Source organism: Cornus florida, unplaced genomic scaffold (assembly GCF_030987335.1).
Source record: "Cornus florida cultivar Cherokee Brave unplaced genomic scaffold, ASM3098733v1 CherokeeBrave_3.0.0_Hap2_Chr11, whole genome shotgun sequence".
Classification (NCBI taxonomy): Eukaryota; Viridiplantae; Streptophyta; class Magnoliopsida; order Cornales; family Cornaceae; genus Cornus; species Cornus florida.
This window is the reverse complement of record NW_026775581.1, coordinates 138,662,020-138,792,045: the sequence shown is the minus strand read 5'-3', so window position 1 is coordinate 138,792,045 and position 130,026 is coordinate 138,662,020. Positions and strand designations below refer to the sequence as shown.

At 35.8% G+C, this 130,026-nt stretch overlaps 3 protein-coding genes across 6 annotated transcripts; all 3 read left to right on the top strand.

The window, feature by feature from the left end:
• Window positions 1-16,499: 16,499 nt before the first annotated feature.
• On the top strand, window positions 16,500-60,205 carry LOC132287205 (AUGMIN subunit 6-like). 2 transcript variants are annotated; one of them, XM_059789744.1, is made up of 14 exons: window positions 16,500-16,827; window positions 16,946-17,002; window positions 17,110-17,204; window positions 20,525-20,675; window positions 22,112-22,237; window positions 22,352-22,508; window positions 46,673-46,733; window positions 46,816-47,137; window positions 48,500-48,625; window positions 50,502-50,663; window positions 50,749-50,995; window positions 51,148-51,615; window positions 59,519-59,571; window positions 59,649-60,205. In XM_059789744.1, exons 1-13 carry the CDS (start codon window positions 16,612-16,614, stop codon window positions 59,557-59,559), a joined length of 2,229 nt encoding a protein of 742 aa, XP_059645727.1. In that variant the 5' UTR covers window positions 16,500-16,611; the 3' UTR covers window positions 59,560-59,571; window positions 59,649-60,205. The 2 variants fall into 2 exon arrangements, with proteins under 2 accessions (XP_059645727.1, XP_059645726.1); XM_059789743.1 differs by having other exon boundaries at window positions 59,519-60,205.
• Window positions 60,206-69,251: 9,046 nt separating this feature from the next.
• LOC132283602 (probable carboxylesterase 11) lies at window positions 69,252-74,410 on the top strand. The gene is made up of 2 exons (XM_059785586.1): window positions 69,252-70,493; window positions 73,543-74,410. The coding sequence occupies exons 1-2, from the start codon at window positions 69,643-69,645 to the stop codon at window positions 74,078-74,080; spliced, it is 1,389 nt and encodes a 462-aa protein (XP_059641569.1). The 5' UTR covers window positions 69,252-69,642; the 3' UTR covers window positions 74,081-74,410.
• A 2,774-nt stretch (window positions 74,411-77,184) lies between these two features.
• On the top strand, window positions 77,185-125,674 carry LOC132282419 (GPI inositol-deacylase). 3 transcript variants are annotated; one of them, XM_059784094.1, is made up of 19 exons: window positions 77,185-77,342; window positions 78,046-78,402; window positions 83,003-83,251; window positions 84,333-84,523; window positions 84,610-84,781; window positions 85,721-85,858; window positions 85,936-86,125; window positions 89,620-89,771; window positions 90,107-90,283; window positions 90,502-90,612; window positions 91,505-91,624; window positions 92,206-92,362; window positions 93,167-93,330; window positions 93,462-93,548; window positions 94,924-95,252; window positions 116,318-116,399; window positions 116,684-116,823; window positions 124,150-124,423; window positions 125,048-125,674. In XM_059784094.1, the coding sequence occupies exons 2-19, from the start codon at window positions 78,082-78,084 to the stop codon at window positions 125,378-125,380; spliced, it is 3,387 nt and encodes a 1,128-aa protein (XP_059640077.1). In that variant the 5' UTR covers window positions 77,185-77,342; window positions 78,046-78,081; the 3' UTR covers window positions 125,381-125,674. The 3 variants fall into 3 exon arrangements, with proteins under 3 accessions (XP_059640077.1, XP_059640076.1, XP_059640075.1); XM_059784093.1 differs by having other exon boundaries at window positions 78,027-78,402; window positions 124,174-124,423; XM_059784092.1 differs by having other exon boundaries at window positions 78,027-78,402.
• The last annotated feature ends 4,352 nt before the right edge of the window (window positions 125,675-130,026 follow it).

Sequence of the window (130,026 nt, the reverse complement as noted above, 5' to 3'; positions counted from 1 at the left end):
ATTCACCATCTATTTGGCTACAAAACAGGTCTTTAGCTGCTATCATTTACACGAAAAAAATAACAAAAAATTAAAAGCCGACTATTTAAAATATTAACGAGTTATATTTAAACAATAAATAACTCACCATATCATCACTGCTGAAGCCGCTGGGACGATTCATTTCTATGGTAGTCATGCAACCGAAAAATTTGCTGATTTGTTGTTGGATCACCGACCAACGATTCATCAAACCTCCATAATTTCGCTCAGTTGGAGGAACACCAATATGTTGTATATATTGTTCCAGAATTCGCTCCCATAACTTCTTTTTACTTTAGTCTGCCCCCGTATACACATCAGAGGTAATGGACAACCACGCCCAACGTAAAGCTTCATCTTTAGCCTTAGTCCAATTATTAGGTCGGATAGCCGGTTGTTTTGACGAGGGTTTCGAGTTACTTGATTGTGGAACACTAGTACCACAATATTGATGAGAAGTTTGGGATGGTTAATGAGAAGGAAATTGAGAATCTTCTCCATGAAAATTGCTATTTTATTCGGGAAATGACAAAAACTCAACGTTTGATGGGTTGAATTGTGTGTTGTAATAATATGGATGTCGAGAATCCATGGAATCGAAATGACTTTGAAAATAAAATCTAAGATTGAGAAAATAGAAAAAGAAATAAGTTGAATGATAATAGAAATGTTATGAGTGATGGTAGGAGTTGGGGTATTTATAGAGATTTTAAAAAATTTTAATTTTAATTTTTTTTTTTTTTGAATAAAGTTAAAAAATTTGAATTTTTAAAATTTTTTTTTAAAATTATAGCCGTTAAGACACTGTTTGGTACTATAGCAACAGTGCCTTAATGGCCAAATACACTATTTGGCCTACTCATTTAAAATTTAAAGCAAAAAAATTTATAAAAAAAAAACCAAATTTTAAGGGAAAAAAAAAAGGTAAAATTTGAATTTTTAAACTTTTTTTTAAAATTATAGCCGGTAAGGCATGTTTGGTACTGTAGAAACAGTGCCTTACGACCAAATACACTATTTGGCATACACATTTAAAATTTAAAGCAAAAAAATTAATAAAAAAAAAAACTAAATTTTAAGGGGAAAAACAAAAAAAAAAAAAAAAAAGGTTTTTTAATATATTTTTGGCCTTTTTTTTTTTTTTTTTTTTTGACAAACAATGCCTAAACAATATATTTTTTATTTAATGAATTTTTTTTTTTCCCAAAAAAAAGAGCTCTAAATAACATATTTTTAGGTTTTTTTTAAAAAAAAAAAAACTGCAAGCACTGTTTGGCACACTGTTACAGCAGGAGAAAAAACAAAATATCAGCCTTCTTGCAAACGACGTCGTTTTTGTAATACCCCTAATTTTAAAAGGATAGTCTTGATATTTATTTATTTGTTTTAATTGTATTTTTAATTATTTAATTGATTATTTGACTAATTACTCATGTGTTTAATTAAATTATGTATTACTTGATTATTTGATTATGTATCTATGTATTATTTGTATTTGTCTATATGTTAATTGTTTAATTAGATTATGTGCTTAAATGGTGTTTTGATTAATTGTTAATTAAATATTTTCTTTTCTTTTATTATTTTATTTTATTTTTCTTTTATGGTTATGGTTAGTAGTAATGGGCCAACCAATTTAGTCTCATGGACTAGTTGGATAGGAGTTGGATGTGTATGGATTATTAACCATGGATAGTTGTGTAATATATAGATATATATTATATACATATATAAAAAGGAAAGTAATTTATTAATTACTTTTATGGTAACTTGGGTAGTAATATTTAATCTGATATATATGTTTTATATTTAAATAATAAAAATATACATAGATTTGATACGTGTTATGTTTTAAGTTACTTTATAATATTATAGTAACTTAAATATTATTGGATAATCCATTAATAAATATACATAAATTATATACATAACATATTTTACTTACTTTTTTAATATATATAAAAGGAAAGTAATTTATTAATTACTTTTATGGTGACTTGTGTAGTAATATTTAATGCGATGTATATATTTTATATTTAAATAATAAAAATATACATAAATTTGATACGTATTATGTTTTAAGTTATTTTACAATATTATGGTAACTTAAGTATTATTGGATAACCCATTAATAAATAATTGAATGTTTATAATTTATTTATTTAATAAATATAAACATAAATTATATACGTAGCATATTTTACTTACCTTTTTAATAATTTAATATTTATTTTTTTCAAGTTGACTTGGATTGGGAAAAGGGTTAGAGTTATTTTATTTAGCCTATAAATATATAGTTATAGGTTATAAAAGGGGGTTAGAAATATTCACGTGATATATTCTAGAGAGAGAAAGTTAGAGAGGGAAGGAGGAAAATTAAAGAAGGAGGAAAAAAAACCATGTAGAGAGAAGATCAAGGAAGAAGAAGTTTAACTTTCGATCCGAAAGTTTAAGGCAAGTTCTTCTTCTATCTCTTTCCCTTTGATTCGTGTTTCTGTACATGCCTAGGAAATTCCAGAATTTATTAAACACATAAAATTAAATAATTATGCATGTTTAATTGGATTAGAACATAGGTTTTATGAATTTAGTTCATATCTGTTCTTGTGATATGAATTGATAAATGCATGATTTTGATTTGATTTTCGGTGTGAATTTTTACATGTTTAAATTATGTATTTTTCATATCTGTGGAATGATGGAACGTAGAAACATGGCTAGGATTCCTGAACATTAAATATGAACTAGGTTTGGGTTTAAATAAATTTAAATAGACTCAATCATAATGATACTTGCTATTTGAATGTTTTAAACAAACGAATGGATTTAATCTTTTAATATGTTTTAGCAATTGAGATTAAATGTGTAGGATGAATTGGATATATAGAATGCTTATTTGACGGTATAATAAAATATCATCATATGTATAAGATTCAGTTTATGTAGGACATATAATATAGGAAGCTTAAATAAATAATAAGTCATTCCTATTTTGTGGTAACCTGATATCATATTATCATAGTTATTTCTGGATTGTTTGATGTATTTCCTTAATTGTTACATTAATTGATGGATTATGTGGTTTAATGCACCGGTATGGGACGGTGGCATTCTAGGGACAGATTAACTTATCAGTTAAGTCCTACCTATTTTATATAAGGGAATGGATTAACTAAAATGTTAAGTCCTACTTATATTCAAGTCAGGTCAGCTGAACAAGTTGAATGACTTATGGAGGATTAATTTATTATATAAGGGAATGGATTAACTAAAATGTTAAGTCCTACTTATATTCAAGTCAGGTCAGCTGAACAAGTTGAATGACTTATGGAGGATTAATTTATACTGAATATGATGGTTACTAGATTTTATATATATAAGTATGGTGTCATGATATGAGCTTGAGTCTCAAGATCAGTGGTTAGGATGCGTATATCGCCAAGGATGTGTAGCTAGATATAGTGTAGTTGTGTACCCTAATAAGTCTAGGTACTCATGCCCACTATATGTGCGTTTTGCATGTTACCTACTATTCAGGTTGAGACAACCCTATAATCTAATGAGGTTCCTTTAGTGTGTATATATATATATATACGAATTAATAGTTACTGTTGGATTGACTAGGATGTATACGTGTATCAGATCTCTGCTTGGACTGTAGTAGAGTAGAACTTGTTTGTGGGCCTGACCCACCATTATTTTTCAAGTGTTCGTCAGGAATAGAGGTTGTTCGTGCTGAGCGGGGATCAGTCTACTTCATTATTTCGATGCTACATAAGAGTTCCTTTATGATTCAGTTTCCTGATTTAGACAGTTATTGCTGTCATTTGTTTAGTTTGGATTTTCTAGGGGTTCACATAGTATGGATTCCCAAATTGTATTTTGGAGGATCAGTTGTATCAGAAGAGTTTATTAATTAATGGAAATATATTATGAGGTTTATTATTAGATTATCATTTTAGTTTCTTATCAGCATTTTATTTATTCTTCTTTATTCTTTTGTACTCTGTGTTCGTTTATTATCAATTTGTTTTGATATCCTCGGGTATTCGGGCGTGGGCCTGGCCAACCGGCATTCGGGAATCCGGGGGTATCACAGTTTTGGCGCAGAAAAGACAAAAAAAAAAATTTCCACGATCGCGGGCCAGTTCGCTGAATACCGCAAGCCTAAAATGGGCCCTACCTGTTTGAAGAGCCCGCTGCAAGAGAGAAAGCTCGTTTGGCTCGCGGAAAATTCCGCTAGTGGACTGCGGATGGCCTTAGGCCATCTGCACCAGCTTCTCCGAATTTTGGCTCTCTAAAAATGCCACATCATCTTTTCCAAGAGTAACGTCAGCAATTCCAAGAGCCAGCAATTTTCGCTCTCTAGAAACATGCACTCTATCAGGCTCTCCGAATTTTCGCTCTAAAAATAATAATAATAATAATAAATTAAAATTAATTTTTTTTATTTTATTTTTTAACTTTTCCTAAATGGCCATATTTTTAACGACTATATTTTTAAGTAGATGGATTTGTAATTTTAATTATTTTTTTTTTTTTACAAAAAGTATTTTTAAAAAAATTATGGCCGTTAAGGCACTATTTGTGTCGTCCAAACAATGTCTTAACGGCCAAATGCATTATTTTTGGTACACATTTAAAATTTAAGACAAAAAAATAAAAATAAAAAACAAATTTTAATGAAAAAAAACAAAAAAATAAGCTTTTTAAATTTATTTTTGGCACAAATAAAATTTATTTTTGACAAACAGTGCTTAAACAATATATTTTTTATTAAATATATTTAATTTTATTTTTAATTTAAAAAAAAGAGCTCAAAATGACCTATTTTTAGGTTTTAAAAAAATAATAAAATCTGCCAAACAGTGCCTTAAGGCACTGTTCGGCACACTGTGGAAGGAGCAGGGAATAAGACAAAAAACGGTGCAGCAATAACGGCGCTGTTTGGACACAAAAAAGACAAAAAAAAAAAAATTCAGCGATCGCGGGCCGGCTCACTGAATATCGCGAGCCTGCCCACAAGCAAAAATTAGGCCCACACATTTTAGCTAGGGCGCACAGCACCCATTTGGCCCTGGCTCGCAGAAATTGGGCTTCCGCAAGCCCGCTACAGATGGCCTTAGGAGGCATCTGCATGCTAGGAGAAGAGTGGAGCTATAGAATAAAATTGAATTTCTAATATAACTGGCAAAATTCACGTGCTATGCATGTGATGAATTAATTAATTATATATATATATATATATATATATATATATGTATTTTTTTTTTTTGCACACACTAAAATCAAAATGAAATATACTTAAATCCTTAAATAAACGCCATTACAAAATATTTGAAGTATAAAATCGAAATTGAACTCAATATATACGATCATAATTTACATAAATCCATGTAATACAATGATATACTATGATTTCAATTCGAATAAACAATTAAAGTAAATACAAAAAAAATAATATTATTAATAAATACAAACATATGTATATGGAATATTTTAGAACTAATTATAACTAACTTATTAAATATGATTATATAAAAGATTTGAACTATAAATAACAAATGCAATGGGATTGAATATGGTTCACACCATGCACTAAAAAAATATTTTATTTTACAAATACTAAAATCAAATTGAAACACACTTATATCCTCAAAAACTACCATCATGAAATATTTGAACTATAAGCTCCAAAATGAACTTAATCTATTCGATCAAAATTTACACAAACGCGTACAATACAATGATGTTCTGATTTCAATTCATATAGACAATTAAAATGCGTATAAATAATTAAATTTTTAAAAAATACAACTATATGTAAATTTAGCACCCTTAGAGCTATAGCTAACTTCATGTTGATGGGTTGACTTGAATCCTTTGGTCGGGACTAATCCATTTGAACGTTATTCACATTCAATGTAAGTAGGGTTATATTCAACCATAAATGGAAAAATATTGAATGGAACATAACTTTTTGAAGGCTTACCGAGATAATTGGAGAATTAATTTATTCAGTTCTTAAAAAAATTAATTTGTAGCAAACAAGTATCACAAATTCGATAATGAATTGAAAAGGCAAACACCATTCACTTGCATGACTAATATTTTTCCATAAACAATATCATATGAATAATTTTTTAAAAGACACTAACTAATAAAAGAAAAAAATGAAGAGTTTTAATAAATAACATATATAAAAAATGACTTGAATTAAGGTTAAAGTTACCTAATATTGATGTCATACTTGGAGAGTTCTTCAAGAATATCCTGCAACAAATAAAATTTTATTTTCTTCAATTCCTTGTTTTAGGTAACAAAACTTCCAATTCTATTGGTAGGAACAACTTGGTTAGAGATCCAAATGAATCTATGTGCATTTTTTAAATCATATACCTAGTTTTTTTATGGAGGAAGAATATGTACTCTGGGACAAAAATGATGGGAGGTAGCTTGTTTTTGCCAAAAGGAAAAGGGAAAGAAATGAGATATTTTATTTTAGTACTAATACATGAATATGTACAAATGTTATTGTGCTAATGAAAACGAATATCAGAGATATATATATATATATATATATATATATATATAGCATTCTTCTTCCATTTTTCATATTCCAAATGAGGATGCCAAATGCATTACTCCCATTGCTACAGAAGGCAGTAATGCATCATCTAACCCCAACTAAACAAAAAGATGAAGATTCTGGTAAATCACAAGACACGCCTTGCAACAATGAACCATCACATAATTTTAAAATACTATTAATAATATTTTTTAAAATTTAAAATAGTATAAAAATGTATTGAAATAATTAACTTTTTTATACATTTTTATAAGTAGTATAGATAGATAAGAATATTATATTGAAAATATAAGTGACTATGAAATTGGGTGGACGTCTGTTTTAAAAACAAAAATAGTAGTCTCTTTTTTTCTTAGCTTTTTTAGTTTTTTATTTTAAAACAAAAATGGTAATTTATTTTTCCTTTTACATTTTTTTTTCTTTTTTGTTTTAACCTTTCTGGAGGCATTATAAATCATTATATATAGTTGATATATATGTTAATAAATTTTCTAAATTTAAAATAAAAAACAAATTGGAAATAGAGAAATTTTTTGAAGTTGGGTGGACGTGTGTTTTAAAAACAAAAAATGGTACAATTTGTTCTATCCCTTTTATGTTTTCTTTTTTCTTTTTGGTGTGTGTGTGTGTGTGTGTGTTTTTTTTTTTTTTAAAAAAAAAACAAAGTTGGTACGATTTTTTGTTTTTCCTTTTATATATATATTTTTTTGAATAATGTGAATTAGGCTCTAGAATTTTTTGGGAGGAAATTTTTGGAAAGGAACGTTTGTTTTTAAATAGTGGAAATATTATATATTTTTTTTCCATGTAAGTTTTTTTTTCTTTCCTTTTTTATAGTGAAGAATATAAAGAATAAAAAGTATAATTAATTTGATTTAAAAATACTTTTAATATAAAAATTATGGTTTAAATATATAAATGTTGAATAATCTGAACAATCCAATGGAGTAATTAATTGGATTAAAAAACATGTTCTTTTGGTCTTCCTTAACTTTTTATTATAAAATATTAGGTCATATATAATATATACATTTATATATCCTTATCTATCTCTCAATAGGACTCAAGTGTTGTATTTACATATAATAAAAATAAATTTTAAAAAAATTATAACTTTATTTGGAGAGAGTTGTCCTACTGAAATAAAAATAAATTCTTAAACTATCACAAGCTGAAGAAATCCAGTATTACCAACTTAGCCATAACATTAAACTAATTTATAGATAAAAAATACTCTAAACTCCGATATTTTGTTCACAATTCATCCTCATCACAAAAAAATCGGCAATTGTGTCATAACAAAGCTTTACATTGTCGAGTCACCCAATTTTTGTACCTACCCCTGTGATCTTTACTTCATAAAAATTATTGACAATAATATCTTCATAAAATATATTGTGTCACATCTGTGCGCCCTTTATATACACACATACACAATATAACATATACATGCATACATAGATATCTATATTATAGAAGAAAAATAAAAGAAATTAGTGAAAGTAAGCTTACGGTTTCCTTACCATAATAAAGTTGACAATAATATCTTCATAGAATATTTTGTGTGTATTTGTGCGCCCTATATACACACACATACACAAAGATAACATAGACATGTATATATAGATATCTACATAATATAGAAAAAATTTAAAAGAAATACAAAGATAACATAGACATGCATACATAGATATCTACATAATATATATAGAAGAAAAATAAAAAAATAAAAAATAAAAATTGGTGGAAGTGAGCTTACGATTTCATTACCGGAAGGAAGTTTTTCTCATACCCAGGACTTTCTCAAGCAGTATCGTCTTTTTTATAAAGGTAAGAGTAGAAAAAAATAATGATTATGCAAGTAAGAAATTCAAACGGAAAATAAGAGCAAAGATATTCTTATGCATGTATGTGTAACACAATTTATTAAAATTAAATAGAAAGATGGAAAGTCAAGAGTTGTAACTCTTTAAATAAATACAAGATACTTTTTTATTTGAAATAAATAAAAATGTATAAATGTCATATATAGAGAGAGAGAGAAAGATATTCATGTTTAAGTGTAAGGCAATTTATAAAAATTAAATAGAGAGATGGAAAGTCAAGTAACTCTTGAAATAAATGCAAGAATTTTTTGATATAAAAAAAATGTAAAAATGTTAAGAAATTCACAAAATGGCTTACACTTTTAGAATAAAATTAAGATAAGATATATATTAAGAAGAAATTTAATAAAGGTAATTTACCTTTAAAATGTATTAATTCTTAATTTTAATAAATATAAAATAGACTTGTGATTTAGGAAAAAAATTAATAAAGGTAATTTAGTTTTTAAAGGTATTACCTTTTTGTTTTAATTCATATAAAATAATTTATAATTAATGAAAATGTATCTAAATAATTGTAGAAAAAAATGCTTACATATAAGTAGTATTAATGCTGGATGGGGCAACTCAAATGACATAACTGTTGAATGATTAAAAGATTTTAATGTAAAGTATTTAATAAAAGTTATTTTGTATTTTTTTAAAATCTAAAAATGTTAATAAATTAGCTACACTTTTAAAATAGTATCCTTTAAAATGTATTAATTCTTAATTTTAATAAATATAAAATAGACTTGTGATTTAGGAAAAAAAATTAATAAAGGTAATTTAGTTTTTAAAGGTATTACCTTTTTGTTTTAATTCATATAAAATAATTTATAATTAATGAAAATGTATCTAAATAATTGTAGAAAAAAATGCTTACATATAAGTAGTATTAATGCTGGATGGGGCAACTCAAACAAGTTGAATGATTAAAAGATTTTAATCTAAAGTATTTAATAAAAATTATTTTGTATTTTTTTAAAATCTAAAAATGTTAAGAAATTAGCTACACTTTTAAAATAGTATAGATATAGATATAGATATAGATAGATAAATAAATTTAACTTTTGTAATTCACCTTCCTTTAATATTAATGTCAATACCAATTTACCTTTTAATATAATAAATAAATTTGAGTTTTTGTATATATAAAAAATAAATAATAAATTTACCCTTTTAATATAATAAATAAATAACATTTCTAATATAATATATAAAATTAACTTTTGTAATTCACCTTTCGTTTATATTAATGTCAATAACAATATACTCCGTCCCTTTTTAATATAATAAATAAATTTAAGTTTTTGTATCGAAACTTTTTAGCTTACACTTGAAAATACAAGTAGCAACCAAAAAAAAAAAATTATAAAATATATTGATTTATTTTATCCAATCCTAACTCTTCCCTAACCTAATTCTAATTATCTCACGACTCTTATGCTGTGTTTGGTGTGCAATAATGGAATGAAATGCAAGTGGGAATACAATGAGAATGGAAATGGAATGGAGTGGTCATGATCATTCTCATTTTATTATTTGGTTGTAAATATAAAATGTGTAGGAATGAAATTATAATAAACATTCTAGTATTAAGTTAGACCAATTTAAAATTTAGAATGTAATATATTTCAAATTGAGTTCTCCAAAATATCTCTATTGGTAACAAATAAATTAAATTAACAAAATGACATTTTTTTATAATTTTAAAAAAATAAATGGTGGCAGTGGATGGTGGTGGAGTTGGAAAGCGGTAGTGGTGTATGTGGTGGTGTTGGAAGGCGGTGGTGGTGGCAATGATGGAAAGTGGCAATGGTGTTGATGGAAGGCAGTGGCAGTAATGTGGTGGTAGTGGAAGCCAATGAAGGTAATTGTGGTGGTGGTGTAAGGCAGTGGAAGGTGGTGGTGGTGGTAGGTGACGGTGGTGGTGACAGTGGTGGTGGTGGAAGGCAGTGGCGGTGATAAAAAGTGATGGAAGGCGATGGTGGTAGAAGGCGGTGGCGATGGTGGTGGAAGGCAGTGGCGATAGTGGAAGGCGATTGCGATGATGTGTTGGAAAATATATATGTTTCATATGACATTTAAGATATAACTAACATTATACTAATATGTCATGACATAATTAATAATATGTTAAAAAAATAATTAATTAAATATGCAATTCGATATTTAATTAAACATGCAAATCAAAAGTAATAAAATAATAAATAATAAATAAATAAAGAACCTGGACCGCGACTAGTATTGGATACTATGTCCTTAAGATAATTTACACCACGCATGGTGCTGAGGGACTTTGTGGCACTTATCTCTCAGGATACAAAGGTTTACATCCACTAGTAGCAGCACTACAAACTCGTGGATACAACAAATCTTCTTTGTATAATACTCTCTCTAACTCAAAAATGTATATATACTATATAAATGTTGAATTGAATGCAATCTAAACCAAATGGCCTGGACCAATTTTAATATGGCTCGATTAAATTGGATTAGGGTATAAGTGGCTCGGACCACTTGACCTATGGTTTGAATCCACTTGGGTTGAGTCCAAGTCTAGCGAGGGAGAGAGAAAAAAATGAATTAAACGAATTGTAAATGACAGCCCAATGGGGTACTTTTAGAAATAGAAGTGTCTTTTTGGATTAGGTGTGTTTCTTCATCACTGAACACAACCATTTAAATGTGTCTCTTCATCACTAGATACAACCATTTATATGTGTCTTTTCATTACTGGATATAACCATTTATATGTCTCTTCGATTGTACCTTTTCAACCAACACCCATTCACGCATGTATTGTAATTCAATGTATTTTTATAGTTTATTAACCGTTTCTAACCAATCCTTAACCATATTAAACATTAAGAATACGGTAAAGAATCAGTAGAGGTTATGTTAAATTACCTGAATTTTGGACTTTGCATGCAACCTTTACATTAAGATATTCACGTTGTAGTCTAACATGATACATATAGGCACGTACCCAACTATAAATTAGTTACATTCGAGTTTCATCCACACTTGTAATACTGGTTTTCATAACTAGTTTCCAACATGGCGATGGAAGGCGGTAGCAGTAGTGATGGAAGGTGGTGGTAGTGATGGAAGGCGATGGTAGTGAAAGGCAGAATTGGTTGTGGTGGAAAGTAGTGATGGTTTTTGGACTTGGAACACGAGAGTGTTTTTGAAAAGTTGGTTTTTTTAAAAAAACTACTTTTGAATGGAATGACCATTCCATAGGTTTAGTTGTGGAATAGATTTCCATTCCAATAGAATGGCCATTCCAATTTTAAATTTCATACTAAACAAAAGAATAGTTAGAATGAGCACTCTATTCAATTCCAGCGCACCAAATGCAGCACTATAAACGAAACAAAAGCTACATTTGAATAAAAAGTGATTTTCTTCAAGTTTTTCTTTTTCCTACTAACCAAACATCTAACAAATTTTAAAATTTTTTATTTTTATTTTTTTTCCTTTATAGCTAGTTTATGCTGACCAAACGAATCCATATAGAAATTTTGAAATACATAAATTGAGTATTGTTATTCTAAAATCTCTTAAAATAATAAGATCAAACTTGAAATACAAGTTGGTTTATTTTATCCAATTATAACTCTTACCTGTAATCCTCTGTGGACTCCTTGAAACGTGACAGACACTTTAAATACAAGTAGCAACCAAAACTGAACTATATAGACAGAAACTTGAAAGAGAAGTAGCAACCAAAAACAAAAATTTTCATTGAGCTGTAACGAATTATAATGCCTTTTGGACTTTTAGAAGTGAAGGAATCAAAACAGAGCCTATGGCTAAAACTCAATGTTTCTCGCGAAGATACTACTGCAACAAGGCAATTTCAACCTCCAAAATCTGGCCAACACAAACTGTTTAACTGTGGTATTTCTAAATTTTTATTCTATACTATTTAAGTATAATACTATTGATTTTACCTTTGCAATCTTATAAAATTTGATGGAATAAGTTTCTTCCAATTTAGGATTTTTGAATTAGTATGATTTTATTGATTTTACGTTCACTATTATTTATTTTATTTATTTTTCATTATGGAATTTGATGGAATATATTTCATTCATTTAGGGTTTTTGATTAAGTTAATTTTTTATTTTTTCAATTCATTCTTATATTCTATTTGAGTATGATTTTATTTTATTTTTCTTTTGAAATTTGATGGTATAGGTTTCATCCAAATTAGGATTTTTGAATTATATTGGAGTATGATGCTATTGATTTTACCTTCACTGTTATTATTTTTTATTTTTTTCTGGTGGGATTTGATGGAATAGGTTTCATCCAATTTAGGATTTTTGATTAAGTTCATTTTATAAAAAAAAATCTTTTGAATTATATTTGAGTATGATGCTATTGATTTTACCTTTACTGTTATTATTTTTTATTTTTTCTTGTGGGATTTGATGGAATAGGTTTCATCCAATTTAGGGTTTTTGATTAAGTTCATTTTATAAAAAAAATCTTTCTTTTGTGAATGATTCTATTGATTTTTACATTTTTTTTTTGTTTTTTTATTATTATTTTTTCCCTTTTAAAATTTGATGTAATTTAATTTGTCTAATTCATAATTTTTGAATTTTTTTAATATGATTCGTTTGTCGTTATTTTTATTTTATCTTAGGTGGTTACCTATCATATTCTCTTTCTAAGAGTGTGTAATTATAGAGTTCTAGTTTTAATTTTTATTATCTTTTATGTAATTAACTTCTAATACACGTTTCATCTTACTCAACAAATTAGTTGAATAAATTTAAGCAGGCGTTCCAACAAATAAATGGGGACTTGTTTGAATTGCCAAGTGATGAACTGTCGCAGCAATTGTAGCATACCAATCAAGTACTGTTGATACAAATCTAAAATGAGAAATGGTACCCAGGGTGTATATTTACAACATTACCATGAATAAATAAATATATTAACGTCATGTAAATTAGCGGGCCAGCTTTAGAGCATCTCCAATATATTCTTCAAGATTGAACTTTTTAAATTTGTCGTATTAGCATTTTGAGAGTATTGGCATTTTGACAGGAACACGTCAATATTTTAGCGAATGCATCATAATGAAAGCTCTTAAAAAAAATAATGTTTTAATAATTTTATTTTTATATTTTTAATAGAATATTTAATAATATATATATTTTTGTGTAATATGATCTCTCTATTTTTTTATGCAATAGAAAACGTTTAATTTATGTTATATTTATTTTTAAAAAATAAAAATTATTTTTCTTGGGCTAGTAGAGTCGTTAAGGCACTGTTTGTATTAGTCAAATTGTGTCTTAACGATTAGTTTACGCCATGGTTCTTAGTTACAGTTGCACGGTGTAACAGATTCAAACAAAATCAATATAAATTGGTATGAACTTGAAAAATGGTCGCATATCAGACACATGTATTAATGCAAAGCCATGTAAATTAGCGGGCCAACTTTAGAGCTCCTCCAGTATATTCTTCAAGATTGAACTCTTTAAATTTGCGGTATGAGCATTTTTAGAGTACCACGTCAACTTTTTAGATTTTTTAAATTTTGGTTATCAAATGTATCACAATGGAAGCTCTTTGAAAAAATAATGTTTTAATAATTTTTATTTTTATATTTTTAATAGAATATTTAATAATATATATATATTTTTATGTAATATAATCTCTCTATTTTTTTTTTTTTTTTATGTAATAGAAAACGTTTAATTTATGTTATATTTATTTTAAAAAAATCAAAATTATCTTTCTTGGCCCAGTAGAGTCGTTAAGGCACTGTTTGTGTTAGCCAAACTGTGCCTTAACGATTAGTTTGCGCCATGGTTCACAGCCACGATTACGAGGTGTAACGGATTCGGAAAAAATTAGTATAAACTGACCAATACGGATAATGTATTGGACTTGAAAAAGGATCGTGTATCGAACTATACGACTAACTATGGTTTCGGCAGAAAATATATATATATATATATATATTGATTTTGTACATTTTTTTGTCCAAAAAAGCAGTTTGTCAACCAAACAGTGCCTTAATGACTCTTAATTTCAGTATTATACAGGAAAAAAAAAATTCCAAAAACTAATTTTTACCTAATATTTGCCACAAACAGACCCTTAGAGTCGTTGCACAGTTCACAGTGCTTTTGGGCCAGCATGTGTAGACCCGCAATCACTGGCTGGATCACCTGATATGACGACCTATTTCAAGATTCAAAATTTGGGCCCACATTTTTGGAAGCCCATTGAAGGCCCGCCAAAATGAAGCTTGGGGTCTCGGAAATCCATTTCGGATGAGCGCAATTAACTTGCTCTTGTACAACGTCATGTTGACAATAATGAAGAATGTGGGTCATAGTTATTTAGATAATAGTATTCCCAGCTTGGTCATGATAAATGGCCCATTTGAATAATATCCTTTTTGATCAATCATGATTCTATTTGAAGGTAGGCATCCGAGTTAAGCAAGTTCAGATGATAGGATGAAAGTCACCAGCATTTCAAGCAACATCGTGCTTGGTCTATATTTAGAATCTTAACTCTCTCCTTTATTAGTTTCGTCATTCTCGTTTTCTTTTACGATCTATGGAACAATATTGTTATAAACTTCTATTTATATCTTATTGCATTTGCGTGTGAAAATTTATGACATCTCATTATAACGAAAAATTATACGTCGCAACTAACCAATGGATGCAAGTTATGCATTAGAAGTGAATATATTCTTCTAGTATATAGTTTGCATCTACTAGTTATACGTGTGATATCATGTGAACCATGTGATATGTAATTTATTGTTTTGTGATATGAAAATATTTACCCACTCTAAATTAATATATATATATATATATATATTTAAGAAAGTGTATCATCAGATAATACAAAATTATCAAATTAACCACAAATTGAATCGTTTGTTAAAACTGAATGTTAAATGTTTAAATTTTAAGTGCAAATCAAAAATTGAAAATTTCTATGATATTCTAAAAATTTCGAGTATTATGTATGAAGTGATTAGTGAATACTTTAAAACTTATACCATTTCAGGTGGCATTCTAAATCTATTTTTAATCTCTTATTGACAATCATGTTACTTTACACACTCAACTCAATAAACACTTTTTATGTAAACTATGGTGTTCTTTGATAATACAATTTATCACTTAATTCTTAAATAGTTAATATATATATATTTTTTTTCACCCTTAAATAGTTATTAACTATTTAAGCTATTATAGTTAATAATTAAGTGTATTTGATAATACAATTTGAATATCATTAAAAATAATAAGCACATTTAAATTAAGGTAAAATTTTAAGTGACATTACTAATTTTAAAACATATTTATTTTTTAATTACTACATATAATCCAAGTCACAATTTTTCTCAAAAAAATGTCGTTCTTAAGCTTTGAACGCGCTCTCACGCTTCTTAGCTTATGACTTAAAAATATACTGCTCTTACACTCTTGCTCTCAAATTCGCTTTACGTGACTTAGCTTATAACTTCAACACTTAAAATTCAACAATAAAAATGTCGCTCAATTTTATGAAGCACATATATATATATATATATATATCAACTTGCTATTTTACTGGAAGGAGAACAGAAGAGTAAACAGTTGCATGCTTTGTAATTAAATAATGTAATGATTTCTTATCTCTTCGCCGTTTTTCATCTCCAAACGCGCCCTTGCGTAAACCTCCAAACTTTCCGATCAATAGTTGGCCGGCAGCAGGAAAAAGTACTACGAAGTTCACTGGCGCACGTTAGCGGCAACCCCCTCTTTGTATTTCAAATTATGCAACCGGCTCAAACGTGACTTATTCATCCCTCCGGTAGGACCCACCGCCACCCCGACAAAACCAAAATTATAAAAAATACCCTTTTGATCCCAAAAAGTTCCTCTCACACCCATACCCGAGGTCGCTTTTCCAATTGAGTTATATTATAGGGACTCGTGTTTAAAAATCAAACAGAACTTTTCAAGAAAATTAAAACTAAAAACAAACCAGAAACACACACAGACGGAAATGGAAGAAGTAAATTGTATCTATACAGAAAGAGAAACAAAAGAGAAAATCTAGAGCTAGAAAGGAAGGTAGCGAGAGAGAGTGATGACAATGGACAGGGAGAAGGAGAGGGAATTAGAGCTCGAAAGTGCAATGTACACCAACTGCTTGTTATTAGGGCTTGATCCGTCGATCATCGGAATCGGAGCCAACAGCGGTGCTCCTCGGGTTGGACTTTTTCGTCACTCAAACCCTAAATTAGGCGAACAGCTTCTATACTTCATCTTATCTTCTCTAAGAGGCCCAATTCAATCCGCAAAAGTACTCTCCCTCTCTCTCTCTCTCTAAATGTGTAGTATGCACATGTATTTATATTTCGATTAAGTCTCGCCATCTTTGGATCTGTTCTTTTTCGTTCTCTAACATTGGGATATTTCAGGATTTCGATAAGGTTTGGCCAATTTTTGATTCTGCGCAATCACGCGACTTTCGGAAGGTAATTTTATGCAATTTCCATTAATTCGTGAATACTGTTCTGAGATTTTCTGCAGATTCATTGCTGTTTCTGTTGATTGATTTAATTTATAGTTTTTTCTTAATTAGGTTGTGCAAAGTATTATAAGTGAGCTCGAATCGCAAGGGACTTTACCGAGGAGCAATGCTAGGGTTTCGTCCCTTGCTACATGTTGCGGACCAAGGTTGGTTGGTGAAACAGTTCATATTAATGCTTGAATTAGTTCAAAATTACTCTTAGTGTTATTGTTTCTCCTTAGTCGTTGCAACTTGCCACCATTTTTTGAGCCTTTATTTGATACATTATGAGTTGTTGCCTATCATGTTGACATGATTTGAGTTTTGTTACTGTAATCAGCACTAAGACTTGTTTTGTGGATTTATGTTGGTGATTTGATTAATTTTAAATTGAGGTATATAGGAGTAAAATGCATGAGGCATCTTATGAATGAAGCTAATTTAATATTTTGAACAAGCTAGTGTTGGTTCTCTTGACATTTCAAATAATTCGAAAAGGGCAGAATGAATGATACAATCCTCCTGTCAAGTTGAATACTAGATATTAGCGAAAATGATGTTTTGTGCCATGCGTTTCCTTATACTGTGTAGTTCCGCTAACATAAAAAATACTTCCAGTTAGCATAATGCATGCCGATTTAGTTCATTTTACATTTTCCATACATTAATTGTTAACTACACCATTAGCCATTAAGACAAGACAGAATACTAGATTGATGAAAAAATAAAACTTAGAATTTAGAGACTGGTGGATTGAAGTTCTTATAGGTGATTTAGGATGGCTTTATAAAACTTAGAATTGTGCTACCTATTATTAGTTTTGTGGTAAGCAAAAGGTTATGTAAACTATGGATTTGGGTCGAAAACTTGAAATGGTACAGAGAAGTTTTTAGGCTTTACAGAGGAACAAGATTGGAAATTCAGGAATTTTCGGATGACAAGGATTTTGGGTTTGGAGCACAAACTTAACTGACAAAATATAAGGTAAAGGCTCGGAGACGACTGGGGTTAGCAGGCTACAGTTTTGGGAATGAAATATGGGTTGTTTTGTTTATTTTAAATCTTTTAAAGAGCAGGAAATTGAAGTAAGAAGAAGAAAAGAGAAGTATTTTGGAAATCTCACTTAACATTCCTTACGATTGCCTCCTAAAGTCAGGTTGCATACTTGCATCACAAACTGTACAAACTCGAATTCCCAACACTCAGCACTATTCTTTAAATTAAGTGGATAATACATAGTCCATATTCCATATTTATAGTTGCTAGACTCATATAAGGATTAGACTACATAGGGAATTTTAAAGTTTCAAATAAATTAAGCCTAAAATAAACACATATAAAGACCTATTAGCATAACTTGATCCCTAATAAGACTTGAATTACCACTTTAGCCCATGTCCAGCAATATAGAAATTATTAGATGCTTCCAGTGGCGAGGCCAAATATTTACTTAAGTGCGGGCGAATTTGAACAATAATAAAATAATATTTTTCTTTTTGTACCAAAAGGATTAATAATAAAACTTATATTTTGGCCCATAATATTTCCATTCAATAAAATTGTACACGGAAAGTTTTAATGATTTAAAAGTATCGCAAGGTAATATCGTAATCAATGCCATTAAATCGAGCAATTATTGACGATAAGTCGTTAACAAAATTCAATTACTTTTTTTGTTTTCCCCCTTTTCCCCCCAAAATGAAATTTTTATTTGAAACAACAATATTGGGTGAAAAGAGAGAACTTGGGTCTTGCATACCGACTTAAGGTCAAGAGATTGACTGTTAAAAAGACTTCTATATTTGTTCAACTTCATGCTTTTGCCTTAGAGAGAGATTGAGAGAGTAAAAGGGTGATAAATGATTAAAATAGAAAAAAAATGAACTTGGTGTTGGTCATGAGTTTTAGGAAAGAAAAAATAAAGACTAAGAAGAGATTGAGAATCCTCAAGAGTAAACTCTTATTTTATTTTTATTTTTAGAGGGGGCATGTTTAAATACAGATTAATTAAGATTTTGAATTTAACCCAAAACTTGATTGCACAAGGTCCAAAAGCCTTTAAGTTTCTGATTTAGTCTTTTTATTGTCTTCATCCTCTCCATCGATCAATATTCCTCAGAAATGATCACTCTACTTGAAATAAAAATGATTTGCAAATTCGATTCAATAGGATTAAATTAAATGGCTGAACTAAGTGTAGGGACTAGAGAGAAAAATGAACTGCTATGTTGGACTTTGAATATAGAGAAAGGCAGTACTGTTATCTATCTAAGAGTTTGTAAATTTTGCCTCAAGTGATATGATTTACCGAATCAAAGAAGTTTCTTCCCGATTCCATCTCTTCTTCCATCCTAGAAGAATCATAGCCATCTAGTATTCAGGTACTCAAAACTTGGGAAGGCGCAAGTCACAAGTGAGATGGGCGAAACTATCTCTATGTAGAGCCCAATCAGGCGGGCATAATAATGGGTGGCCATCTCTCAACTGAGAACATAATAATAGTAGCCCTACAGGCCTACAGTCAGGGAAAATGCTGAGTATGAGAACAATGGTTGGCAAAATTGTATCGAACTAATACGGGGAACTAATAATTGTGTTCTGGTTTTCTACATTGTAGAATAGACTTGGAGAATGATGAAGAAGGGTAGACTATTCAAGATCTAGAGTTGAAAAATGACTGCGGCTTCTAATCAAATAGGGCTGCAAGGTTCTAATGTGTACAGTAAGAAAAGGGACTACATGGTGCAAAGATACCTATGGAAGCATTATTACCAGGGAGTTAATGATGTTATATCGCAAAAAATGTATTCATAGAAACCCTACTAGTAATCTTCCCAAAATTTGATCTTGGAACCCGAGCCTGCATCATTTATCACCTGCACAGTCTAAGGGTTAGTATGTTCAATTACTGTATATATGGCCTTTTCTGTCCTCAAGGAGGAAGTTTTATTGGTCACCAAGGATTATTATAATTTCTTTCCTCAAATTTTATTTTTTATTTTTCTTATGTTTGAAGTTAATCCACAAACTTTCGCTCTGGTTGCCAGTACATTTATAAGGCTTTATATTTATTTCTAACCTGGTTGTTGTGCTTAGGATACAGTATTCTATTTCATAAGAATGGGTTTAAGCATGTACCAGAATAGCGACGGAAAGGGAACTGCTCATACATAAGCCATAAGATCTTCACCATATTCATAGAATTCCTGGTCACTTCACAGTTTTGTCATTAGATCAATTGCTGTTTTCATTTACAATCATATTTTGCAGCTGGCATGCAAACACACACAAAATGTAGTCGCAGTTTTGTTTTTGTCTATTTTATGCATATATATGTATATATATATTTTTGGTTGAAATAGATTTCTGATAAGTAGTTTTCATTGAAATACTTCTGGATTGCAACTTTAAATTTTTCTCAGCATTCACATGAGGGTCATTGTGAACATAATTGAACTCGGTAATAAGCTTCATATCTTAACTGCAGATTTGTTGAACTTTTGTGGCAACTTTCTTTGCATGCTTTGCGAGAGGTTCATAGACGAACTTTTGCAGCTGATGTAGCTTCTAACCCGCTGCCTGCTTCATTGACAGATGTAGCTTTCTCGCATGCGGCTGCCCTACTTCCTATAACAAAGGTAATTCTGATTTTGTTATTATTATTATTATTATTATTTGATCTCTTTCATCTATGTAACAAGGATAGGAATGTGCTTCCATTTTAGTTATTGATAAGAGTTGTCTTACCACACAATGACATTTAAATAAACTGAATTTAATAAACTCATGGTAGGTCAGGTAGAGTTAGTTTTTGAACTGATAGGAGGTGTTTACCATGTGTTATATAAAGGTAACACTGTGAGTGTTCTTTTAGTATCCTTGTCAGTTAGGTTTTACCATTTAATGAACTATTTTGAAACAGTCTCTTGTTCTGTTTCTGTTGATCTCTAACCTAAGGGGTGTCTTGATAAACATGAGGGAAAAAAAATAGAGGGATATCATTAGTTATGAGAGGGAAGAAAGGAAAGGAGAGGATAGTGTTAACATCTCTAGGTGTTTGGATAACATAGGAAGGAAAGAAGGAAAGGATAATAGAAACACTTCATTGTGTTTGGGAAAGATACTGGAGAGAAAAGAAAGGAAATGATTGTTATATTTTTTGTGAGTGGTAGGAGTAAAATAGGAATTCACTTGTTATAAAAAAGGGGACAAACTTATCAAAAAAAGAAAAAAGAAAAAAAAGGGACAAAACGAGTGATCACCAACTCTCCCATCCTTTTCCCCCACTTCCATTCATTTCTGCAAGGATAGGAAATAACTGTTTAAGGGGATAATCTATAATTTCTTTTCCCTCAGTTTTAAATTACACGTTACTTAAGCTATCCCTCCTCTTCCTTTCCTTTCCTTTTATTTTCTTTTCTTTTCTCAAAACGAGTGGTCACTAACTCTCCCATCCTTTTCTCCCACTTCCATTCATTTTTGCAAGTATAGAAAATAACTGTTTAACGGTATAAGCTATAATTTCTTTTCGCTCAGTTTTAAATTAAACGGATTGAAGCTATCCCTCCTTTTCCTTTTCTTTTATTTTCTTCCAATTCCTTCCATCCAAAGGCATTGTAAGTGTTCGAGTAAGATGATCAACAAGTGATTATAGTGGTTTCCCCCACACCTGTTCTATGTGTCTATCTAATTTTACTTCTAGAGAGCATGAACTGTTTGCATGTTTAGGCATTTAGCCTGCTAACCACTAGTCACTATGTATGAAGTGAATTGCATTGTTGATTAAATATTGTTTTAAAGTAAAGATTTGATTTACCTAGGCAACTCTTGCAATTGGAAAAAAATTGTTCATAAATATTGGTTTTCGCTTCTGCCTCTAAAGTCTGCATGTCACTCTATGCTGTCCCAGTGAATTGTTCCAGATAAAAATTTTAAATTTGTCTTCTATCGCATGACACTAATATATTTGTTTGCTGTAATGCTTGTATCTTCCCTTTTAGCACGTGTTTAAAGGACAATTTACTCAACTTTCAGTAGCTCTGAGTCTCTGACTTAGGCCTTCTATGATAAACAGGCTAGAATAGCACTCGAACGAAGGAGGTTTTTGAAAAATGCAGAGACAGCAGTCCATAGACAGGCTATGTGGTCAAATTTGGCTCATGAAATGACTGCAGAATTCCGTGGTCTTTGCGCGGAAGAGGTAGAGGGGTAACTTAATCGCATTAGTTTGAGGGAATTATGTTGAGCTGATATCTTTGTTTATGGTGGGACTTCAATTTTTCTTATTGTTGCATTTGGAACTCCTGGAATTCAGGCTTATTTGCAGCAAGAGTTGGAAAAACTGCATGACTTGAGGAACAAGGTGAAATTGGAAGGGGAACTGTGGGACGAACTTGTATCTAGCTCAAGTCAGAACTCTCATTTAGTTCAAAGAGCAACTCGCTTGTGGGACTCTTTGTTAGCTCGTAAGAGTAAGTACAAACATGTTCTCATTCTTTCCAAATTTTCAATTGTAACTTTTGAGGACCGTTGCCTGATTTAGTGGTTATACGCTTGAGCACCAGTGCTACTGGTGTGAGTTCGAGCCTCAGAGCAGCCACTTTGTGTGATATTAAAGGTTAGGTCTATCTCGAGTCCTCCCTTCCCGGAACCTGCCATGGCGGGACCAAAACTGGGTAGTGTCTCTTTTTATTTTACTGACTACTAATGCCCTCCTCGCACACCCTGCATAGGTAGGCTTACCGCACAATGGTCTTTTATGATTTTAATGACCTTCATTCATTAACTGGTCAATCTGAATTTCTTAAGAAGCACCACCAATTTTTTTTTTTTGATAAATAGAGAAGCACCACCAACTTTGAACTGACGGATTTATGTGTGTCAAAATTATCTGCTGTTAGTGATAGAGTTTCCTTATTCATAATAAAGGCAAAGATGATGATGAGTGTCCCCCAAGATCCTCCACCCACCCCGCTAATGTTTGAAACTATCCAAGCCACCGTTCTTCAAGTGTGGGAGGCAGAGAGTTGATTAATTAATGGAGTTACAGCTGTTATATTTTCTCATTGGCTTTCATCAAGAAATCTGTTGCTATTGTATGACATGTGTGCATAAAGATTAAAAGTCCACCTCATCTTATTTTTCAATTGAAAATGCATATGTGCCTCAAGCGCCCCGGGGGGGGGGGGGGGAGGGGATTCATATGAAGGAAGAAGCTATGGGCCTACCAATAGTTCATCAAGTACTTTTTATTATAAGCTTAGATGGGATCCAGACCACTTCATGGAATCTGGTTAGTTAATAATGCCAGAGGGACAATTGTCCCATTCCCTCCCGCATTCTCCCCCGTCTCTCTTTCTTTCTACACACACAAAAAAAAAAAAAAAAAAAAAAATGCACGCATACTTATTATAAAAGTCAAGTTTGAGATCCAGTAACACAGCTACTGTGGAGTATAACAGCCTTTATGTTATGGTATTGATAGTTCTTGAACCCATTATGGAATGATTAATGGTCCTGTCAAATTTTATGATCGTATAAATTTATCAGAGCTCAAACACTTGAATATAAAATCCAGTTTCTTTCCCTTTTTTTTTTTGTTTTGTTTTTTGGGTTTAAATTTATTGTAATTGTGATTTGTTGATAATGTTGAATGCAGAAAGGATAGTGAATGTCTATATGTGCATTTGTCATGTGGCTTTACTTTGTGGATATAGAGGAATCAATTTCAGTTCAACTATGGGTTAAAGCATTTGAGTGGAGTAATCAAGTGTGAATGAACTTCAATAGGTTGAGGGTTTTATGAGTTTAATTCTTGCCATTGGTTATTAGTAAATAAGAAGCAGAGTATAAATTCTGACAAAAGGCATAATACCCTTTGCACTTTTTTATAAAAGGTGTTGAGGTGGGTCAGTTTATGTATGTGCCAGGGCAGAGTGTCTAACATGCCACTATTATATAGAGTGGTATCAGGGTATGGCATAGTTGCATACTATGTATCATAGCTTAAACTAGGGGGGGAAAATGTATCATAGCTTGGGTATCATCCATTACTCGTGGTTGCAAAATACAATTTTTTACGCCTACTGTGGTTGAGGCTTGATCTTGTGCCTCTGTGTATGACGTTGAGCAAACCTTTTTACGGCTAGGACCTGATATTTTTGATTTTGAGGCCAAATGTCTGAGACAATTATAAATGACCAGAAACTTGAGCATCGGTCATTTTATCTCACTATTTTCCAAGTAGATCATGTAAATTAGGTATGTTAAATTGTTTAAAAGTTGTGTGCATCAGGCTAAAAGATGTTTCAGATGTCATTACAGCTCTGTAGTTTGACTTTCAATATGGAGAGTTTGCTTAAAGGTTTTTGATTGCAACTGGTGATTGATTTAGCAGTCAGACTAGAGCTTTTAAAAGTGTTTTCTTGTTGGTCCTATACATTTGAAACATTGTTCGCTTTGGTGTGACTAACGTGACACCTTATTTCTGAGAAATAAACATGACCTTATTAATTTTTTGTTCATGAGATTAGTTCCGTAACTGTTTGTCACTTTCCAGTCATGGTATGGAATCAACTGCACAGTTTTTCTGTCATGCCCTGATTGATTCTGCCAAATTTGTTTGAGAACCTTCAGAAAATAACTCATTGTGGACAATTACTTATTTTGCCCAACATGTGAAGTTCCTGTTGTTGCTTCCTTTTCTGGGAAGGTAGATTCCATGGGAAATATATTTTGGTGAAATAATTTTTTCTAACTGCGTAGACCATAGCTACTCAACCATATGGATGTATATGAATGCTGGGATTGCTGGATTTGTCTGAACGGTTTTTCTTTTTGTTGCTGGGCCAGACATGTGCAGGAATATATGTATTTCCTTACAATCTTTTGAAAACTTGGTGCCCCTTGATAAATTAAAATCTTTTGGAGAGGTAAAATTTCTCTTGATGAGAATATATATGTATATCATTTTTAATTTTTATATAGTTCCGAGGATGATTCCTAGTGCAAAAATTGCTGGTTGAGCAAAAGACAAAAATAAAACTTGGTAGACATGACATCTTTATTTTTTGTACCTATTTCTACCTTAAGAAGGATCTTCCATGATACCAAAAATGCGTTTCTTTGTTGAATTGTGTGTATTAATGCTTTCCTTACTCATCTTGAGGTAGTCAATTTTATCAAAACTTCTCATAGTGGTACAGCAATCTATCAATTGCTACTTTCGCACAAAAGCACTCGTGTTTTCAAATTTTCTGACAATCCCAGAATGGACACATATTTTGTTGTTTACCAAAATAACCGTTGAAATATCTTTATTATTATTATTTTTATTTTTATTAGCTGTTTTTAGCCTTTTATTAGGTGTTTTATGAAAGATCCTTATAATCATGGGACCACGTAGATAATATCCCCGTAATCATGGCATCCCGTAGATAAGGTCCCCATAGTCATAGGATCACGTAGACTTTGGCATATTTTCTATTTTTTTTTGATTTGGTTTCCTTTCTTTGTACCCTATTCTTGTATATAAATATAGCTCTTGGCTCTCGGTTTGAGTAAGTCAAAACCCCAAACTTCTTCTTTTTGGTATCAGAGTAAAACAAAAACTTTCGCCTCCCCATCTTCCTCCCCACCACCGCCACCTTCTCTCTCCTCTCTCCATTTTTCCTCACCTCCGGCGCACATCTATCTCCTCCCAGCCCTTGCGCCAAACCCCTCGGGTAACCCTCAGCTTTGGACTCATTTTTTAGGAGAATTCCCTTAGTTTTTTTTTAATGATCTAAGGCTCCTTCTAGTGTTTTTTTTTCTTTGTGGGCTGCCGATGTTTGTTCGGCAACATATATGGAGGAACGCGCTGATTTTTCCGGCCTTGTTTTTCTTTTTCCTCCCTCTTTAACGTGCGGACCAGCCTTATTTTGGTACTATGAGTGATTCTAGTAGCCAAAAGGACACTTTATCTTCGGGCCGTGGCCGCCTTGCCGCAGTAGCCGATACTTTAGGTGGGTATACTACTTCACAGATTATTGTCCCTCCTGCTTCAACTCCTCCCAGACCATATTTTAGGACTTCAATTAGTTACAGTCCCGGATTGGTCAATTTCAGGAGCAATTCTGAGCTTTGTCTACCAGGACCGGCTCTTCTACTCCCACAGCTACTATAGCTACAGGTACTCCTTCTGCTTTTCATGTTAAAGCGGAAAAACCTTCTTGGGTTTTGGATTCTGGAGCCAATGATCACATGACTGGTGAATTGTCATTATTTTATACTCCCGTTACCCCTGTTAATTAGGCTGTTAGTCTAGCTGATGGGTTAACCACCATTATTTGTAGTAAAGGAGATGTTCTTCTATCCCCTGATATTATTTTGCCATCTTTTCTTCATGTTCCTAACTTTGCATTTAATCTTCTATCTGTTAGCAAACTTGCCAAATCACTAAACTGTGCAATGATTTTCTTTCCTCATTACTGTGTTTTAAAGGACTTGTGTTCGAAGAGGATTTTTGACAGGGGATATGAGTACGATGGCCTCTATTACTTTAGGGATCCTTCACCAACTCCTCCTCCACTTGCTTCAAGCCTCTATTCTTCCAGTTTCCAGGTCTTATGATTTTTCTTTTCAGCCTTTAAGTTTATGGCATGCTCGCCTTGGGTATGTCAACTTTCAGTATTTATGTTTGCTTTTCCCTTCATTAATAATGGCTTGTAAGGATAATAAGTTTCAATGTGAGATTTGTGAGCTTTCTGAACATACTAGAACCAGTTATATTTTTCATATGCATCGTGCACCTAGTATGTTTGATCTCATACATTTTGATGTGTGGGGTCCTTCTCCTGTTACTTTTTTTTCGGGGCATCGTTATTATGTCACATTCATTGCTGATTATTCCCGCTGCACATGGGTATATTTACTTGAAAAGAAATCTGAAGTTTTTCCCTTGTTCACTCAATTCCTCCAAATGATCAAAATTCAATATAAAACTATTGTTAGGAATATTAGGTCTGATAATGGTCGTTATGTTTCTAAAGAGTTTCGTTCTCAACTTAACCAAGAAGGTTTACTTCATCAGCTTACTTGCCCATATACCCCTTGTTCAGATAAGAGAGAGAGAGAGAGAGAGAGAGAGAGAGAGAGATCATGGTGGCTATAGAATTGTGTATTTCATATGATAAACCCTAAGCCTACAGTGGCTTTTATAAAGATACAAGACTCAGCTAATTACACAATGACCCTACCAACTATATGTAATTACATAATGACCCAAAACATTCTAACACTCCCCTTCAAGCTGGAGAGTATATATTAAATAATCCCAGCTTGGAACAGATAGTCCTTAACCGATTATGACCCAATGCTTTGGTAAATATATTAGCTAATTGATCTTCAGACTACACAAATGGAGTAGAGATGCTCCCATTTAATATTTTTTCTCGAATGAAGTGACAATCAACTTCAATATGTTTTGTCCTCTCATAAAACACAGGATTTGATGCAATGTGAACAGCTGCTTGATTATCACAGAACAATGGAGTAGGAGTTTCAACTGTCAACCCAAGTTCTTTTAGAAAATGTTGTATCCATGTCAACTCACGAGTGGTATGGGCCATTGCCCTGTACTCGGCTTCAGCACTAGATCAAGCTACCACCGTTTGCTTTTTACTTCTCCATGTAACAGGATTTCGTCCTACAAATGTGCAGTAGCTTGTAGTAGTTCTCCTGTCTGAAGGAGAACCAGCCCAGTCAACATCTGTAAAACCTTCCACCCTGAGATGACCATTTGATTTATATAATAATCCAAAACTTGGATCTTGCTTGAGATATCGGATAATCCGAAGAATAGCAATCCAATGTGGCATTCTAGGAGCTCCCATGAACTGACTTAGGAGCTCCCATGAACTGACTTACAACATTAACTACATATGAAATATCGGGTCGAGTGATAGTGAGATAAATTAATTTCCCAACAAGGCGATGAAATATGCCCGGGTCATTAAATAGATCACTCTCATCAGACACAAGTTTTGTATTTGAATCCATAGGAGCATTAACTGGACGACCACCCAACATACCTGTTTCTTCTAATAAGTCCAACACATATTTGCGTTGAGATAAACTTATACCCTTCTTGGATCTAGCAACTTCAATACCCAAGAAATACCTAAGTTTACCCAAGTCTTTAGTGTGGAATCAATTTTGCAGAAACAACTTCAACTTAGCAATGCCTTCAGAATCATCACCCGTGATCACAATATGATCTACATACACCACAAGAAAAATGAAGCTAGCTTTAGTGCGCGGGTGAAATACTGAATGATTGGTCTGGCATCTGTTAAGACCAAATTCTAATGCCGCCTCAGCGAATTTTCCAAACCAAGCCCTTGGAGATTGTTTCAATCCATACAGGGCCTTTTTAAGGCAACAAACAGTGTGACAATACTCCCCCTGAGCAACAAACCCAGGCGGTTGCTCCAAATAAACTTCTTCAACCAAGTCACCATGCAAGAAGGCATTTTTGACATTCAATTGAAACAACGGCCAATTACAATTGGCAGCAATGGAAATAAGTACCCGAATAGAAGAATTCTTAGCAACAGGAGAAAAGGTCTCATCGTAGTCAATACCATAAGTTTGAGTGTACCCTTTTGCCACGAGACGAGCCTTCAACCGCTCAATAAACCCGTCGTAAAGGTATTTAACAGTGTAGACCCACTTACAACCAACCATTTTGGAGCCCGGAGGTAAGGGAACAAGATCCCAAGTTTGATTATTGTGAAGGGCATCCATTTCATCTACCATGGCTTTGCGCTAATCCGAATTAGAAAGAGTATCTTGCAAAGTCTTGGGAACAAAAGTAGCAGACAATTTGGATAAAAAACAAGATAAAGAGGATGAAACATTATGGTAGGAGACAAAGTTAGAAATGGGATGTGCAGTAACACACGACCGAATACCCTTACGGAGAGCAATAGGCAAATCATCAGGCAAAGTAGATGGCGTCGGATCCAAAGACTCTGAAGGAGATGGAGGGAGCGCAGTAGGCGGTCGAGGTCGTCGAGTATAAACCTGCAAGGGGACAACGGAGCGAGGAGGTGTGGGAGCAGGAAATAGAGAGGGAACAGTTGGCATAGGTGGCTCAAAAGTAATATCGGGAGGGGTAGTAGAATCAGAAAAATATGGGAGAGACTTAGAAAAGGAGACATCAGCAGTAGTGAAATAGCGCTTAAAATGAGGACTGTAGCAACGATAACCCTTCTGAGTGCGATAATACCAAAGAAAAACACACTTAGTGGCACAAGGGTTGAGTTTGTCAAGACCGGGCCCAAGATTATGGACGTAACACACACATCCAAAGACCCGAGGAATAAGATTAAACGATGCCGAGTTGGGAAATAGAACAGAATGAGAAGATTTCCCTTATAACACCGACGAAGGCATCCGATTAATAAGATGACAGGCCGTAAGAATAGCATCACTCCAAAAATGTATGGGAACATGCATATGGAATAAAGGGCACAACATACTTCCAGGAGATGACGATTTTTACGTTCAACTACTCCGTTTTGTTGAGGAGTATAAGTACAAGATGATTGATGAATGATGCCTTTAGCATGAAAATAAGTCTTAAAAGGGTCCGAGAAATATTCTTTGGCATTGTCAGAACGTAAAACTTTAATGGAACATCCAAATTGAGTTTTTATTTCTTTGCGAAATATTTGAAAAATAGAGAATAACTTAGAACGATTTTTCATTAAAAACAACCAAGTCATACGAGAATGATCATCCACAAAAGTCACAAAATAACGAAATCCATTAATAGAAATATGTTTTATTGGGCCCCATACATTTAAATGAATTAACTAAAAAGGACTAGCAACACGATTGGTAGCTCTCGGTTTGAAAGATACACGACAATGCTTACTAAGTTGACATGCTTCAGAAGGCATGGACTAAGACTGGGGACTTGACGCTGCAAAATTGATAATGATGGGTGGCCGAGACGACAGTGCCACTGGAAATGAGACAAAGATGATTGAAGAGCCATGGGAGATGGTGCAAGATCAAAGTAATACAAGCCACCTACTTCATGTCCCGTACCAATCTTCTTCATCCTCTTGAGATCCTGAAAAATACAACATGAGGGATAAAATGTAATGGAGCAATTAAGAGATTTAGTAATTTGACTAATGGACATCAAATTAAAAGGGAATTGAGGAATATATAATACAAAGGAAAGGGACATAGAAGAGGTGAGTTGGGTGGTTCCCATACCCAAAACTTTAGTGGAGGAGCCATTAGCAAGAGTAACACTTTGAGAGGAAGGAACAGACTGAAAATTAGATAAGAGATGAGAACTACCAGTCATGTGATTGCATAGTTGTCAAAGGCGCCTGAGGCGCCATGTTTGCGCCTTGGGTACACTTAAGGCGTTTGTGTTAAGAGAGGCGTGCGCCTTTCAGACCAAGGCGCCAGGCTACAGGCGCTATAAAGGCGCGCCTGCATGAAACTGTGGTTTTTTTACTTTTTTTCGCTATTTTTTTTTTTGTTTGTTTATTGTCTGTGACTCTGTGTAAGTGTGTATTGTTATATTATTGTATTCTATTATTTTATTACTTAAAATAGTAGAAAGCTCAAATCCTAAAGCCTTGCAAAATAAAAAAAAAAAAAAAAAAAAAAGAGAAGCAAAGGAAAGAAGAAGACAGAGGCAGCGAAGGCAATACAGTGCTCACTCGGACTCTCGGATCTGCGTCGCACCGTCGGCAAGCACTCAGCAGGTAAGTTCTCCTTATTCTCTCCTTCTCTTCTTCTTCTCTCCTCCTTCTCTTCTCGGATCTGCCGGATCTGTCAGATTTTTTTTTTTCTTCTTTTCTTCTTCTTCTTTTCTTCTCTCGACTCTCGGTTCTTTCTTGCCAGATTTATATCATTTATTTTTATTTTTCTTCTTCTTTTTATTTTTTTTCCTCCAGTTTTATTCTTCTTTTTCTTTTCTTTTTTCTTCTTTTCTTTTTCTTCTCTCGAGTCTCGGCTCTCTCCCGAGTCTTGGCAGATTTTTTTTTTTTTTTTGTCTTCTTCTTTTTATTTTATTTATTTATTTTTTCTTTCTCCAGTTTTTTTTTTTTTTCCTCCAGTTTTATTCTTCTTTTTCTTTTCTTTTTTCTTCTTTTTTTCTTCTTCTCTCGAGTCTCGGCTCTCTCCTGAGTCCTGGCAGATTTTTTTTTTTTTTTTGTCTTCTTCTTTTTATTTTATTTATTTATTTTTCCTTTCTCCAGTTTTTTTTTTTTGTTTTTTCTCTATAAAATCTCAAAGGCTCGCGCAAATTTCAACAATATTTTCTTATATTAAAATTTGATTCTGGGACACAATTAATTAAAAATTAGTAATGGATCCTTGGGTTAGTCCAACGTAATGGATCCCCTTAGTGTCAGTCCAAACATCTTTGTCCAATGTAATGGTGTCTTTCAATGGTATTTTTTTTTTCTATTCTTCTTCTCGGCTCTCTGTGCTTCTGCTCTTTAGAGTTCAGCTTCTTCTTTTATTTATTTTTTTATAATCTGTGCTGCTGGAATAAATTGTAGTATACAATTATGTGCTGCTGGAATAAATTGTAGTATACATATCAGTTGGTATATGGTATCATGCAGTCCATATATGCATATATATTACATCTCATATAGTAGATAAATCTCATATAGCATATGCAAGTAATAAGTGTGTGTATATAAATTTATGAACATGTAATGCAGTCCATATATGATGTTTATGTTTGTTTGTTTTAGTTTTAATATGTTTGATTATTCACTGTTGAATTCAAGTACTTGATTTACTTGGTTTTGCAATCTTTATGTTGAATATTTAACTTAAGTAATTCATTTAGTTGACTTTTACATCTTTATATATACTATTGCATCTTTAATATTTTATTGGGTGGGTTTTGTTTTTTTTTTTTTTTTTTCCAACGTGCGCCTTACTTCAGTCGGGCGCGCGCCTCGCGCCTCAGGCTCCAGGAGGCATTTGCGCTTTTGTGCGCCTTGGGCCTTTAACAACTATGTGTGATCGGATGTGCCAGAGTCAAGAATCCAGGGACTCTGACGAGAGGATAAGAGACATGCAGGTGCACTACCTGATTGGGCAAAGGAAACCATGGAAGATGAGGTGGAAGGCCGTTGTTAAGACATAAACTGAGCATACTCATCGCGGGAAATTGTCATGGTGACCATAGCAGGCTCAACAGCCACTTGTGGAGCAGTTGGTGTGGTAGAGAAAGAAGAATCCCCTTCATTAGAGTTTACTTAATGATGTAGGACAAAGGACAGGTTCAAATAGAAGAAAGTAAATAAGAGTTATGGGCTGGAAATTCAGGAACAAAGCTAAGATTCGGGGGTTGTTTGTAGAAAAGAAGGATTGAAATTAATAAAGAAAAGCCTATTGGAATCACTCCAATAGGACCTAGGTATCACACCTAGAGAAGGCCTCACACTCTCAGAATTTGTGAATCATTCACAAAGAAATCTCAAAGGATAATTTTATTCAATCATTCGCTGAGTATTCAGAGTTACATGGTATCCTTTTTATAATAAAAGATGACCCTTGGATTATCCTCCAATGGAGGTAATCAAAAGTTGACTCTAACTTAATAAAGTAACAAATAACTTAATTGATGCAATTTACCAAAACAAGGTAATCAAAAGTTGACTCTAACTTAATAAAGTAACAAATAACTTAATTGATGCAGTTACCAAAATAATGACATTTGACCAAACCCCCTAATTATGCAAGACTCCAAGTGGACCCTCCATCGTCTAGCATTTGCCAAATTAAGGTTTGAGCCTTAGAACCCTCCTTGTCACGCCTTTTATATACTTTAAAAGGCTGCAGCCACTGTTCTCTACCAATTCTCCCCGGCTTGGAAAAACTCGACCCCAGCCAGGTAAATGCATGAAATTGTTCATAGAGGTTTGGAGCTAGGTGTTGGAACTCACTGTCGCTAATCCATGTACAATCAGAAAGTGGCCGTCCTTTCCACACAACGAGGAAATTTTGATAACCGCCAGCTCTTGTTGAAACAAGTTGGTGATCAACAACATCTTCTATTTCCTCCTTTACACGTGGGGCTGGGGGAAGGCGAGTGATAGGATCAACAAGAAATGGATCAGCAAAATGGCCTGAATGCAAGGTGAGATCTTCGATGTTGAAGACTTTACTGATACCCATCTCTTCTGGTAGGTCAAGAGCATAAGCATTGGAGCTACTTTTCTTGAGAACTTTGTATGGGCCAGCACTCTTTTGCGTGAAGCTTCTTATAAGCACCTTTAGGATATCGTTCCGGTCTTATTCGCACCATAACCATATCTCCTTCCTCAAATTCAGCAAACTTCCTCCGCAAATCAGCTTGTGTTTTGTAAGTTTCATTGCTCATTGCAATCTTCCTTTGAACCTCCGCATGGATGTCTCTAATATGCTTACTAAAAGCATCAGCTTCAGCACTAGGGCGTGCCACAATTGGTAAAGGCACTAAGTCAATTGGTTTCCGAGGACATAAACTTGTCACAATCTCAAAGGGGCTGCGCCCTGTGGATCTGTTTACAGAACTGTTGTAGGCAAATTCGGCCATAGGAAGAATCTGGGCCCAGCTACTAATATGGTCACCAACAAGACAACGAAGCTAATCACCCAAGCTGCGATTAATAACCTCAGTTTGGCCGTCAGTTTGGGGGTGAAAAGAAGAGGAAAACTTCAGCCTTGTATGCAGCATCTTCCATAATGTGCGCCAAAAATAACTCATAAATTAGGTATCTCGATCAGAAACAATGGTGTTTGGCAATCCATGAAGCCGAACAACTTCTTGAAAGAAAAGCTTGGCAATGTGGACAACATCGGATGTCTTGGAACAAGGAATGAAGTGTGCCATTTTTGAAAAATAATCCACAACAACAAATATAGCATCATGACTTTGACTTGTTTTAGGCAACCCAAGAACAAAGTCCATGCTTAAATCTTGCCACGGCTCATGAGGGACTGGGAGCGGTGTATATAAACCTGTATTTTTCTTTCTTCCCTTGGATATTTGACAAGTTCTGCAACGAGCAACAATTTTGGCCACATCTCGTTTCAAACTTGGCCAAAAAAAATGATCTTCCACCATGGCAATGGTCTTATCTCTTCCAAAATGACCTGCTGCCCCACCAGCATGCATCTCCCATATCACATGTTCACGAAGAGACGTCTTAGGCAAACAAAGTTGAGTTCCCTTGAAGAGATAACCATCATGTACCTAATAATCAGGATATGTACCCTGCTGTCCAGCTATCAAATCAGCATGTATGATGCTAAAGTCCGTGCAAGATAAGTAGTCTCGTTTAAGCATATCGAAACCAAGAACTTGAACAGCCATGGAGGCAAGAATATGAACAACTCGGCTAAGTGCATCGGCTGCCTTGTTCTCAACACCAGCTTTATGTTTGATGACGAATGAGTACTCTTGCAAGAATGAAACCCACTTCCCATGTCGGTGGCTTAACTTCCTTTGGGAGTTAATATTTTTGAGGGCCTTGTGGTCAGAATACAACACGAACTCCTTAAAAAGAAGGTAATGTCGCCAGTAGCGAAGTGCTTGAATCACAGCATAAAATTCTTTGTTATAAGTGGAATACCTTTGCTTTGCTTCATTAAGTTTCTCACTAAAATATGCAACCGGATGCCCTTCTTGACTGAGCACTCCTCCAATTCCAACCTGTGAAGCATCACATGCAACTTTAAACACTTTTGAAAAGTCTGGAAGGCGTAAAATAGGAGCTGCAGTCATTCTTTTCTTCACTTCTTCGAAGGCCTGTGTTGCTGCCTTTGTCCAAACAAACTGGCTGTTCTTCATACAATTGGTGATAGGGGCCATTATTGTGCTGAAATTTCTAATAAATCGCCGATAGAATGAAGCTAGCCCATGAAAACTCCGTGCTTCCTGCAATGTGCTGGGAATTGGCCAGTCTAGAATCGCTTTCACTTTATCTGGATCAGCTTCTACCCCTTTGGAAGAAACAACAAAGCCCAAAAACACCACACTCGGCAACATGAAGGAACACTTCTTCAAGTTCTTGTAAAGCTTCTCTTGGCGAAGAACTCTCATAACTTGTTGAAGGTGGGAAATATGTTCCTCCCTCGTTTTGCTGTAGATTAAAATATCATCCAAGTAGACAACCAGAAAACGACCAATAAAGGGCTGCAATACCTGAGTCATGAAGTGCATGAATGTACTAGGGGCATTGGAAAGACCAAATGGTATAACAAGCCACTCGTAGAGTCCATCTTTTGTCTTGAAAGCTGTCTTCCATTCATCCCCGGGCTTTATGCGAATTTGATGGTAGCCACTTTTCAGATCTATCTTTGAAAATATACAAGAACCAGACACCATGTCTTGCAAATCATCGATTCGAGGAATAGGAAACCGATACTTGATTGTAATCTTGTTGATGGCACGACTGTCAATACACATGCGCCAACTACCATCCTTCTTTGGTGTGAGCAAAGCTGGGACAGCACAAGGACTTAAGCTTTCAAGGATAAATCCTTTGGACGGCTGCTCATTAACTTGCCTCAGAAGCTCAGCATGCTCTCTTGGATTCAAACGATAAGCTGGAAGGTTAGGCAATGGAGACCTCGGTACAAAGTCGATCGCATGTTGGATATTACGTAGAGGAGGGAGTTCATTAGGGAGATCTTCGGGAGATAAATCTGAGAAATCTGACAGCAAGTTGGCGACCTCTGATGGCATTGAAGAATCATGAACAACAACAGTTTCTTTGATTTCCTGTGCTACAACAGCATATACAACACCCATCTCTTTACTTTCCAATTGAAACCTCTTCTTGGAAAGGAGATTAAGGGACTTTTTCTTGCTTTTCGCATCATCTACAGCCTGCCCACCTTTATATTTCTCCATTTCATCTGAGGACATAGGCTTCAAAAGAATTTGCTTTTTGTTAAACAAGAAAGTGTATGTATTCTCCTTCCCACAATGATACACATCTCGATCATAAATCCAAGGCCGCCCAAGAAGAATATGTGTCACTTTCATGGGAATTACATCACGCCAAACATAATCATTATAAGCTCCACAAGAGAAAGAAACGAGACTACGTTGAGTTACCGGAATAGAAGTACTATCTATCCACGCCACTTTGAATGGTTGTGGATGTGGTTGGACTGAAAGCTTGAGGCGCTCAACCGTGGCTGCAGACACAACATTCATGCAACTTCCGCCATCAATAATGACCTTTCGAGCTTGATTCCCACAACGAACTAGCATTTGAAAAATAGATGTGCGTCGCCAATCTTCATCTTCAACTTTAGGGGCTGCAAGGATGTGCCTCACAACGGAGATTGATGGAACATCTTCATCCTCTTCTAGATCATCAGAGTTGTAGATCCCATAGTCAAACATGTCCCCTTTGTCCTCTCCCCCATGTTCTTCTGGCTCTTCTTCAGGCATTATTCCAATATGCCATGTGACCTATTTCTCCACATTTGAAACACTTGTTACTCCTTCCACTACCTTTGTTGGCCACAATACTCTTCCCTTTAGGATCAGCCATGTTAGAAAAGGGAAGTTTTGATCCAGCATTTCCACCATTTGGCTGCGTTGTTACTGATTGTGTGCTGCGATTTTCATCACTGGACTTCTTGGGTGCTGCATCCCAGGTTTGATATCTAGATCTTCAAGCCGTTTGATAACTCAAGTACTCCTCCATGTCCAATGCAACCTGAAAGGCATGTTCAACACCATATAATGACTGGCGAAGCAATTCCCTTCTGATATCAGACCTTAGACCAGCCTTGAATCTTGCAAGTGTTTGCCGCGGGGCTTCCACAACTTGACTTCTAGTCTTTAACTCATCAAATCTTTGCATATATTCGGCGACTGACAAGCTGCCCTGCTTTAGATTGATAAGTTGATCACACAGTTTGTCATGGTAATTGGCCGGCATGTATTTCTCTGGAAGCTTTGCATTCATTTCTTGCCATGTGCTGATTGGTGGTTGTCCCAGCCTCCTAATATCTCCTTCAACACTAGTCCACCATATTTTTGCTAGGCCCATAAGCTTCATTCTAGCAAATCTCACTCTACAATCATCACTCATATCATACCAATCAAAATATTCTTCAATCGAAGCAAGCCAATCCGAAAATACAGTAGGATCAACCTTTCCTTCAAAATCGGGCACCTCCATTTTAATTTTCTTTGTGATATCCCCAGCGTTATCATGTGGCACATGATAATTCATTCCCAGCAGATTTCTTGGAAACTCGAACATTTGGTGTGGTGGTGGATCAGCCCTCACATTCTGCCTTTGCTGCACATTTAAAGGATGTTGCTGCTCTCGACCACTGCCATCATTTGTACTGGATGAACCAGGAGCAAAATTGTTAATAGGCTGACACAATCGAGCTTCTAACTCATTGAATCGGACATTCAACCCATTGAGCTGCTCTACAAGCTTGGATATCAGCTCATCTTGCTGATTAATACCCGATCTTTCATTTCCTGATTGTGTTGACATGATGTCAACTCAAGTTTTGATGCCAAAAACTGATGTAGGACAAAGGACAGGCTCAAATAGAAGAAAGTAAATAAGAGTTATGGGCTGGAAATTTAACAAAGCTAAGATTCGGGGGTTGTTAGTAGAAAAGAAGGATTGAAATTAACAAAGAAAAGCCTATTGGAATCACTCCAATAGGACCTAGGTATCACTCCTAGAGAATGCCTCACACCCTCAGAATTTGTGAATCACTCATAAAGAAATCTCAAAGGATAATTTTATTCAATCATTCGTTGAGTATTCAGAGTTACATAGTATCCTTTTTATAATAAAAGATTACCCTTGGATTATCCTCCAATGGAGGTAATCATATGTTGACTCTAACTTAATAAAGTAACAAATAACTTAATTGATGCAATTACCAAAATAATGAAATTTGACTAAACCCCCTAATTATGCAAGACTCCAAGTGGACCCCCCATCGTCCAACATGTGCCAAATTAAAGTTTGAGCCTTAGAACCCTCCTTGCCACGCCTTTTATATACTTTAAAAGGCTACTGCCACTGTTCTTTACCGCTTGATGTGCATAGGAAGAAGGTGGCGGTTTCCCATGAAGATCCCAACAATAATTGACAGTGTGATTAGTAAGACCGTAGTGAGTGCAGAGTTTTGAGTCTCTGCCTCTGCCTCTGCCACGGCCACGGCCACGACCACGACCACGACCACGGGTAAAACGACCGCCACTGCCATGAGAAGACTGAAAACCACCCTGGTTCACAACTAATGTAGAACATTCACTGCTAGGAGGAGCAGTGACACCATTGGAAGCACTCCTGGAAGCGCCATTAGATAAAGTAGCACGCTGGAGTCTGGAGAACATATCAGGAAGAGAGGGAAGTGCAGGGCTACCCAAAATCTGTGCACGAACAGATTCATATTCTGGTGAAAACCTGTGAGAAACCGAACAACATTAAAATCCTCACGTTGTTGTTGCATGCTCTTCACATCAGAGGTGATGGGCTGATATAAGTTCATTTCTTCACAAATTCCCATTGACTGTGATAAGTACTCTGCGAGACTGTGAGTACCTTGCCGGAGGTCAAAGAATTGTCTGCACACTTCATAAATTCTGGTGATATTACCAGTACCTGAATATAGCTGTTGGAGGCGGTTCCATATCTCTTTGGCAGTATCCAAATACAACAGATTGGAGCTGATATTGGGTTTAATAGAATTCAGCATTAAGGAAATGATTTGAGCATCCTTTTGTTCCCATGAACTGAAATCTGCATCACTGTCTTTAGGCTTAACCTTAACCAAATGAGAGCCAAAGCCTTTGGCTTTAAGAAAAATAGCTACTGACTTGGCCCATAGAACATAGTTCTTGCCAATGAGCTTGACCGAAGTCATGGGAGGATTGAAAGAAGCAGAAGAAAGCAGGTTTGAACCGGCAGCCATGGAGAAGGAAAGAGATTGAAAAAAAAAAAATCGAACCGGGGAAAAAAAAATCTGAATCCGGATATGGGCAAAAAGGTCGGATCTGGGCAAACAGACCGGATCTGGGCAAACGGGGTTGGATCTGGACATCTGGTTTGGATCTGGGCAAACGGGCCAAAGCAAAACCAGTTCTCTGCTATTCCGATTTTAGTAAACCAAGGTTGGGATAACTTCACGCCTGCGACCAAACACCACCCTTCTCCTTCACAATCAGCGTCGGCAAGAACCAGAACTCTGCCACCAACAATAAACTCTAGCACTCGAGGTTCTCAATGGAGAATCAAGGCTAGTACACACCCTAGCCCTTGCAGCAGTGACGGCAACCCAACACAAGCAGTGATCTAACAACCGAGCAAAGATGGTTCGTGATGATGGAACCTCTGCAACTTGCGACAGCCAAGGTAGCCTCGGCCAACAAAATGAAGGGCTTCAGATCTGAGAACGACGGACAAGAAGTGCTGAACGCAACAACAGCTTTAAACCTCCGGCTCTGAACAGAATCGCCTTCGATCTCGATTTCGATTCGTAGAAGAACAACACAGATGCACTCACAACCACAATCTTAGTTTCCCATTGTTTCGTACCACTCTGATACCATGTTCAAACTGATAAGAGAGAGAGAGAGATAGAGAGAGAGAAAGAGAGATCATGTTGGCTACAGAATTGTGTATTTCATATGTTAAACCTTAAGCCTACAGTCGCTTATATAAAGATACAAGACTCAGCTAATTACACTATGACCCTACCAACTATATGTAATTACATAATGACCCAAAACATTCTAACACCTCTGCACAGAATGGTGTGGTAGAGCGTAAAACAACGCTAACTAATGTCAGTTGTCCGATATCTTTTAAGTGGTATGGTGCCAAAGTCGTACTGGCACATGGTGGTTCTTACAACTACTTTTCTCATTAATCGTACCCTTAGTAAAGTTTTAAATGGTAAGGCCCCTTTACAAATGCTTTAGCCTATTATTACTCTTTTTTCCATTATGCCTCGAGTGCTTAGATGTACATGTTTTGTTCAGAATTATAACCCTTCTCGTACTAAATTTGATGACAAGGCCATTAAATGTATCTTTTTAGGATACTTTTCCATGTCAAAAGGTTACCGGTGTTATGATCCGGTACACAAACACATGTATCACTCCCTTGATGTCAACTTTCATGGTTTCTCCTCTTGCTTGTCCTCTTCCTATTTTTCAAGAAGAGTATTCTCTTATGGTTTCCTCACCCCCTTTGCAGGTCTATTCTTGCTGCCCTCGTGCTTTGCCTCCACTGCCTTCATCCTCCTTAGATTCAGGTTCAGGTACATCTCTCTCTCCTTTACAATGCCTTGACCTTGTTCCTGAGTCTCGGTATCCCACTCGGATCGCAAACCTCCTGCTCGATTTGGATTCGCTTGTAGTACTAATCATCCTATTTCTCTTATGATGGTCTTTCAGGGTCTTACTGAGCCTTTTTAGGCAAACTTGATTCCATTTCCATTCCCAGAAATGTGTGTGAGGCTCTCCAGAATCCCAATTGGATGTCTGCTATGAAGGTAGAAATGGATGCTTTGCAACATAATGAAATATGGGAGCTTGTATTTCTCCCTCTTGGTGAAAAGACTGTTGGTTGCATATGGGTATTCAGTGTTAAATATCTGGTTAGTGGCTCTATTGATCGGTATAAGACCAGTTTGGTGGCCAAAGGGTTTACTCAGGTTCCTAGTAAAGACTTTAATGATACCTTCGCTCCAATGGCTAAATTTACTTTAGTTCGTCTGCTCGTTTCCCTGGCTGCCTTTCACAATTGGCCTCTTCATTAACTTAATGTGAAGAATGTTTTACTTAACGGTGATCTTCTTGAGACTATTTACATGGATCCTCCACCCGGTTTTCGGGTTAAGGGGGAGTATGCTGGAAAGGTCTGTTGATTGTGGAAGTCTTTGTATGGATTAAAACAATCTCCCAGCGCTTGGTTTAGCCGCTTCAGTGATGTAATTCTATCTATGGAGTTTGTTTGATGCCATTCTGACCATACATGTTGTCGTGAATATAGGTTGTTTACCACGTATAATTAATCAGGAAAGTTGACTATTCTGCTACATGTAATTTGCTAGATTGATTATTGGAATATTCTGATGCATAAAATCTGCTAGCTTGATTGTAGGATTTTGATTAGCTTAATTTATGGTGATTAGCTAAATTAATGTACTGATTGTATGTTTTAGGTTCCTATATAAACCCACATGTACTCACATCTAAGAGATATACTAGAATTCTTCTCTTCTATTTTCTTGCTCTTATTTATAACATGGTATCAGAGCAAAAATGCTCCTGAGACCCAACTCCCATCTTCCTCTTCTTCACCCAGTCTCCACCATTTCTCTCTATTGTTCTCACATCAAAAGTCTGGTGCCTTTAAGAATTCTAGTTTGTTATTTTATTTTTACTGCCAGAGTTCTATTTAGTTTTACGTTTTCTTATGTAAACAGTTTAATATCTATTATTTGTTTTATTATGTTAAAAAAAAGGGGAAAAAAAAAAAAGAGAAAAAAAAAAGAAAAGAAAAAAGGTTACAGTTTCATTGACTCTATGGCATAGCATAGCCTTGCTTGGAAAGAATCCTCTTGCTGATCTCCTTGCTTGGATCCTATTCTTACTCAGATCTCCTCTCGTTCTTGCTCAGTCTTCATGGGTGACAAAACATATGTTAAAGATTCTTTGTTCTTTGGTTCCATGACCAATATTAAACGCAAGGGTCCGAATTACTGTCAATGGGCCGGAGTTGTTCAAGTTGCTTTGAAAGCTCGAGGGAAGTTCTCTTATCTTAAGTCAACCAAACCTACTAATGCCAAATTGGTTGATGCTTCGGAACAAGAAGATGCCCAAATTATGACTTGGTTATGGAACAGTATGGAGCCCGAGGTCTTCAACAATGTCTCTTTTCTTGAAACCTCTAAAGAGATTTGGGATGCCCTGAAGGAGATGCATTCGTCTGAGCAAAACATCTCTCGGATTCATCAGCTTTACGAGGATTTTTTTTCCACTATACAAGGAGATCGCTCTATTGAAGATTACTACTCCACCTTGAAAGGTATGTGGGAGGAAATGAATGTGTATTAGCCATTGTCTACTGATATGGAGACTAAAAAACGATACAGGGAAGAATTTTGCGCGGTGAAATTTCTTTCTGGACTTCGACCCAAATTTGCTCCTGCTAGTTCTCAAATTCTCGCTTGTACACTTTTGCCATTTGCTAGTAAGGCTTATAATCGTGTTCAGCGGGCCAACCTATCTGCTCCAAAGAAAGCCAGTCGCTCTGCCCTTGCAGCTCCCATTGGGCGCTCTGATAATTCCCATAATGGTCGCGGGGGACATGTTTCGAAAGGTCGAAATTTTCAAGGTGGTTGCAGTGGCCTCAAGAAATGTACTCATTGTAATCGCACCAACCATACTGTTGACAAATGTTGGAAACTCCATGGCAAGCCCACATGGGCTAATCATGCTACTGTTCAGGGGGAGATCTCCACTCCTGCTGATGAAGAGATTGTAGCTCTTTCCAAAGCAGAGTATGACTCACTGATGGCGCGCACTCATGTTTCATCTACCTCAACTGCCACCTTGGGTGCTTCAGGTAACTCTTGCCTCCATTCCTCATCCAATTAGCCATGGATTATTGATTCTGGAGCCTCTAATTATATGACTGGTAATCCCTCTATTCTTTCTAATATTTCAAGTGCTCCATCTTTTTCCTTTGTTTCAAGGTGCATTTGACAATCCAAGTTGGAAAGAGGTGATGGTTGAAGAATTGAGAGCTCTCTGAAAAAACTTTACGTGGGAGTTAGTGGAGTTGCCGAAAGGGAAAAAAATTGTTGGCTGCAAATGGGTTTTTACCATAAAGCATAAGGCAGATGGGTCGATTGACCGATACAAGGCAAGATTGGTGACAAAGGGCTATACTCATACATATGTCATTGACTATCAGGAGACGTTTGCTCCAGTTGCGAAAATGAATACTATTCGGGTTCTGTTATCTTTAGCAGCTAACCTAGAGTGCACTCTCTAACAGTTTGATGTTAAGAATGCTTTCCTCCATGGCAATCTAGAGGAGGAAGTGTACATGGACCTTCCTCCAGGTAGTGATGAAAGTACCAATAAGGGGAAAGTATGCAGACTAAGAAAATCATTATATGGCCTGAAACAGTCTCCTAGAGCATGGTTTGGTAGATTTGCACAAGCTATGCAGAAGTATGGATATCATCCTAGTCAAGCAGATCATACGTTATTCCTTCGACACTCTCGGGGAGGCAAAATTAGAGTTGTTATTGTCTATGTGGATGATATCATCATCACCGGGGATGATACCGAGGAGATTAGGAGACTAAAGGTACATTTGGCCAAGGAATTTGAAATTAAAGATTTGGGTGTCTTGCGGTATTTTCTAGGTATTGAAGTGGCTCGTTCAAAGCAAGAAATATTTGTTTCACAAAGAAAATATGTACTTGATCTTTTCACTGAGACAGGGATGTTAGCCTGCAAGCCTGTGGATATTCCAATCGAACAGAATCATAGATTGGGTGAAAAGACTGATGATACACCAGTTGGCAGAGAGAGAAAGCAGAGGTTGGTAGGAAAACTAATATATTTGGCTCAAGCACGACCTGATATAGCCTATGCAGTGAGTGTTGTCAGTCAGTTCATGCAGGAGCCACATGAAGTTCATATGCACGCAGTAGAGAGGATACTTAAATACTTGAAATCAGCACCTAATAAGGGTCTTTTGTTTTCAAAACATGATCACTCTTGCAATAGAGGCCTATGTAGATGCTGATTGGGCAGGTTCTATTTCGGATCGAAGATCAACTACTGGATATTGCACATTTGTGGGTGGCAATCTAGTTACTTGGCGGAGTAAGAAGCAATCGGTTGTGGCCAGGTCGTGCCGAGGCTGAATTCAGAGCTATGGCCCACGATGTGTGTGAATTATTATGGTTGAAGATCCTATTGGGAGAATTGAGGATTGCTTGTCAAAGTCCCATGAAGCTATATTGTGATAATAAGGCAGCCATTAGCATTACTTATAATCCTATGCAACATGATCGGACTAAACATGTTGAGATTGACAGGCACTTTATCAAAGAGAAGGTAACAGAAGGTGTGATTTGCACTCCCTATGTGAGGACCGAGGATCAACTTGCTGATATTTTGACTAAGGGAGTCTATAGCAAAATGTTTAATTCTACTCTTGCCACGCTGAGAATCCGGGACATCTATTCTCCAACTTAAGGGGGAGGGTTGACATATATAGATAATTAGCTGTATTGTTGACTATATAATCGTTAACATATATAGATAATTAGTTGTACATGTGCTGATTAGCATAGTTATAGGAGCTGATTTTTAGTCTTTAATTTCTTTCCTCCTTTGTAATTATTTCTTTCTTTGTAATTATTTGTGTACTATTTAAATCCTCCACAAGGAGAAGAATAAACACGGAGAGTTATTCCTATTCCTTTTATCTCTAGAAATATCTTCATAATCTTGTGACTTGGAGAAGTAAGAAGCAATCAGTTGTTGCTCGATCTAGTGCTGAGGCTGAATACCGTGCAATGGGTCACACAACTTGTGAGCTAACTTGGTTGTGAAGTCTTCTACAAGAGTTTGGAATCTCAGTGCAAGATCCAACTCCTCTCTACTGTGATAACCAAGCCGCCATTCATATTACCAAGCCGCCATTCATATTGCGAGCAATCTAGTTTTTCATGAACGGACAAAACACATTGAAGTGGATTGTCATTTCATTCGTTCTAAGGTAGCTTCAAATGAGATTATGACTCCTTTTGTGCCCTCTTGCAATCAACTAGCTGATATCTTCACTAAAGCTCTTCCGAAGAATGCATTCGACTCTATTTGCAGCACGCTAGGAGTTGTTGATATCTACTCTCCAGCTTGAGGGGGAGTGTCGTGAATATAGGCTGCTTGCAGCCTATAATTAATTAGGAAAGTTAACTATTCAGCTACATGTAATCTGCTAGCTTGACTATTGGAATATTCTAATGCATAAAATCTACTAGCTTGATTATAGGATTTTGATTAGCTTAATTTATGGTAATTGGCTAAATTAATGTACTGATTGTATGTCTTGGGTTCCTATATAAACTCACATGTACTCACATCTAAGAGATACACAAGAATTCTTCTCTTCTATTTTCTTGCTCTTATTTACAACACACGTTTTATCCACCATTCCTCCATTGGTCGTTGTATCATTCTTCTTGTCTATGTTGATGGTATCATCATTATTGGCAATGACATCCCTAGGATTGCTCAAGGAAAACTTCAATTGGCTAAAGCTTTTGATGTGAATGACCTTTGGCAGCTCATATATTTCTTAGGAATTGAGGTTGCTAGATCTAAGCAGGGTATCTCTTTATTGCAAATGAAGTATGTCTTGGATCTTCTTCGAGACATGGGTATGCTTGGGTGTAAACCTGCTTCCACTCCTATTGATCCTAATCTGAAGATCTCGGCTGAGTCCGGAGATCTCATTTCTGATCCCTTGCAGTATCAGCGCTTGGTAAGAAGATTGATTTATCTTACCAACACCCGTCCTGATTTGGCTTTTGCGGTTAGTGTTGTGAGCCAGTTTATGCATGTTCCTTGTACAACTCATATGGATGCGGTATATCATATTCTTCAATATCTCAAGTCTTGTCCTAGACTTGGATTATTCTATTCTTCTAGCAAACAGGTTGGGCTATCCTGTTTCAATGATGTAGACTATTCTAGGTCCAAGGCTGACCGACCTTCCACATCTGGCTTTTGTACTTTCTATTATATCCTGGAAAAGTAAGAAACAATTTATAATTTCAAGATCTTTAGCAAAGGCTGAGTATCGTGCCATGGCTTAGGGTACTTGTGAGATTCTCTGGCTTCGATCTTTCTTGGAGGAGCTAGGGCTAGGGGAAAAACAGTCTTCAGACTTGTTTTGTGATAATAAGTCAGCCATCATGCTTGCTTCAAATTCTGTTCTTCACGAGAGGACTAAACATATAGAGGTGGACATTCATTTTATCAGAGAGAAGGTTCGTTCGGGAATTATCATGCCGTGCTTTGTTTGGTCCTCTAATCAATCGGCCGATGTGTTCACCAAATCTGTTGGTCCATATTTGCTTCTTTCCTCGATTACCAAGCTTGGCTTGATTGATATCTTCACTCCAGCTTGAGCGGGAGTGTTGAAATATCTTTATTATTATTATTTTTAGCCTTTTATTATGTGTTTTATGTAAGATCCTTATAATAATGGGATCAAATCGATAAAATCCCCGTAATCATTGGATCCCGTAGATAAGATCCCCATAGTCATGGGATCATGTAGACTTTGGCATATTTTATGTTTTTCTTTGATTTGGTTTCCTTTCGTTGTACCCTATTCTTGTATATAAATATAGCTCTTGGCTCTCGGTTTGAGTAAGCCAAGACCCAAAACTACTTCTTTTATTACAAAAACCAGATCACTGTTATTTTTAAATGTACTCCTATGAAGAATCATCATTATAAAAATGTTTTCTTTTTCACTTGATACTCTTTTTATTGATCTTGATATTCCACTCTGTGCAGGCCAGCATGAAGTTCTTGCTTCGGGCCCTATCGAGGACCTGATATCTCACCGGGAGCATAGGTAACTTCCCGATGTACCCGTCCTATGTCATGTTTATAGCTTTTGCACAGATGCTTGCTCACGTGTAAGATCCCATATTCAGGTACCGCATCTCTGGGTCATCTTTGCTTGCAGCTATGGATCAAAGTTCTCCGGAGGCCCCTTGTACAGATGTTTTGTCTGTCCAACCTGGAGATCTGGCTTCAATGCAATTAGATGACAAACAAGTGGATGGTACATTAATTAATGTAAACCGAGAAAAGCTTAAGAACAATTTAAATTCTTCTACTCTACAAATAAATGATGAAACATTTTCTCGAGTGGATGATAGAAGTGGAAGAGTCCACCCCTCTGTTGATATAGCAGAAATTCTCAGGCGCTGGACACATGCCTTGCAACGTATACATAAACAGTCGCTTCATCTGGTAAGCTTATATTTCATGTATGCAACTATTCTATTAGTCAGTTATTTGATTCTTGCTTAGGGACGGATCTGTGAAGGGCTCAGTGGGGGCATCCACCCCCATGCCCCCACTGAAATTTTTTATTATTGCATTTTACATTCCTAAATTTATATTTTTTTGCATTTATACCCATAAAATTTTAAAATTGCCCCCCTGAAATTATAAAAAAACCCCTCTATGTAAATTTGCCCCCCTCATATGAATTTCTAGATCCGTCCCTGTTCTTGCTATACAGTTTTCTCCATTTTTTCTTGTTTTGCCTGACAGCCTGAGACCAAACCAGTGCATGGCCTTCCATCAATAAATTCTAATATAGCTCAAATATTTGTGGCTTATGATTGTTAAATTTTATAATTTTTTAGAATTCAATGCTAAAAAATTAGTGACAATAATGATTCTGTTCAATGGAATGTTTTGTGAGTTAAATCGTTCAAGCAGAGATGAAATTATTTCGAGATTAGTGAGAAATTATTGCTGCATTCTGTGCAGTTTCCTAAAAGAAACATTAAGTAATTTATTTTCAGCATTAGAGTTTGAGTACAATTGAAATACTTCTCTCTCTCTCTCTCTCTCTCTATCTATCTATATATATATATCTGATTTTCGTATAATTAGATTATCATACCTAATCATTGTATTCAACCTGATTGTTTTCTATTAAACTGGATATTGCTTACCAATGATATGCTCGTACACTTCACATGTTGAGAGAATGTGATCTCGTTGTTTACAAATTAGATGACAGCTGTGAAAATGTGAATAATTAATCATATGAGGTCACAAATTTTTCTTGATTTCCCAATGTATACTGGTTGTCACTTAATTGTATCAAGGAAAAGATCCAAGCCATAGGGGCGGGTAAAATACTGTCTGTTTTGAACAATTGTGTCTCTTTGTTTACATGCCATTGACTGCAATTTGATACTTTGGGAAAGCATTCATTTTTGTCATTTTTGCACAAACCATTCAAAAGCATTGGCAATTTTTATACTATAAGAAAACTTCATTTGTGATAAGTTAGGTTGTCTTAATAGATAGGCCTGTAATGAAAAATCATCATTGGTTATTCACTTGTCTGTATACAAATCTAACTCTTAATTCTCTTGATCGAATCACCTTTTTAATGTAAAAACTTTTTCTGTGACATACTATACCTCATAATCAGGTGGGAACTAAATCTATATTATTTTCTGATTTTTATTTTTATTTATTTATTTTTAAAAAAAATTTCCCTGGATTTTTCTGGGATTAATTTTTATTTATTTATTTTTTATTTACCTCCTTGGCAGTAACATTGTTTTCCCCCCAATGATTGTGTCATAGGCAAAAGCCAATGATGGAGAGGGTCCAGACCTTCTACGGAGTGCAGACGAGGGTGGTACGAATGGCCATGCTGACTCATTAGCTTCCACTCTTGATGAACATCGGCAACACCTAGCTAGCATCCAGGTAAATTAATAATGTTTCTATTTGAACTTTGTGCAGTTTTGAAAGAAAGTTTCTATTCTAATGTTCTAAGGATATCTTTTGTCACTTGGCAGTGGAATTGGTATCAGTTTTATGGTATACACGCTTTAGCTTCTGTGAATATTGAACATGGATGTATCCCTATATTTACAATAAAACTGTAAACTGCAAGTTTTATGTTCATTTGTTTGCTTATTCTGAAGAAATTTTATAAGTTTAGGCCTTTTTTTTTTTTGAAAGAATGTAAATTTCAGCACCTAATTGTGCTTAATGGCTTCATGTTGTAATCTGAAGAAAACCAATTTTTGTATTTAGCGAGCTTCTGAATATACTCGTGTATAGTTATTCGTACTTGAGAGGTTAGCTGGCTTGGTGAAAGGAGGGTTAGCGGTTACGTCAGGTAGAAAGCTAGTGTGAACCTTTAAGCTGACTTCTATGAATATGAAAGTCAACGGTATTTTTCTTTTTCCCTGATGAAGCTAAAATAGATAATATAAAATAAAAACTTGGAGATATGCTTATAACCAATTTCTTTTGGGATACTTAGGATTAAGAATTTAAGAGAACGTATAAGAAATAAGCTTCATTAGAGGAAAAATGAGAGAATAGTGGAGTTTAATGGGAAAACTACTCGAGTAGACAACTAAACGTGTTATTCAATTTGAGTTTGTTGGCAATTATGAGGGGAAAGTTGATAACTGCGTTGCCCATGAAACTAAGTTGGTTGAAGTGGATTGGTGTTCCTGTAGTGGTGTATTCGACAGAAAAACTCCGTGTTATGAATTTCTCACTGGTTGGGAATGAAATGACAAAGTGTTAATCCATGATTTCCTTTAAAGTTAAAGTACCTACTTATCATTGAGAGGCAATCCTGTGCATTTCAGCTGTCAATTGACAATCTGTTACATTGTTTGGTACACAGATGATGTTAATCTTTTTTTGATGAAGTTATTTTAGCCTCTGCTTTCTCTATAAGATTCCATTTATGATGAATTAAACTACAAGCTCTACTCAATTACCTAAAAAGGTTTTTGTTACAAAAAGTGATCAACTGGGAGTATGGAATTGATTTCTCCATGAATTTCTCGACCATATATAACCTCTCACTGTTGTTTGCAATGCTGTTAAACAAACCGTATGACTCGAGTGCAACTTATTTAAATTCATTTTAAAGCACAAGCAGTGGAGCCGAGGCCATCCTGTGAGCCATTCAGTAAAATGAGGCAAGCTTATGCAATGACTCTTTAATGCTTCGTAAAGTTGCTGCCAGTAGAAATTACTTTCTAAGTTGGGATACGTGTTAGAAGTTTGAGACTGCATTATTTTGTTGTTACAAATTCAACGCATCACTTAATCAAAAAAAATTTGAGCTGTGCTGAAGCTGTTGCTGGATGGTATCATGTGACAGTTCAAGTCTATAGTGCATCACCATGTTTTGTCATTATATTTGGTTTAGATACCATTATTTTATACATGAAATGACTAAGATGTTGTCATCATTGTGAAATAATATCAACTTAACCTAGCCAAGCCAAGCCAAGCCTAGCCTAACCATATTTTTGAGCGTTAAAGTGGAGCTCATATGGATCTCACTGAGTTTTAGCCAGGATGAAACACTACTATGTTTCATCAAGCTTAGCCAGTCTGCTGAGCAGCTAGTACTTGGCTCAGCTTGGCCCCCTTTACATTCCTGTTTCTAGGATTTGTCTTGATTTCTTGTAGCACACGTGGTCTTCCACTGTAGATTTGAGATTGATAAATTGGAACTTCTAATTTATTATTTAATGCTGCCATACTGGCATACACGCTAAGCTGCTATGTTGAGGATTTTTCTCATATGAACAGTTGCAATGTGCAGGTGCTCATCAATCAACTGAAGGAAGTTGCACCAGCAATACAAAATTCAATATCAGAGCTAACAGAGGAAGTGAACAGCATTTCCTCGAATATTTCTCCAATGAACAAAAGTCATGGCAGATCCACTTCACCTATCCAAGCACAGAGCAGTGGAAGAACATTGGTACTTGTTTTGTGACAGATATACTACGATTATTTTGGTTAAAATTTGCATCTGTATAGATTAATGGTCTTCTTGAACTGTGCAGGAAAGTAGCACTGATGAGGTTGCTGAGGTAACTTCAAGATTGTCAACCGTTCAGTTAGAGAAAGTTTCAGCCAGTCCCCCTGTTTTAAAACTCCCACCTTTATTTAGTTTGACACCAAATTCTTCTGGGAAAGGTGGGAACGTGCAAAAGCGACACACCTTAGCTCAAACCAATCAAATAGAAAATTTGTCAGAAAGAAGGTCACTGGACCAGCCTCTCTCAAATAATCATGTAGATCCACCACAAGGTGTGCAATGTTACTTCTACTCCCGCATTTTCCCCTCCCTCCTGAATATGTACACCGTTGGCTTGCCTAAGTCGTTCTATCTTTCAGTCTAAAGAAATAGTTTAAGATCTTTATTTTTGAGGTTTTAATTCTTATTTTTTATGCTTCCGCAGACAATGACAATTCTTATGTCCAGAACCTAAAGAGATCTGTCAGAGAAGCAGCTCTGTCAGTGCAATCCTGCAATTTGGAACCATCACAAGAGAGTTGCTCTGATGATAGCTCTGAGCACTTCTTTGTTCCACTTTCTACTACTGGGTTTTCTCATAAGGGGTCAGAAAATAAACTGGGTGTAAGAAATAAACAGTTTACTTCTCAAGCAGATCCCTCGCTTGAGAATCGTGCTCGTGGTGGTCATTTTGGGAGCAAGTACTATGAATTGTCAGATGTGTTAAATGGTTTGGACACACTCAGGGAATATGACCGAGTAAATGGTTTTTTCTCAGCTGCTGGTTCAAATCGTGTAGTTTCTGCTCCACAGAAGTCATTTTATGACATGGATGGAGCTGAGGATCAAGTCTTCTCACCTCCTTTGCTGATGGACTCATCACTGTTGGCAGAATCTTATGAGGATTTACTTGGTAAGTTGGTGTCGACAAAATTTATTCTCATTTTTTGGCATCCATTATGCAGTATGTTCTTATCACTGTTTTGTCTTCTCTCTTTTTGAATGCTATTGTCTACTCAAAACATGTTGGGTAAAATACACTGACCTTCCATGAGGTTTGCGTAATTACACTCCGCGAAATGTGGGCAAAAGAAGTTGCACTTACCTCCCTTCTAATGGCTTGCGGATGTCAAAAATGGGATGAAATCACCATTATACCCTGATTATTTTAATGATAAAAAAGGTAAAATTTGATATTGTCAATCCATGAATTTGCCTACATATTATTATAATGATTCCCTTCTCTCTTCTTCCCTCTTTTCCTTTTCTCTCTCCTCCACCTACCGCCTTTACCCCTAACCACTGCCACCTCCTCCACCATCCCACCACCAGCGCCATCTCTCCTCTCTCTCTTATTTTTTTCTAAAGTATTACACCGACTCTATTTCCATAAACAAATTTCACCATACAAAAACTTCATTCAGGTATAAATCTCTATTGATATCCTGCTCAAATGATTGAATCTAGAATTGTGAGATGTCATGCGCTTCTCATTATTTCTTTTTTGCTCGGCCTGCAAAAAGAAAATAAAAATGAGAGAAGATATGGTTAAATTAAAACTTTCATTCCCATTAACAACAAAAACCCATAGATATATACACAGAGAGAGATAGCACGTTGAATGTAATTTTGGAAAAATAAATTGGTGCCCTCAACTGCGGTATAAAAAATATATTGTATTAAATCAAATAATTCTTCATATATATATATATATATAAGTAGAAATATAAAAAGAAGAGAAATGAAAGAATTATGTAAAGGCTTGAATGAGATGAATTACTTATTCACAGCTCTAGTATTTATAGATAAAAAGAGCACATGCTCATAGTACAAGAAAGAAAATTAAATTAAATCTAAATCAAATCACAACCTATTCTAAAGCATATTCTATGGCATATTCTATAGCATAGTCAAATCTCTGCATTATGGTAAGTCATTCCATAAATCGTAGCTATCATATATGCTAACATATTCATAGTCAAATTTCTGTTATTATGGTAAGTCATTCCATAAATCATGGTATCATATATGCTAACACTCCCCCTCAAGTTAGTGCGTGGATATTTGAAACGCCCAATTTGGACAATGCATTCTCAAACACAACTTGCTGACGCCTTTTGTAAGAATGTCTGCAAGTTGCTGAGAGTTTGTGACAAATGGAGTGCAAATTTGACCAAAGATGATCTTCTCTCGAATGAAGTGACGGTCCACCTCTATATGCTTAGTCCTGTCATGCTGAACGGGATTTGCTGCTATGCTAATGGTAGACTTGTCGTCGCAGTAGAGCCAATGGAAGCGATACTGGAAGGCACAAGTCTGTCATCAAGGTTTTCAGCCATAGCAACTCACATACCACAAGAGCCATAGCCCTGTACTCTGCCTCTGCACTAGATCGAGAGACAACATCCTGCTTCTTACTGCGCCAAGTAACCAAGTTACCACCAATAGTGGTACAAAAACCCAGAGTTAACCTCCTATCTGAAATTGATCCTGTATAATCAGCATCTGTCCAAGCCTCAACACATAAGTGACCATGATTGGCAAACAAAAACACCACGGCCTGGACACCCTTTTAAGTAGCGAATGATCCGAATAGCTGCATCATGGTGAGGAACACGAGGAGAGTGCATGAATTGACTCACGACACTCACGGCATAAGCAATGTCAGGTCAAGTCATGGATAAATAGAAGAGCTTCCCCACAAGTCGTTGATATTGACCAACATCTGACAACAACTTCCCCTCAGAATCAGCCAACCGATGATTCTGCTCAATCGGAGTATCAGCAGGACGAGCGCCAAGCTGACCAGAAGTAGAAAGCAAGTTAAGAACATACTTGCGTTGAGAGATGAAAATGCCTACCTTAGAACGAGCCACCTCAATGCCCAAGAAGTACTGCAGGGGACCAAGATCCTTAATATCAGACTGACTGCCAAGATAACTCTTAACCTCAGCAATTCCGGTAGTATCATTGCCGGTAAGAACAATATCATCCACAAACATAATGAGAGCAATTGTCTTACCGCCTGAATGACGTAAAAACAAGGTATGATCAGCTGCACTTTGATGGAAACCAAACTTGACCATGGCAGTGCCAAAGCGATCAGACCAAGCTCGAGGAGATTGCTTGAGGCCATACAGAGAACGACAAAGATGACATACCATACCAGAATGAGCAGGAGAACGAAAGCCCGGAGGAAGAACCATGTACACCTCCTCCTACAAATCACCATTGAGAAAGGCATTCTTGACATCTAACTGAAATAGAGGCCAAGATCGAATCGCAGCAACGGAAAGTAATACACGGATGTTTTTCATCTTAGCAACAGGGGCAAAAGTCTCCTAATAATCTATGCCATAATTCTGAGCATAACCTTTGGCAACCAATTGAGCCTTGTAACGAGCAACTGACCCATTTGGATTATGCTTAACTGTAAACACCCAACGACAACCCACAGCCTTCCGTCCAATAGGAAGTGGAACCATATCCCAAGTCTGATTTTTCTCAAGTGCTTGTAGTTCTTCTGTCATAGCATCATGCTGTTGAGGTTGTGCTAGTGCATCTGCAACACTAGAAGGAAGAGGAACCGAGGCAATAGAAACAAGAAAACTCTGATAGGAGGGTGAGAGAGCATAATCAGAAACAAAATTAGAAATAGGGTATGTACAAGAACGTTTACCCTTTCGAAGAGCAATGGGGCGATCATCATCAAGCGAAACAATAGCTTGAGAAGGTGGAGCTGGTGCTGAAGGAACAGGGCAGTCGATCGTGGGAGTAGAAGCTTGTACCTGTTGTCTCCGATTATAAACCTGTGAAAAAGGAACAATTTCCTCCGGGGTATCACGAGGAGGAATCATAGAAGATGAAACAGGTAATGGTAGAGGAGTTGAAGACGGAAAAATGGTGATCATCCATTATATTCAATGGAAACCATTTACTTTGAGAACCAACTGAATCACTATAGTATGGTGTATGCTCAAAGAAAGAAACATCTATGGATATAAACCGCCGACGACTGGGAGGATGGTAACACCTATAACCTTTTTGAGAGTGAATAGCCCAAAAACACATATTTCAAAGCCTTGGGGTCAAGCTTTGTATGAGTCTGCCCCAACTACTGAACAAAGCACACACACCCGAAGAATCGCGGAGGAATCAAAAAAAGAGATGAATTGAGATGTAAAATTGAGATTGGGGCTGCAAAGTTAAAAACCCTAGAAGGAGTCCTATTAATGATGTAAACGGCTGTAAGAACTGCATCTCCCCAAAATGACTGGGGAACATTCATACCAATGCAGATTGCTCTGGCTAAATCAAAGATGTTGAGATTCTTTCTCTCAGAACGACCATTCTGTTGAGGAGTTTTAACATTAGCGATCTGACGTTCAATCCCAAATTCTATACATAACCGTTGTACCTCCCCATAAGTGTACTCCATACCCTGGTCAAATCTGAATTTTTTAATAGTACGACCATATTGAGTCTGAACCATTGTCATAAAATTTTTAAAATGGTGTATACCTCATTTTTGGTTTTCATAAGATAAACCCATGTAACACGACTATGATCATCAATGAACAACACAAAATATCGAAATCCAAGACTAAAAGTAACTGGGCAAGGACCTCACACATCTGAATGAACAAGATCAAAAGGTGTTAAAGCAGATTTATTACTGGATAATTGGAACGAACATGTTTAGCCATATGACATATCTCACAGGATAAATCTGACACTCCCACGTTACAAAATAAGGAAGGAAATAAATGTTTTAAATAACCAAAAGAAATATGTCCTAAACGCATGTGCCAACGCATAAGCTGGGCTTTATTAGATGAAATAATATTAGAAAATGAAGCTAAATGTGCCTGAGGTGACAAAAGAGCATCCAACAGGTATAAACCGTCCACTTCACGCCCACTGCCAATTGTCCGTTTCGACACCAGATCCTGAAAAGTACAATGAGAGGGAAAGAACGTTACACTACAATTTAATTGTTTGGTAATGCTACTAATATAAATAAGATTTGTAGTCAACTTTGGAACATGAAGTGTATCTGACAAAGTTAATGAAGGAGTAACAAATATGTGACCCTTCCCAGCAATGGAAGATGGAGAGCCATCCGCAAGGTGGACCTTGCGATGGCCAGAGCAGATACTATAAGATTGGAAGAGTGAGGACATACCAGTCATAGTGTCTGAAGCACCAAAATCAATGATCCATGGTGTCGAAGATGTAGATACGCTTTGTGCAGATGCAATAGTACTTGAGTGGGCATAAGTGGAGGTTGGCTGAGATGATGCCTCCATTTGGTTGAAGAATTGCTTGAACTTATCCAAATCAACTTGAGTCAAGGTAACTGTGGCAGAAGATGTAGAGGTAGAGTTATCAGGAGTTGACAACGAGACTGGTTGTGTAACAGAATGTGCAGAGGATCAAGGCTGTTGTTTCTGTTGCGGTGGGCGTCTATGTAGAGCATAACAACGAGATTTGATGTGACCAATTTTTCCGCAATGGTCACACCGTCCGCGTTGTCATCCTAGAGGAGGACCGGTGGTAGAGCTCTGAATTGACTGGGATGGTGCAGTTCCTAAAAGGTTGGGAACCCGAACTGCCAAAGCAGAACGATCAACAGAAGCAACACCTAATGGATGAGTCCGACGGCTCTCCTCTAACAACACATAGGAGTATGCATCCTCAAGAGTAGGGAATGAAGATAAGCCCAATAAATGAACACAAGCATACTCAAACTCGTCGTTCAAAACGGCAAGAAACTGACAAACTCGATTCTTCCCCTCAATCCCTGCATATAAAACTGCATTATCTAGATCCTTCCAAGAGTGGAAGGAATCATAATATGACATCTCCTTCCAAATAGCATGAAGCTTGGCGATGTAACCTGAAACTGTTAAGTCACCCTGAGAAATCCTAATGATATCTCGCCCCAGCTGGAAAATTCGTGCATTATTCTGCCTCTGAGAATAAGTGCGTTGAACTGAATCCCAAATCTGCTTAGCAGTCTTCATAAACATATAGCCAACAGCTATGCTTGGATGCATCGAATTGATTAGCCAAGACATAACCATAGCGTTATCTACAAACCACTGTGGATATGCCTTCTCTGACTCAGCTGGCTCTTTCTCAGAACCAGTACTATAGTCAATCTTGCCTTTGTCACCAATGAACATCTTGGCAGACTGTGCCTAGATCAAATAGCTAGAACCATCCAACTTCACTGTGGTGATTTGAAGTCCTGGATTTTCTGATGAGTTGGTGCGAAAAATGGCATCACCACCCATAGAACTTGAGCCAAGAGAATTAACAGTCGAGAGCCCTGAATCTGCCATAATCTGTCACACGACAATAAAAAAAAAACTCCAAAAACACCACAAATTTTGTTAATAAATCAAAGTGTCTCCTCACACCATAAACAATAACAATGTCTCCTCAGACCATTCCCGAAAAGTCCAAATACATACTTTTTTTAAGGAGTGCTGCCCGCTTACATATAGCCAGACAGCCTCCTTTTTAATATTCGGAACCTCTTTGTAGACTATTTTTTTTTTTTTTTACCTAAGCCCTTCTAGGTGTTGCAGACCAACTATCCCAATTAACTCAACCCTAGAAGAATGAAAAAGAAATTGTGAAACTTAAAAATACATGACTTCGATCACAAAACAACAACATAGAAAAACATGTGTAGGCAATGTCACACGATATCACAAACAGCCTAAGGTGGCTGTCGCACAAGTAGCAAGGCTACTGAAAGGTGTGGAAAGGTATTGGCTCTAATACCGAGTAGAAATATAAAAAGAAGATAAATGAGAGAATTGCAGAAAGGCTTGAATGAGATGAATTACTCATTCATAGTATTTATAGATAAAAAGAGCACATTGTCACGGGCTTAGAGTTTCAGCACCACTCTAGCTGCTCCCGTGCGGCACCAAGACGTTGCTTTCACTCTCGCAAGTACTTGGTCAGCCTAACTCCCGTGCACACCTTAGCCAACACACTCCCCTCGTGCGCTTACTAGTGTTGTAGTTGCCCTTGCCCTCTCCTCACTTGGCTTGCACACTCACACACACTAAGGCACTTAAGTTGGCAAGGAAAGAACACTTCTATTACTTCAAAGAATGCTTTGTACAAGGCTAACACTCAAGCTCTCTACAAGGCTCTCAAGACTCACTCTAGGACTTGTTGTTTGCAAAATGAAGTCCTACTCCTATTTATAGGCATCCCCATCCCTAATGGATGGCTAGGATGCATTCTAACCAACGGTGGAGATTGATTATCTAGAATCTTCTTCCACCTTCTACACATCTCCATACATATCTACAACATTCTAGAACCCTCCATACTACTCCACACAATTCTGGAGAATTCTAGAACCTTCCACACACTTCTAGAATATACTACACATATCTAGAATCTTCCACACAACTCTAGACTACTCCGGAAGACTCTAGAAACTCCACTTGCCATGCAGTTGCCATGCAGCGTCCTCCTTAGCGTCTGCGTGTCACCTGCGTGGTACAACCTCCATAGGCGGGGCGTGACAACATGCTCATATTACAAGAAAGAAAACTAAATCAAATCTAAATCAAATCACAACCTATTCTAAAGCATATTCTATGGCATATTCTATAGCATAGTCAAATTTCTGCTATTATGGTAAGTCATTCCATAAATCGTGGTATCATATATGCTAACAATATATATTGTTCGTCACTTGATTTCAATAATCCGTTTCAGAGGTTTCACCTGAAAAGGCTAGGACAGTGCTAAGGTTGACAAGTTGGGGGGTCATCCTATTTGTATTCCTCGTCGGGTTTCTCCCTTTTTAGGACAACAATATCCCCAACATGTATCAGAAGATTCACAGCTGGGAGTTTCAACTTCCAACGGCAATTTTGAAGCCAGCAAAGTACATAAATGACAGCTTACTTGATCTGAACCCAGGCAGAAGAATGAGAATTAATGCCTTAATTAAAATCTTCTAAGACTCTCTGCTTCGATGTCTAGTCTTCCATTTGTAGGAACCCGAATGTACTTGAAGCGTACAACTACTATATTTGGTTCACCTTGTACAACCACAAAACTTGCCCTCACAATACAACCACCGTCCTAGCCGAGAGACATTTACGAACGGCATTTCCATTACACTTATATTTCACTTGCATTTGGGTCAATTTCATTTCGTTACAACTAAGGGTAATAATATCATTTTGAATGAGCTGATGGCATTTTGGTGAGTGCATGCAATTTTTTTGACTGAAGAAACAGTATTTTGGACAGTGGGAGGTGGTTGTAATCACATGCCAAAGTTGAGGAGAGCATGGGATAACTTTTTCAAAAGTTTTCACTGAGTGTAATAATGGAAAGCATTGGGAGAGGTCGATGTATCTACATATACATCTGATACTCAGTTACTCCAGAGGGAATGAAAGGCTAAACAGTTTGAAAACATGCACATGAAATTGGGTTCTTGGAGGGAGACAAGTTGTCGTGTATATTTGATTTAGATGGGTTGCCCCCCTCCCCCAAAGTCCACACACATAGCGGTGCGTGCACACAGGCGCAACCACAATAATGTCTCTAGCTTGAGACTTACCTTCCCTTTGGCGAAGAGATACCTTCTGGGCTAATGCCTATTGGTAGAGAGAGAGTGAGAGAGAGAGAGAGTCGTTTTGTTAGAGTTGCCTCTTTGTTCATTATAAATACTTGGTCAACCAATAGATGATGTCTGCTTCAATTTTGAATCTCTTATTTTTAACATTTTTGTTTTGAAAGTTTGTTTCATTCTCTCTCTCTTGCAGCGCCGTTGTCAGAAACTGAAACCGCTTTGATGGAACATTAAACTCTCAGTCTGGTCAGTGTAGTTGTGGTGTTCTTCAGCAGGAGATGATGTTTTTAGTGGCTGTAACAGTTTTGTTTTTCATTTCCCAGATGATATAATACTTGTTCCATTCTTCGTTTTTTATGACCTCCTGGTGCTTGTGTGATCTTCATGTTTCTTCCTCCTGCTTTGTATATTTCTGCACCCTGTTGTATCACGTCTGGAATCAATCTTATTGGGTGGAAGAGGTGATGAATATTTGCATTGGTGCTTCTGTACATGCTTCATTGATGCCTGGAATTCGAAGTGATCCTCAGAGACTATAATATGATCACTGTGGTCTGCCCGGAAATCTTTCAAGACTTCCGTATGACCAGGAAAGGAAGGAGGAGGAAATAGAAGTGGTTACAATTCTTACCCGACTAAGCAGCTGGCAGTGAAGCGTCATTCCTCGAAAGTGTCCTGTGTTGCTGAAGTGCCAAAGATCTATTGTTGATGTATCTATCACTTGTACGATTCTCTGTTGCAGCTACATGATAAAGTGAAATCTTGGCTGTTGAAATATTTTATTCTTTTTTTCCTTGTATGGCAGCAATTATAATCTTATTGTTGAACTACTTATTAATGATTGGTTGTTATTTTCAAGAACTAAAATGATTGGTTGTTATTTTCAAGAACTAAAAACTTGCAATGATTTGCTGTTCTAGATAAACTCGATGAATGTAGTTGCTTTTGAAGTGAGAACAATATTGCATGAATATGATTCCATTGCAGTTCCTCCCAAAGCCATTAAGTTAAACTAAGTTTTGGATCTAACCTCGTGCTGGAGGGTATAGGGATTAATAGTTTATCCTCTCCGTGCAACATGATTGGCTCTCTGTCTTTTTTATTTCCTGAACAATCTAATCACATAAGGGTATAATACACTACTTCCTCTACATAGACTTTCCTTTCCTTGTGCTTCAAAATTTTACTCAGACTACCTCTAAAAATGAAAATATTCTACATTGACATTTCTTCTCTTAGAGTCAACAGAAAACAAGACGGAATGCGCTTATGTCATTTAATAAATTAAGTAAAATGTCTATAATACCATCATCCTTACCATGCCTATAATATTATTAAAAATATATATATATACAGTGGACCAAACTACCCTTAATATATATATATATATATATCTCTTTTGACACAGATGCCTTAGAAGCTACAGGACTCCAAAAGTCTTACGATAGTTGAATCTTTTCCAAGGGAATCCCTATAAACTATTGGCTAAATAATTGCTTGTCAATACAGTGGATCTGGTTTGGATGGCGGCGATGGTTGTGGGTGGGGATGGCGGTGGTGATGTCGACACAGGTTGTGGTGGTGTCGGTGGTCATTCTGATGGTGGTTGTGCTGGATGGTGGTGGGTTTTGTCCGTTTGTCGTGGAGATGTGGTGGGTTTTGTCATGGATGTGGTGGTTCATTGACCGGATTTGCAGGGACGACGATCTGTGACGGCGACGGCGGTGGCGAGGGTCTGCAATGGCCGGTAACGACCTCTAATCGCACGACATTCACACCCAATCATCTTTCTCTACTAAGCCCCTAAATCACGAACCCTTCGATTCCTGAATCTACATCCTCATTCGATTATTGGAACTCTGGATTTGTTTTCAAATTAGGGTATTTGCGTAGTCTCTTAACAGTCCACCATCAAATCACCGTCGGTTATGGGGTGGTGGTGGTGGTGGTGGTCGGCTGTGGGAATGGTGACAGTGGTTATGGGGTAAGAAAAGTGGTTGCGGTGAGGATTGCTGGTGGTTGTGGGGTGAGTGGTAGTGGTGTGACGGGAACAATGGTAATTATGGGATGGTGGATGCGTTGCCAAGTGGTTGTGGGGGTGAGAACAGTGGTTGCGGTGAGGATTACAGGTGGTTGTGGGGTGAGTGGTGGTTGTGTGGGAGCAGTGGTGGTTATGGGAACAATGGTGTGGTTATGGGATGGTGGTTGTGGGGTTGATTTGCAGCGATCTCCGGCGACAGGGGACAGCGATCTACAGTGTCTGAAGATGGAGACAGATATAGATGTATATATAGATATAATAATACGACGGTAGATGAGTAAATTTATTATTTTTATGTGCACTTTATATATATATATTATTTATGGGGGCGAATGGCAAATAATTCACACTTTCGTCCGTTTGTAAAAAAATTCCTTTATAAATTTTTGTAGCAAAAAATTCCTTTATATATTATTTATGAGGGGTCATTTTAACTAACTTCCGTGTAAGTGATTTTCTAGCCAAGTTTTCGGACCAAATTACCCCCTTAACATCTTTAATAGATCTGCAGCCGGAAAATGCAGAGGGATAAAGAGAGTATGTGGAGATGGAGAGGGAGGAAGGTTGGGTCATGAATTGAAATGGCAATGAAATCGTTTGGTTGCAAGTCGCTGTGTGATTGTTTGTGTGTTATGTACGTAGTGAAGTATTCTTTTACAGTGTGCTTGAATTGACACTGTCCGTTTGATTAAAATTAAAAGGTAAGGTAAGAGATCGCCGGAAAATACCCTCCCATCATCTCCACCATCACCACTCTTGCCTCCAACGCCACCATAATCACAGTCTTCTCCGCTTCCTCGACATCAAAGCTCCACCCAATTCTAAAACCATCAAAGGCGTCAAGACCTCCAACCTCACCGTCGACTCCACCCGAATCTCTGGGTCAGCACCTTCGTTCCAACCAGACCACCACCGTTCGACGACCTCCTCCCCATCAGTGTCTTCTTCCACAGTGGCAGATTCACCTACCTTAGTGCCGACACCAAAGCCTACGACACCATCTGCCTCGCCCCAAACACCGTCTGTCGCCGCTTCCCTCGCAAGGTAACGCAAGGTCCTCGTCAACAACCTCATCGAGTCGCCAGCGGGGACCTTAAATATCCATCGCCGAGGCAATTCTTTCCACGTCTTTCAACGGTGCTCTGATTCCGCAAGGTCCCTAGTTTGTCCCCAATCAACCCCAATTAATTAATATTTTAGAAATAAAAATAATATGTAAAGTAGGTTCAGAAATATGCATTGAATGAGATCGACGCTAGACCCATTTCGGGTGGGATGGACATTGGAGTGACCAAAAGATTTAGAGAACCCTTCACTGACTGAGACATGACTGAAGCTATCTGTCAAATGTGGAACTTTTGGTGCTGTGTAAAATGCACCTCTTGAAGAAACCAAAACAGTGTTAGTCAGCAGAGCAGTAAGCCAAGAGTTAAGAGCATCTCCAATGGTAAAATACTAAATTCGGATGCCAAATCTATATTTTGACAATGTTATAGTGTCAAAATGCTATATTTTAGCAATTCTACTCCAATGATGCATTTTATGCAAAATGCTCTTTTTTGATACAATAACTATTCTTTTTCATTTACTATTCACACCATTCATATTTGCTTTAGTAATGTTAATATTAGGCACATTCTAAGTCAAGTTGTAGACATTAAAAGGAAACTAAAATTAAATTTAATAAAAAAAAATCAAAAATCAAAAATATATGATAAAAAAATGACCCAAATATATATATTATACATATATATATATATATATATATATGTATAATACATATATGTATAATATATATATTTAATTATATTATTATTTAAAATATATATATATATATATATTTAGGGCAAATCATTTCAGCCTCCCAAATTGCCATATATAGTTTTAGGGCAAATCATTTCAGCCTCCCCAATCCCCTCCATCTCTATTCTTGTTCTCAACTCTGAAATTGCTCCCCCCCTCTCTCTGCAATTGCAAACTACAAAATCAACAAGAATCAGAAGTTCAAAACCCATATCTTTCAGTTTCCATCACCTGCTGTTCCGGTTCGGGTTCGCAGTTTGCAAGCTTCAGCCGCTGTTTCTCAACTATCAAGCTTGTCCCCCTCTCTCTCTACAATTGCTAACTTGCACTTTTTTCTTTTTACTTTTTTTTTTATGATCTCTTTCAAAACCAATGTAAGAAGAAAGAGATATATATATATACACACACACACACATATGAGGATGAGAGGGGAAGAGAAAGAGAGAGAGATAGATAGGGTTGAGAGATATAGAAATAGGTGTTGCTATAAGTTTTGCTAGATTTGGCACCAAAAGTAGCAAAGGCAATTTTTGGCAGGTGAAATAACAGCTCATTGGAGGGCCTAATTTTAACCCACTTGCTATATTTTGAATTGGCAGCCCATATAGCAGGTAGGTTGGAGATGCTCTAATAAAAGCAACCTATCTTGAAAAAATTCCATACTTTGTCACTTAGATGATGAAAAAAGTTCATAAGATATGGTCATGTATATATACAAATATATCTAGTAGTGTATATATATATATATATATATATACCCATTTTCCGGGGATTTCCTCTTACAGTGGCTGTGGAGCTGTTGAAGATGTTGAGGGGGTTAATTGGTCCAAAAATTTGGCTAGAAAATCACTTGGACGGAGGTTAGTTAAAATGACCCCCTCATGATAGTTGAGGGGGATTTTTTGCTACAAAAATTCATAAGGGGAGTTTTTTGCTAACGGATGAAAATCGAGGGGTGTTATTTGCAATTCACCCTTATTTATATGAGTATTTTAGTCATTTATTATAAAATTAAGGGTATTTTAGTCATTTATCATAAAATTAAGGGTAGTTTAGTAAATTTGACACGTTCGTTAGTGCGGTCAGAAGGTAGATTCGTGTATGATATTTTTATTTTTAAGGGAGATTCAAGTAAATTCTCAAACCACAAGAAAGGTCCTTATAATTATGACAAATTGTAAAAGAGATTTATGTAATTATACAAATTATAGGAAATGATGTCAAATAATCATCCTTTGTGATGCCGACAAGCATATTAGCTACTAGCTACTTTCCAAGGAAAAAAAAAAAAAGAAAAAAAGAAAAAAAAGGAACTTCCTACCGTTGAGAAGTTCATGGACAATGAAAATGTGAAGCAAAAAATTAAGGAAAATGATACTTGCACCGAAGAGATAAATTGATTTCTCTGACCTAATTCATGTGGTGGTCGATATGACTATGCCATGTCATAATATTTAAAGTGATAACTATTAAGTTTCTCTCTCTTCCTTTTTCTTTATTATCCTTTCTTATCTTTATCCAAGAAGTCCAATATTTTTCTTTTATCTTTTTTTTTTTTCATTCTCTCTCTTCGGTTTCTCTTTAGTCATCTCATCGCACAACCGGATACCTTTATGTAATTGCAGAGAGATTTGATTAATTATTAGTGATGATCTACTTATAAAATTTCAATAAAATCAAATTGTATTGCAGATAATGAATGTTAATGGAGTCCAAAGTGATTGTTGAGACTCTTTGTATAATTTTTTTTATGATAAAATCATTTTAATAAAATTAAATTGTATTGTAGAAAATGAATGTTAATGGAGTCCAGTTAATAAAATCATCTTCATATATTTGTATTACCTTTACCTTTTGGGTATTTTATTTTGAAATCAATTAAACCAATCAAACCCATAAGAAAATTTGAGATAATTAAAGAAGGAACTAAATAACTAATAGAAGATGAATGGTTAGTACAGAGATATTTATAGAAAAAAAAATAGAGATAATTAAAGAAGGAATTAAATTTTTAATAGATGACGAACAATTAGGGGATCGGAAATAAAATTAGAAGTTCAATGCTTTGTAATGAGTCAGCATGACCCCACTGCTAAATATTATTTGTCTTTTTGTGTCACATAAATTCTATCAAACAAATCGGTCTAACTTTTCTGTCTAAGTATCACGACTCAAAAATTAAAAGAAGTAAATAAACTATTGTCTTCTGCAATAGTCAATAATTATATTATATAGGGTAAAGTGCATTAAACCCCCTTGAATTATTGGTCATTTGCAAGAAACCCCCCTGAACTACAAAAAACTCCCCTGAACTATGATTTTGTTTCAATTTACCCCCTTGAACTATTGGTCATTTGCAAGAAACCCCCCTAAACTACAAAAAAACTCCTTGAACTATGATTTTGTTGCAATTTACCCCCCTGAACTCTGATTTTGTTGCAATTTACCCCCATGACATCAGCTTCCGGCACCGAAAATTTTGAAAGACCAGTTTACCCTTATAAAACACTGCGTCGTTTTAACTTATACACTTCTTACATTTTTTTCTGCCAAAAGATATTTTTCACCCAACACAACCCAAAACAGAGAGCTAGAGAGAGAGAGAAAAGACCAAAAAAATCCAAGGTCGGCGGAATGGCTCGGTTTCGGATAATGGCGGCTTGTGCGCGGAGGACTCGGTTGTGATGAGAGCTCGGTTGACTCGGCCGTGAACTGTGGAGGCGGCGGTGAGCTCAAGGGGGCTCGGCGGTGAACTGTGGACGACTGTGTGCTCGATACACGGACGGCGGTGTGCTCGGTTATGGAGATGGCGGAATAGGCCAGCGAGCTTGGAATGGACGATGGAATGGATGATGGAATGGACCGGCGAGCAAGGTGAGCTGAACGGTGGACCAGCGAGCAAGGTGAGCTGAACGACGAGCAAGGTGAGCTGAACGGCGAGCTAAAAAATGTAACGTTTAGAAATCCAAATGGTGTATAATGTAAATTGAAAACTATGAATCCAAATGGTGTATAATGTAAATTGAAAACTATGTGTGTGTATATATATATATAGATAATACAAAAAATATTAATTATTTTAGGATAGAGAAAATATTTATTATTTTAGGATAGAGAAGGTGCTTACAGTTAGAAGCTGTCTGTTACAATAGTTTAATTATTATTATTATTATTATTTGAAAAATCAAGTTTCTTGAGAAAACAAATATTTAAAGTTGTGTTTCATTTTTAAACTAAAAAAATTTAGTGCATATAAATAATACAAAATGAATCCCATTTTATAAGGGTTATAAATATATTAAACTGATTGAACTAAATACCATTTTATTCTAAATGTAACTTTAAAGTGTTTTTTCATTTATCAGTAGTCTTATCCTAAATCTCCACCGAACATACTTCCAAAAATCTCTTTCAAATATAAAGACATTATATAACAGAATTATAAATACTTTGGAAAGAATTAGGCAAAGTAGAGAACGTATATGAAAAACAACATTTTCTAGAGAAATAAACAAGAAAGGAATAAAGAATTAGACAGAAAAGCAACATGAAAAAATAAACACATTATATACGCAAATAAGATATAAAGAAGCCAAAACACTTTGTTATAATACAATATAAATAGTATAAATAAAACTTTATAAAAAAATAATAATCCAATAAAATATCAATAAAAGTTGATTTTTTAATAAAGAAATCCACATAATTAAAGTTGATTTTTCAATAAAGAAATCCAGAATCTAGAGTGCATGTAAGATTAATTTAAATTAAAATTTAAAAATTGTTTAAAACAAGAACTCTTTGGGAAAAAAGAAGAAAGTAAGAAAACAAAAACAGTGTGTAAAAAAAAAGGAAATGTCGCCTCTTTGGAGAAAAAAAGAAAAAAAAAAAACAGTATACTATTTTTGTAAAATGAAGAATTTATTTTGAAATGTATGTAAAAAATAAAAAATAAAAAAAATTCCTAGTTGGTACTCACACAAACTGTCTCTTATGAAACTTGAACCCCTAACCTCCCTTTGGGAAGTAAGAGGCTGATACCGCTAGGCCACTGGCCCGTTGGTTAAAAAAAAAAAAAAAAAAAAAATTGAATACACTTAAACATATAAAATATAAAAACTCCTCATGAATTAATTATGTAGTGTATATATAATGATTCGTTCGTGAAAGAATTCTATGATAACTAACTGACATTTCAATCAACGATTATAGACGTCAGTTATCTATATATACTTGCACATGTATATTGCATATAAAATACAATATTTCATATATTTTATCCATGTAATTTTTCTGAACAGAACAAATTTAATATTCATGCATATTACTTTCACATCGTAATAAAAAAAAAATCCAGAACTGAACTATTAGGAGAACATATAAAATATAATAACTCCCCATGTATTAATTTTGTATGAAACAATATAAATATATATATGATTAGATAGAAAGATAAAATATATAAATTGCTCTTCAATTCAAATTAAAACATACCTTTAAAAAAAATTTAAAAGGGTTTTGAGTTGTAATTTGATGTACATGAACCAAAAGATGAATCTCCTCTCAAAGCCGTTGACATTATTTGTGGAAGAAGAAACCTCTAACAAACTTTTTGTGAAGAAATTCTTTTCAAAGAGAGATGGAAAAAAATAGAGAGGAGTGAGATATAGGGTGATATGAATGTTATATTTATATATATATATATATATATATATATATATATATATATATATATATATATATATATTTGGGTGTTTGCAGTTAAAAGGTGACTTTTAGAAGAGGTGTTAGTAGTTATTTGAAAAGTCACATTTATTTATTAAAATAAATTAAATAATTTAATTGCATATAAATAATAAAAAATGACTTTTAGAAGATGTGTCAGTAGTTATTTGAAAAGTATATAATACTATTACAAAAAAGTATATATAAAAAATACAAATAGAATACACTTTTATATATAGGTGTTTGTAGTTAAAAGGTGACTTTTAGAAGAGGTGTTAGTGCAGTTAAAAGGTGATTTTTAGAAGAGGTGTTAGTGCAGTTAAAAGGTGACTTTTAGAAAAGGTGTTAGTAGTTATTTGAAAAGCTTTTAGAAGAGGTGTTAGTAATTATTTAAAAAGTCACATTTATTTATTAAAATAAATTAAATGATTTAATTGTATATAAATAATAAAAGGTGACTTTTAGAAGATGTGTTAGTATTTATTTAAGAAGTATATAATATTTTTACAAAAATATATATATAAAAAATACAAATAGAATATACTTTTATATATAGGTGTTTCAAGTTAAAATGTGACTTTTAGAAGAGGTGTTAGTGCAGTTAAAATGTGACTTTTAGAAGAGATGTCAGTAGTTATTTGAAAAGCTTTTAGAAGAAGTGTTAATAGTTATTTGAAAAGTCACATTTATTTATTAAAATAAATTAAATGATTTAATTATATATAAATAATAAAAGGTGACTTTTAGAAGAGGTTTTAGTAGTTATTTGAGAAATATAAAATATTTTTACAAAAAAGTGTATAAAAAATACAAATAGAATACACTTTTATATACAGGTGTTTCAAGTTAAAAGATGACTTTAAGATGTTAGTGCAGTTAAAATGTGACTTTTAGAAGAGGTGTCAGTAGTTATTTGAAAAGCCACATTTATTTATTAAAATAAATTAAATAATTTCATTGTATATAAATAATAAAAGTTGACTTTTAGAAGAGGTGTCAGTAGTTATTTGAGAAGTGTATAATATTATTACAAAAAAGTGTATATAAAAAATACAAATAGAATACACTTTTATAGGATAAATAAATAATACAGAAAAACACACACACATGTATAAACTTTGTTTTTCAACAGTAATTTTCTAGGATAATTTTGGAATTAAAAGAAAATAACAGTCGTGCTGACCTTGCAGGCTGAAAAGTGACTAGAATTGTGTTCCAGGAGTTATTTTATACTATTTGTGATAGTTGTGGTATCAATTTATTTATTTTTGTAATCTAAGAAAATAAAATGTCAGATTTGTAATATTTCAATTGTTTGCGCTTTTGCCAAAAAGAAAAGAAAAGTTTGTACAGCAGTACCGGACACGGAACGAACCCCGACACAGTCCCGAAAAGCCAAAAAACAGCCTAATCACTTGCGTTCGGAGTATGTGTTTGCGCCCATTACGCATCCTAGCACTCCTCCCTTTCTCTCTCTTCTTTCTCTCTCTATCTGCCATTGAAACATTGGATTGAAGCTATCTACTATCTCCTTTTATCTTTTGTGAAATATTGGTTTTTCAAAACGCATAATTCAATGTGATCTCTTTATAGATCAATCAAAGATTGTGAATCTCACTGTCATCGTTATAGGCCATGAACTTATAATCATCATAAAATTAAAACACCTCACGATTCAAAGATAAAGACACAACGGAGAGGTGTGTGTACGCATATACACACACACACACATACACATACACAGAGAAATGCCAAGCGTTGCTGTGAAGCTGTACAGCGTCTTCTTCAAATTTCTTCTCAAACACCGTCTACAGAATCGAATCCAGAGCCCTCGCGATGAGACCAACCACCCCTTCGGAATCACGTCGCGGCCCGAAGAGTCAGTCGCCGCCGCCAACCCTTCCTTCACCGACGGTGTCGCCACCAAGGACATCCACATAGACCCCAACACCTCTATCTCCATCCGAATCTTCCTCCCCGACACCTGTTTAGTCTCGCCAGTTTCAGATTCTAAGTCAGAATCGAAATCTAGGGCTAGGGCTATACCCAGAAAGCCCGATCTTGAAGTGGGCTCTGCTCCTAACGATCCGAATCACGCACTTCTCCGTCGTAACAGCTATGGGTCGTCTGGGACCGCCATTGAAGTGGCGCATACGGACGATCGAAGAAGAAATAGTTATGGTTGTAGTAATGACGATTTGAATGTGAAATCCGAGAGTGGTGTTTACAGGGGTTATTCTCCATTGGTCGACAATTGTCGGAAACTGCCGGTGATGCTGCAATTTCACGGCGGTGGGTTTGTGAGTGGGAGCAGCGATTCGGTGGCGAACGATTTCTTTTGCCGGCGAATAGCGAAGTTGTGTGATGTGATTGTGTTGGCTGTTGGGTATAGGCTTGCGCCGGAAAAACGGTATCCTGCAGCATTTGAGGATGGGTTGAAGGTGTTGTATTGGTTGACGAAGCAGGCCAATTTGGCTGAATGTAGCAAGTCATTGGGGAATAAGCGGGGCGGTGGAGCCGATATGAGGAAATCGGTTTCAGATGCGTTTGGGGCCTCCATGGTGGAGCCCTGGTTGGCTGCGCATGGAGATCCATCCAGGTTACATTTTGATTTCATTGCCTGACTTATAATTCATAGTTGCTTTTATCTTCTTAGGCAATTATTCTAATTTTGATCTGTTAAGGAAAATCCATAGTGAATGGGTGATTAGGAATTAAGCTGAATACCTATTACTAATTGTTTTCAAATTGGAAGAACGAACCATAAATTTGGGGAAAAGTTTATGTTATTGCACAATAGCATAAGGAATTAACAGTCAAGATTATGCTAAGTTATGTTATTGTTTTAATTATGCTACGTAACGTGGTTATGGAGAGACAGACCACTGCTTAAAATCAACATGGTTATGCTTCTTTTTGTTATAGTTTGATACTTAATCAGATGAATCTTTCTGATTCCTTGATTTTTTTTATTTGAGTTCTGTGACTACTGACTATTGTTTGCACAATAACATAAGGAATTAACAATCAAGATTATATGTTCTGAAATTATATGTAACTGAATTATTGTTTAATTATGCTTCGTTACCACTGCTTAAAATCAACATGGTTATGCTTCTTTTTGTTATTGTTTGAAACTTAATTAGATGAATCTTTCCGATTCCTTGATTTTTTTATTTGAGTTGTGTGACTACTGACTATAGTTCTCTTGGCAAGAAATCCTGCTTCAATTTTGAGCATGCCTTAAACTAAATAAAGGAAGATTCGGGCTCTTAAGTGCCTTGCATATTTGTACAAGAAATAGCTTGTAATGTAGGAAAAGAAACAAAAGGCATTTTGAATGGAAAATGATTTATAACCAACACGTGAGGGAAAATTATGAGTGGCACCTATTATTGATACGTATTAGTGATAAAATTAGAGAGGGTAGACTTAAGTAATATGATTATATACAATGTGGACCCCTAGATGCCCCAGTAAGAAAAGGAAGTATTGTTTCATGGAAGATGATATACAAAAGAGGCTAGCCAAAACTCACGGAATTAGAAATGATTGTAACAAATAAAATAGAAAATATGGCTTGTAAAAAAATTATACGAATGAATGGGAAAAAAGGGAATTGCCCAAGTGATAAAGGCAAGGATGTTGATGACAATGAATGCAAAATGATAATAAGAGTTTTAGAAAATGAAATACTTTCTATATCATAGAAAAATTTTAAAGTCTAGAATGAAGATCTAGATTCAGTTGTTCTCCATATGGGAATTATAAATTCTTCTTTATTAGTTTTTTTTATAAGTGTTACAAAAAATGTAATTAATATTTGAAACCTTTATGAAATATATTTAGCTAGCACAGTACTTCTTGCATGCTCCAAAACCTATAGACCTTTTGGCTTAATATGTTTCCTCTCCAGTTCTCTCTTTGTGCTCTAGCGTGCATAATTGTTTGTATATGTCTTAGCTCTTCATTGATCCATTGGATCTATGAACCTGCTGTAGAACGCTGCTATTCTAAATATGGTCCTCTAGCAAAGTGTTCGCTCCCTCATCCCCGTCTGGGACATTTTGTAGGAGAAATTATAGAACCATATTCTGAAAAATATTATTTACATCAAACTTTGATTATTGACATCAATTTGAAATGGGATGTGTCGTTGATGCCTTGTCAAAACCCACAGCTTAGTACATCTTTTTCCATTTAGATCTACCGAATCTATTCTCCATCTCAACCTTTTTGCTCTTCACAGACTAGGGAAGGTGAATTAGAATGGAATATGTTGTAGATGCTTTGTTGAACTCCACGGCTTGATAATTGTATTTCTGTTGACATCAAACGTAATTGTCATTTCAATTTTTTTTTATGCTCTTCAGTCTTACAGGCTAGGGAACATGAATCGAAATAGAATTCTACGAAGTTCCTGTGGCTTATTAAATGGATAGATGATGGCCCATGGTATTTAACAAGGAACCTCTGTCCTCGGGTGTCCTTCAAGTCCAATACGAGTCATTTTGGTAATAATGATTTTGGGCCTGTGTGATTACTGAAGTCAATTCTGCAGAGATGGTCGTAGAATTATTTTTCAGGTGATATGAAAAATGTATTCATTGTGATGATGTATATGTGTACGTGGCAGAGAAGAAGTTTGTCATAATTTGTGTATTAGTTAACATTCGTTAATGAGATAGCAACCCATTTCCTCTCTCTGAGTCTGTGTGTGTGTACGAGCGCATGTGTGGTAAGTAATGAGATAATGGTTGATAATTGGGACTGTCATTCCATAAGCTAAGTCCTGAAGGTATTTTGGAATGCATGAATTGGTTTCAGGCAGAACTTTAATAGGGTCATATGAGTTGAATTGTTAAAGAAAGAATAAAATCAGGTTTTGCTAGTAGTTTCATTATTACACTTCCAAAAGAAAAGGCCGTAGGAGAAGGTGATGAAAATATTGTAGAAATGTGTTTTTCTTTCACATTTCGTGTCTGCCTTTGCTTTATCACTTGAACAACTGTGGAACATCCATTTGGTAAGGCATTTAATTTGTAAGATGCCATTTTAGAATGGAGCCATTAAAGTTCTCATTGGAGGAGAAAGGCCTATTACCCCTTGCTCGCATTGATCTCCCTCCTTTTCCATCTCTGCTACCGTGCCTACTACGCTAGCACTATTTCCTTTTTTCCCTCTCTTGTTGCTTCATGTTGGATATATATAAATTTTTTTTTTTCGCCTCTGGTTGCTCAATTTTAATAATTACAGCATGCTGATAGGTTTTGTCATCCTGTTGATAACAATATTGAAGTTTTTAACCTTTCAAATTTAGCCTGATTTTTGTTCTTCATTAGTTCAGACAGTTGGCATGTTCTTGCTCTATTCTTCAGTTATAGGTAAAGCTGGGAAATCTGACACCTATGTGAAGGGTGGTGAACTAGCTGCAAGATTTAATAGTTATTCACCTGCCTAAAGCAGATCCATTGAAACCCATCTAGAACTGATGTATTGCCAGCTTTAGGTATAGGCAGTGTTGTTGCATGCATGCTCACTTTTTATATTGTTCTATTATAATGTATTATGTGACGTTGCTTCATCTTACCCCAATCAGGAAAATCTTGTTACTAAACCTTTGACACAAATTGGTATTATTGAAACAGATGTGTTCTTCTTGGGGTGAGCTGTGGTGCAAACATTGCAGATTATGTGGCCCGGAAAGCGGTAGAGGCTGGCAAGCGTCTGGATCCAGTCAGGTTGGTGGCACAGGTGTTGATGTATCCATTCTTCATTGGAAGTGTTCCTACACAATCGGAGATAAAATTGGCAAACTCCTACTTCTATGACAAGGCTATGTGCATACTTGCATGGAAACTCTTTTTACCTGAGGAGGAGTTCAGCCTGGACCACCCTGCTGCCAACCCCCTTGTCCCTGGTAGAGGGCCACCATTGAAGCTCATGCCTCCTACACTAACAGTTGTAGCAGAGCACGATTGGATGAGAGACCGGGCCATTGCTTACTCAGAGGAGCTCCGGAAGGTAAATGTTGATGCACCTGTTCTCGAGTACAAGGATGCAGTTCATGAATTTGCAACCCTTGACATGCTCCTTAAGTCCCCTCAGGCCCAGGCTTGCGCAGAGGACATTGCTATCTGGGTTAAGAAGTACATCTCACTTCGAGGACATGAGTTCTCTTATTAAGCAAGAGATAGTGAATGTAGAAACACTTGCAGCAGGCATGGCATTATACGTTTTGTGATCTATTATTATATGATGATCGAACAAGGGACTATCAGGTTGCCATCTATTATATGGCTCCTTTAGCTTCTGGGTTGCTCTTCCTATGCTGTTATGTTATTCTTGTAAGATAGAGAGAACTCATCCGAGAGTAGGATTTAGTTGAATGATGAGATGTATTCACCCGCAGTTAGAGTAGCGTTGAGTTGTTCTTCTTGGCATATTTTGCCCTTGTACTATTTTTCATGCAGAGAATGTAATTGAATGAAATATGTTCCAGCCGGTACTTTTTTACTTGTTTTCTTTTCATTATAAGTTTGCAAGCGGTGTTGCCTCTCTTTTCAGTGCCTTCGCAAGAGAGAGACTTTTTTTTATACAAGTGATACCATGTCATTGGTATTGTCAATTAATTACATCTTCTCATATATAATTTTAGAATAATGATAGAAATGAACATTTAATCCTGTTTCCTGGAAAAAAATAATTCTGCAAATGACAAAGATACCCTTATGTTTAATCTTATCTTCTTTTCATATCCTTTATTTTTCTTTCTCTACGATTTACTTTTCTCAAATTGTTCACAGTTCATCGAACTCTGATTGACATTCTCGTCACTCTCTCAGATTTGGGTCTGAATCATCTCTTTTCCATCTCTCTCAAATTACGAAACTTTTTCTCTATCATCTTCTCTCTATGAAATTTTTCTTTACGTTTACTCTATAGGATTTGGGTCTATATTTTCTTACTCTACAATCATTTTTTCTCTTTAAAAATTTATCCATCTCTCTCTAAGATCTTGTACGTAAACTTCATCAAAATAGGTATATTAGTCTATATCATGGTGGCTTATTAACTTGGTCTTGTCTTCTTTGAAGAGAGAAGACGAGAAAAAGAATAAGTAGAGTAGTTGAAATATTTTCAGTATTATACGAATTTATGAATTGAGAAGATGGTGGTCATGGAATACGCATTTTGGAAAAAGATTTGATAAAATTTGAGAGAGCCAAGGAGGGGTACGTAATAAAGATAAGGGCAAAAATTTGGGTTAGAAACTCTAAAAAAACGTTAACAAGAGAATCCGCCGTGTCAATCATTACTCATAATTTTATAACTACCTGTTAATATTTAATTAATTAGTGATATCATATTATTAATATACTAAGAGCATTAAAGGATTTCTCTTTGGGGACACACTCGGGTGTGGTGGGGTAGTGGGAGTTTAACGCATGCTCCTAGATCGATCGTTAATGCACAGAAACGGTAAATTGCAAAACTTTTGATGAGGTTTGGAAGGATACCGAGATTTAAATTAGCAGCTTCTCATTTAAAATGGTTACCTTACTCAAATAATCGCAAAAGCTATTAATTTAAAATGGTTACCATACTTAAATAATTATAAAAGCTAAAAATAGCGTTTGAAAAGTCAATCTAAACAGAGAAATGGAGTAACTATAGAAACAAAGATTTTTCATTTCATTAGAAGTTTCATTAAAAGTTTATTATCATTATTATTATTTATTTATTTTAGATAGGGAAAAAAAAGCCCTTAGACTTTTATGATAGTATAATAAATAAAGCAATTAGACTTTTTTTTTTTTTTTTTAAAGACTTGAACCTCTAATCTATCTTTAAAAAATAGGAGCCTAATAGCGCTAGGGTGTTGTTGGTAGCACTTAAACTTTTATAATAGTATATAAATAGATTTATCTTTTCAAATTCAATAAATAAAATGAAATATATTAGAGAGTGCAACTTATTTATTAGCTCATTTATACATCAATAATTACAAATAATGTAAACTTTTTACATATTTAATGTAAAATTTAGGCACTGCACGAAATAGATAATAACTTATTTATTAACACATATTTCTTCTAATAAAAAAACTGAAAATTTCATGTCACTGAACTTTTCTCTCTCTCTCTCTCTCTCTCTCTCTCAATGCACTCTTCCAATTCATTATATATATTTACATAATTTATATTATAAAGCTCGGGTCTTTAAGCTTTTTCTCTAATAAGGAAAATTGATAATTCTTTAAAAACACTATTGTTTTATTAAACATTTCTGATCTTTTATTGTTTTGATAAACACTATTGCCAGTGCCAAATGTCCTAACTTTGGGAGCTAATTAACTACCACCATCTACTAAAAAAATATATATAAAAAAAATATATTCAAGCAGCCGTAGTGCATTAATAAGGATGCACACGATTTGGATTGGACTGATTTAAAAATATTATAGAATCAAATAGTTCTTAAAGGTTTCATAAAAATTAAAACCGAACCGAACCATAAAACCAATGAAACCGAACCAAACCAAATGGTGAGAAGATGGTTTGGTTCGGTTCGAATTCATGGCTCCACAATTTTTTATAATTCAATATAATATATATAAATAATTCAACATATATATTATAATATAATTATGATATATAGTTGAGTGGTTAAAAGACTAATCTTATTATTCTATTATTAGACAATACAAAATATATATATATATATATATATATATATATTTATAATTTATAAAATGGTTCGGTTTGGTTTTATAGAACTTTAAACTCTAATCGAACCATTTATAAACAGTTTCATGTTTATGGTTTGGTTCGGTTCGAATTCATGGCTCCACGATTTTTTATAATTCAATATAATATATATAAATAATTTAACATATATATTATAATATAATTATGATATATAGTTGAGTGGTTAAAAGACTAATCTTATTATTCTATTATTATACAATACAATATATATATATATATTTATTTATTTATTTATTTATAATTTATAAAATAGTTCTGTTTGGTTTTATAGAACTTTAAACTCTAATCGAACCATTTATAAACAGTTTCATGTTTTTTAAAATCGTTAAAAAATCAAATCAAACCTACTGATCCGGTTTGGTTTATCTGTTCAACCCTTTTTTTTTTTTTTTTTGCACCCTTCCATTCGGTTCCAGCCCAGTTGATGGTAGGCCCAGGTTTGAATTCCAAAAGCTACGAAACCCAAGCCCAGCCCAGGATTCGAAGAATGCTCAACAGTAGACAACGCTCTCTCCGTGCTTCACTATTTGATCAACCTGTGCCTGATCTATTAATTCGGATCTATAATCAGGTGAACATTCCAATTCTATCACTTCCACACCGTATTCTTTAATTTCTTCCATAATTAGCAAGTCCATAATTGGCAGATCGAATCAACACTCTTCAATGGAGTAGAGGTATCTCTTCTTATTCAAGAATCTTTCTATTCTTATTTCATATTTTTTCTCAGCAACCAAACGAAAAACATAAAAGGAAAGTAAATCTACAGAGAGTCGATCTTTTTAGTCCCTCTTAACCAACTCGTTTGTAAACTTTTTTTTGCATTTTATCGCCTTTTGAGTATAGCATTATATTCATATTGGAAATTTCTTATTGTTTTTTGATAATTTTTTATTTAAGGCGTCCGTTTCTTCTTTATATTCATATGCGCTCGCGTCTTTTGGTTGTAGCTTTCTCTTTTGACTGTATATACTCTTCAAGATCTGGTCGGTGCTTCAACTGATGTTTTCTTGTTTCCGTTCACAAATTTGATATTTTCTTGATTCTGTTCTTGAATATTTTGGCTACTGCCTTGGTAGTGCTGTCATTGGTTGTGGCCTAATTACTTGACGTGGGTTTTAGTTTTTGGGTGGTGAATTCTAATTAAAATTAAGCTAATTATCTACTCTCTCTTTCTATATGTGTATGTATATATATATATATACCTTTTGGAGCATGTTGATTTTGGTCAATCGAGAATATTTGAAGGTTTGTAGAACAAGTGTTTTTTTTTTTTTTTTTTTTTAATATGTAGTTATGGTGGTTCCCACGTTGTATATTGGCTAGATATTGCTTTGTTGCTAATTTTTTTCTAATTTTAGATGAATTTTGTCCATGAAGGATGGATCTCTTCATGTGCACTGTACGATTTTCAAAATGACTTTCATGTGGAGTGTAAGTTATCCAACAATGCAAGGGTTCAAAGCGAAATTTAGAGTTGCAGCTGTAATTATTATCTGCACATGGATCGGTCTTGCTGGTTTGTATGGTTTGCTGAAGCCAACTTCTACTAGTTGTATCATGACATATATGTACCCTACATACATTCCAATCTCCTCTCCAAAAAATGTATCAGCAAAGTATGGGCTATATTTGTATCATGAAGGATGGCAGAAGGTTGATTTTGATGAGCAAGTTAAGAAGCTTAGTGGTGTTCCTGTTCTTTTCATTCCTGGCAATGGTGGTAGCTACAAACAGGCAAGCTTATACTTATCTATTTTTGAATCTGATCGGAATTTCAATTTTGCGAATTTTAATGTTGTATACAATAATTCATATTGCATTTAGTGATCAAGATTTGCCATCCAATGTACAACCACAGTGCAAGAAATGTATAGAAATATATACTGTATTGTTATACTTAGTACTTCAAAAACTACCGGAAGTTCTATATTCACAGAATGCTGCTCTTATTTAATAATATTCAAAATATTCATATTTTATGTGTACCTTTCTTTTTTATTTTTTATTTTTAATTTTTTCCATTTGTGCATTTGTTGTGTCGCTGGCCGGGGGAAATGTTATTTGAACCATCTTATTTACTATCCTATAGCCATGAAGCTAAGCATGAGATCAAGAGTAGGGTGAATTGTGAATTTTACACGAAGTACAATTTGAATCTGTTGGGCATTGAGTTATACTGTTATATTAGTGGTCCATGTATCTTATTTTTGGTTTCAGTTATGTTAGTTGTATCTTACGTGAGCCTTTATTGGTCTCAAGACTCTAAATACACTCTAGCAGTAAAGGTTTCTGAGTTTTGAGTCAGTCTAGTAGCTTGCAGATATCTATGTAATCTTTTTATTCAACTCAACTCAACTTCCTATGTATGTCATATATTTTAATCGTTCTATTCAAGGGAGTTGAGTTTTAGAGAATTTAAGACTGTTCGATATGTGATGCAAGCTCACCTTCTGGCTAATTCCTAAGGAATTTTAGGCAGGTTTCCTATATTGTTCTTCTTCTCTTTTTGTTTCCTTTAATTGCTATACTCACTTCTTTGTTCGGGGCCACAGAACAAACCTTATGTTAGCCACAAAAACTCAATGATAACCAGTGCAGATCAGCCCTAAACCATTATTCTACCTTTTGGAATTTAATTAATAACCAGCAACCATAAAAATCTTGTTGTCCATAGATTCCAGCACACCTTCTCTGATAATTGTCATTTTGCTTACAAGCCAATATTGATCCAGTTTGATTAAAAAACCTTACAGCTATTCTTCTATCTTGTAAAACCCTAACCCTACAAGTTTTCCATGATAAAACTCCACATTGAACCGCAGTAATACATGGGCCGCATTAATCCAAGTTTCCTAAAACACTTCTACTTCAAACAGTCCTACTATAAAAGTGTATTAACAACATAAGAATTAATTAATACTCAACTCAGGAGATTGAGGAGATTGTTGTTTTTTTGGCCTCTTTGAAGGTTTGAAGCTCTTTTGGCCTTGTGTACTTGTGTTTGTCCTTGGGATTCGCTCCCCTTTTGAGCGCTTTTTTAATAAATTTTACTTATAAAAAAAAAAAAAAAAATTAATACTCAACTCTGCTCCTTGCTCCATATTAGTTGGGGTTAAATAGATGAATATTTTTCACCATTTTGCTTAACCTGAATGCTAAAGCTATGCTTTAATAAAGTTTTAGTTGTCATGTCACGTCTTGCAGCAAACCCATGTTCATCCTGGTCTTTTATCCTCTAATGAGTTCAACTTGGATACTATCAATATTGATGAACTCAGTTGTCTTTGTTTTGCCTTATTAAATAACTTTCTTGCATTTTTTCTTCAATTTACGTGTCCCCTATTTTCTCAAAGAGGTATTGCATTCTTAAAATCCATTAACATCATATAAGCTACCCATTTATTTATTTATATTTATTATTATTATTTTTTAACATGTTTCGTAATTGCCTAACGATAATAAATCTTTAAGTGCTACTAGCATCATAGCTCTCTCGTGATATGCTTCTGTATTTTTTTGGTGGGTATTCTCTCTGGTTCATAAATCTTTCTCTTTTTTTCTGGCTGCAAAATACTTGAAAGGAACCTCTCACTTCTTTCGTCATGCTTTAGTACTATAAGCAGCTTCATCTTGAACTCTAAGTCGTCATAAATAAGTGATCCCAGAAAATGAAAATAATTCCTTTTCAATATCTCTTGGCAATTGATTTTTACTGTAGCATCATCAGTTTTATTTATTTAGTTATTTATTTTTGATAAGCAAGATTTCATACAAAAGAGGCTATACCCTTGAGTTATACACAAAAAAATCATATCCTCCACATATTTACAACTATGATCATTGACCCAAAAGTTGAACAGTATAGAGAATTTGAATGCCCCAATAGGAGTCTCCTCCTCATCAAAAGATCTCCTTTTTCTCTCACGCCATAAGCGCCACCATAAGCAAAGAGGAGAAGCCCCCCAAGCATCTTGAGCTTGCCTCCCAGCTTACATCCACTCCAAGCTCCAAGCATGCTCTCTGTTTAATATGGCATGACCCAAGAAACACCGAAAAGGCAAAAATGAAGCCCCAACCATCCCAAGCCACTGGGCAATGCAAAAGCACTGTAGCATCGTTTTTACTTAACATAAAACGTTTAGTTAAACATTTCTCCATATGTGAAAAGGTCAACCTGTAATGTAATTTTGTGTACTAATGTTATATTGTCGACAAAAAAATACACCAAGATACACCTGCAATTGTGTGGTTGTGCCAATTTAATTAGTGTAGGAAAATGAGTTCTTAGCCCTTTGTGATTGGAGTTACACTTCAATGATATTGGAAGTTACGCTTCAATGATTACTATGTAAAAGTTCTAATTAGGTTGGGTTTATTTTGCAATCTTTACAAGTTTTATAGTTCACTCTGCATATTTTAGAAACTGAAACACAATCTTCTCTTTGTGGTTGGTGTGGTTTCGAGAGGGGGTGGGAATGGGTAAAGAAACTGAAACACAATTATTTTGGTTTGGTTAATGAAGTAATGTTAGATTTGTCGAGTCCTTTTTTTTTTTTTTTTAATTTTTTTTTTTTGATTTTTTTTAAGTCAATCTTTTCATACAAGTCTACTGGCTCTTGGTTTTCGAAAAATAGATGTGGCTGTGCAAGGATGATTATTCCATGGTGCTTCCTAATAAATTTGAAAGCATAGCTCTAAATTGATCATGATAAACATTTAGATTTGCAATAAACCCCTCTTTTGATTTTTTTTTTTTTTTTTTTTTTTGCACATAACCCTCTCCAATTAAGACAAAAATGCCCTTTACCTGCTTCTTTAGAATTGGACCAAGCATTCATCTTTATTAAAAATGCCAAGTTTCAGGTATATAACCAAGCAATCATCTTGATCAGAATTGTTTGGTTAAACTGATACTAATAATCTCTTGGGAATCCTCCTTTGTCTTCCAATTTTACAAACATAGAATGGGTCAGTTGAAGAGGTTTTTTTTGCACTTGATTTTGGGTTCACAATTATTTTCACAGTACTTGGTGTTTTCTTCTTTATTTATTTATTATTATTTTGGTTTCTTTCTCTATGGGATATATAGCATTTGATTTCAAACACGTCTCGTGTTGATGGAATATTGATCAGAACTGTTGGAGTGGTGAGAGACGGTGAGACCCCTCAAACCTATATATACATACATATATATAATATGTGTGTGTGTGTGTATTTATGTAGGTTTGAAGATACGTGAATGTGCAAAAATATACAAACACTGGGTACACAATTCAAGAAATAATTTATGAAGAAGGAATTTTACATTATGATTCCCTCAGAGGTTCTTCAATGTTTCTCTGCAACAGATGGCATTATTCTAATGTTTCATGCATAAAGATGCATATGCTAATTAATTATTTATTTTTTATTTTAAGGAAAGAAGAAGAAAAAATTTCTTTTTAGTGTGATAAATTAGCATACCTTGAGGAGGATGCTTGAGTGTCTTATGTTAAAGTATCTCTCACCTATGCATGAAATAGGAAAAAGATAAATTAGTCAAATTTATTGTGAACTAAAAATTTGATATCAAATTTATGTTGATGTTTTATACAATATGAGTAAAAAAAATGCAAAAACTATGTATGCACGATAAGCAACGTTAGTGGGAGGTAGAAGACCCAAATGGGAGGTTTATTGAAGCATGTAGAGGGCATTTTTGTCTTAGAAAATAACTGACCAACCCATCATTAGTTGGAGGGGATTTTGTGCAAAAACAAATTCAAAAGAGGGGTTTATCGCAAATCGTTACAAGTTGAGGACGGTTTCTTGCAATTAGAGCTTAATATTTAGATTTTTTATTTTTTCAATAAGTAAAGTTTCATTAAAAGATGCTCAAAAGGGGAGCGAAATTTAGTTTATATTTTGTTTGGAAAAGATCTGTTGTAAATTTGGTGGAACCAGTTCAAGAATGAATAGACATGTCTATTGGTCAAATTTGTTCCCTAAATGCCTGATCTGAAAACTTATATTTAAAATGAAAATGTAAACAATATATGTGAGTGAGTGTTATAATAAATGACATACATTAAGTATAATATATAATTATATATCTTATTTGTATCTAACAGATACATATTAGTGATATCTATTTTAATTTATGATGTACATTATAAGTATATCTATATGTGAAATGCTTACTTTATTTGTTTATTTTTAACATTAAGCATGTGTAATTTATACATTATCAATGCATGTGATACTTTCTACATTTTGTATAGCATTGTGAATCCTGTTAGTGTACAAACTGCATGCCCTTCTCATAATTCATTTGGTTCTGTTGTCCTTCCCACAGTTACGATCATTAGCAGCAGAATCTGATCGTGCATATCAAGGAGGCCCTCTGAGGCGGACATTTTACCTGGAAGCGTCATTAATGCTTGAAGAGGGAGAAGTAAGTATGGACGTGGCTGGATTTCCATTACCCAACCAATACGATTACATGCTGGATTGGTTTACTGTGGATCTTGAAGGTGAGCATTCTGCAGTGGATGGTTGGATACTTGAAGAGAACACAGAATATGTAGTATATGCCATTCACAAGGTATCACTTTTATCATTTTGCGTGAAGCATCTGAAATGAAACAACATATGAAGTTGTGTTATAATGCCATTACTGGAATAAATTGCAAACTTGTGTTCTATATGTTAAAACATCTGAAGTAATAGTCTTCTCTTATCCTTGAAAAAAAAAATAGTCTTCTCTTATCACTTTTTCATTTGTAGCCAACAAGTGTTTTCAAAATGTTTTTGTGGGGAATGCAGTTCCTGAGATTTTGTTAGTTGAGTTTGTCAAAGACCTTGGATTGAATTAGTGCAAGCTTTAGTAGGATCTAATTTCATTTAAATTGTTTTAAAATAGTTTTGATCAATTTTTCCTTGTATTGGTTCTTGTTATAAATCTTTTGTTGGATCTTATTCTTTTTATCGCAAAATTATTGTTGGACATTGCAAATTGACTTAACCTTAATGATAATTCCATGAAAAAATATAGCTGGGGCGACTCCACTGTGTTTATTGCCTTATTTTTACATAGTTTGGTCTCGAGTCTGGAAAAAGGAGGAGTATTGTGTCTGATAGCTTAGTAGCTAATGTAAAACTTTTGAACATGAATCCTAAGGAATATCAAGCCTAAATAAGTTGGAAAAAAGGTTTTATTGAGTTGAGTTGAGTTAAAACATAACTGGCATGCCCTGTGAAGTCTACTGTATTGTGGTGGCCTCATATCAACTGTTTCCCCAAACGTAAAAAATTTAAAATTGGACAGGACAGCTTTGAATCTGACACTCGCAGCGACACTTAATTGAGTTGGAGGAATACGAGTCCAACGCAGATGTGAATCCTCTTTATAAGTTTTTTGCTATTCCAATTTCATTTGAGACAATCTTTCTTACTGGCACATGACTAAAATTTCTTAGTTGATTTTCCCTTACATGCTTCTACATTGTGCTACCTCTAAGACTCTTCACTTTCTAGTGAATGCATTTAAACTCAGATATTTTGCAATTTGCTTGTATTTTGTTCTTGACTTCTATTTTTTTTTATTTATTTTTTTATTTTTTAATTTTTTTCTCACTTCACATGTTTCATTTATGTGATTAGTTTCCATGTGTCTGTTGTTGTAGATTTTAGATCAATATAAAGAGTCTCGTGATGCTCGGGTAAGAGAAGGTGCTGCGATCTCTGGGAATCTGCCAACAAGTGTGATATTGGTTGGTCACTCTTCGGGTGGTTTTATTGCTAGAGCTGCCGTTGTCCACCCATATTTAAGGAAGGCAGCGGTCAACACTGTTGTTACACTTGCAAGCCCACACCAGTAACCTTTGTATCTCTTCAATGGTTTCGTTGTAGGTTTCGGATTCATGCAAATAGTTATCAGTGAGATTCACTTTCTTTGTCCAGGTCATCTCCTGTGGCATTGCAGCCATCCTTGGGTCACTATTATTCACATATAAACCGGGAATGGAGAAAGGGATATGAGGTCCAAACCTCTCGAAATGGACATTATGTATCTGATCCTCCACTCTCTCATGTTGTTGTCATCTCTATTTCCTGTGGCACTAGTGATTACAAGGTACGTGTGTTCTTTGCATCTTACTCTGTCTTAATAGTAAGACAAGTGCATCTCTGTTATAATCAGCATGGATGCTTATGTGTTTACTGGTCATAAAGCAAATGCAAATCTATATCACACATACAAAAGATAATTAGACATCTGAAACATAATTTTTGCGTTGATGAATATTAGTGCTGTATACCATTTTGGTTTGAGCTAGTAGATATCATTTGTTAGAGTAGTTCTTGAGAATGTCGCATAAAACATTCTTAAGCTTTTTGGGTTCCACAATCCACATCTACATAAACTATTGAAATATCTGTATTATTATTATTATTATTTTTATTAGCTGTTTTAAGCCTTTTATAAGGTGTTTTATGTAAGATCCCTATTATCATGGAATCACGTAGATAAGATCCCCGTAATCATGGGATCACGTAGATAAGATCCCCATAATCATGGGATCACGTTGATTTTGGCATATTTCCTCTTTTTCTTTGTACCCTATTCTTGTATATAAATATAGCTCTTTGCCCTTGGTTTGAGTAAGCCAAAAACCAAAACAATTTCTTTTTGGTATCAAAGCAAAACAGCCCAAAAAATAAAAAATAAAAAATAATAATACAGATATTTCAACATAAACATTTAAAAAAACATTATGTTATTTGTTTAATGCCTATGATTCATTTGCTTCTAGAACATGCAAAATCTATATAGATTATAATAACTTATATTGCTTCCTGCGAAACTATTACAAGTATTCTTTCAATGATTTGGCAGTTTTCGGGAGCACAATTAGGCATAAATGATTTTTTTATCTGTGTTTATTTTTAATGCTGCTTTAGTTTTTCTCCTATACTTTCGTTCTTTTTTCGTTGTTTTTGTTTTTGAATGAATGCTTTTTATGTATCTTGAACTGGTGGATTCATGTCCTCTGCTTTTTTATTTTTATCTTAGGTTCGGTCAAAGATGGAATTGCTTGATGGTATTGTGCCTCCTACCCATAGTCTAGTGATCAGCACTTCCAGCATGAAAAATGTATGGTCGACAATGGAACATGATGCTATTTTATGGTGTAATCAAATAGCTGTGCAAGTAAGCAAAATTTCTGTTGTTTAACTTAGGTGAAATGCTACTATGGATGGTTCTGATTTGCTGTATCCTTATTTCAGGTGTCACATGCTCTTCTTAGTTTGATTGATTCCAAGACAGGTCAACCATTTTCTGACCCACGACATAGACTTGCAATATTTACAAAAATGCTTGGTAGCGGGATACCTCAAATTTTTAATTCGTTGAGGCAATCCCATTCATTTCAGCAGTCAACGCATCTTTCGACTCAGGATGGAAAAGAACTTGCTGGTATCATTAACCTCCACTTTATTTAACAGAACCATGTTATGCCAAATCCATAAAATCTATTTTCTAATTGAAAGGTAACTTGCTGAAGAAGTGATTCAGATTGTTTCTTGGCATTTATTGTCCCGAAAGCTTGAATTTTGGAACTTGCTTTTTCCTGAAAATACATGTAATTTCTCAGCACTTATTTTGGGAAATTCACTGGGAGCTTTCGTGGGATGCAGTATTATCTGGTACTGAAAACACAGAGTAGTATATTATCTAATCATTTTTTTTTGTTAATGATTGAAAGCAATTATCTGATTTTAGTTTGCAGCGTATTGTGGAACTTGAGAATTTCTCCCTGGAGGTTACTGGTGTCTAATATGAATATTTAGCAGTGTCCATATGTCCTTCTGTTTGGGAATTTGATATGTCTGACGCTTGGATACATACCTTCACCCGACACATTTACTCGAGTCCAGCTAACATAGCTTGTGTAATAGAATTTTTAAAAGTAAGAAGATTATTTGTAAAATATGGATAAGGGTTAAATTTGGAATTTTACTTTCTTTAAAATACGGACTTCAAATATAAGAGTTAAAAGGACTAAAATTGAGGTACTTTAACCAATGGGCCATTAGCCCAATGGTATTACCTCCCCATCCTCAAAGAAGAGGGGAGGGGTTCGAATCCTAACATGGGCAATGTGTGTGTGAGTACTTGTCTGATAAAATAAAAATAAAAATAAAAATTGAGGTACTTTACAAAATTTTTAGGGGCCACCAAAATTCACTATTTACGAAGGGGCCTATGTTTGGTGATTTTTATTTTAATTGTTTAAACTAGAGTAGGAACAGTACTAAATTAGAGGTTTGGAGAGAAGATCTAGAATTAGGAAGGTCTAAGCTAAGTAGGATTAATCTGCCCCCTTGTCTCCTGGTGGGTATTTCATATTAAGTTTACAATCCCAATTCTAGGGTTCAAGGCTGGGTAAGGGAGAAGGGGGAAAAAAAACAAAATAAAGTAGGACTAAAGCTTCAATGTATAAATGTAATGTTACCAAAACTAGATGTACCCAGAGTCAGACCCAGAAAGTTATGCAAGGGGGGGCGGCCTATTCTGTAATTTCAGTGGGGGCAAATTAATTTTTTTTATAGGTATTTATTACAAAAAAAGGAAACTATAGGTATAAAATACCAAAAAAAGAAAAAAATTCAGTGGGGGCAGGTCCGTGCCTGGATGTATCAATGAGGATATAGTGAAGATTGAGGATCAAGAAATATTAAAAAATATATATTTTTGTTTCCGAGGCTCGATTATGCACATTAAAGAGAGAAACTTGGAACGATGTAAACAATAGATTAAAATACTATGGGTTAAGTTGGGGCATAAATTTGAATATCGAGATTAATGGTGTGATTAAAAAAGAAGAAGTATGAACACATTAATGAGATGGTTGGATTAACACTAATTATAGATAAATTGAGAGAAATTTCATGAAGATTTTTATTTTATTTTTTTGTTGTTGTTGTTGTTTTTTTTTTTTAATTTTTTATTTTTTAAATTTTTCCCGGAAGTTAACAAGTAACTTACACACTCATTTTTGTCTCTAGTAAGACTTGAACCCTCAAAACTTTCAAAACAATATGGCTATGTGCAACAACGATTAATATCTGAACCAGTAAGGGAAAATAATATGGTCATTGTTGAGGTAATGTGAGAGGAAGGGGAAGACCAAAATAAGCATGGGTTGAGATAGTTAGGAAATGTATGATAGTATGTGGCCTAACTAAGGTTGAGGTTATGGCTTGAGATAGATAATAAAAATAATTATTGTAGTTAACCCCTTAATAGTTAGAAAAAGGCTTTGTTGAGTTGAGTTTTTATGTATTGTATTGTCCTCACCGTATCAGTTCCTGTTCATTTAGGAATTTCTCATGTTGATGTTTCCATATGATGTCATATCCATATTTCGTATCGATGTCCATGGACATAGTATTTCTATCTCTATAGCCGCAATAGCACCCACCTACCGAGTCTTACCATATGGCTGTATAGCTCTTGGTGGCATCACATTGAGCCGCGAAGTATGGCCTTTCTCTAATCTCCATCTCGACATGAGCACTAGATCTGGAGAGCCTTACAACGGACTGAAGCCATCTTTTGAGACCTTATAAGCACATGGCTATACCTTGACTTATCTATGATTAGTTGACCTCAAGCATGGCCCTGACCTCTGTGATGAGATAGGTATTGCTACTTCCTTTCTTTTACAAGCCATCCTCCACTTCCATATAGTCTAATCCACTTGGAACATCAATTGTATTGCATCCGATACCTTTATTTCCTGCTCATTACCTTTATTTCCTGCTCATCCACAAAAACCCTCAATGTGCCTTGGAGAAATGTAATTTGGTTCTATTTAAAACTGTGCACATAGTCTGTGTATTCTGTGTAACAATTCAGAAGAATATCTCACGGTGCTTTGATTGTCTATACAAATAAAATATGGGATGCTTCTCTTATGAAATGCTGTATTTATGAGAGACTATTGTCTAGAGGAAGATCTGACTTAATGTTTCAACCATACAAGAGCAAAGTCACTCCTTGCCTATGCAAGGATAGTAGGAAACTAGCTCTAGCAGGTGTGATGTACCATAAATAACAGGCAAGTAGACATGGGATAGTAAGGAATCAGAAGAAAAAACCTAACTGTCAGATTTTACACTTGACGTGAGATATTATGAAAGAACAATTTAGACAGAACTGACAATGAACTTTTCTACCCACAAAAAGGGGGAAGATATTAACTTTGCAATAAGTAAGTCTTGGATAGTGCTTGTTTTTTTGCTTTCACGAGTTTGGTCACAGTTATTCAAGTGTTCTAGTGTGGTTGGAGCTATAGCTGTTTGTGCTCGATATATGAAATCTTTCTTTGTTTTGGCCCTTTTGCTTGCTTTATTTCCGCATGCTGGATCTAGCAAGCTGTTAGCCGCTCATGGTTATATGGTTCTAGTTTATTGAATGTAGCGGCAGCGGGTTCTGAAGTTTCTACTAACTTTTTTTTTCCCCCCTGAATGGGATTATTTTATAAATATAAAGAAGACAAGTACAAGGAATGAAGGAAGTTTCTACCATTTCATATTTTCCTTTTGAAGGTTTTATTTCATATTTACTTATAGCTAAGCACACACATCAATTTCATCCTTATCCTCCCATATGGATGATAAAGAGATACCACTTGAGCTAAAGCCTTGGTGGTACCTTGAATTTGTTTTCTGTTCTGTCATAGGCTGATTGTGAGGGTATTCATCCCCCTCCACCCCTCCATAGCAGGTTCTGGTCTCAATATTGTATGTGGTTTTGCTTCAAAATCTCACAGAACCTTATGACTTATGTATGCCCGCAGTGGAATGCATTGTTGGTATTATTGATTTTTGTTTCTTTTGTTGTTGTTGAGAGGCTTGGTGGTTAACTTTAAGAAGAGATTAAAAATTGATTTATGATGGTCACAGGACCCCAGTTGCACACTTTATCTGCTTCAGCTTGTCCGAGTAATGTTCATTGGAGCGATGATGGCCTTGAAAGGGACCTATATATTCGTACGGACACTATTACTGTTCTAGCAATGGATGGGAGGAGGCGATGGCTGGACATTCAGAAAATGGTAGCTTTGCCAATGTTCTCTATCCACATTAAGGACATTTAAAACTCATTTTGTTCATTTTCAATCTTATGTTTGTAGATGCTTGGATCTGATGATTGTTGAAAGCTTCTTATTCCCTTTTCCTTCTTTTCTCTACTCATGTTTTGACACTCAAACTTAAATCTGTCTTGAAGAATTATTTTTTAAATTAATTTACTTGCCCTTTTTTTGTAATTGATATTGATGAAATTCCAATGATGTTCAATCCTTTTTTCAATCATTTTCTTTTTTCACTTTGCCTTTCTTCATGTTCTAAGCCAATATAATACAACTCATACTTTGATTGAAATGCTTAGGCGTCAAATGGGAAAAGCCACTTCATTTTTGTTACAAATCTTGCTCCGTGTTATGGTGTTAGACTTCATCTTTGGCCTGAAAAGGGTATATCAGCTGCAGACTTGTCCGTTAGTCAAAGGGTTGTGGAAGTGACATCAAAGATGGCGGAAATTCCGTCAGGACCAGTTCCACGTCAGGTAATGAATGTTGTATTCATCATGTTCTTTGAGGACTTCTTGTATTCTTGTACATGTTGGCTTTATTCTATTTGTGTCTTCTCCATTTGAAATAAACCATCTTTTTTCTTGTTAAGAGGAGTCATTTTGGTTTATGAAGTGGAAGATATGGGGCTACTGGAGCCTGGTTGGAGTAGCAGATTTGGCTGATATATTCTGAATATGCTATTTGTTATCAGATTGAACCAGGTAGTCAGACTGAACAAGCACCTCCTTCTGCTGTGTTTTGGTTAAGTCCTGAAGATATGCGTGGTTTCAGATTCTTGACAATCTCAGTTGCCCCTCGTCCGGTATTGTTTCCTTAATTATTCCAACATCTGTTTTTATCAGACAGGTCTCATGAAACCTTTAAACTGCTTGTTTCATTATGTTGAATATATATATATATATATATATATATATATATAAGTGAAGTTTCCAGAAATGCTTGTAGTTCACTTATTGAACTCAAGACACTTCGGCATGAGTTTTGGGATGTGTTTGACAGACATGCACCTAACAAACATATTCAATAATTCAAATTTATTATATAATTATACGTAAAACATTTGTATTATGTTTCTTGTCATGGCCTCGAGTACAATTGCTTGCCTTTTGTTGAAGGATTTAAATATTAAAGTTACACCCTCTCTAACAGCTTAAGCTTTTAGAGTAGATGGGTAGTTAACACCTTCAAGTTTATGTGATAATCCTTTTTCCGTTCTTAATGTAATTTTGTCTGTAATTCATGTCATGTTCTCATATGCTCTTGTACATGGTCAGATCATGTCCATGATGATATCTTGCCTAATAGTATGTTCAAAATTGTCTTTGATTGGGTTTCCTGGTTTGAGAAGTGTATAGTATCAACAATGGACTGGATAATTTTGAATGTTACTTCTGCTCTTTTGCTGAATGTGATAAGCATAATGCCTGAAGAAGGGAAATATCAAAGTAACATCGGTTGAGATAATAAACAGAACAATAATAGTGTGTGATTTAACTGAAGTTATGTCCTTAGGGAAAACAGAATGGTTAACATCGGTTGAGATAATAAACAGAACAATAATAGTGTGTGATTTAACTGAAGTTATGTCCTTAGGGAAAACAGAATGGTAAATAGTATTCATGAAGGTGACTGCAAATAGTTTGATAAGGTTTTTGTTCAGCTGAATTGACTTGTAGTGACTTTCTGGTGCTCAGACGGTTTCAGGCAGACCTCCACCAGTAGCTTCAATGTTAGTTGGGCAGTTCTTCAATCCAGAAGAAGGGGAGAAAGAGTTCTCTCCTCAATTGTTGCTTCTCTCGGCTTATTCTCAAAAGGTTAATATTTTATAAAAGTGGCTGTTTTGCTTTCTAGGTTTCTTTTTGGCTTACTTGCACAAAGCCCTCTTGAACTATGAAAAAATTTCATATCACCCCCAATATGAAATGTTTAGTGTATAACCTCCCTAAAATATATAAATATTTACAAGGACCCCTTCTGTTAAGTTACTGTTTGGTCACAACATTGGGATTTTTAAAAATCCTGAAAGGGTATTATGACTAAATCCAAAAAAACCCCTTGAACTATAACAAATTTTCCCCCTGTTCAAGTGGTAACGTGCAGGTTTGTTATTGTTTAGGGGGGTTTCTGCAATCAGCCTTAAAGGTAATTCCGTAATTTTCAAGACACGTTATGAGTCACCTATTGGTGGTTAGGCTGTTGGCATATTTTGTAAACTTTCAATTGTTTAGGGGGATTAATTTTATCATAGGCGTAATGCACATATTTTTATAGTTCAGTGGGTTTTGTGCAATTGTTCTTAAAATTTGGAAGCTTAGGCAATTGTCTGGATGATTTAGTTTGATTAGTCATTTAAGTTGCTGACATTTCACTGCTTCACCACTTAAATCTCTTGCAGAATATGGTGATGGAGGAGGATCATCCTCTTGCTTTCAATCTGTCATTCACTATAAGCTTAGGCCTTTTGCCTGTTAAATTATCTCTAGAAACTACAGGTTGTGGAATAAAGAAGTCCGGGCTTCCAATTGAAGAAGCTGGTGACCTGGAAAATAGCCGTAAGGATTCGTTTCTCTCAATTTTTTAAATATTATCTTCTTTTGTCTTTGTAGGCAACCTAACTTCTAATTTTTATAATTCCATGGCCAACCTTCATATAATGTTGTGTTCGTTTGTGCGTTGGTCACAATTGTCAAATTATAATTCATACTATGAATTTATATTCATTTCCCGACTTGTGCATTCGAATTTTTACTCATGATCATGTTATGTCTGGGTTAAAGGCTTAATAAATTCATTGCCTTCCTCTTGATTCTTTTTGTACTTGTCCAAAAATAGTATTAATATTAACATTTTCTTTTGATGACTATGGTCTCATTTTGATGAGGAACTTTTATGCCCTTGCGGTACTCAAACGAATTGGAACTTTTATTCCCCATGCGTTACTCAAAACCAATTTCTTTTTCTTACTTGATATGGTCATTTTTTTTTTTTTTTTTTTTAAAACTTCTAAATTTTATTTTTCCTTGAAGGATATGCATCCGAAGTTTCCCTTTGCTTCACCATTTTGAAATTCTATAAATTAATCCAATTGTCATTTATCCATTCTTATTTCTTACTTCATTTATTTTTGTTATTGAACTAAGGTGTTCCAGAATTTATAAACATTCGAACTGATGTTTCTACTTCCATGCTTGATTATTTTTGAACTGATTCTAATTTAGATATTTAGATCATCAATAATCCATTATGACAGAATGATTAAATAAATATGATATCTGGATTTTAGTTATGATTTTCTTTATGATTGTTAGTTTTCCCTTTCTATTTTATGCTAATATAGCTCTTTGCTGGTAATGTAGGACTATGCAAACTGCGCTGTTTCCCACCTGTTGCACTTGTTTGGGATACTACTTCGGGGCTTCGCATATTTCCCAATTTGTATTCTGAGACAATTGGGGTGGATTCCTCACCTGCACTTTGGAGTTCAACTCAGGGATCTGAGAAGACCACTGTTTTGTTACTAGTATTGTCACCCAACTCAATAAGTTTCTTGTCAATATTGGCTTGTAATCTGCATGGACTATTGCTTCATTTTTGGAGTCCGTTTATCCGTTATTCATGACTGAAGGCTTAGGCTTCTATATTCTTCTGCAGGTTGACCCACATTGTTCATATAAAATTAGTGTTGCTGTCTCCATCACTGCAGCAGCAAGCAGATTTTTGCTTTTGTACTTTGCGCAGGTGACAAATTTCAACAGGCTTGATTTAAATGCATTATCTGTCTTCCATTCTTGATTTCTTTAATCTCTTGCATCAGAATTTCTGATCGTACAAACACATCCTTTTTATCATACCTGTGTTCTCTTTAATTTACAAATGAACTATTCACGGAAAAAGACAATAGTATGTAAGGAGAAGTACTCGTTTTTGGTGAGACTTATAGTAGTCCTTAAAAAATTCATGCCTTGTAGTCATTTTATACCTCATATTTAAAAAGGTATTTTTTAATTTTTTCTGTTAAAGCATGAAGCAGAAAGGGTGCACGCACACATATTATTGACTATGAATTGACTTGGTACATGTGGTAATGCTTTCATATCTTGGCTCGTGAGAGCTCTAGAGAATAACCCAATTGCAATAGTCGCGGCTTCACGACACTCTTAGTGAATTCTCCAAAGGGTATATGCTGCCCAGATGCTGTGAGAGTATGCCTGCCTTGGATTCATTTTAGGCAATGTCCTTCCTAATGTTACATTAAACAACATTATGCCATTGGAATGGGTAGGAGACATTCTTCGTGAGAAAACCTCTAAAAATTTAGTGTTGCATATGAGTCACGTAGTGAGGATTGTTTCTACAAATTCTACCCGTCAAACCTTTATAATGCAATGTGCATGTGCAAAAGACTTCAAGGAAGGAGTTATCATGGCCACTAGGATTATGCCTTAATGTTTCTAGGAACCTTGACCTCTCTTTTGGTACAACTACTGAAATTACCAATCACTTGAGTCACTTGACACTACAATACTTTTGGACTATTTAATCCTTCCGATAAAATGCTTTGCTGACTTATTAGTACAGATTTTTCCATAACTTTGCAGTCTTATCACCTAATGTGGTACTTTTATAGTTTTATTCTCCATGATGACAATAGCATGTAAATATGAAATTGGGTAACAAATTTTTTTTTTTGAGAAAGGCTCCATTTGCAAACTATGGTCTGGATTTGTTGGAGTTGTAAAAAGGGATTACATAGATCTCCAAGCAAGCTGTAGGAGTTGTCTCCCGTCCTTCAAACAAATTGCATATAGAGCTTCAGTGGCCATTAGAAACCATTAATCCTCGGCACTGTCAGTTGCTCTCAACAAATTCCGAAGCCTGTCATAGTTTATAGATGGAAATGGGAAAGAGGCGCACGTGATATTTCCTGAATTTAATCTTTGTTTACTTATTATTCCATATAATTGTTACTTGTGGTGGGTTATGTATTATGGTTTGCTGATTAAAGTTCTTGGCTTTTGTTCTGTAGAATCTTCTTTACTTCTTGCATAAAATGCTGTGACTTTTTAGCTTATCAATTTTTTTGTGTTGCATTTTATGGACTGCTCTCTCGCAGATTCTTGGTTTCTCCATTGCTGTTGTTTTTTTCGCTTTGATGAGGCAAGCACATGCATGGGAATTTGATCAGCCTCTACCCTCAATGCTGTCTGCAGTGGAATCAAATTTGAGAATGCCATATCCATTTCTGTTCCTAGCCATTTTACCCACTGTGATTGCCTTATTCCTTTCCTTCCTAATGTATCAGTCGTTCCCTCCATTTGTTAGCTTCATCATTGTGTCGCTGGTTTGCTATTTATTTGCAAATGGGTCTATAATAATTTTGATCTTGATCTCGCAACTGATCTTCTATGTGGCTGCCACAACACATGTTTTTGTCAAGACACGGTTAGTGTTCTTTCTCTATTACTCTTTTAATAACTTGGATGATGGAAGGATAACCTTTTGTCAACAGAAAAATAGCTTATAGTTTTACGAAAGAATTTTTATTAAAAAAAGATAAAGAATTCTGTGTATCTTGTAATTTTTCTGAAACTAGTTTCTGAAAATCCTTCTAGTTTTTCAATCTTGCTACATAATTTCTTATTTGGCCTTTTTGGTTAATAGAATCAAGTATATTGGTTTTATGGAGAAGATAATAAATTTCATTTTTGGCACACAAATGAGACACTAAACTATCTTTGTTCTATATACATCTTTTCAAATTCATTTTTAATGAATCATGCCTTGCACTACATCTAATAAAGTCACCGTTGGGGCCTTTCATGAGGCTTCGTTGTGAGTAAAAATGAGAGATTTGGTGGATGGCAAATAAATTTCAACTAGAGATTGTTGCTAGGTGTTGATGAGGTGGCTTGGGTGCAAACTAAATGATGGGTGTGGGTGAGGTGGCTAGGCTGTAAACTAAATAATGAGTCTGTGGTACTTATAAAAATAAAAAATAAAAAATAAAATAATAATAATAATAATAATAATAATGACTCTGTGGTCAGAATGGTGTGAATAGTGAAGGAAGAATAATAATTCCTAATACTAGTTTTTATAGTGCAATTGTTGGGCTTGTTGGTATCCAACCCAAAAGGTTAAACTATTAGGTAGAGTGACCCTTACCCCATATAAGCCCCAGATTTCCTTCTTTTCTAACCGGTGTGGGCTCGTTCAATTACCCAACAATCCCCCCCCCCCCCCCCCCCTCGAACGAGGTTCACCCCCGGTGGATAGAACGTCACCGGTCCTAGAACAAGGCGCTTCCCAGTGGATTGAACATCACCAACTTTCCCTTCAACTAAGGGATCTTGAGTCCACATGCGGCTTTTTGGGACTTGGCTCTGATACCTGTTGTTGGGAAAAAAAGCGGAAACAACAATGAATGCAGACATAACCTTTTCCCGTCTTTGTGTGATTCAAATAGGATGTGTGTTCCAATCAACTAAGCACAAGCAAAATAAGCAATAATAACCATCCACAAAGTGACACCAAGATATACATGAAAAAAACCCGCAAAGGGGGAAAAAACCATGAGGACCGGCGTCCGATTTCAACTTCCACTATGCAACAATAATAGGGTACACAAGGTTTCTTCTCTAGTACAATTAGAGGAATACAATCATCAAGAGTAGCATACTCTTGGCTCACCACAATAATATACTCACCAACAATGGTAGATTCCAACAAGAAACTCCACTACAAGAGGTTTAGATCTCACCAAGCGTGCAAAAAGAGGATGACCCAAATCGACCCATTTGGAGAGGCAATACCAATGATCCAATCCGGTAGATGTGTGGAGCTTGTCGGCGAGAATCAGCACCTGAAATTTCAGTGAAATTGGAGCAACGGTCACCTTTCTCTATCCTCAGCCGAACCCAGAAGTTTACTGTTTTGTTCTTCTAATTCTTCTATGTTTGATGCGCCACTTTAGTGATGATAGACATATGTTGGCTGGGCCCACTCTTGGTCAACACCCACATGGGGTGGACCCACCCTACAATTGGTATCCGAGCTTTGGTTTGTTATTTCTCGTGTGAATTAAAATAGAGGAGAACTCGGTTGGCATGATAAAATTGACTTCTTCAAATTATTCAATTTGGAAGCCTAGAATGAAAGACGTCCTTTATTGCAAGGATTTACATGAGCCCATTCAACGTGATGAAGCAAAGCCAACTACTAAGACTGATAAGGAATGGGAATTGATGCATCGGAAAACTATTGCCCATATTAGACAATGGGTTAATCAGACTGTGTTCCATCATGTTACCAAGGAAACTAAAGTTGATGTTCTGTGGAAAAAGTTGGAGTCTATGTATGAGCGCTAGACAACACAAAACAAAGCTTCAATGATTAGAAGGCTTGTTAATTTGAAATACAAGGATGGTTGTAGTGTAACTAAGCATTTGAGTGTTGTGAACCAGTTAACCACTATGAAGATGTTGTTGAATGATGAGCTACAGTCTCTCTTGCTTCTCAGCTCATTGCCTGATAGTTGGGAAACACTGGTGGTATCACTAAGCAATTCAGCGCTTAATGGAAAGCTAACCATGGATATGGTTAAGGACAATATGCTCAATGAAGAAGCCAGAAGAAAGGAACTGGGTTCATTTTCTCATGCAGAGGCACTTGTTAATGAAAATCAAGAATGAGGGGAAGAAGCCAAGGCATATGAAGAGAGAGTGCAGAAAATTGAAAAGGGAACAGTCTAAAGAAAGAGGTGAAGGAAAAGGGAAAGAAAAAGAGACCACTGCAGTTGCAACTGATGTTGAGGTGATCATTGTCAGTGATGATGGTTGTATTAATCTAGCATGCCAAGACAGTAATTGGGTGATTGATTCGGGTGCTTCATTCCATGTTACTTCACATAATGAATTCTTCACATCCTACATTAGTGGTGACTTTGGCTATGTTAGACTGGGAAATGATCGTGCATCCAAGATTGTGGGCATGGGAGATGTTTGCTTGGAAACCAATGTTGGTTGCAGGTTGGTTCTCAGAGATGTCAGACATGTTCCAGATATTCGCCTCAATTTCATCTCTGCTGGCAAGCTTGATGAAGGGTATAACAACTACTTTGGTGAAGGAAAATGGAAGCTTACCAAAGGTTCTCTAGTTGTGGCCAGAGGAAAGAAATCAAGTTCTCCCTATTTGATGCAAGCAACTCTCAGTAAAAGGGCAAGTAAATACCGTTGAGAATGACTCCATTGAGCTTTGGCACAAAAGGCTTGGTCATATGAGCGAGAAGGGATTTCAGATTCTTACCTGGACTCTTAAAACTTGTGTTCATTGCTTGAGTTTCATTTCATAAATTCCCTCCATCTAGAAAATCGAATGTTCTTGATTTGATTCACACTAATCTCTGCACTATGAAATCTAGCACTCTTCGTGTGCACTTTATTTTGTGACATTTATTGATGATCAATCTAGAAAAGTGTGGGCATTTGCTTTGAAATCTAAAGACCAGGTGCTAGATATCTTCAAGCATTTTCATGCCACAATTGAAAGAGAAATAGGAAAACAGTTGAAGTACATTCGTGCTGATAATGGGGGTGAGTACAGAGGACCATTTGAAGAATACTGTAAAACCTATGGAATCAGACTTGAGAAACTTTGCCTAAAACTCCTCAGCAAAATGGTTTAGCAGAGAGAATGAACAGAACAATTGTTGAAAGAATGAGGTGTATGCTTTCTCATGCTAAGTTGTCAAAATCTTTCTGGGGTGAAGCTATGAGAACTGCAGGAGATCTAATCAACCTTTCTCCATCAACTTATTTGAATGGTGATGTACCAGAGAGAGTGTGGACTGGGAAAGATGTTTCATGTGAACACTTGAAGGTGTTTCGCTGCAGAGTTTCCTTCATATTCCTAAGGATGAGAGGTCCAAGCTTGATGACAAGTCAAGCTTGGTGAAAATGTCCTTTATTTGAGTTGTTTTGGGTTTAGCAGCCCAGTTGAATTAAGAAATTGAACAACTTGATGTGAAGACTGCCTTCTTTCATGGTGACTTGGAGGATGAGATATATATGGACCAGCCAGAAGGGTTTAGAGTCAAAGGGACAGAACATCTTGTATACAGTTTGAGAAATAGTTTGTATGGTCTCAAATAGGCACCAAGGCAATGGTATAAGAAGTTTGACTCCTTCATGGTGAACCATGGGTACAACAAGACTACATCTGACCATTGTGTGTTTGTGAAGAAATTCTCCAATGGTGATTTTATCATTCTCTTGTTATATGTTGATGACATGTTGATTGTTGGCCGTGATGTTGGTAAGATTGATATGTTGAAAAAGGAGTTAAGCAAGCACTTTGCTATGAAGAATTTGGGACTGGCAAAACAAATTCTTGTTATAAAAATCTCTTGTTGCCCAGTATATGACTCTAGAGGGGGGTGAATAGAGTCTCTAGCAAACAATACCAAATAATTCGAATTTAAGAACTCTACACAATAATCGATTATATCAAATATATTTGCAATAAAAATAGTAATGAAATTAATCACAATAATAGTAGAGAGAGAGAGAGAGAAATGCATACACTTGACACAACGATTTAACGAGGTTCGATAACTCCTACTACTCGGTTCAAGATCCCTCTTGAGACTTTCCCAATCCCACTGTGGCACCTCCTTACGGGTGGAGAGCAAACCGGTACAAGAAGCATACCGCTTCTAATTCTTCTTGCTAAGAGAACAATCCTTTCTTAGACTTCTGTTGGATCACACCGATCCTTACAATTGATTGTAGATAAAAAGTTGTTGCACAAGAATATATCTCTCAAAGATTATGCAAATCACAACTAGAGTATAAATGAATACAAAAGAAGCTTAATACTCTATGAATGATATGTATGAGAGGATGAAGAAGATGAAGAACAAAAGCTCTTTATACTCGAGAAGGTTTCTCTATTTCTCTCCAATGCTTACCCACAATGTTTGGACATTGTGCCCTTTAAAGAATGTAGCCGTTAGGGGGCAATATGGTAAGTTCCCATGAAGTTTCTGCCCGTTGGGAAACTTTTAGCAGACCATTTAATCGAGTACATTAGATCTAGATCTCATCTGATCGATTACATGTATGATGTAGTCGGTTACATTAGAACTGAAACTGCATATGATCGAGTACATGTTTCATCTGATCGATTACTTGGACTCATCTGATCGATTAGATCAGGAACGTTTTCGGTTACATGGTGAAATGCGATCCAAGAGTGTGCTCACTGTTTTGAGCATCTGATCGAGTACTTGGTGGATCTAATTGGTTAGATGATAGAATGAAAAAATGGTTTTTCTCTGTTTTGGCCATCTCATCGAGCACATAGTGCCATTTGATCGATTACTTCAGCAAATACTTATTTTTATCGAAAACATTTAAGTAAATGTCCATTTACTTTAAGTTTACAATGTAAATAAGGAAGTACCCCCATTTGGATTCAATAAAAAATATAAGAAAATTGAAATCCAACTAAATCAAAATGTAGATAATCAGTTTTAGTACTGTTCAAAATCAAAAGAGAAAGAGAGAGAGCAAAAACATATTCTCTGTGTATTCAAAAACAACTTACTTGACCTAATAAGCCTATGCAGGCTTATATATGTTACAAGGTTTACATAATAACACACACGGCATATTAACTAAAAATAATTACATAAGGACCCATTATTATATATATAACTTCTAACACTCCCCCTCAAGCTGGAGAATATATATCAAATAATCCCAGCTTGGAACAGATAGTTTTTAATCGATTATAACCTAATGCTTTGGTAAACATATCAGCTAATTGATCTTCAGACTTCACGAATGGAGTAGAGATGCTCCCACGTAATATTTTTTCTCGAATAAAGTGACAATCAACTTCAATATGTTTGGTTCTCTCATGAAACACAGGATTTGATGCAATGTGAACTGCTGCTTGATTATCACAGAACAATGGAGTAGGAGCTTCAACTGTCAACCCAAGTTCTTTTAGAAAATGTTGTATCCATGTCAACTCACTAGTGGTATGGGCCATTGCCCTATACTCAGCTTCAGCACTAGATCGCGCTACCACCGTTTGCTTTTTACTTCGCCATGTAACTAGATTTCCTCCTACAAATGTGCAGTAGCCGGTAGTAGATCTCCTATCTGAAGGAGAACCGGCCCAGTCAGCATCTGTAAAACCTTCCACCCTGAGATGACCATTTTGTTTATGTAGTAACCCAAAACCTGGAGCTTGCTTGAGATATTGGAGAATTCAAAGAACAGCAATCCAGTGTGGCATTCTAGGGGCTCCCATGAACTGACTTACAACACTAACAGCATATGAAATATCAGGTCGAGTGATAGTGAGATAAATTAATTTCCCAACAAGGCGACGAAATCTGCCCGGGTCACTAAATAGATCACCCACATCAGCTACAAATTTTGTATTTGAATCCATAGGAGTATCAATTGGACGACCACCTAACATACCTGTTTCTTCTAATAAGTCCAACACATACTTTCGTTGGGATAAACTTATACCTGTCTTGGATCTAGCTACTTCAATACCTAAGAAATACCTAAGTTTACCCAAGTCTTTAGTATGGAATCGATATTGCAGAAACAACTTCAACTTAGCAATGCCTTCAGAATCATCACCTGTGATTACAATATCATCAACATACACCACAAGAATTATGAAACCAGCTTTAGTGCGCTGGTGAAATACCAAATGGTCAGTCTGACACCTCTGAAGACCAAACTTTAATGCCGCCTCAGAGAATTTTCCAAACCAAGCCCGTGGAGATTGTTTCAAGCCATATAGAGCCTTTTTAAGGCGACAAACAGTGTGAAGATACTCCCCCTGAGCAACAAACCCAGGTGGTTGCTCCATATCTCTTCTGCTAAGTCACCATGCAAAAAGGCATTTTTAACATCTAACTGAAATAGAGGCCAATGTCTATTAGCAGCAAGAGAAATCAAAACACGAATAGAGGAAATCTTAGCAACAGGTGCAAACGTCTCATCATAGTCAATACCATAGGTCTGGGTATAACCTTTGGCAACATGACGTGCTTTTAAACGCTCAACGGACCCATCCGGAAGATACTTCACAGTATATACCCATCAACAACCAACAGGTTTGACGGAGGTAATGGAACAAGAGTCCACGTGCCATTCGTATGCAAAGCATCCATTTCATCCTGCATTGCTTTCCTCCAACCCGAATCAGACAAAGCATCCTGCACAGTCTTAGGAACAAATGTAGTAGACAACTGAGAGGAAAAACATGAGAAAGATGGTGACAAGGAATTATAAGAAACATAATGAGCAATGGGATGTTTAGTAGCACACGAGCAAGGAGCTTTACGAAGTGCAATCGGCAAGGAATCAGACACAGTGGAATTTGTCGGATCCAAAGACTGAAGATGATGGAGGAGGCACGACAGCAGATGGCTTTGGTCTTCGAGTGTACACCTGTAATGGGGCAGATGAAGGAACCAGAGATTGAGATTGAAGAGAAGGTGAGGGAAGGGGAACTGCAGAAGGAGGCGACTCAAGATTGATATCAAGAAGTGAATCAGTATCTGAAAAATATGGGATGGACTCAGAAAATGTGACATCCGCGCTAATAAAGTACCGTTGAGAAACAGAACTATAACAGCGATAACCTTTATGAGAGCGAGAGTAGCCAAGAAAGACACACTTTGTGGCACGTGGGTCTAGTTTATCAAAACCAGGACCAAGATTGTGGACATAACATACACATCCAAAAACCCTAGGAGGAAGAGAAAACAAGGGAGAATCAGGAAATAAAATAGAATGTGGAGATTTGCCATTTAATACAGATGACAGCATACAGTTAATAAGATGACAGGCTGTAAGAAAAATATCACCCCAAAACCGTTTAGGCATACGCATATGAAACAAAAGAGCACGAGTTACTTCTAAGAGATGTCGATTCTTACGTTCTGCAACTCCATTTTGTTGTGGAGTATAAACACATGAATTTTGATGAATAATGCCTTTATCACTAAGATATGTATCAAAGGGTGTTGAAGAATATTCCTTGGCATTATCAGAACGTAGAATACGAATTGGACATCCAAACTGAGTTTTGATTTCTTTGGAAATTTTTGAAAAATTAAAAATAACTCAGAACGATCTTTCATTAGAAACAACCAAGTCAGGTGAGAATAATCATCCACAAATGTCACGAAATAATGAAATTTATTGATTGAAGAATGTTTTATTGGACCTCGTACATCTGAATGAACCAAATGAAAAGGACTAGAAACACGATTATTAACCCTAGACTTGAAAGACACGCGATGGTGCTTACTAAGTTGACAAACTTCACATGACAAGAATTTCAAATAACTAAGACTAGGAACTTGACGCTTCAAAACTTGAAGTGATGGATGACCAAGGCGACAGTGCCACTGGAATGGAGACAGAGAAGACTAAAGAGCCACAGGAGAAGGTTCGAAATAATATAAGCCACCAGCTTCATACCCCGTACCAATCTTCTTCTTCGTCTTGAGATCCTGAAACACACAAGAAGTAGGATCAAATGTAACAGAGCACTGGAGAGATTTAGTAAGCTTACTGATAGACATTAAGTTAAAGGGAAACTGCGGAACATGTAAAACAGATGAGAGAGACAATGAATCACTAAGTTGAGTTGTTCCCAAACCTGAAACCTGAATGGATGAACCATTAGCAATAGTAACACTTTGAGAAGTAGGTACAGAATGAAAATCAGATAGAAAAGAATAACATCCGGTCATATGATCAGATGCTCCAGTGTCTATGATCCAAGGACTGCGAGTGGAAGACAATAGACATGCGTGTGCAGTACCTGACTGGGCAAAGGTAGCCGTGGAAGATGAATTAGATGCTTGCTTATGAGACAAAAACTGAGTATACTCATCCCGTGGAACATGAACTGTATCTGATTCAGCTACATTGTGCGATCCAGAAGCAACATCATTTGGAGAAGAGGAAACTTGATTTGCATAACTAGATGGTTTCCCATGAAGGTCCCAACAAAAGTTCACAGTATGATTAGAAAGACCACAATGAGTACACTTTCTTAATTCTCTGCCACGGCCACGTCCTCCACGTGAATCACGACCACCATGTGTGGAGCGTCCCCCACGACCTCCACGGTAAGTATTATGGTCACCCTTTGAAACTACCAATGCTGAACGCTCACCACTCTGTCCAGTATTCAAATTTGAGGTATCACTTGCTAGTGTAGCACGCTGATGTCGAGAAAACTCCTCAGCAAGAGATGGAAGTGTTGGACTGCTCGTAATCTGTGCACGAAAAGGCTCATATGCTGATGATAAACCAGTAAGAAAACGAACAACATTAAAGTCCGCACGCTGTTGTTGTATACTGCGAACATCAGCAGTAATGGGCTAATACATATTCAGCTCTTCACAGACTCCCATACTTTGAGTACCTAGTTCAAGATTGAAGTACTGTTTACATAGCTCATAAACACGGGTGATATTACCTGTTCCAGAATATAAGTGTTGCAATCTATCCCATATCTCCTTGGCTGTATCCAAATAAAGTAACGTTGAACTAATTTGGGGTTCAATATTGTTAATCATCACAGAGATGATCTGAGCATCTGCCTTTTCCCATGCATCAAAGGAAGTATCAGTTGCCTTGAGTTTCTCTTTAGTCAAATGAGAACCAAGACCTCTGCCTTTGAGAAAAATGGCAACAGATTTGGCCCACAATATGTAATTCTTCCCATTTAGCTTAACAGAAGTCATGGGAGAATTAAGACTGTTCGTGGGTGAAAGCAAATCTGAACTTGAACTTGAGGCCATGTTGAATCCAGCAAAACAGAGAAGAAAAAGGAGAGAAAAAAAAAATTTTGTATTCTGGCCGAACTTGGAAGCGGGTCTGAAACTGGGTCGGATCTTGCACGGGTCGGGTCTTGGAACCGGATCGGATCTGGACTATCCCTGGTTTAGTAAACTGGGATTGGAATAACTATCCCAGGTTTAGCAAACTTGGGTTGGAGTAGCACAACCGTGTAGCCAAACACGGGTCTTCTTCTTCACTCCGTTACAAACTCCGGTAAACAATACGGTAAAGGCGACGGCAACCCAACCATGAGCAGCGGCCGAATCAACTTCTGGCCGAAAACCAATCTCATCTCTGCAAATCAAGACGATAAAACTTCTGCCGACGACGACGAAGAAGGCAGAGACGACGACAACCAAAGAGGAGCTGCCGGTGACGATGAAGAAGGCAGAAACGACAACGAACACACTTCAGATCTGATTACGGTGAACAATAAAATGCCGGCAGAGACATCAAAACCACAATCACGATTCTGATCGTGATTCAGTTTGCTGATTCACCACCAACCCACCTACTAACTCTCACACTCATGATCATTGTGCTCTGATACCATGTTCAAAATCAAAAGAGAAAGAGAGAGAGCAAAAACATATTCTCTGTGTATTCAAAAACAACTTACTTGACCTAATAAGCCTTTGTAGGCTTATATATGTTACAAGGTTTACATAATAACACACACGGCATATTAACTAAACATAATTACATAAGGACCCATTATTATAAATATAACTTCTAACAAGTACAAATTGGGGTTCCCGACAGTTTTTGTAAAACTTGATCCTTCGTGTAGGCTTATGTAGAATTGATGAAAAAATCCCATAAAATCAGTTTAGGCTATTTGAAGTGTAGGAGTAACTATCGGGAAAAATTATTTTGAAAATATCTTTATTTCAATAAATCATATTTTCCATACTTAGCCAAAAAACCAAAAGACAGTTTTTCATGAGAAATGCCCGGATCATAAAGTCATTTACCAAGTCATGGTAACAAAGGCTTTGTGGATGAAAAAGTAAGTTCAATGCCTTAGACTCTACTTTCTAGAGATCAAAATAAAACATATGATTAATGTGCATGGTCCTATCATTTCTAGCTCAAGTGATAAGTTTTTTCAAAGTTTATGCAAGCTTGAACTCACTCATTCTTTAACAATGACTTTATGAGTCAAATATATATGTGATGAAGTGCACAGTCTATTGCTAGTGGATATAAGAACATGTGAATGATGATATGATATGTACGGTCCTATAGAGATGAGCTTTAAATGGTTCATAAATACTTTGACATATAATCCTGAACACTCACCATACTATCTACCCCTTTTTTCATGCTTTGTCCATGATCGTTTAGGCTTTGAGGTATTCTTGCTCTCTTCATTTCTTTGAGTTGCTTGATTGTTCATTGTAGTCCAATCTATCTTTGGATGGACTTGCATTTGGTTCCTCGCAACTTCATGTCTCTTTGCATCCATTGCTTTACATTGATGTGCTTTATTGCTTTATTGAGGTCATTCTTGAAATATAATTTATCTATAACACTCAATGTAAACAATCCATAAACACCATTAATGGTTTGTGATCATCTAAAACACTAGATTGTCCTTGGTTAAAGGCTTTGTGTCAACATCTCTCGTGACAGGCAGAATGGGAAGCTTTTGTTGTCTCAGGAGAGATACATTGAAAAAGTTCTTGAAAGATTCAACATGAGCAAGACAAAAACAGTTTCTTCTCCACTTGTAGGTCATTTCAAGCTCAGTTCTACACAATGTCCTACAAGTGAGAAAGAAAAAGGTGTAAAGAAGAAAGTGCCTTATGAATCAGCAGTTGGTGGTAGTTTGATGTACGCCAAGGTATGCACAAGGCCATATATCGCTCGTGCAGTTGGTGTTCTCAGTCGGTTCCTCTCTAGAATTCTTAGAGGCACTTCCAAAGTATGCTTGCGCTTTGGTAGTGATGAACTTGTACACATATGCAGATTTGGTAGGTGGTTGATTCCAGGAAATCCACTTCAGGTTACTTGATGAAATTTGCAGGGGGTGCCATCTCATGGCAATCTAAGTTGCAAAAATGTGTTGCTTTGTCTACGACTGAGGTCGAGTATATTGCAGTTACTGAAGCTTGCAAGGAAACACTTTGGTTGAAAAAGTTCTTGCGAGAGTTGGGGGTTGAAGCAAGGAAAGTTTGTGCCTTACTGTGACAGTCAAAGTGCTATCCATCTCTGTAAGAATCCAAAGTTCCACTCAAGATTGAAACATATTGATGTGAGGTATCATTGAATTCGTGATGTGTTGGAGATGAAGTTGTTACAACTTAAGAAGATTCATACTGATTAGAATGGGTTAGATATGTTGACAAAGTCATTGCCTAAGGAGAAGCTTGATGCTTGTAAATATAGAGCGGGCTTGGTGGAGCCCCCCACATGAGGCGGAGGGGGAGAATTGTTGGGTTGGTCCACCCTATGTGGGTGTTGACCAAGAGTGGGCCTAACCCACATATGTTATTACAATGAAACAAATGATAACAAAGAAAGGGTTTGTATCATCACTAAAGTGGCGCATCAAACAAAGAAGAACTGAAGCACAAAACAGTAAACTTTTAGGTTTGGCTGAGGAGAGAGAAAGGTAGAGAGAGAAATTTTGACCGGAAGATCGGACCGTTATTGTTGCTCCGATTTGCCTAAAATTTTAGGTGGTGATTCTCAACGATGAGCTCTACATATGTACCAGATTGGATCATTGGTATTGCCTCTCCGAATGGGTCGATTTGGGTCATCCTCTTTTTGCTCGCTTGGTGAGATCTAAACCTCTTTTTGTTGAGTTTCTTGTTGGAATTCACCATTGTTGGTGAGTATATTATTTTGGTGATCCAAGAGTATGCTACTCTTGATGATGGTATTCCTCTAGTGGTACTAGAGAAGTAACCTTATGTACCCCATTATTGTTGCATTGTGGAAGTTGAAATCAGACTCCGGTCCCTGTGGTATATCTTGGTATCATTTTGTGGATGATTATTATTGCTTATTTTGCTTGTGCTTAGTTGATTGGAACACACATCCTATTTTAATCACATAGAGACGGGAAAAGGTTATTTTCGCATTCATTGTTGTTTCCAATTCTTTTCCCAACAGCAATAAAATTGCGTATAACTCCTAGATTTAGGGTTTAGTTGATTATTATTGAAATTTACTAAGTATAAACCTTCGATTGATTGAGGCATGGATTGACGTCTTCTGGAGAGAATCATTTGGAGAGATGTTGATAGATCGAGATATTGATCGAAGTTATTAATCAGTTGTACAAGACTTATTCATCCTCCCAACTAGATCTAGATTAATGAACCTTGCATGACTCTGTAAGAGCCTTGGGTTCTGGTCCTTTTCGGTTTTTGTGGTTGCAGAGTGTTTGTTTCAAAAGGATAATAAAGAGCTGCTATTATGGAAGGAATGTGTTGGAATAAAGAGCTAAAGAAATTAGGTATTGGTTGTGTTGAAATATCTGTATTATTATTATTTTTATTTTTATTAGCTCTTTTCAGCCTTTTATTAGGTGTTTTATGTAAGATCCCTATTATCATGGGATCACGTAGATAAGATCTCCGTAATCATGGGATCACGTGGATAAGATTCTCATAATCATGGGATCACGTAGATTTTGGCATATTTTCTGTTTTTCTTTGATTTGGTTTCCTTTCTTTGTACCCTATTCTTGTATATAAATATAGCTCTTGGCTCTCGGTTTGAGTAAGCCAAAACCTAAAACTTCTTCTTTTTGGTATTAGAGCAAAACAAAAACCTTCACCTCCCCATCTTCCTACCCAACCCCACCACCTTCTCTCTCCCTTTCTCCATTATCCCCCACTTCTGGCGCACCTCTATCTCTTCCTAGCCCTTGCGCCAGACCCCTCGGGTACTATATTTTTGTTTTTGACTCCTTTTTTAGGAGAATTTCCTTAGGTTTTTTATGACCTAAGGGTCTGTCTGGTGTTTTTTTTTTCCTTTGTGGGCTGCCGGTGTTTGTTCAGCAACATATTTGGAGGAAAGCGCCGATTTTTCCGGCCTTGCTTCCTTTTTTTTTTTTTTTTTTCCTGCTTTGACGTGTGGATCAGCCTTATTTTGGTACTATGACTGATTCTAGGAGCCAAAATGACACTTTATCCTTGGTTCAACATACTTTATCTTCGGCACATCGTACTCCGACACAGCGGGTTACTAGTGTGCTCTTGAATGGGCGTAACTTCGTATCTTGGTCCCGTTCTCTTCAACTCTATATTGGAGGGAAAAGGGAAAACTGGTTGGCTTTTGGGTCTAGTTAAGGAACTGGAAAAGACGAATACTAAATATATTGCATGGGATATGGATAGGTGCACCATTCTAGGTTGAATCTTCAACTAAATGGAGGAGCGTATGTATAATATGTTCATATTTCACACTTCCGTTTTTCGTCTGTGGCAAGCCATTAACAAGATGTATGGCCATTCCCGTAATGACGCTTGTATCTTTGAACTCTATTAGGAGAGACACTTAAGTTGTCACTATTAGAGTATTTTGGGTACCTCCAGTCTAGGTGGGAAGAATTAGCTTAGTATGAACCTCTCTCCATTTTCTCTGAAGAAGCTGCAACTCTTTTGGTCAAGAGACTGGACCGTTAGCATACCTACCAATTTTTTATGGGTTTACGATATGAGTATCATAAACACATCTCCTATGCCTGATTTATATGATACATTCGCTACTATTGACCATGAGGAGCATAGAGGTCAGATCTCTCAGCCAGTAGTTTTACCAGAGACTCCAGTTGATCAGATGGCTCTTGTTGCTAATTCTAGACTTTTAGAGGGAAAGGTTATTTGTCAACATTGTGGAGCCACGGGTTATGTAAAGGATTATTGCTTTAAACTTCATCCTGAGCTAAAGCAGAAGTTTTCTCTCAATCGTCCTTCTGGCTGTGGCCGCACTGCCGCAGTAGCCGATACTATTGGTGGGTATACTGCTCCACAGATTGTTGTCCCTCTTGCTTTAACTCCTCCCAAATCATCTTTTGAGGACTTCAATCAGTTACAGTCCCAGATTGGTCAGCTTCAGGAGCAGTTTGGAGCTTTATTTACCGGGGCTGGCTCTTCTATTCCCACGGATACTATAGCTACAGGTACTCCTCCTGCTTTTTATGTTAAAGCGGGAAAACCTACTTGGATTTAGGATTCCGAAGCCAATGATCACATGATTGGTGAGTTGTCATTATTTTCTACTTTCATTACCCTTGTTAATCAGGCTGTTAGTCTAGCCGATAGGTCAACCACCGTTATTCGTAGTAAAGGAGATGTTCATCTATCCCCTGATATTATTTTGCCATTTGTTTTTCATGTTCCGAATTTTGCATTTAATCTTTTAACTGTTAGCAAATTTGCCAAATCACTAAACTGTGCAGTGATTTTCTTTCCTCATTACTGTGTTTTACAAGACCTGTGTTCGAAGAGGATTTTTGGCAGGGGATATAAGCACAATGGCCTCTACTACTTTAGGGATCCTCCACTGACACCTCCTCCACTTGCTTCTAAGCCTTCAAGCTTCTGTTCTTCTAGTTTCTAGATCTTATGATTTTTCTTTTTAGACTTTAAATTTATGGCATGCTCGCCTTGGGCATGTGAACTTTCAGTATTTATGTTTGCTTTTCCCTTCATTAATAACGCCTTGTAAGGATAATAAGTTTTAGTATGAGATTTGTGAACTTTCTAAACATAATAGAACCAGTTATATTTCTCATATACATCACGCACCTAGTATGTTTGATCTCATACATTCTGATGTGTGGGGTCCTTTTCCTGTTACTGCTTTTTCGGGGCATCGTTATTATGTCACATTCATTGATGATTATTCCCGTTGCACATGGGTATATTTACTTAAAAAAAAATCTTAATTTTTTCCTTTGTTCACTCAATTCCTCCAAATGATCAAAACTCAATATAAAACTGTTGCTTGGAATATTAGGTTCGACAATGGTCGTGAATATGTTTGCAATGAGTTTCGGTCTCAACTTAATCAGCAGGGTATTCTTTATCAACTTACTTGTCTATATACCCCTGAACAAAATAGTGTGGCAGAGCGTAAAAAAACCGCCAACTAATGTCAGTTGTTCGATGTCTTTAAGTGGTATGAACGTGCCAAAGTCATACCGGCACATGGCGGTTCTTAGAGCTACTTTTCTCATTAATCGTATCCCTAGTAGAGTATTAAATGGTAAGCCCCTTACAAGTGCTTCAGCCTGATTTTACTCTTTTTTCATCATGCCTCGGGTGTTTGGATGTACATCTTTTGTTCAGAATTGTAGCCTTTCTCGTACTAAACTTGATGTCAATGTTAAAAGGTTGCCGGTGTTATGATCCTGTACACAAACACGTGTATCACTCTCTTGATGTCACCTTTCATGAGCATATTACTTTTTATGGTTCTAACACTATCTTGCAGGAAACTTCTACTCCCGATCAAGAGGCTTCTCCTTTTGCTCGTCCTCTTCCGATTTTTCAAGAAGAGTCTTCTCTCGTGGTTTCCTCATTTGCAGGTCTATTCTCGCAGTCCTCGTGCTCTGCCTCCACTCCCTTCATCCTCCTCAGATACAGGTTCAAGTATATGTCTTCTCTCTCCTTTGCATTTCCTGACCCTGTTCCTTGAGTCTCGGTATCCAACTGGGGACCGCAAACCCCCTGCTTGATTTGGATTCGCTTGTAGTTTTTATCATACTATTTCGGAGTATATCTCTTATGATGCTCTTTCAGGGTCTTTCCGAGCCTTTCTAGGGAAACTTGATTCCATTTCCATTCTTATAAATGTCTCTGAGGCTCTCCGGAATCCCAATTGGATGTCTGCTATGATGGTAGAAATGGATGCTTTGTAGCAAAATGAAGCATGGGAGCTTGTATCTCTCCCTCCTGGTGAAAAGACTATTGGTTGCAAATGGGTATTTAGTGTTAAATATCTGGCTGATGGCTTTATTGATCAATATAAGGCCCGTTTGGTGGCCAAAGGGTTTACTCAGAATCCTGGTAAATACTTTAATGATACCTTCGCTCTAGTGGCTAAATTGACCTCAGTTCATTTGGTTGTCTCCCTGGCTGCCTCTCACACATTTGGTCTCTTGATCAACTTAATGTGAAGAATGCTTTCCTTAACAGTGATCTTCTTGAGACTATTTATATGGATCCTCCACCCGGTTTTCGGGCTGAGGGGGAGTATGCTGGAAAGGTGTGTCGATTGCGGAAGTTTTTGTATGGGTTAAAACAATATCCCAGAGCTTGGTTTAGCCGCTTCAGTGATGTAATTCTATCTATGGAGTTTGTTAGATGCCATTCGGACCATACATGTTTTATCCACCGTTCCTTCACTAGTCGATGTATCATTCTTTTTGTCTATGTTGATGATATCGTCATTATTGGCAATGACATCCTTGGGATTGCTCAAGTAAAGCTTCAATTGGCTAAAGCTTTTGATGTGAAAGACCTTGGCCAGCTCACATATTTCTTGGGAATTGAGGTTGCTAGATCTAAGCAGGGTATCTTTTTATCGCAAAGGAAGTTTGTCTTGGATCTTCTTCGAGACACATGTATGCTTGGGTGTAAACCTGCTTCCTCTCGTATGAATCCTAATATGAAGATCTTGGTTGAGTCTGGAGATCTCCTTCTGATCCCTCACAGTATCAGTGCTTGGTAGGAAGATTGATTTATCTTACTTACACCCGTCTTGATTTGGCTTTTGCTGTTAGTGTTGTGAGTCAGTTTATGCATGCTCCTCGTACAGCTCATATAGATGCAGTATATCATATTCTTCCATATCTTAAGTTCTATCCTGGACTTGGATTATTCTGTTCTTCTAGCAGGCAGGTTGGGCTATCTTGTTTCAGTGATGCAGACTATGCTGGGTCTAAGACTGACAAACGTTCCACATCTGGCTTTTGTACTTTTTATGGAGATCATCTTATATCCTAGAAAAGTAAGAAGCAACCTGTAGTTTTGAGATCTTCAGCAGAGGTTTAGTATCGTGCCATGCCCCTGGGTACTTGTGAGATTCTCTGGCTTTGATCTTTCTTAGAGGAACTAGGGCTAAGTAAAAAATAGTCCTCAGACTTGTTTTGTGATAATAAGTCAGCTATCATGCTTGCTTCAGATTTTGTTCTTCATGAGAGGACTAAACATATAGAGGTGGACGTTCATTTTATCAGAGAGAAGGTTTGTTCGGAAATTATCAAGTCGTGCTTTGTTCGGTCCTCTAATCAGTTGGCAGATGTGTTCACCAAATCTGTTGGTCTATCTTTGCTTCATTCCTCGATTAACAAGTTGGGCTTGATTGATATTTTCACTTCAGCTTAAGGGGGAGTGTTGAAATATTTTTATTATTATTATTATTTTTTATTTTTATTAGCTGTTTTCAGCCTTTTATTATATGTTTTATGTAAGACCCCTATTATCTGGGATCACATAGATAAGATCCCCGTAATCATGGGATCACATAGATAAGATCCCAATAATAATGGGATCACGTAGATTTTGGCATATTTCCTGTTTTTCTTTGATTTGGTTTCCTTTCTTTGTACCCTATTCTTGTATATAAATATAGCTCTTGGCTCTCGGTTTAAGTAAGCCAAAACCCAAAACTTCTTCTTTTGGTTGTTATTAAAATAGTTAAATCTAATTTATACACAGTATGAGAGAGAGAGAGAGAGCATTGACTAGGTGGAAGACACACCAGGTAATGCATGGAAAGTTCTTGCATCACAATTCACCAATCTCAAATTCTCACCAACTATATGCTACTCTATAAGGACCAGGGCTCTAACATAAAAATAATATAATTTGAGATTTTAAATACAGAAAGTATTTTACACCTACCAAAAACCACAAAGGTGGATTGTTAATTCTAGTCATTGCTCAAAAGTGACGAAGTTTAGTCCCATTGAGTTGCTTTTTAAGCCCTTAGAGTTGTCTCATCTTCCTATCCACTGAAGCACATATTCGCTGCTCAATGCTGGAGAGGTTGCAAAGAAACTTATTGTGGACTGGGTGATGTATTCCATATCAATCAAAGAATGGTAGGGTGGAATAGCTTTATATAGCTGTAAAAAGATTAGTGACTTGGAAGTTACTTCATGTCTATCACGTAACTCTGCTGGGTAAGTGCTTTTGGAGATCTAGGGGTGCCAGAGATGGCTTGGTTGTCAAATTATAGTGGCAAGGTTCTACGGTATGATGGACAGCGTGGAATGTCGATACCCTCAGTACAGTGTCTCTCATGCTCTCTGTTACTTCATTTACTTGTTTTTATTAGGAGTCTGAGACTTGGATTTTTGCTTTTACTTTTTTATTTTTTGGTATTTTTTCTATATTTACATATAAGTGCATTGTGCATTTACATATTTTTAATCTATTTTATGGATTCCATTGGAAACAATTTTACATATTTAAAAGGGTAAACTACAATGACCTCCCTTGAGGTTTGGTTTAATTGCAAATAAACCGAAGGTTTGTCATTTAGTTGCAAAGACCCCCCTATGTCAAATTTTGCTGTGAATTACCCTCATTATTATATTATTGGAAATGATCAAAATATCTGGATATGTCAAATGATTTTTTTACCCATTCACCTATGCCAAGAACACTAGTATTGAATCAAACCAATTGCATTAATCTTCTGTACCGAGAACGGATAGCAGAGAGCACCCATAGCCGCCACGGCCGCTGCTACCACCACCACAATCATCCCTCTCCTCTATCTTGTTCCTTCTATTCTCTATTTCTCCTTTTTCTCCAATTTCTTCTGTGTTTTCGTTCTCTCTCTCTACCCACTGCCATGACCACCACCACCACCTTTCCTCTCTCTTCTTCTCTCCACCTCCACAAACTGCTGCCAAACACCGCAGATAAACCTTTTGGAGGTAGAGTTCTTTGCTCTCTCTCTACCCACCGCCATGGCCACCTTTATAGACGCTAAACAAAGAACTAGACAAATCACAGTGGAATAAATGAACAAAAATAGGAAACGACGTTATTTAGTTGGGGAAAAAGAATCACATTCCTCTAACTGATCATCATCTTTTTCAAAATTGATAGGACCAAAAGGGAAAAAAAGGTAATCGTGTTAGATTAAACTCATAAAAAATTTGCACATTAATTTAAAGGAAAATCAAACATACATGTATAAACTAATTCCCTGTTTGGTTGCAGAGAAAATTAAGAAGATAAAACTAGAATCTTCACCTATAGTGCCTAAAACAACTAACTGCTTCAACAATTTGAGTTCTAGAATTTTTTTTTTTTCCTTCTTAAAATGAATATTAAATATATATAATTTAGGAAAAATATTATATATATATATATATGAAAATAGGATAATGCTCAAAAGCTCACTTTTTCTCACTTTTATCAAAACTAACCAGAGAATCGATTTTGTAAAGAGAAAATCTAAGTTTGCTTTTATAATGTCAAACCAAATAACCAACACAATACCAATTACCAAACATAAAGTGATTATCTCTCACTCGCTATTGACACAACACCACTGCCACCAACACGGGTTTTTAGAGAGAGAAATAGATAATTCAGATTCCGAAAAAGAGAGGGATAGAGAAGGATATTTTTGTCCTTTGGAACATTTTTTTTTGTAATTTGATGACATTATAAGGGTATTAGAATCTTTTTCTCTTAGTCAATGGCATAGTTGTTAAAGGTGCGCTTAGGCTCCAAAAAAGCCCCAAGCTCGTAAAGGCTCAGCTAGAGCGCCTCAACCTATTATAGGATCATATATCGTATTGTTTAACCTTATGAAATATTTGACAAAATTCATAAATTTATGGTTCACTACTTACATTAACTGCAATTACTGCTTGATTATGAATATATAATAATAATAATAATATATGTTTAAATATGCAATATTATATACATGCGCTTTGCTTCGATCAGGCTCGCGCCTTATACTGCGCCTTGCGCTTAGGCTCCAGAAGGCCTTTGGCGCATTAGTGCGCCTTGAGATTTTAACAACTACAATGGGTATTTTGGTCATTTCAAACCAATCTTCTGACAAAAAGTCCTGCATTTTGTACGGAGGTGAGGTCTTTGCAAAATTGGGCAAACCTTAGGGGGACGCACTACAAAAATAATGCAAACCTCAAGTTTATTTGCGATTAGGCCAAACCTCAGGGGAGATCATTGTAGTTTACCCTATTTAAAATCTAATGAAATTCATTATGTTAATCAACAGACCTCAACCTTGTTAGGGATAGCACATTGAATAGGATTAGAGACCCTTATTCCTTTTCAACTTGTCATGTGGTTTGTTGTTCACAATGTTTCCTGTGGAGGGAGCCCCATTGGGGATCGTGTAGGTGGATACCTATTAGTATGAAATCTTCAAGACAACCCAACAAAAATAATAAATAAGATAAAACGGGGATGAGACTTGGTCTGGGGCAATAGCACCAAAATAAAGAAAACTGTTCATAACAATTTCACTTTTAATTTTCTTCTTTATCACACAATTTCTTTCTTATTGCCTAATATTTCAATAACTTTCTGGATTATTAGTATTGTTGAAGTACCCCTTCTTATCAGCTGAAAGCAGGATCAATGTTTGCAGGTGGGAAGTGTGGAAAAGAAACTTTTGCTTTGTATTTATCCGCTGGTTCTTTAATCTTTCCTCTGGTTTCTTATCATTTAGGGTAAGTTCTTATTTGTGATACGTGATGTTATTAGTAGCTCAGCATTAAGGGCTTCAGTTTTCTACTAGATATATATTAGTGAGTTTAACTTGTACACTGAACTCTAAAAATTGGCTAATTGGTACCCAAACTTCTATTTTTCAATTTCTAGTGGTTGATAATTCTAACTCTCTTCAACCCCCCAGCCCGGCACCTTTTGTCTTCTTTCTTCTTTTCCCTCTTCTATTGGAGCAAAGGTTGACACGTTGAATTGTTTTCTTCCACCTAACGCATGCATGGAACAGGTAGTAAGGGTCCTAAGAGCCAATCCATTGCTTCTAACAGCACTGGCTGCAATTACTTTGGCGTGCTTTGTTCATCCAGCCTTTGGTCTATCAATATTGCTCCTATCTCATGTTTTCTGCTGTCACAATGCACTCTCCAGGTATTATTCCAATGTAATACTCCATTTCTCACTTTTGTTACAGTGTAATAGAACTTGATCTGTGGGATTTTATCTCATTGTCAATTTGTATGCATCTTTTGCTGTTTTGGAATGAATGTTTTTTTAGGCTAAATAATGTTCCATACATCTTTTACCACCAAGCATTAGCTTAATATTTGAGTGACATCTCTTCATAACCTCGGGAAAAGGTGGCTGTGCTCTGATTAGTATGTCTATGTTTGATATGGTTTCTATGGTTCAAATATTGTACTAGAAGTGTAATGAGTTGTGTTCACAGTTATATATACGAGAGGGAGAGAGAAGTTTCAGACTTGTCTATATTCATTATACTTGAAAAACCTAATAAAGTGTACAAGGCTTATATAAAGAGTACAAGTCTTACTTAACTACACAAGGGCCCCTATCAACTTTCTGTAATTACATAATGGCCCAACACTTATATATATACATATATATAACATTCTAACACTCCCCCTCAAGCTGGAGAATATATATTGAATAATCCCAGCTTGGAACAGATAGTTCTTAATCGGTTATGACCCAATGCTTTGGTAAACATATCAGCTAATTGATCTTCAGACTTCACAAATGGAGTAGAGATGCTCCCACTTAATATTTTATCTCGAATGAAGTGACAATCAACTTCAATATGTTTGGTCCTCTCATGAAACACAGGATTTGATGCAATGTGAACTGCTGCTTGATTATCACAGAACAATGGAGTAGGAGCCTCAACTATCAACCCAAGTTCTTTTAGAAAATGTTGTATCCATGTCAACTCACTAGTGGTATGTGCCGTTGCCCTATATTCAGCTTCAGCACTAGATCGAGTTACCACCGTCTACTTTTTACTTTGCCATGTAACAAGATTTCCTCCTACAAATGTGCAGTATCCTGTAGTAGATCTCCTATCTGAAGGAGAACCAGCCCAGTCAGCATCTGTAAAACCTTCCACCCTGAGATGACCATTTGATTTATATAGTAACCCTAAACCTGGAGCTTTCTTGAGATATCGTATAATCCGAATAACAGCAATCCAATGTGGCATTCTAGGAACTCCCATGAACTGACTTACAACACTGACTGCATATGAAATATCAGATCGAGTGATAGTGAGATAAATTAATTTCCCAACAAGGCGACGAAACCTGCCCGGGTCATTAAATAGATCACCCTCATCAGGTACAAGTTTTGTATTTGAATCCATAGGAGTATCAACCGGACGACCACCCAACATACCTGTTTCTTCTAATAAATCCAACACATATTTGTGTTGGGATAAACTTATACCCTTCTTGGATCTAGCAACTTCAATGCCCAAGAAATACCTAAGTTTACCCAAGTCTTTAGTGTGGAATTGATATTGCAGAAACAACTTCAACTTAGCAATGCCTTCAGAATCATCACCTGTGATCACAATATCATCTATATACACCACAAGAAATATGAAGCCAGCTTTAGTGCGCTGGTGAAACACCGAATGGTCGGTCTGACATCTCTTAAGACCAAATTTTAACGCCACCTCAGAGAATTTTCCAAACCAAGCCCGTGGAGATTGTTTCAATCCATACAGTGCCTTTTTAAGGCGACAAACAGTGTGAAGATACTCCCCCTGAGCAACAAACCCAGGTGGTTGCTCCATATAAACCTCTTCTACTAAGTCAACATGCAAAAAGGCATTGTTAACGTCTAACTGAAACAGAGGCCAATGTCTATTAGCAGCAAGAGAAATCAAAACACGAATAGAAATCTTAGCAACGGGAGAAAATGTCTCGTCATAGTCAATACCATAAGTTTGGGTATAACCTTTGGCAACAAGACGGGCTTTTAAACGTTCAACAGACCCATCTGGAAGATACTTCACAGTATATACCCAGCGACAACCAACAGGTTTGACATCTGGTGGTAATGGAACAAGATCCCACGTGCCATTCTTATGCAAAGCATCCATTTCATCTTGCATTGCTTTCCTCCAGCCCAAATTAGATGACGCATCCTGCACAGTCTTAGGAACGAATGTAGTAGACAACTGAGAGGAAAAACAGGAGAATGATGGCGATAAGGAATTATAAGAGACATAATGAGCAATGGGATGGTTAGTAACACATGAGCGAGGAGCTTTACGAAGTGCAATAGGCAAGGAATCAGACACAGTGGAAGGCGCTGGATCCAAGGACTTTGAAGACGATGGAGGAGGCACGACAACCGATGGCTTTGGTCTTCGAGTGTACACCTGTAACGGGGCAGATGAAGGAACAAGAGATCTAGGTTGAAGAGAGAGTGAGGGAAGAGGAATGGCAGAAGGAGGCGACTCAAGAGTGATATCAAGAAGTGAATCAGTATCTGAAAAATATGGGATGGACTCAGAAAACGTTACATCTACGCTAATAAAGTACCGTTGAGAAACAGGACTATAGTAGCGATAACCTTTATGAGAGCGAGAGTAGCCAAGAAATACATGCTTTGTGGCACGTGAGTCTAATTTATCAAAACCAGGACCAAGATTGTGGACATAACATACACATCCAAAAACCCTAGGAGGAAGAGAAAACAAGGGAGAATCAGGAAATAAAATAGAATGTGGAGATTTGCCATCTAATACAGATGACGGCGTACGGTTAATAAGATGACAGGCAGTAAGAACAGCATCACCCCAAAACCGTTTAGGCATACGCATATGAAACAAAAGAGCACGAGTTACTTCTAAGAGATGTCGATTCTTACGTTCTGCAACGCCATTTTGTTGTGGAGTATTAACACATGAATTTTGATGAATAATTCCTTTATCACTAAGATATGTCTCAAATGGAGTTGAAGAATATTCCTTGGCATTATCAGAACGTAGATTACGAATTGGACATCCAAACTGAGTTTTGATTTCTTTGCGAAATTTTTGAAAAATTAAAAATAACTCAAAACGATCTTCATTAAAAACAACCAAGTCAGGCGAGAATAATCATCCACAAATGTCACAAAATAATGAAATTTATTGATTGAAGAATGTTTTATTGGACCCCATACATCTGAATGAACCAAATGAAAAGGACTAGAGACACGATTATTAACCCTAGACTTGAAAGATACGCGATGGTGCTTACTAAGTTGACAAACTTCACATGACAAGAATTTCAAATGACTAAGACTAGGAACTTGACGCTTCAAAACTTGAAGTGACGGGTGACCAAGGCGACAGTGCCACTGGAATGGAGACTGAGAAGACTGAAGAGCCTGAGAAGACTGAAGAGCCACAGGAGAAGATTCGAAATCAAAATAATATAAGCCACCAGCTTCATGACCCGTACCAATCGTCTTCTTCGTCTTGAGATCCTGAAACACACAAGAAGTAGGATCAAATGTAACAGAGCACTGGAGAGATTTAGTAAGCTTACTGATAGACATTAAATTAAAGGGAAACTGCGGAACATGTAAAACAGACGAGAGAGACAATGAATCACTAAGTGGAGTTGTCCCCAAACCTAAAACTTGAGTGGATGAACCATTAGCAAGAGTAACACTTTGAGAAGGATGTACAGAATGAAAATCAGATAGAAGAGAAGAACATCCAATCATATGATCAGATGCTCCAGTGTCTATGATCCAAGGACTGCGAGTGGAAGACAATAGACATGTGTGTGCAGTACCTGACTGGGCAAAAGTAGCCGTGGAAGATGAATTAGATGCTTGCTTATAAGACAAAAACTGGGTATACTCATCCTATGGAACAGGAACTGTATCTGATTCAACTACGTTGTGTGATCCAGAAGCAACATCATTCGGAGAAGAGGAAACTTGATTGGCATAATTAGATGGTTTCCCATGAAGATCCCAACAAAAGTTCACAGTATGATTAGAAAGACCACAATGGGTACACTTTCTGAATTCCCTGCCACGGCCACGTCCTCCACGTGAATCACGACCACCACGGGTGGAGCGTCCCCCACGACCTCCACGGTAAGTATTATGGTCACCCTTTGAAACTACCAATGCTGAACGCTCACCACTCTGTCCAGTATTCAAATTTGAGGTATCACTTGTAAGTGTAGCAAGCTGAAGTCTAGAAAACACCTCAGCAAGAGATGGAAGTGTTGGACCACTCATAATCTGTGCACGAAAAGGCTCATATGCTGATGATAAACCAGTAAGAAAACGGACAACATTAAAGTCTGCACGCTGTTGTTGCATACTGCGAACATCACCTGTAATGGGCTGATACATATTCAGCTCTTCACAGACTCCCATAACTTTAGAATAATACTCTTCTATGCTTTGAGTACCTTGTTCAAGATTGAAGTACTGTTTACAGAGCTCATAAACACGAGTGATATTACCTGTCCCAGAATACAATTGCTCCAATCTGTCCCATATCTCCTTGACAGTATCCAAATAAAGTAGAGTTGAACTAATTTGGGGTTCAATACTGTTTATCATCATAGAGATGATCTGAGCATCTTCCTTTTCCCATGCATCAAAGGAGGCATCAGCTGCCTTGGATTTCTCTTTAGTCAAATGAGAACCAAGACCTCTGCCTTTGAGGAAAATGGCAACAGATTTAGCCCACAATATGTAATTCTTCTCATTCAGTTTAACTGAAGTCATGGGAGAATGAAGACTGTTCGTGGGTGACAGTAAATCTGAACTAGATGCCATGTTGAATCCAGCAAAACAGAGAAGAAAAACGCCGGAGAGAAAAAAAACAGATTCTGTATTCTAGCCGAACCTGGAAAACCGGGTCGGATCTGGTCAACGGACCTGGTCAAACGGGTTGGACTGAACTGGGCTATCCAGGTTTAGCAAACCAGGGTTAGAAGTAGCCATAACCGTGTAGCCAAACAGAGGTCTTCTTCTTCACACCTTCATGGACGCCGGGGAATAACGCGGCGGCAACGACGGCGACCCAATCACAAGGAACGGCCGAACCAATAAGCAGCGATCGCTGCAACTTCCAGCCAACAGAGATGAACCTCACCTCTGCGAATTAAGATTGCAGAGGTCGATGAGCTCGCTGGCAACCAAAGAGAAGCTGCCGGCGACGACGAACACGGCAGAGACGACGACGAGCAACTCCCAAATCTGACGACGATAAACAAGCCGCTGCTGATGACGACAAACAAGGAACCGATGGTAAAGATCACTAATACCACAACTGCAATTCGAATCTTAGACAAGAAGAACCCAATTACAGATTCTCACACCCATGATCGTACGCTCTGATACCATGTTCACAGTTATATATATGAGAGGGAGAGAGAAGTTTCAGACTTGTCTATATTCATTATACTTGAAAAACCTAATAAAGTGTACAAGGCTTATATAAAGAGTACAAGTCTTACTTAACTACACAAGGGCCCCTATCAACTTTCTGTAATTACATAATGGCCCAACACTTATATATATATATATATATAACATTCTAACAAGTTGCTTATGTATGATTGAAACAAAGGCAACCTATATCCTGCCTAGCATATCTAATGAATTCCTAATGCCAATGAAATTCAAGATTATTTTTAATATTGTCTTTCAAAATAGAATAACATTTATGTTGTACGGAGCCTTAGGTAAGGAAATTAAGAATTTCTACAACCAAAAAGTGGCTATTAGGGCTTTGATGTTAAGGAATTACTGTGGAAAATATGAGATTAGGGTTTGAGGGTGGATTTAGATGAACTAGATGATGTTTAAGGTTGATTTGGGTCTGAAAATGAATAATACAGGTTGGAAGAATTTTGAGGTGGTAAGGGAAATTAAGGATTATGGGGCTAATATATTGTCTTACTTATATAAAAAAAATATATTGGCTGGTAAATTAGGGTTAGGGTCTATTATTAGTGATTGAGGTCTTAGTGAGTAAAATAGGTTATAACTAAATAAAGACCAGCAAGTTACACATTTTACATTAGAAGGAGACTACTCCGGGAAAGTTCATCGCTTATAAACAAATGTTATGTTCTGAAGTTCCTTGCTGATAATCAAATATTATGTTTTGGAGTTCCTCGCTTATTAACAAATAGTATGTTCTTGTCATTTGTTTTAGGGTAATTGAATGTTTGATTAGATCACTAGATTTTATTTCTGTTCAGAATATTAGATGACTTGATGTCAAATTATTAATGTCCAGCAGATCTTTTGTTGGTTATCATCTTCCTGTCAGATTAAAACTACTATTTTTTCCTGGTCTGTCAAGTTGTATTTCAGTTTATAAACGTTTTGATCTATTGAGATTTTGATTGATCACCACCTACTCAATTCCAAACCCTCGAGTCTAGATTCTGATTAGTTCTAGGTGTATGCAACCTTAATTTTTTTTTTTTTTTTTTTTGTTACCTCAATTTACAAAACGATCAAGGAAATGGTCAAATATATAAGAGAGAGCTTCTGTGGTTCTTTTACCCTTGCTTTTTTCTTTTTTGAATCTGGAAGCTGAATTTGTTTTCAAATTATTAGCTTTATCATTGTTGTTTTGCATTCCTGCAAAAGAATTTTATTTTATACGTGTACATAAATTGTACATATGGAAGAAATGCTGCTTTTCGGTTTACCATATTCATGTACTTTGAAATTTCATTATTTTATTCATATCATTGACTCTGTGATACCCGCTGAGAGCTTAGCTTGGGTGGTATCTCCTCCAAATTCTAAGTAGAATTGCATTTAGTAAGTAATTCAACATTTTGTTGATGTTCCCTTCAATACTCTATGCAAAAGTGATATAAGTATTTTTATTTAAGTTATTATTATTCACAAGGTCAGTTAGATGTTGGAACATCAGGTCAGCTAGATACTCCAAAGCAACAAATATGACTGTCATTATGAGCTTCTCTCTAATGGAACTCTGGGACTTGATTGGCTTCCCAATTCCTTGCTATTGTGGCACCATCAGATGTTTCTGAAATGGATATTTTCTACAAACTTATCCCAAAAAGAAAAAAGAAAAAAAGAAGAAGTGGATACTTATCTACAAGCCTACATCAACCCACCATGATTTGAAGTGAATACTCTTTTACCTATTTTTTTTCCTTCATTTTTCACTCCCAGTGAGTGTCCTTTTAGGATTCAAGAATATCCCACTACTTAAACTTTGAACTCCATTAGCCTTGCTTCTTGAGGAAAACAAGAATTAAAATGAGGGAGTTTCACACAAGCATATGAAATGCCGTTATTTGCTGCATTCATTTGCCAATTCTCTCTCTCTCTCTCCCCCTTGCTGTTTCTCTATGCATTTGTTATATTGAAAACTTCTTCAGCAAGTGAACTTATGTAAGATAAGACTGTAGGTTCTGAAGTCACTCCTTGTTTTTGTAACAGTGTTTTGACGGCTTCCTTTCGCAGTCATGCCCGAAACAAGGAGTTAACTGATTCCAGAAGAAATTGCAATGATGGGTCTGAGCAAATTGCATACAGACTTGGTGGTGGATTCAACCAACATTTTCCTGCAGATGTGAATAATTCCAGCAGTCCAGATGCAGCAAGAAGCTTTGGTGAAACCCAATTAGAGATCTTCCACCACCGGCATGGTTTGCTGATCTTACATCTTCTCGCAGTACTCCTATTTGCCCCCTCATTTGTGGCTTGGTTGCAGGTATAAATGGTATCACTACTTGTTGCAATTTAAGCACTGGATTATTTGCATTTTCATCATTTTGGAATGTGTCTGACAGAATTTGATCATTTACTGTGCTGGGAGTTCCTTGTATCCATTGGTTAAATCTGGAACAACTCTTCGAAAAATAACTGGAATCATTGAATAGCCAATATAATTAGTGTCAGGTTCCATATTTATGTATGCTCTTGGAATATAAAAGAAATACAAAATATACATATTACAAGTATAATTAAGTTTGTTTAATTTAAATATGTTTAGAGTTTGAGTTTGTTATTTCTTATATTCGTTAAGGGTTCTATTGTATTTTTATCCCTTCAATATATAAATAAGTGAGAGGGGTGTGGTAAACCTAATACGCTCTCATCCTTCACAGAATTCCTCTATTCTTCTTCCTTACTACTACTACAAACACAAGATCCTTCAACTTTAAGTAAATAAAAAGAAATGGAAAGAAATAATGTACATTAAGATGCTGAAGCCCTTGTAACACACAACGATGAACGTGCTAACATGACATACAAAAGGGGCGGTTTTGTGCTTTTACATAATGCATTTTGCTTTCTCGCTGGCATGCTTATAGGACTTTCTTCATGATTGCAGAGAATAGGTATGGGTTACAGCTTCCCATCATCCTGGGATTCAGCTCTTTGCATTGGGGTCATCCTCCATGGTATATGCGATTCAAAGCCTGAGTTTGATGTCTTCTCATTTTCCTTTCCGGTTATCCCGGGCAGGGAAGTAAGACTGAGTTTCGCGTATCTGGTTGCTGGATACTATTCCTACCTCCAAGGCCTGGCGTTAGCTCCTTACAGAATGTTTTATGCCACGGCTACCATTGGGGTTATTTCATTCGCTTTCAGGATCATACAGAAAAGGAATAGGGAGAAAGGAGAGGCACATTTTCGCAGGAGAAAACATTCTCACAGATACTGACACCTTCTTCCAAACAGCATGCATACTAGAATTTTTAATGGAGTTAGATGCTTAGAAGGTCCTGTATGTACAATTTTCTGTAATTTGAAATAGTGAGATGTACCCCACGGATATGGCTTCAGTTGCCACAGTTTTGCAATTTGAAATTTTCCACTCGTACAGCCCCATTTTCAAAGGTGAATTTATATATATGTGTGTGTGTGTGTGTGTAGACTGTAGAGAGAGATTTTGTGAATTTATCTATGTTTTGTGCGTTTTTACGAATGAAAGAAACATTCAGTTTTGCCAATTATATATTTCCTAGACATCTGTATTGAAATTTGGGCTTGATGATTATGTAGTACCCAATGTAACTGGGAAGATATGCAACAGGAATTGAGGATTTTGAATTCCTTGACAATTTTTCATATTTGGCTGGCTTTACTCAGTTTTGTTGAGCTCGGGATTATCCGTTTTTATTTGTTAATATTATAAACAGGGTGGCTTGAGATGACTTGAGAATTAAAATGTAATCTAAAAAAAATATGATAATTGCTTCAGGTTTAAAACAACCTATTTACATACTCACTTCACTTTGTTGGAAGTCTTTTAAACATAACAAGAAGCAACAAAAGAAGTTGGAACAGTCTTTTAAACATAACACAAGCAACAAAAGAACAAGACAGAATGAACAAGAGAGGGAGCCTAGTTTCGCAGCAGCAGCAACAAAAACAATTTATGGCATAGCATTGCATAGCATAGCAGCTCGAGGTGTCTCTCTACTCACGTAGTGTGTATATATATATATATATATATATATCCTACATAGAATAGATAGTGACCACCTAGGGCATGGACATTGTAGATTCTTCATTGCTTAGGACTCTACAATTTCTCTCCGTGTTGGTTGGTTCACTCATGGAGATCGACAACAACAATACAAGTACAGTAGTTGTTTCACTTCGTAAGTTTCAGCTTAAAATGGTCCACCACCACCACCCATGTCATATATAAATCTCCCATTGCCTGCTAGATTAAAGGTACCACCGGGGCGTTATATATATATATATATATATATATCCTAAGATATATGGTGCGCATGGCAGGCACCTTAGGAGTTTGATAAAAATGGCAAGTACTTAAATATTAATAGAGTTGTGATTGTGAATAAAAAGCTAGGTCATTCAATAATGAATGGCGCATGCATATTGAGTTGAGTTTAGTTATTGTTGTTGGCTAATGACAATGAATAGCCTCAATATTGGAAGCGTCTTGAGGGAGAGTTCATGTGGTGTTGGGGGTGGGGTCCAAGCCTTCTTCAACTTGGCCGGCCACCACAGATGGCTCGGACTGATCAGCAGCGGCAGCAGCAGCAGCAGCTGCCTATAGTCTTCTTGGCATAGGTTGTCCCCAGCTTAATTCGGTACTAATAATAATAATAAGTCGAATTAATGCTCAAATTTGTGCAATCTATATATATATATATATGCCTTTTTTTTCCAAGTGGTATGTATGAAGCATCAACAACTTAATCTTGCTCTGTTTTAATTAGTACCGTCCTTGTGGATGATATTAAGATGTTTACAAGGAGCTAGCTAGCTACAGAGAAATTTACCATCTATTTTGGTGTTTAATTGTTTGTTCATTTGCTCTTTTAGAGCTTTTCTTTGATTCTGCCCGTCCTCCTTGTTTTGGGTTGGTTGTGCTCTTATATATTTTTCTCTATGAATTTTAATTGCTCAAAATTCTTACCAATTACAGTGAGTGAGAGCTTAAATTATAGGCAAGCAACGTTCCTTAGTTTTTTTTTTTTATTATTTATTATTATTGAATTTGATTCATTACAACAAAAGGGTAATTAATGACCTTCTTTGCTCCATCCTGGTGAAAAATATAAATAAAACAAGAAACTAATCACACAGAATTAATAAATAATAATAACAGCTTATGGATACTTAATGACAAACTAAACTTGTGCCAATTTCAAATAGTTAGAGGAATTTCTGGCAATTTGCTCTAATCTCAAATCAGCAACATATGATTTAAAGAAAGGAAAAGCAAAATGAGAAATTTTGAAAAGTTAAATAAAATTTTACTACTGATTAATTAATTATAATTTTGAACAAATATAATCAAGAATCATTTGATCTTCTCTCATCGTTAGAATGAATTTAAATCTTTTAGCATGCCATGTATTTAAGGTAAAATATTTATATTTAATTTTTATAATGGCAACAAACTCAAATACTGACTCCGCTTATGGCTTCAAATTTCTGTCTTTTTACTTTGTAAGGTTAGAAACAACCACAAAACTGATATATTTAAACTCGAATCAAATTAGTTTTAATTGGTCAATTTTTATTTATTTATTTTTTTTTTTTTTAATTTATTTTTTTTATCATATATAAAAAGAGCAGTGCTACCTTGCTTTTTCTCAACCTTCCAATTAAATATCAGTCAAATCGCAATGTCATCATTCATCTTATAAATATATATATATATATCACCATAACTCATGTATAGAGATAAAAGATTGGATTAACCCTAAATTGAGATAAGAACGAGATACACAATTAACCCTAGATTGAGAGATGGATTAGACAAAACAATTTGCAAGATTAGTTTTTTGGGGATACTTTTTTTTTTTTTTCCCTTCTCCCATTAATTCTTTCCAAAAATTAATAATCACTTTCTTATTATTTGACTTAATTATTTAACGAGTTCTTTCCAAAAATAAAAATCAATTTCAATTGTGATAAGATCATCAAATTCCTCGTGATATTTAGCATTTGTCATATAAAAAATTAGGAAAATGATAAGAGAACTGAATCAAACAACCGAATAAAAGATAACTCCTACCTCTTTCCTTCTCTCTCCTCTCGATTTTTCTTTTGTATTCAATCTTATCTTTGATTTTGGTTTTTGTCTCTCTTTTGATTTCATAAAATTGAAGACAAAATAAAAAAAATTAAATTTCTTCATGCTTTGCAAATCCAGAATCACAAAACCAAAACAGAACAAAAAAGAAAAAGAAAAAGAAAATAAAAGCTACAACTGTTATTTCTCTCATTCAGATTTTGTATCCATAAAAATCAAATAGAAACTTTGAGAAGATTCATCCGTTTCTCTTCTCTGGATTAATGACAACTCTTGTAGATATTTACTTACCTAAAAAAAAAAAATTTCTGCATAGTTTTTATCTGGAATTGGAAAGATTTATTCTTGGAAGATTTATGAATAGAGAAAAGTAGGTAATCTTGAAAAAGGAGCTGAGGATAAAGAATTTTGGATCTTGTCTCTAGAATACTTCCCATATGTGTATCTCAAGGGAGGAGATGTATAAAAAGAATGGGTGAAGAACCAGACACAAAGAGAGAAAGAACGGAAGAGAGAGAAAAAGGAAAAACTGGGAAAGAAAATATTGATGATAAGGAGTTAGGTAATAAATTATTTAACGTGGACAAAGCCACGTAAGATTCGATTAGGTAATAAATTATTTGATGTGGACAAAGCCACGTAAGATTCGATGTTTATTTCGGTAGAAACGTTCGGTTTCTCTATCACTGCTCAAAACAGCATTTTTCTATTCATGTGATTGTGACACACCTCTCTCTTGTTTAGGGTCGTGGCAAAGATTGTTCTTAAAATCTTGGACTTGCTATGTTGCACCAATAAGTGCCTAGATTTTATGAGATTTGGAAGTAGCAAAAATAAATAAAGATTTTATGAGATTTGGAAGTAGCAAAAATAAATAAATAAATAAATAAAATCCCACAGTTGGTTTTATGACTCATTTCAAGATACAAAACTGAGAGAGTAATAAAAATTATATATGATTCGTTACAACAAAGATTCAAAAGTGAGTGATGCAAGAAAGTTAGCTGAAGGTTTCGGAATCCGTCTAGACCGTCAAAAGGTTAAATGGGCAGATTGATAAGTTTTTATTAGATAATTTCGACGAATTCATTTTTGACCCGGAAAGAGCTCAGTATTATTAGAACGACCCAACTCGTAAATATTTTGGAACCCGTTTCGACTAATCCTTAAAACATAAGGATTCGATTTGATTTATTTTTTGATATTTGGTAATTTTTAGTAATTGTGTTTCTTTTTTTATTTTTACATAATATTGAGAGTAACTTTAGTTTTGAGCAGTTTCCTTGGAAAAGTTTGGTTTTAAGCAGTTTCCTTGGAGCTCCTAGTTTCTTTATGTTTTTAAGTTTGGTTTTGAGCAGTTTCCTTGGAACTCTTAGTTTCTTTATGTTTTTAGGAATTCCTTTATGTTGTATGTACTACAACATATATATTATCATTCATTTAATTATTAATATATTATCATATTCTTAATTTTTTTTCTTCTTTTTTGTAAATTTAAGGTACCCATTCTTTGTGAACAATCTATCACGTTTCCACTTACTTTTATTCATAAAGTGTAATACGTTTGAGAGTCTCATCGTCCTGTAAGAATATTTGGGCTTTCATTGATTAATGTTATTAAAACCCGGATTGATGATTGAGACCATTTATATGATTACCGGATACCCTATTGAGGTGATTATAAATTATTGGGTTATGGTATACCTTAGTCACATGTAATCATGTGTTATGAGATATGGATAAGGATATAAATATATATTAGCATTATATACAATTACCTATAATGCGTT

Coding starts and splice junctions, on each gene's coding strand:
- LOC132287205 (XM_059789744.1), top strand. CDS start 16,612: ATGACAATGGACAGGGAGAAGGAGAGGGAATTAGAGCTCGAAAGTGCA. Junction 22,238..22,351: donor GTGGTCTTTGCGCGGAAGAG/GTAGAGGGGTAA, acceptor CCTGGAATTCAG/GCTTATTTGCAGCAAGAGTT. Junction 46,734..46,815: donor ATATCTCACCGGGAGCATAG/GTAACTTCCCGA, acceptor TCCCATATTCAG/GTACCGCATCTCTGGGTCAT.
- LOC132282419 (XM_059784092.1), top strand. CDS start 78,040: ATGAAGGATGGATCTCTTCATGTGCACTGTACGATTTTCAAAATGACT. Junction 78,403..83,002: donor ATGGTGGTAGCTACAAACAG/GCAAGCTTATAC, acceptor TCCTTCCCACAG/TTACGATCATTAGCAGCAGA. Junction 89,772..90,106: donor GGCTGGACATTCAGAAAATG/GTAGCTTTGCCA, acceptor TGAAATGCTTAG/GCGTCAAATGGGAAAAGCCA.
- LOC132283602 (XM_059785586.1), top strand. CDS start 69,643: ATGCCAAGCGTTGCTGTGAAGCTGTACAGCGTCTTCTTCAAATTTCTT. Junction 70,494..73,542: donor GCGCATGGAGATCCATCCAG/GTTACATTTTGA, acceptor TTATTGAAACAG/ATGTGTTCTTCTTGGGGTGA.